Below are 144,179 nucleotides of genomic sequence, written 5' to 3'. Positions count from 1 at the left end.
TTAGTTTTTATTCACCATAGCACATTCAACCTCAAATTTGTTCCTGAAAATATACTGAACTTTTCAACAAGGCCACAGTCACCCTATCAAGTTGTAAGAGAGTGACCTTTGGATTACTTGTTTATTAGCTTGGAACACAAAGACTGCTCAGTCAGGAAGACATTAGAGGCGTTTTTGGTCAATGCTTAAGATGGGATGACTCTATTCTGGAAAATCAGAGACATAAGTGACAAGAGGATCAAAAACTATTACTGGCAGTAGTATACTTTTGTTGTTTTTAGGTCACACTGGGTTGTGCTCAGGGCTTATCCTGGCTATGTATTCAGGGGTCACTCCCTGCAGGGTTGGGGAATAGTCTGTGGGGCCTGGATCAAACACAGATCCCTTGCTTGCAAGGTGAATACCCTCTATGCAATGCTCTCTGACCCCTAGTTTTCAAAGGTAAAACAACTAAATTTCCTGTTAGTCTGCTTACTATTTAGAATAAGACATATACACTAATTCCTTAGCATATTGTCTACCAAACATGGATTGCAGCAATGTAAAGTATAGGAAAATTAAGACCTGTTTGTTAGGGATATCAACAGGCATAAATAGCATTCCTCAAAAGCAAATAGGAAAAACAAAGAGAAGCAAAGTAAGATTCAGGATCAACCAGATTTTTGCAACAATAAATATCTGCAGAAAATTAATAATGTTTGTTATTAATCTTAGATTTAATGGACTTCTAAGATCTCAGGGAAAGGACGAAATGAGATGTCACTTAGCCCGCCCAAGAAATCGGTGACTAACGGGCTATCGTGATCGTTATTAAATATGTTAGCAATATTGTTTATTTTGCTTAATCTTTTTTAAACATTTGAGGATTATAATCAGGCCTGAAGCGGCCATCAAAGCCTTAGCCAAACAGGGTGCTCAAGCTCTGTGTGCTGTATTATGGATTCACCACCAGGATCTCACCATTCTACAAAGAAATGATCATCGACAAGGAGACGGGTTCAGCAGGGCAACAGCATTTCACCAAAACTCTCAGTGCCACCCACGAAAACATCATGCGGCTACTGGAATGGGAAGGAAGATAGATGGACAGCAACTACACCACCTCCTCTTCGCTGATGACATCGTTCTCATAACACCAAATATCAGCCAAGTGGTACAAATGCTGGCCGACTTTGACCATGAGTGTGGAAAGGTCGGACTGTGGCTGAATCTCACCAAGACAATGTTCATGAGAAATGGACTAGTTCCTTATGTTCCATTTGTCCTTAATGGAACAAACATCTCCGAATGTAGCAGTTATGTGTACCTGGGTCGAGAACTCAACATGACAAACGACCTGGCACCTGAACTGCGCAGGAGGAAGAGAGCAGCGTGGAACGCCTTCAAGAGCGTTGAAGAAGTGATTAAGAGGATGAAGAAACTCTGGCTCTGGGCACATCTTTTCAACTCCACTATTCTTCCTGCACTAACATATGCCTCAGAGACTTGGGCCCTATGAAAACAGGAGGAGAACGCTATTCGGGTATCCTAAAGAGGAATGGAAAGAGCTATGCTTGGAGTCTCACGTTTCACTCAAGTGAGAGAAGGAATCCAGAGTTCCGACCTCTGTCGATGATCAAGAATCAGGACACTGTCTCATTTGCCAACGCGTCAAAAATCAGATGGGTCAGACACAAAATGTAATTCAGAGATGACCGCTGGACTAGAGGTGTTACCGAATGGATTCCACCGGATGTCAAAAGACCGCAGGGCCTCATACTTACGAGATGATCAGACTTCTTTGTCAAGACTCTGAATGAACAGTTTGAGGCTCTTTGTGTTCCTGGAGCGAGGAGAATCCATTTGGCTACACTAGCACAGGACAGGGACGAATGGAGACATTACTGGTGCCCACTCAAGCAAATCGAAGATGAACGGGATGACAAGTGATACAAGTGAATCAGACCTGTTTGTTAGCCAAAATGTGTTATATTTTAATGTCTTTTTAAAAAATAAGTTGTTTAAAATCTTGGCTTCAACATTAAAAAGTATTATTAAATAGATGTCAAAACTGAAGAAAATCTTAAAAAGTGAATATTAGTGGTCCATTTTTTTCTTTTCAGAAATTGATCTTGCTTTCACTAGGTTTAAATTTATACTTCAGTGTTGCTTTTATTTTGAGAACTATGACAATAATATTGATTTAACATCTTGCTCAAGAATTCAACTTTATTCCATAAGTGGAGGTAATGATAGAAAAAATTGATCCCATAGTCGATTAAAACCTCTGAGTTTGGGAAGAGAGATGAAGACAAGCTTTGTTATGCTCACACACTGGGAAATACAGGACTCAACATAGCTAAATGTGCCACAATTTGTGTCTCTTGTTTGTATCTAGAGCAGAGATTTTGCCTTGCCAACCTCTAAGTTGAGTGATGAGCTCTCAAATAAGAATCCTAATGAAATCCAAAAGAAAAGGAAGAAAACACACATTTCTCAGGTGATGTGTGGAATTTAGTATTCCTTTAGGAAGTTGATAGTCTGTTGCTATGAGCTTAAAGCAAAATTTGTACAGAGGAATATGTAAGTTAGAAATTGACCTACCCTTTGTTTTCCTATGAATAAATGACAAAAGTACCTTTAGTCATTTTTTAAATATATCTTACATTTGATTAGTTCTGTAACAGTAATATATGAACACATATAAACACATAAAGGTTTGTGCAGTAGAATTAAGTGGCACCAGTAGATCTGATATCTTTCACTAATCTCTGTCTTGCTACATATGTTTCTCTTGCTTGCAACCTGAAAGAACAGATTCACAGTAAAGAAAACTAAATGTTTCATACTAAAGAAGTATTTTTAAAAGATCTTGTTGAGAAAAGTTTCTCTTTCCTTAAGAAACTACAGTATTTATCAAAATCACTTATCTTCACTTATCTTCCAAAAGTTATATCTGTACTCCCTCCCCTACACTTTAGAAAATAATCACCATCAATAAAGAGTGCTAAATGAAAATAATCTTAATATGTATGTATAATGAACATTTCACACAAAGCATTTAAGATAATTGGATATGCAGTGGCATAATTCAAATTAATTATTTGGAACAATGTAATATATGGAAGCAAAAAATAAGACCAATTCAGAAATTATATTTTCTGGTTAAAATCTGTTGTGAGACATCTAATTTATCTGAGATGTAATAAATTCTTAATGAATGTTAGGCTGGTACTTAGGAAATTTAATATAAATCTCAAAATTTATCATGTGTCTCCTTTAATTTCATGCCTTTTACATCATTTACTAGCCCAAAGTACTGAACCTTTTGTATCTGCTTTTTCATAGGTGTATAAATACATCAGGCATTTTATATCTATGTATAACACAAGAATTTCATTATTTATCTAAAAATTTCATTTACCTGAATCAATGCAAGTTTCAGAAACTTATACAAACAGTATAATATTTTCTTTGTCTTTAAGCTCTCATGATAGTCAATCTGAAAAGAAATATATTAATGGTGAATATTATTATTAATTTTTCTATGATTAAGATGTTTTTATTTTATTATTTTTAAAGGGGAAACCTACATCATGTGTTGCTAACACAGAGATAGGCGGTCAACAGGCAAATAGTGGAAAGTGGTGAAATTGTGCAGCGACGCTTGTAAGGTGGGGGAGGGAACCAAAAATCAACAGAAACTATACTTAACAATAGAACCCCATTGAAATGATTTTTAAGTATTTTTTAAAATAATTTCTCCAAAATAATAATTTGATTTTATTGGGCAGCCAATGTCACATAGTGGTATGAAATCAACTTATGAGTGATCAGAAAATATGCAATTATATCAGAGTAACAGTGCAGCATGTTGGTTTCCAGTGGTTTCCCCATCAGAACCAGCCAGACCTGAGCACTGCTATTATGCTACTTTGGCAAGACAAAATCTGCTCACAGACTACACATGCTTTGTTCGCCTGCTTGTGAAAAATAGTAGCAAGCACCTTCCAATGATCTATTCACAATTGGACACGTGCCTTGGTCAGGGTCTCACGCAACTTTCAGGGTCTGACCCTCATCAGTCCTGTGCTCAGAGATCCATTAGTCTTGTTTTCCACTTGAGTTCTTTGTTGAGATAATACCTGTTCTAGCATTATTCAACACTTGGGAAAAGCCCATCTGATTGCCCCCTCATCTCAGTTGTGGGAGAGGATGATGGTGTTTGGCTTCAAGCTTTTCGTGCACTTCCAAATTTTCCACTCCAGTTCTATTTTCCCCAATGTCTTTTCATGCTGATCATGGCTGGCTGGGGCTGAATTGAAAACAGCGTGACTCATGCAATGTCTCTGGGCTGTTTGCATCCACACCCAAGTATGATTCAGAAGTACCCGCACTGTATTGTCCTGAAAACTGAACTTAAAAGCCTTAGGAAAGCAGAGATCCACAGAAAGATTCAAGAATTAGAACCAGAAATCTTTAGTCACAGTGGTAGAGTGTATGTCCTTTGAGAAATAATGTCTGGATTGCTAGGCATAATTAATTGAAAGTATCTTGTGATGGAAAAAGATCAACCAATCTGGAAATCTAAACTGTAAAATAATGATGTGGTGAAGGACATATAACCAAAACTTCTGAATGTTTGTTTTAAACCTCGCTTACATAGGTATAGCCTATCAAATAGAAATAGCTATGCATGTTTGGAGCCAGGGTACAGTATGTAGAGTGTTTGCCTTGTACCTGGCCAACCTGCGTTCAATCCCTGGCATCCCATATGGCCGCCTGAACACCACTAGGAAAAATTCCTGAGTAGAGAGCCAGAAAAAAAAAAAAAACCCTGTGTATCACCAGATGTGCCCCCAAAACAACAGCAAGGAAATAGTAATGTGGGGATCTAGGTAATGCATATGACATAAATCACTATATCAGAGATTAAGCACCCTTCTCCCTCTGAGAGGCAGTGGAAAGAAAGGTCGAAAGTGGCATAGACAGGTGACACAGAACAGAACAAAAGGATGACTCAAGAAAGAAGATAACACAGACACGCAAACAAACGCGGATCAGCAGATGAAGGAGGTGGACAGACACTAGTGGAGAAGAGCAGCAAGGAGCAAACAAGCAGCCACTTTGCAACAGGCAGCGAGTGGGGACACTGAAGCGGACTCTGGGGCTTCTGTTTCTATGCCTACTGCAGCCTACATCAGTAGACCTGCTTCTGGTGGAAAGTGAATAGCTTTTAAAATCAAGGGGTTATAACACCAGGGGCATGTGGTGCTAATCTTACACACAATTTACAGTGACACGGAAGCTAGCTCATCCCACCATCGCTGTCTCAAACACTGAGAGACACACCCCAGTGGCTAATCGACACCCCCAAACAGGTACCTGAAGAAATGGGAATGGTTTCTGTGGGAATATATTCCAGGAGCAGGCATTGATGTTCATTCTGTATCCGAGAAGCCGTTGATCTTGAAGCTAGTTGACTATTGCTTTGCCACATTAATTAATTAATTGTGGGCTGTTTGGAGGGCACCCTGCTGGTCCAAGGCTGTTTCCAGCTCTGTACTCAGTAGTGATCCTTGGAGTGAGTTGGAGACCATATGTGATGTCAGAGATTGAACCATGTTGGCTACATGCAAGACAAGTGCCTTATTCCTATACTATCTGTCCCGTTGCTTCCAAGTTGTTTTTCAAGTCCCCATTTTCCAGTCTCCCAGGAATTTTCCAGTATTAAAAAAATATATAAACACTTGAATTCATGCTGTGAAAGATTTTATTGTACAAGAACATATTCAAAAGCAATCTTGTACCGTGACTTATTCTTTATTGTGCTTCAGAAATATGCTTTACCATGGCTATTTTCTCTTGTACCCCGTCCATGATAAGCTACTCTATTGCCTATCTTACTACTACTGATAATAATGCAATGTCAGGGGAAAACAGCAAGCTTAATATCACCCAGGGGAATTTACAGTATCCTGTTGAGCAACTGAGTGTCATTGAGAGGCTATTCTGTGGCATCTCTTCCTAGACGCTATGCAGTTCACTCTGATTACAATTACAATATCACAACTCTTCACTCACCCAACCAGCTGGCCTAGAGGTTGTTCAGCATGCAAATTTGCGACCTCTAGAAGGATAGAGGTCATACGAAGCTATGATTAACTCATTCATATTTTCTAATGAGGAGTTGGGATTATTAGAAGCTACTTCCCCTGCAAGGGATTAGAGATATTATCTTATAGACCAAAAAGTGCTTGTCTTGTATGTGGCTAAACCCAGTTCAAGCCCCAGCACACCATATAGTCACATGTGGTCCCCAAGCACTTCCTGGGAGCACCCCTTAGCACAGAGTCAGTAAGAGACCCTCAACACCAATGACTGCAACCCAATTTTCCACCATTTTTTTAAAGGAAAGTATAGCATTGGACACATATATCAACATGTTAAAAGTCACAAACATAATGTGAGCTGTAAGTATTAAAATTGGTTCTGCCTGCTTGAGTAATTCAGCATTCGGCATGTATAGTCTAATAGAGTCGGTTTTTTTCTTCCATATTCCACATACACAATGACAAATGATATTTCCATTCTTTCCTTTGCTTTTAAAGAGCTTTTTACACTCTAAAAATGTTAAAGGAAATAAGTCTGACCAAGAATTCATTTTTTACTCATTTCAAGACAAAGAAAACAGAACTTTTCTTATAAATAATAAAGCTACAAATATAATGGCTTTGATGTAGTTGAAAAGAATAACAGTGATCCTACCAGAATTGTTAAAAAGTTAAAAGAAATTCCGTATGCCAATGATATTTCAGTATATTCACCTGCACTCAGAAAAAAACAAGAATAGACCATTTGTGGGAGAAAAGAATTCTTCAAATTCAATGTTTTAATCAGACAAAATACAGATTAATTTGTTCCTATAACACTGACAAGATTTCCATAATATTTTAGAGACAAAATAAGTTTATTTTCCAACTTTAAACATAATTTTTAAATTGACCCTCTTATCAGTAATAAAATGCATATCATTTGTAATATTTCATGTCACAGCATAAATCTTCAAATATAGGATAACTTGAAAATAATTTTATTCTAAGACTTAGATCTCAGGGTATTAGCTACTAGGAGAGACTTTTGCATCAGAGGGTTTCTTTTTTCCTTTTATTTTTGTGGGGGAGGGGTGTTGGGGTATCCAAAAGTGGTATTAGGAATTTCTCCTGGCTATGTACTCAGGGTTCCCTTCCAGAAAGACTTGGGTGTAGGATAACAGCCTCAGGTAGTTTAGGTTTATTGGGTTACTCCCATCACAGTGTTCCATTGCTCTGTATTTATTTGTAACTTCTTTCTTTGTGTTCTCTTGACTCTCTAAATATTTTTCTCTTCTCCTTGAGTCCTTTGCATAGTTTATTCAGAGCAAGTCCTTTTGTATGGGCACAGGAAGACTGTAGCAAATGCTATGCTTTTGTAACCTGGGAGTCATTTGACTCTACATGATATTTTCCTCCTGGGCATCTGTTCTCTCAACCTAAACCTCACCTGCCCTTTCTTCCTAGCACCCCCAAAAGCAGGGTCCTAGGGCTGGAGCAATAGCACAGCACGTAGGGTGTTTGCCTTGAACACGGCCTACCCAGGTTCAATTCCCAGCATCCCATATGGTCCCCTAAGCACTGCCCAGGAGTAATTCCTGAGTGTAGAGCCAGGAGTTACCCCTGTGCATCACCGGGTGTGACCCAAAAACCAAAAAAAAAAATAAGAGCAGGGTCCCGACCAGGGACGGGACGGACCCAGGGCAAGCGGTGAGTTATGTGCTAACCTGGCATTGAGATGGGCCTGGCCAAAGTGCCTAATTCCTAACTATAAGTTAAGAGCTTGGTCATGGACAAATGTTGTCATGACCCAGGAAGTAATAACTAGATTCGGACCCTGGTAGGGTTAGGGATGATTAATCTGGCCTGAGTGCTGCAGTCTGAGTCTGTGGCAAGATGTTGCCAGTAGAGCTGCCCTATAAGCCTCAATGTATTTTTCACTGTGTCCATACAAAAGTAACTAGTATTAAGATGTTAATGATTTCTTGGTCTAAGGAAAGGAGAAAAACCTGAAGAGGTATTCTGCCTGCTGGCAGTCAGGAAGGGCTTTGGAATGCTGGCCCTCAGGAAAGGCTTTCTTATGTTGATTTTGCTACCTGACTGTGTGTAGCCTAGAGGACAAGGTGGAGACAGACAAGTAGGGGGAGAGACTAGGGAAGGAGGAGAATCCAGAGTGAGAGGAGAAAGCCAGAGAGTGAGGATGGAGGAGTGAGTTGCTAGGGAGTAAGAGTGCTGGGGGAGAGAGAGGAGAGAGGAGAAATGGGGAGCTCAGAGAGGTGGAACGGGCGAGTGGAAAGAATGGAATAAACGGCAACTGATCAATCAGCCGTTTTGGCCCTTGTTTCCTCCTCCATCTGCCCCATGGCCTGGGCCGCTGGGCGAGTGGCCTGGGACCATCCCCCGAACCCAAGGGTGGCCAATGGAGAGTCCCACCAGGGCTCTTCCCCAGTTGCCCCCTGCTGAATATTTTTTACACTCGGGATCCATATGTGGTGCCAGAGATTGAATTCTGCTTGGTTACATGCAGGGCAAGAGTTCTACCTGCTGTGCTCTCTCTCTCTCTAGACCCTTCTCCAAGTCTTTCTGTTTAGATAACTGATGTGCATATCACCCCAGAGACTGATCTCTGAATCTAGAGTCTGGTTTTATTTGATATAAAATGTTGCCTCCAAACATGTACTTATAAAGTGGTCAAATATTTCTTTGTTTGCCATTCTTTGATAAAATATATTTCATTTGTAATATATTTCAGGTAAATATAACTGATAAAATGAAAACAATAGGAGTTCTCTCCTTGCACATGTATCTTACTTGCTCTTCTTTGTGTTTCTTGCCTATTTACACACTGAAGAACTCCTCGTTCTCCCTTGAGCACACTCCTCCCTTTCTCTCCCCTCACATCTTCCTAAACAAGTTTCAATCAAAGCTATCCTGCTTCACACACACACACACACACACACACACGGAAAATAAAAATTTAATGAATCACACAAAAGACATTTTTATATCACAAAATTTCTAGAAAACAAATATTCTAGTGATTGTCAAACATTTTAATAATTTATATGAAGTTTTATTCTTTCTTTCACATGATTACCCATAAAAAGTTAGTGCATTAAATTTTATTCACATTTTATTTAATGTGGATCAAATTAAATCAAATTAAAGATTATGTCCCTTAAATTTAAATATTGTTTTATAAAACAACTATAAAATGCTGAAAATTATTTCTGGCACATCTCTTATTCATTTTTTCTTTGGAAAATTTAGCAAAGACTGGCGGCTGGAGCTATAGTACAATGGGTAGGGCATTTGCCTTGCATGTGGCTGACTCAGGTTTGATTCCCTGGCATCCCATATGGTCCACCAAGCACTACCAGGAGTGATTCCTGAGCTCAGAGCCAGAAGCAACCTCTAAACATCGCTTGGTGTGACCCCCCCCAAAAAAAAAAAACATTTAGCAAAGACTTAACAAATTAGAAATAACTAGTAGCATTTATTTTGGAAGGGGAGACTGCCAAGCAATTCTCAGGGGCTATGAGGGCACTTCCTTGGCATCATTCTTGATCAACTGGGTCACTGGTTCGATGCAAGGCTCTGGATTCGATGCTGCTTGGACCCTGCAGTGCCGTGGAGAGCCAGATCACCCCAGCCTGGAGAATTCAGGGCTACAGCCGGTGTGTCAGGGATCAAACCGGAGTCAACTCCATATCAGGCACAAGCCATAAACCCTGCACCAGCTCTCCTCCCGCTTAACAGCTTTACTGCGCTGTGCTCCAAATACCACGCAGCTAACTCACTTGAAGAGTACGAGTCACAGGCTTTATTTAGAAAATCTACGGATCTCTACACATCGATTTTGCAGCCTGCCGCTTTATTGCTCAAGTCTACTGCTGCAGAGTCTCTAAGTTTTTTAAGTTTAGTATCATGCCATCTGCCAATAGTAAGAGTTGGACTTCTTTTCTGATGTGGATGTGCTTAATATCTGTTTCTTGACTGATTGCTATGGAAAGGGCAACTTCTAATATTAAATATACAGAGGTGATGAAAATGGGGAACCTTGTCTTGTTCCTGACTGTAGAGGGAAGTCTTTCAGTTTTTCACCATTGAGTATGTTGTTTGCTGTGGACTTGTGGAAAATGATTTTGACTGTGTTGAGAAAAGTTCCTTCGACCCTTTTTCATTGATAGTTTTTTTATCATAAGTGGATGTTGGATCTTGTCAAATGTTCTCTCTGCAGCTACTGATAGAATCATGGTTTTTGTTCACACTCTCTGTTGAATACAGTGTACTATTTTGATTGATTTGTGTACATTAAACCATCCTTGAATCCCTGGGATGAATCCTGGTTGGTCATGGTAGATGAAATGTTTAATATATTAATTGAATTTATTTGTTAACATTTTGTAAAGTTTCTTTTTGTTTGTTTAATCATGAAAAAATCCTGTTTTTTCTTATATATTCAAACAATAAATAGAAGAGAATTAAGTCTTAGAACCCATTTACAATTTTGCCTCATAAAGTTAAGTACTTAGGTGTCAGCTTTAAAAAAAGAGGTGAAATACACAATAAAACTATAAAGTAGTAAAAAATATTTAAAAAGACAAGGAAATGGAAACAAATAAATGGGAAGGAAGGATGGAAGGAAGGAAGGAAAGAAGGAAGGAAGGAAGGAAGGAAGGAAGGAAGGAAGGAAGGAAGGAAGGAAGGAAGGAAGGAAGGAAGGAAGGAATCATTGAAGGAATCATTTTATTCATGCTCTCTTAGATCCCAAACTCCTGCTTTGCATAGAGACATGTTCTGAAGTCAAGAATATGCCTCCTTTTCTATCTCCCTAAGTGGTAGCATCACTTCCCACTCTTGTTTCATGGTTTTCAAGTAAACTTGCTGCATTTCATAGAATGTGGGCTCCTTGTGCCCTCTTGATGGTACACAAGTCTAGGTAACATATACAAGGATAGTAAATTCAAGGAAACTTAGGGACTCACTAATGTCAAACTGACCATTACTTCTCAAATAGAGGAAACCATAAAATGTTCTTCCTATGTATAAGGAAACCACAGTTGGAGAAGCGAGAAGCTCATTTGCATTTTCATTGGTGTCACAAGAAGTCATAGACTGCTGGGACTTGAGATGGGGAATTTGATATTGTTTCTTAGAATCCACATATCCAGTACCAGGTAGCAGGCATCTTTCTATACCAGAGAGGACTCAAAGAGTGAATGAGACCAATTTTTTTCTCTTACTTGACATTGTCAGCTGTCTACCTACAATCCCTTCTACAAAACAGCTGCTGTGGTATGTTCCCATGGGTAAAAGGAAGCAATGGTGTCACAGTGCATCAAGAAATGGAAGGGATTGAAAATTTAAAAAAAAAAAGCCATCGAATAAAAAGGAAAGAAAATGGTTACCAGAGATATAGTGTTCTGGTTGGGGCACTCGCCTTGTGTATGATCAAAGGAAGAATTGAGGGTATAGATAACAGTGCTAGAGGACAAATGAATATTCCTTGATGGGTTTGGTCCAGTGCCCTGATAGGAAGGACAGCACATCACAGTCAACTTTCTCAAGTTGTGTGTGTTTGTGTGTGTGTGTATTTAACACAGATAAACAGAATTTATTAACATATACAGAATTCATGATCTTGGCTTCATATGGTCTTAACACATGACAGAGAGATAATACAGTGGGTACTGGATTTGCTGACCCGTTCATTTTCAGGATCCCATATGGTTCCCCAAGCACCACAAGGAGCAATTCTTGAACTCAGAACTCGGGCGTAATCTCAAAGCATTGTGGGTGTGACCAAATCAGCCCCCTCACCAAAACAAAAAACAAAAAACAAAAAAATTGTAGCAAGTGACAAAGCTGATCCAGGGATATAGTATAGGGGTTATGCCTTTTGCCTTGCATGTAGCTAACCAGGTTTGATCCTCAGCACACAAGTTTTGTGTTCTTCTGATGTCCTCTCTGTGGGCTTTTCAGATTCCAGATAGCCCTTCAGAATACGAGTCTAGAGGATGTCACACAGCTCTTACAGGGGTATGGTAGGAGTCCCCAAGTATAAATATTTGATGAAAATGTTCCACGGCTGTATAAAGTGGGACATGCTGAGCAGAGAAATGAGCCTTGGAGCCTTCCTTTGTCTTGACGGTCATCACTGGGGTGGGGTTTGGAAAGGGCTGAGATTCTGGGCCGAGGTTGATGTGTTGGGGAGAACATGGCACCGCCTCACCCTCCCTCCAGAGCAGGCCCAGACTGTGAACTCAAGCATTCACTGTCATTTATCATGAAGGCTTTGACTTAGGACCAATGCTCCAGAAGCAGGTGTATTGGTTTCCACATTTTAACGATTAAACCAAAAATCCTAATAACAACCAGCAATGCATGGTTGTGTTAGACATACTATATTGCACACTGATGCCACCACCAGTGTCAACTTCCCTCCAACAATGGTCCCAGGTTCCCTCCCGTGTGTCCAACAGCCCCTCCCAGCTGCCCTCTTGACAGGCCCCTTTCTAAGTTCAGTTGTTCAAGTTTGGGTCTCTTGGTTTAGGTGTTGCTACCTCTGCCGTGTGGGTGTTTGGCTCTGTCCTTCCACCTCTGGAGCTGAGTCTCCTGATGGGACCCCGTTGCTTCCCATCTGCCTTCTCCTCCCTCCCCTCCAAAGAGCACATCTAATTTTATGATTTAAAATATAACTCCAAAAATTTTAATGCAGACAGATGTTATTTAAATGCTTCAAATAAATCACAAGATCACATCTAAACCAGTAGTGCTTCCTAAACCTGTATCTTGGGACTTAGATTTGTATAAAAGCATGACAAGAGCGTCACAAAAGTATTGACTGTGTCCTTCTCTGACACAGTTCCCGGGACTTTCCCCTTCTCTCTGCAGGTTCAATAGCACTTGCTAATCTTTGCTGTGTGCAGTTCTCGAGAAGACTTGGTTATCTTCCTAAATGAGTAAGGTGTGATAAAGGATGCTTAGTATTTCATCCAAAGAGGCAAAATGGATTTTAAATAAGTGGAGCTACTCCCAGGAAGTTTTTGAGGCATGCAGAAAAATACAAGGTATATTGTAAAGACAGTCAATATGTCCAAGGAAAAAAATATTAAACATTATGTAGGAAACGGTCCTCTGAAATCATAAATTTTATAGGACTATAGAAGTACACTGCAATATTCTAGGAGTAAGAGATAAATTGTTGGACAGTTTAGTATTTATTTGGGTTGATTGGCTTCCAGGCATATAAAACAAAAGCAGAAGGACTTAAGTATGTAATTATACTAAGAGCTTGAAAGCGGGTTTCCACACAGCCAGTTGGGTTTCTACCCTAAGCTGAGAATTGAGTGGAAACTCGTCCGTGTTCCTGATCCTCTCCGAGACTTCATCCCCCCTTTAAGTTTATTTGGCACGGGCTGTGCTCTAAGTCTGCGGAAGCAAGTGTGACCAGGGCAGTACTGTAGCCGCCTTGTTTGCCACCTCGGCCGCTGTGTTCACATGGATATCGCGCCGGCCGAGAGCAGGAAGTCCTCCTCTGCCTTGGACTGGAATTGCACTAATTTGTTCTGGTAATGGGCGCCAGATGTCAGAGAGCAGGAAGCTGGACCAGACAAAAAGAAGAAAGAAAAATACTGCCAATCTGACCTTCCGCTGGATTCCTGAGCTCTTGCCCTTTTTTCTTTTTTTGTCTTTTGTAAAAAATTTAATATGCACGGAGCAGAGCAGAGCCAGCAGCTTCCCTGGTGGGGACAGTCACAGCAGAAGAAGGACAGTGACCTGGCACTCACTTGGAAGGAAACAGCTGCACACTGGCCCAAACTGTCTTTTTTGGAGGGAGGTGGATTGGGGAGGGGGAGAGAATGGCATGGAAGGTGGGGAGAGAGGCAGGGAAGGAGGAAAGTGTCACCTCCAAAGCCACAGAGGCAGAGCGAGCTGCCCCGTCCTGCTGAGCCATTGGCATCGCCAGTGAGATGAGGAATAGTTCCCGGGCTCTGTTTCCCTTCACCTTTTATTTTACAGTAACGACGGGGCTCTGATTGATCTGCTTGCACAATGCATATCTAATTTATCGCCTCTGTCACTCCATTGGTCTTGCTAAAGTAGGTTCAACTCTGAAAAAGTGTCTGCCAAGAAGAGTCAACCAAAGTGGACGCACTCAGAGGTGGCCGCTGTAGATGAGGACACACTGACAACGGAGTCTGTCTAAGCAGCGCAATCTGGGCTTTTACATCTCCTCTCCTTTTACTGATTTCCAGGTTCATGGGGCTCCTGGCTGCCCAGTTTCCTTTCCTGCTGAAGCGTACCTCCCACAATTTTTCCAAATGGATAGAAAAGAGGGATCTCTGTACCAATCTTTGTCCCTATGTCAAGTGTTGTTGTTTTCTCTACGAAGCTGTTAAAATGGCCCGTTTCAGGTACAGAAACACCTGCCATCTTTCGCTGAAGGGGAAAATGGAATTCTGTTTTTCTCCAAGAAATGTAGGAAATAATGGGAAAAAGAAGAGATGAATAATTCTGTTATTAGCTCTGTCTTCCCAGCAGCGCTTAACAAAATATGGAGTCAACTAAAGATGGCTGTAACTTCAAAAATGTTATTACCCACTACCTCCGGAACAGAGCTAGGAAGAATAAAATTAGAGGTCAGCAGGGGGTCAATCCTAAAATTACAAAGCTCCTGAGAGAACACTGCCAGCATGACATTCTCCCGCAACAGGTCCCAACACAGTCTCAGCTCAGGTTTTCTTGATTTTTTTTTTTTTTACCCAAATGCCAGCAGATCCAAATATATCTACTTTTCCTTTTATGTTTCAGATGATTTTCTAATGTGGTTTTGCTCTTTATGTTTGTTTGTTTCTTTGGGGGGCACATCTAGTGGTGCTAGATGCTCTGGGAATGCTTGTAGCTACACCAGGGATCGAACCCGCCTGTCCTGCCTAACAAAGGTGTGTGCTCTGGGCCGCCTCTCCAGCCCTGATTTCACTTGGCTACAGTAACTTGTTTGACTCAGAATTTCACTGTGAATGAAAATAATTAAGACACAAGTTCTAGAAGCCGGAGTTACAGTAAGTGGGTAGGGAGCTAGCCTTGTACTTGGCCGACTTAATTTCCACCCCTGGTACTCCACATGGTTCCCGTAGATCACCAGGTGTGATTTCGGAGCACAGAGCCAGGAGGAAACCCTTAGCACCACTGAAAGTGACTTCCTAGAATAGCAGTCTGACCCAACATGGCCGCATTGACTGACCCAACACAATGCAGTGATCACGCCCTAAAGGATGGAGACCACATTCCCACACTACCACAATCAGTGGCTCTCCTGGGTCTGAGTATCTGCCTTTATTCTGAGTACCCAGATCTACTCGTCTTGAAACAGAATCCATACTTTCTACCTTGTAAATATCTATTGGGGAAAGCACTGGAACAGCGTGGAAACTCTTAGCAGGATTAGGAAATGGTTGAGTTGTATTTCAGTACATTGGCTTAGCCATCTTAGACTGTCAACTCGATTTGTAGTTTAACCTGTAAACTTTATAACTGTGTCATTGCCTATCAATGCTACATGTACAATTTTCTGCTAAAATAACATAACATTAGAGCAATTAAAAGAGATGGGAGAGATGGAGAGATAACCCATCAGGCACGGAGTCTGTGCTTTGCATGTAGGAGCACATGGTTTGATTCCAGGCTCCACATGGAACCCTCTACCACAGGGATCAGCCCAGAGATCGTACCATGTTAACTTTATCTTCTTTTCTTTGGCAGCTACCCTGGAATAGGATTTACCTGAGACCCTGATGTCCCTGATATTATGTTAAATGGGCTTCATTTAAATATCCATACCCGGAAATGATCCTGCATGTTTGGAGTGCCTTCTAATTTTCTTGGCATAGGACCATCCTAGGTGCAAAGAGTCTCATTTTAGTCATAAGGAGAAATGAGCTGGATGCAATAATCCCATGTTCTTTCTTGCTGGTACTCCTGTGCATCACTTTTCTTTCCCTGATTCATCTATACCTACCCCTTCCTTTGCAGAACCACTGCACCAGTGGACCGCCCGCCCTGCCATGGTTTTCAAGCCTTGCCCATCGTGAGTACATTTAGAGAAACTGTGTTTCAGATCCCTTTCATCCCTTCCCTTCCATGAGACGCTTTCTCTTATTGTCTCTCCCATCGAAAGCCCTGCTGTTCTGAAGTGTTCTATATGCAGCAAATGCATTCTGTACCCAAAACATGCATTTTTAAATAAAACAGACATAATTTAGGCATGCTCAAATCACTCCCTTCATTTCACATTTAACCATCACTACTTCCAGAAACAAGAAAACTAGAGGAAAGGTTGGAGTTGGTTCAATGGAACACATTTAGCAGAAAGTAATCATGGAGATGAGCCACAGGTCTTAGGGACTGGCATAAACATAATGCGATGCCATGCACAGATTTACACGAGTACCAGACATAGCAATTCCACTTGATAGTATCTTGGGTGTTTTAAACTGACATAAGGTCATTACAGTAAGGAAGCGATTGGGAGGTGGCAGAAGGCTTGCATTTAGAAAGAGCACATTTATTTATTGCTTGCTGTACTCTCCAGGAGCCGTTTAGTTCCAATAGCTATCATGAAAGGAAAATTTTGACTAGAAATTATTAACCATTGTTCTTCTTGCCTGTCTCTTTAATAGTCCTTTTCCTCTGCCTTAATTGAAACTTGGAATAAACTTGGGACATAAGCTGCAAAAATAGATAAGATGTGGAATTACATCTACATAATACCAACCAAAAAAAAAAAGAGCAGTTGCTTCTGATTTAACTTTCTCTAGTGTAGCATGGAAACAGCAAGCATTGATTCCTCGGTCTGAAAGAAAGAGAAAAGAATACTATTCAAAGTGGAATCAGTCATTCAAGTTGGAAAGCACATCCTTTTGTCTGGCTTTGTGCACTCTGATTTAGGATCTTTCTCTCCTGTGTAACGCATATACCAGAGGGCACGAGTGCACATTGATAATGCCATGAGAATGACTTGTACACAGAGTCCTGAGGGTGGGAATAAACAGTAGGATTGAGACTCCGAGTTCAAGTAGAAACTCCACTAAGCATATGCTCTTGAATACGTTACTTATCAACATTGGTAACAATTTCTCTCCGAAAAGTCGAGAATGTTTATAAGCTTCCTCCCATCTGCAGAGAATGTGTTATTATCATCCCATGCACTTGATGCTTGCTCAGGCTTCTCAAATTTTTGGACAATTTCCTTAGCTCCTTGTTTTCTATTGGGGGGTGGTGGTTGTAAACAAGATTGAGATAATGCACTTACCAACTATCTTATAATCTAAACTAAGGTAGGGAACACTGTGTCAGATAATTTGTAGATAATGAGAGCCATTTTCTCTATTTTGGGTAAGATAAAGTATTCTCCACCTAACCTGCTTTTAACATGTTTATGTGTATTTTTTTTACATTAAAACAACAAACAAGTTAAATTTGTGGTCCCCTTTGCTCTTGAATGATTTATTTCTGTTTTCTATTTTCTTTTCTTGTGTCTGAAGTATTCTTGTGATTTGTGCACTTTCTTTAAACAAACATATACATAAATTAATCCCACTACAGTATGATGATGGTGGAATGACCAAGATGAGGTAAAAGCTTCTTATAGTTCTTCAAAGAGCTTAATCACAAATGAACTTTTAGCACTCAGAAGAGTAATGATAATTTGTTTAACATTTCTTAGTAATAGGTTTATAATCAACCTAGAAAAAAATTTCATATACACTCAAAAACTGTTTAGCACTACATACTGGCAAGCATGTTTCACTCTAAAACGAATGTATGATTATGTTGGAAGATGTGAATCATGGTTGCATCTCTGACTGCCCAATGTACAGGTGATATGGAGTCAACTGGAACAAATAACACCTCTCTCTGCCCACCCCAGGAAACAAATCTGGAGTAGGTTTATAAGACTCTCGTTCCTGATTTCAGGATTTTATTGTTTGAGTTCCCTGTAAAGAACATCACATAAACTTTCTTGTAAAGATATCGTAAATATAACACAGAAACTGGGACTTTTTGAGTCACAGACCATACATTCATGTATACAAAACCCCACATAACCTCACATGAAACAAAAGAAAATAGGATCATTGCCCATGGACATGGAGATAAAATTTTATCATGTTAGGCTCACATTATCTCTTCACTTACATTATGGACAAGTAAAGTCCCTAGTCTTTCCCAGTTGGTTTCATTCACTTCCAGAAGAAACCCTGAATGGCACATTTCTATACAAGAGTCTTTGTTCGATGCTCAATTACACAGACATAAAATATAAGGAAGGCCTGACTTCTAAATGCTCAGGGCTAAGTGAGAGAGACTCTTTTACCTAGTAGTGTGTATTTGCCCTGTGTGAAAAAGGAAAGGAACAATGTCTACATGGTTCAGAGGAATTGGAGAAAGTCTTGAGGCTTGCTCTTGAGACAGGTGCCTTCAACTGAGATGAGGACAAATTCAACGTGAGTAAAATGAAGAGAGTCATCTGAATTCTGCAATCATGTGGCTTAGGTATGTTATGTAATACCAACCTACATAGATTAGGGGCAAAGCAAAAAACCTATGTCTCTGAGATCCATTGTAAAAGAAATCTAAATAAAAAGAAACCGTTCCTATATAAGCTCCCAAGGCACTTCCTTGGAGAAGACTGGTGTCTGTGAAGTCCTGGGTTCTTGTGCACAGTTGCACAATCATGGATTGTTGCTTTAATTCTTTACCAAAAAATGAGGAGGCAGGGAAATAACTTCTTTCTTTTTTCTTTTTTAATTTTTTAAAATTTTTTATTGAATAACTGTGAGAACAGTTACAACGCTTTCCAGTCTAAGTCTCAGTCATACAATGATCAAGTACCCATCCCTCACCAGTGCACAGTCTGAGCCCCAGGATACCCCCATCTCATCCCTCCCCCCACCTATGTGGAAGATGATTTCCAACTTTCTCTCTGCTTTGATTACATTCAGTATTTCAACAAAAGATCCAGCATTATTATTTGGAATTTTCCCCAACATTCAGACCTGCCAAAAAGGCATCACTAGATCATTTGTTTTCTATTGTTGATATAAAGAGCATTTTGGATTTCTTATATTTTAGTAATAAGTCTGGAAGGATTTCTGTCAAAAGCCTCTGGATTCCGAGATTGTTCTGTGTCTCTGGGATTGGGATCATGGCCATTCAGGAGTCAGGAGCTGTTCATGGGCGGTAGCTCGGAGCCTCGTTGGGGCAGGGAGAGGGACCAGTTCCACTCCCATCCCGTGAGACCCCATGTGTCATGTCACTGCAGTTTCATACCTGGATGTTCAATAGGCTTTGAAAAGGTGGCAGCCACTGTGCCACCATGGAGAAAAGGCGGAAGGTACAAACACCTTTCCCCACCTGGGGTGGGGAAATACCTTTTTTAATAGATTTGATTATCCAAGAATTCAGAGAAGGCAATTGGACAGTCCAGCCTCTCCTTGAATATGAATGAGTTTGCTTAAATGATATTTATTTAGCATCACCCTAGAGCAAACATAATATATTGCAAGGTGCTAAGCTGAAGTGTGTAGTATAAGATGATGGGGGCAAAAGAAGCCAGTGGGACAAGTCTTCTTGGACCACAGCTTGTGGAGCTAGAATTCCAGAATGACAGAACTCTGGGGGAGCCAATGGTCGGTCAAAAACTCTACATAGACATACTATACCCTTAACTTGCTAAGTGGTCCCCTGTAGATCACTTAAACTGATGTCCTGCATTTCAAATGGGAGTTTTTGAGTCTTTGTTATTTGAGAGGTACACTGCAACATTTGAAGATATCAGTCTTTCTCATCAATCTCTCTTTTTCCATGTATATACATAGTTAGAGACAAATATTTACATGATATGCGTACCTCAGGCATATACACACAAAATCTGAGAGTTATTAGCACTGTTTTTCATAACTTTTCTATTTAGGTGATAAAAATATGTTATATTCAGAAAATGTCATTTTCTATACTAGGAAGAAAAAGACATCTGTGTAAATATAACTATTATTATTGATATTATTCTGGCTTCTTGAATTTACATCCATCCTTAACTATTTTAGTCATAATTGTACAATAGAGGTTTTCCAGCATCTTATAATAATAATGTATCTAAAACATCTATTATCTATTACTTTAGTAATAGATATTAGTAGATTTAGTAATAGGATTAGTAGATCCTCTCTGTGTGTATTTATATATGCATATATACTATATATACTTAAACTATATTTTCAGAAAGAACAATTTGTTTTCCTTGTAACCTTAGGTTCACAACTTGAAATTGAGTAATCAAAATTGATATGTCCAGAATCCATGGTATCTATTTATCTCTTCTTTGTTCTTTCACGCAAAATTATAGCTCTCAGTTCTCTCTGCAGCAGCAACTAACATCTGGAACAGACTTCCTCTATCTTCCTGCATTATTGGAGCTGCCATTTCAAATCCATCTAAAACCATATCCTTTTCTTTCTACTTCTATTATTACATTCCATAATTGCATTATTTAACTCTGTCAAATGTTCTGAGCTGCAGTTTTTCTACGAAAATGGCTTGAACATAAATAGAATGCAGTAGCATTTCCTTTTGAAATTAATATCCTAGAAATGACTGCCCCCAGGTTAGACATAGCTTTGTGTTTATGGATATCCAGCAAACCAACTGTATGAAGCAAGGAAAAATATTTCAAAAGATAGATTTTTAAAGCACTGGAAGGATCAAAAGCAAAGAATACTTTCTATAATTCCTAAATGCTCTTAAGATACTATTATGACCATGTGCCTATCTCAGGGTAGATAAATAAAACGTCATTTGTTGTTGAAAGATAATCTGATTTTGACTAATAGTTTGTAGTTTTTAAAGAAGAGGTATATATGGATAGTACTCTTTGCATTTCTTTTATATTTTATTTCTACCTCATTATATGAATTTCATCCAAAATAAACTTTTCTCAAATCATTAAGTCAGTAATGTAGAAATGAGCAAAGGTGATCAAAAATAGAAAATGATAGATGGGTCTTCACTTGTATCACTTGTCATCCCATTGATCCTTGATTTGCCATTTGTCTCTGTCACGTGCCCAATGATATTTTGTCGCTCCAGAAACAGGAAGAGCCTCAAATCATTCAGAGTTTTGACGAAGAAGTCTGACTATCTTGTAGGTGGGTGGCCACTCGGTCTTTTGACGTCCTGTGGAATCCAGTAGGTAGCAGCTCTAGTCCAGCGGTCATCTCTGAATCGCATTACATGTCTGGCCCATCTATTTTTGACACGGCATAGAACACTTAATACCCATTTTCCATAATTTTTGCACCATATTTGTTGGGCTTCAAGTATAGTCTGAACCACGGCAACACCAGCAAGGGTGCCCTAAAAGCCTCCATTCCTCTAGAAGAGCCCGGCAAGCTACCAAGAGTACCCTGCCCGAACGGCGGAGCCTGGCAAGCTACCTGTGATGTATTCGATATGCCAACATCAGTAACAACAAAAGGCCTCATTTGCCAGACACAGAAAGAGCCCCCTATATGGCAGCGTTAAGAAGGGTAAGCAAGGATAAGCCAGGGCTATCCATTCAAAATTGGCTTTATAGCAAAGGAATCAACGACAGTCTCTGTCCTTTAGCCGAGACTCATGGAAGACAAGGGAGGGATGTACTTTTCAATGGAATATGGGAAAGTTCCAGCTGCGCTCTAACTCGAAGCTGTGAAGAAGAAGGGTAGTGGGCTAAATTAGAGGTAGGTCGTCCTGTGATTCACGGGGAAAACTTGGCTTCCTCTGGTTGGTTCAGAGATGGATTGCAAGGAGGGATAAATCCTGCAGATTATCGATCATTATCTTAGTATCACTTTCATCAATCAGTGTATTTACTCTCCTAGTAAAAAGAAATATAGTTTAGAAGCACATACATGCTTCACATAAAATATTAAGTAATGGAAACAATGATCACAGAAATGTTTTCTTTAAAATATTTGAGTTCATATTGAAAAAAAAAAACTAAGAATTGAACAGTTAAAGGAATTGGGTCAGAAAATGAAAAAAGAGTTTTTTGGAATGAAGGGACTAGTGTTTGCACATATGTGTATACACATATGATCACAGATCTATATTTACATATACACATCTTTACAGGTATACATGTATATAGATACATCTCTGTAGTACATTTAAAATTGTATAAAAATGCACTTTTTTAAAAAAATTATTTTTAATTAGTGAATCACTATGTGGGTACAGTTACAGATTTATACATTTTTGTGCTCATGTTTCCCCCATACAAAGTTTGAGAACCCATCCCTTCACCAGTGCCCATTCTCCACCACCCATAAACCCAACATCCCTCCTACCTTCCCCAGTCCCATCTCCCCCCACCCCACCCAGCCACTGTGGCAGGGCATTTCTTTTTGTTCTCTCTCTCTCATTAGGTGTTGTGGTTCGCAATAGAGGTGTTGAGTGGCCACTGTGTTCAGTCTCTAGTCCACATTCAGCCCACATCACCCTTCCCCCGCATGGCCTCCGACCACATTATACTTGGTGATCCCTTCTCTGAGCTGTCCTCTCCCCAGAACGTGAGGCCAGCTTCCAATCCATGGAGTCAACCTCCTGGTACTTATTTCTACTATTCTTCTATTCTTGGGTGATGCACTTTTAAAAGGAATAATATTGTGTGGGTGTGCTATAATACAATGTTTGCAAACACTGTGTAATAAAGTATGGGATGTGGATGAAGAGAAAAGCCTTAGTTCATGTACATACCGATTCACTTATGTTCATGCAGAGTTAGCTGGGAGTGCTGGAATGGGGTGGAATGCAGCCTTTCGCTAATAGAGACAGCGTGTGTGTTGGGTTTTCCTTAGTACTTAGAGATCATTAAAGGGATAATACAAACTAGTTTTTGTTCCTTTTTAAAAGAAAACAATTCTACTTTTGGAAAATTGAGTTGGAGGGCATGAAAAAAACACTCTTAAAATTTTTACAGAACCTGTAATCAAATATAAAAACCTTTTTAATTTTTGAATACATAAGTATGAAGATATGACCTAAAATAAACATCTAATCATTTTCATCAGTTTTTAAATTAAATATGAGTATAAGCTACAAATACAGACATAAATTAGCAACATGTTTTAACAATAATAAAATAACAATATGCAGTGTTGACATAGCTTACCTATATCTTCAAAATGTTTTGAAGAAATAAAAATACTCCAAATGGAATTGGCTGTTATGTTTCCTCAACTTACTTAGGATGGATACTTCTACATGATATGTCTATATACACATTATGTATCTATAGATATATCTATGAAGTATATATAGCATCATGTACAAATGTATTTTTAAATCTAACAAAGTTCTGTGGATGTGCTACATATAGACTGTACTGGTCCCAAGAATTTCTCCAACTGTGAATTGCAGAAATAGATACCTGTCATCCAAATTCAATCAATTGTCATATTACTGGATGTTTTGTTTCTTGAATTTTTTTTCTAACACAAATAACATTTGGAGATATGATCACAGGTTTCTATGTTGAAATGGTAATCTACACATGTGGTAGATACTACTAAGTTTTCCTCTCTTCTACATCAATATTCAAAAAACAGCTCATGCAGAGATAACTCAAAAACTGGAGCACGTGATTTGCATAAGGAGCACTGGGTTCTATCTGTAGTGCTTGCATATCACTTACTTCTATTTTCATGAACTTGCATGGTTGTTTCCCTGAGCATCATTCAGATTTGACTCCCAGATCATCAAGTTGGTAGTAGTTCTTGAACACTGACAGGTGTGGCCACACACACACACACACACACACACACACACACACACACACACCAACTCATTTATAATATGCCCACTACTGAGCCTTTGAACTCTCTTATAATCTGTTCTTCTTAGCGTCTTTTCCATTGGCTATGCCAAAAAGTCCAACCCGTCAGTACAAAAAGCAAAAAGACCAACAAAAGGGATCTCAATTATGTTGGGGATTAAAGCCAAAGTTCACTTTTATATAAAAGGCTACCATCATTAGTCCAAATAGAACAGAAGAATAAGATAAATGGGATCAATAAGCAAATAGAAATGGTAATGTATTAGGTGCATAGGTAGTGCCTAAAACTCCTTAATGGCCAGGGTAAATTTATCAAGTGGAGTGAAAATGAGAAAATAAGAGAGGACAGAGAAATCAGAAGAGAGCTTACGAGTATGAATCTTGGATACATATGGATGGGAGCTGAGTTTATCAGTAATAAGTGAAGGTGAGAAAGAAGTGCTTAAGATTTGAAGTGAAAGGAGACAAAGATTGTGAGTTTATGCCCAAGTAAGGTATAACCTATGCTTATGAGAAAGGGTTACCTGGGATTATATTTGTGAAATGAGTATGAGATAAATCAACATAGATGCAGATGTTTTCTTCAAACATATTTGAACCTTTTCTCAAGACTTGGCAAGAAGTTAAACATAAATCCAGATGGAACTTCATAGGCAAGTGTGGATAAACTAATTATTCTGATGCAAAACAGCTTGAGTCATGGGTGGTTGGAGAACAGAAAAAGGGGGGTAGCAAGCAAAATAATGAGAAAGAAGGTGTGCAGATGTATGATGGAACTCAAATTCAGAAGAAATAGACATGGTTTCACAGACAGGACTTAGGATCTATGTGTAACCATTCAAATAATCTCAGAGCAGAGGGCGGTTTCCAAGACCATAAGGAAGCGACCAGGGAGGGAAGACCAGGTCAAGGTCTTTGTGCTAACGTTAATTTAGATCGTTGTGTTTAGAATACACCTTTTTCACACAGATGGTAATTGTCATTTTAAAAGCAACTCTAAGAATTCTAAGGATTCCAGGGAGAGTATAGCTGGCAAGGTGCTTGCCTTGCATACCGCCATCTCAGGCTCCATCTCAGGCACCCCATGTGGTGCCCCAAGCTCACCGGGAATGATCCATAAGCACCGGGTCAGGAGGAAGCCTTGGGAACCTTGGGTGTGGCCCCCAACCAACCAACCAACAAGAATTCTACAGTGTTTTGTTAAAGAACATATTAAGGAATACAGAAAACAATGATCTTTGATCAGACTCAAAAATACTGCTTCTAAAAAATTATGTTTTTTTTTATACACTAATCACAGGGCAATGCCTTTTTTAATATGTGAGACTAGCTATGACTTACCATAGCTTTCAACTGATTAGCATTTCATTATAATATAAAGCAAAAATTCTGATGTACTCACCATTGCAACTGTGGAAACTTTAGAAGTAAATAGAAAAATTGAGCTCCATGTTATTTCAGATCTCTTCAGTTATAGCATGGAGTGCTCATTAATTTATAACTATGAATATAGTTGAAAGGTCTGCGGTGGCATGCATTTAAATGATTTTTCTGACAAGATGAGAATTGAACCCATAGGAGACCCAAGTATGGTGATGAATTCCCAATGTCACGGTGTTTGTTGTGCTACAGATAACTTGAGCTTTTCTAAATCTTTGTTTTAAAACTTCTCTTTCTAAGCAAGTTAAATTTTACTTTAGCACTCAACAGAGTGTAAGTTGCTAAAGACCATCTGAAAGGAGTTGAATCTTTCAGAATGTGTTAAGCTACCCCCACTATCCCAGATGGTAGGTACCATGTTTAAAGTTTATAGGAGGAGCTTACCTCAGTGATTTCCAGATATTTTCGAAATGAAATGAATTTTGAGTGAGTGAAAATATTGTCATACAAAGAAAATGTTTATATTTCCCCAAAATGTATATTCAAATAAGGATTAATTTTTAATTTCAGTCTCATGTATGATGTTATGTGTTCTGTATATGATATTGAATTCCATATAAGTGATATTGAATAGTTTCATAGAAAATCAAACCTAAGTTTCAGTCTTATGTACTCTTAACATGTTGTTCAAACACTATTTCATACAAGTGGCCCTGTAATGTTGAACAAAAGACGTCAAATTTAACAAGATTTCTTATTTTTCCTTTTTTTTCTTTTTCTGTTGTTTATTTTTCTTTTTTTTCCCTTTTTCTTAACAAGACTTCTATCTCTAAATTATGAAAATGTACTAATATAATTTTAGCCTGGGCTGGAGTAATAGCACAATGGATAGGGCATTCGGGCATTTGCCTTTCACGCAGTCAACCCAGGTTTAATTCCTCCGCCTCTCTTGAAGAGCCTGGCAAGTTACCAAGAGTATCTCGCCCGCACAGCAGAGTCTTGCAAATTACCCATGGGGTAATCAATAAGCAAAAAAACAGTAACAAGTCTCACAATGGAGACATTACTGGTGCCCACTCGAGCAAATTGATGAGCAATGGGGTGACAGTGTGACTGAATTTTAGCCTTGGATAGGATTATAAAATTATGTTCTTAAAATTAGTCACTATGGTCTTAAGGGGCAAAGTCGAAGACTTATTCAATGACTTACTTTTCTTTATCCCCTTTCTATCATAAACACATATCTACTCTTATCTTGCACCATAATACCTGCTAAAATAATAGGTCACAGATGAATGGGAAAATACGTAGTTGCAATTAAATGGTTAATTTAGATAAAGCATAAAGGTGTTAGACATTTTTAAAAACTGAAATAGTTTATGTAAGAATGATGAGGGGGTGTGTGTAAGAGAGAGTGAGAGAAAGAGGGAGAGAGAGATGAGGTAAGACATGTTCAAGATTTTTTTAAATAAAATTTATTCTAAACCTACTGCACCAACAGTTCAATGTCATAAGAAGTTTATTATTTAAACTGTAATAAAATAAATTACTACTTCAGGTATTACCATTCCATATAACATTAGCGTTACTCTATTTTTAAATCACATACAATTTTACTTGCAGAACCATCAGTTATTATTTTATAGATCTTACTAAAAATAAAAATCAAGCACCATGAAAACCAACCATGAGATCAGGCAAAGTTAGAGATCTGGTTCCAGAGGATAGATCACGCTGTCTAGCTGCTAAAATTCAACTTTGAAAAAATTCTATGGAGAACATAAATTTGGTTTCAGAATTTCTTGATATTGTTACCTTCAGAAGATTTGCCATGAATTTGGCAAATTGATAATTTACCTGTTGAATAATAGGGAGATAAGGGATTTTTTTGGTTATACTTTGCATTACTTGATGAATGAACATTCTCATCTCCTTCCTAAATTAATTTGCTCTCTGAGTATAAATTTTTAATTCTTCATATTTTTTCTAAAAGTCAAAAAGGCAGTAGAGGAGGGTTAAGTCCTTTGCTTTTCACACTCCCGATCAAGGTTTGGCAGATGTTTCTCTAAGTGCTGAGCCAGGAGTAACCCCTGATTATTTGCCAGATGTTGCCAAAAAATGAGAGGAAGAAAGGGAGTAAGGGAAGCATGGAGGAAGGAAGGGAGGGAAGGAGGGGGGGAGAGAGGCAGGGAGGGAGAGAGGCAGTGAGGGAGGGAAGAAAAAAAGGAGGAAGGAAGGAAAGGAAGGAAGGAAGGAAGGAAGGAAGGAAGGAAGGAAGGAAGGAAGGAAGGAAGGAAGGAAGGAAGGAAGGAAGGAAGGAAGCCAAGAATAAGCTTGTAGGGATGATCAAAAAATAATAATCATACACAGTCATGGAAAACATGCTTTTAATTTCAATAGAAACCTGATGACATAGATTTTAAAAATAATAAGTAAATTTTGGAAAATACATACAAATTAAGTTACCAAATATTTACTATTATGTAGGTAAGTACTTAAGTCTGGTCAATTCACATCAAGAATGAAAAATAATAATTTTTTGAAGTACACTGAGAACAAATCTATTGGATTTATAAAAATATGTAACAGCACAACCAAATTTTTTAAAAGTTTGAGATCATCCAGTTGTATCAAACTTTATATAATACGATAATTGTATCAACTTAGACTAAAGTGTCATTTTTAAGAAATTTCATTATGTATTTTTACTAATTTAGTAAAAACATGCATCTCTGAGCCAGAATGATAGCAAAGCTGTACAGCACTTGCCTTGCAAGGGGCCAACCCAGGTGCCATTCCTGGTAGCACATATGGTCCCCAATGACCCAACAGTGACCCCAGACGCAGAGCATGGCATATGCCCTGAGCACAGCTAAGGATGGCCTGAAAAGAGAAGGAGAGAAAGAGAGAAAGGAGAAGAGGAAAGGAGAAAAGAAAGAAAAAATAAATTTCTTATATAGAATTGGAAATTGTATGAAAACAGGTATAGGTCTTCAAAATTTTTATATTTTGAATTTATGAGATGGAAAATATAATTACACCAAAGCAAGTGTTTCTTGCTAAATTTAGATATGAGAGACGTGCTATTTTTTTTTAAATTGGATACAGAGAGCAGCATTCTTTTTCACAAAAGTAACATGTTATCATAGTTACTGTAGCTAATAGTTTTTAGATATGAATGTTCTACATATCAACAGTTAATTTCTCATTCAATCAGAAATGGAGTTCATCCCAGAGCACTTCCTTTGTGTCAGATATTTTTGACAATTTGCTCTTCTCTTTTCCCCACTTAGAATGACTTTGGAAAAGCTGAGAAGCTAAGATAGACGGGCTGGAGCTTGTTTTGGAGGGTGAGACAGATCAGATCTTGGGGATGCATTATATTCTGTTGACTTAAGATTGAGGCAAAGTAGAGCTTTAAGAAGGCGCTGCAAGAACCTTTGCCCCTCTAAGGACTATAGGCCCTTGGAAGATGTCCTGGCACAGAGGGGATCTTCTCCACCTCTGTCTCCTTGCTCTTCATTACCAAACACACACACACACACACACACACACACACACACACACACACACACACACAGAGTACTTTCTATTTCCCTAGTTCATGACAGATGTTCATTCTATATAGTCCTCGATTGTGTATGCTTGCCATGCACCTTCTAAATCTGTGTGTTTCTTGAAAAACTACTAGAGTAGATGTCAACTGTTATTTCAGTACCTCTGCGGGCCATAAAACCAGCCCGCTGCTTCCTAACATCGAGGGTCTCCCCAGCCTGTGCTGGAGAACCATCTTCTTATAGAAGAGAGGAGAGGAGAGGAGAGGAGAGGAGAGGAGAGGAGAGGAGAGGAGAGGAGAGGAGAGGAGAGGAGAGGAGAGGAGAGGAGAGGAGAGGAGAGGAGAGGAGAGGAGAGGAGAGGAGAGGAGAGGAGAGGAGAGGAGAGGAGAGGAGGGAAGGGGAGGGGAGGGGAGGGGAGGGGAGGGGAGGGGAGGGGAGGGGAGGGGAGAGGAGGGGAGGGGAGGAGAGAGGGAGAGGGGAGAGAGAGGAGAGGAGGGGAGGGGGGAGGGGGGAGGGGAGTGGGGAGGGGAGAAGAGGGGAGGGGAGAGGAGGGGAGGGGAGGAGAGGGGAAGGGAGGGGAGGATAGGGGAGGGGAGGGGAGGATAGGGGAGGAGAGGGGAGGAGCGGTGGGGAAGAAGCAAAATCAGAGTCTGTTCAGAAATCAAGCAGGCCTCTCTGCTCTCTGTCCTGAGGCTGGCGTTTCCCAGGAGGGCTTCTAGGTTATTCCCTACAGATCTCCCCCTTCAGAGTCTCACCCCTGGCAAGTGTCAGGATCCATCCTCAAAGGCCTCCAGAAGGGGCTGGGGTGATAGCACAGCGGGGAGGACTTTTGTCTTGCCCACAGCCAACCCGAGATCGATTCTCAGCATCCCAAATGGTCCCCTGAGCACTGCCAGGAGCAATTCCTGAGTGCATGAGCCAGAAGTAACCCCTGTGCATTGCCGGGAGTGACCCAAACAATAAAAAAAAGGCTTCCAGAGGTGTTTTTGCCTCTTAACGGAGGTATAAAATGACACAGAGATGGATTGTTGATTGTCAGTTGCTTTTCTGCGTGGCCTCTTAGCTTCTCTCCCTACTCAAATCTCCCCGGCGGCTTAGGGCTGTGAGGATCTAACCGATTTTCTGAATCACTGTCCTCTGGCTGTTCTTATTCCTCCACGTCCGCCTGCTTACAATCGGAGAATCCTCGCTTTGTATCACTCCAGGCTCGAAGACTGCTGGAAGCTCCGCTGTGTCCTCGGCCCTTTGGAGTCGCCCGCTGATGAGTTTTTCAGTCTGTCTTCCTAGACCAGACGTTTAATATAGGAAATTGTGTTTAGAAAGTGCTACAAGGGCAGAACTAGGTGCAATGGACTCACCCCGGCGAGCTTCCCTTTGCTCTGGGACCTCGATTCATCAAGTTCCCGCTGCCTGGCAGGCAGATTTGCTGGCACGCTCTGCACGCATCAGCTCCCGGGGCACTCAGCAGAGGGCTTGAGGAGCCACGAGCACTCCCCGCTCACATCTGAGTGTGAACATGCTGCCTCCGCACTGCTCAGATTGACGCGTAAAGAGCACTGTTTCTGCCCACCGGACAGAGTTATGGACAAATGCTACCCCCTGAGTTGACACAGTGTCAGTTAAGTTTTCACCCACATACAGTTTCCTAAGTGCAGCCGTGAGTGACTTCCAGTCACTCAGTAATATGTTTCCTACAACTTTTGTCTATTCACAATCTCAGACCCTCAGCACCTATCAATCAGGGAAAGAAATTTTTTTTTTTGAAAAAAAAAAGCTCCTTTATGATGCCTGACTTAAATGAAAAAGAATCACTTCTACATTTCTGAGGGGGCGCAATTTTAATTTCCATTCAATGTCAATTTAAATTGGATCTCTTCCCCACCCCCAGTTTATGGTTTGTACAAATTGGAGCGCTGATGTGTTTGCTGGGGTAATGGTGATGACATGTCATCAATTCCCCAGAGCGTATCGTATTTTCTGAGGACACGTGGTAGAGAAGGTCACATTGAATCCATCTGTGTTCTGCCAGGGAGAGAAGTCTCAGCACTAAGCGCTGAAGGAGAGAAGAGACAGGGCAGAGCTGCAAAAAGTCGCATTTCTCATAGAAGAACTCTCGGGTAGAACTTACCAGAACTTACGTTACACTGAGACGGTAGCTCAGGAAAATGTGGTTCTATTCAAGTTTTATATTTTTGAAAAAGAATCTAGGAGCAGAACAAAGAACATGGGATAATGAAATTTTCTTGGGCTAGGAGAATATCTCTACGATTAGGTCAGAAACAAGACAAAGTGACCACTTGTCACTAAAGCTTTTCTTCCCAGTGACGCAGGTTTCCTGCTTTTTTGCTACCGAGGCCACTAAGAATCTCTGCTGGCAGTTCCAAACAGAGTATGTATTGACAATTCGAATATATCGCCGCACAGGAATTCAAAAGGTCTTTGTTAGGCTACAGATAGGTTCAGCCCAAGCTGGGTCCTTGTTAATGGGATATTCACATGAAGATGATCCAAGGAAATGAGTTGGTGCATTAAAATTCATGCTCAGACTTCCTGCTCAGGATGCCGTTGTGCAAATGTGGGATGACACTGGTTCTTCTAGCAGCTATTTCCATCTGGACCTTCTTGCAGTTCCTTCCTCACTCAGTTCAGGCTTGAGAAAGTTTCCTCAAAATGACAGCGAAAAGCAGCCCCGATTTCTGAAAACACAGAGTGTATTAGAGGCAAGCCAGGCAGCCAGAGCCGAGTCCCGTACTTGGGTTGAAGGTTATCACATAAAGCTGGTCTCGGTCGTTCAGCGGGGTGAAGTCTGCACTACCCTGTGCTAGGGGTCTTTGACATGCTGTCTGGAGGTCTTCGTTTGCAGTGACTTGGTTCTGATGTCTTCCTTAATATGTGAAAGCAGTGGCCAATGAATTCTGTTACCTCTCGAGTGCTATTGGCCAGGGAAAGCCAGGAGAAATAGGAGCTTATGGAAATGCTAAGGTCTTGCCTGAGTTGTGGCCAGAAAAAGCCCATGGGTCCCACTGTTGAGGTAGCCAACATTTATCTCTGTGTTTACTTCTGTCTCAACTTGAGCACTTCTTTGGAAAAACCTACTCTGTACCTTTGTTGGTGCTAATGCCAACGACCCATCAAGAGATGCTGAGGAGGCGGCAGGAAGCGGCAGTTCTACCACATACGCCAGTGAGAGTCAGGCAGAGGCGAAAGAAATAATTTAAACGGAGCCTTGTTTTGGGGTAGAGAAGAGAGTGACTCTGAGCAAACCGAACTGAACTCTGATGACTCTCTGTTGTGGGGTTACCTCAGACGTTGAACCGGGGGTCGGTTATGCAGGCTCAGTTTCCAGAAAGCACGGTTGGAAGGAATCAGAACTCGTTTCGGTTGTTTTCTTTTTCCATTGTGAATATATGGAAACAAAGAAGTTTTTAATAGAGAACGAAATATAAAGTGTCACCAGCGCCTTTTGCTATTGTCTCCACCTCCTCCGATTGACTGATTTTCCAAACTCCTTGCTGGGAAGACACAGACTGCTGGCACTGTGCTGTCCTCAACAGCACCTTATGGGTGACTGTTGCTCTGGCATCACCAGTGACTCCCATCCCCCATTGACACTTAGAGCACTTGTCAAAGATGTGCGTGATATCCTTTTCCTCCTCCTCTCAGGGATCACCAGTGTTCCTCAATGCGCAATAACTGGAAACCTGTGTTTTGTCCACCTTTCCTTCAGGGTCTATTGTTTTGGAGTTTACAGTGAGTCAAATTCCTGTCGTAGTATCTGGAGAGTACCTGGAACACAATTTAGTATTATCTATACTACAACTAGAAGATTAGTCGCTAGCATTTTCCCTGAGTTTCATAATCTGTAGCACTAACATATCTAATAATACTCCATATCATTTCTTTGAAAATAATAAGTTCTGAACATAAGGCTAAAACATGCTTTCAGCATTCTTCCACTTTTCTATTTCTGTCACAGTGATGTCAGTCAGGGCCAGGGAAATGGCACAGGGTTACTTGAGTGGACACAGCTGACCCTGATTCAACCCCCAGAAGCATAGATGGTCCCTTGAACACCACTCGGAGTGATCCCTGAGCCCAGAAATACAAGTAAACCTTGGTTCTGTTGGGTGTGTCCCAAAACTGAAACAAAACCCCCAAACATATTGACACTGGGTTCACTCATTCTTATTTGCTTTCTGAAACATATGAATGAGTGTATCTGTTTATGAGCATCACAATTGTTGCCAAGTAAAACAATAAAATACCAGAACTATGCACGTATAATATTGAATATAAATAAATATTACATAGCATTCTGTAGTCTATCTTGTATATGTTATCATCATCATCATCCCGTTGATTGTCAAATTTCTCGATCGGTCTCAGTAATGTCTCCGTTTGTCCTAGCCCTGAGATTTTAGAAGCCTCTCTTTACTCGTCCTTTCTAATGGTGCCAATTGGAGGCTCTTTCAGGGTCAGGGGAACGAGACCCATCATTGTTACTAGTTTTGGTATATGAATACGCCACAGGGAGTTTGCAAGGCTCTCCCATGGGGGCAGGAAACTCTCAGTAGCTTGCCAGGTTCTCCCAGACAGAGTTTTTGGGAGCTTGATTTTAAGTCTCTGGATGTTGGCTATTGGTGGGACTACATGGCACCAGGGGCAGTCCCTGGGTGTGACTGCCTAGCTACTGGGAAATGGGGAATCCTAATGCATGAAGGAACCAGCGAGTAACCCAGGTGTGTGGCACCTGGGGCTGAGACCTCCAAGCCTGCTCAGATCAGGACTAGGCCTCTTCTGCCAAGATTCCCCATTTTTCATCTTGTATATATAAGTATTTTAATTCCATATGTGTCACTATCATGTACATTGATTTGCATATGGACAAAATGCAAATAGAGAACATGTTTTTGTTTTAAGTGCATAAATTTAGATTTTTTTAGTATATTGAATTTTTCTGATATTACTAATACTTTACTTCCCATTAAATAATCTCTATTAACTAAAAAGTAAAAAATAAACAAAAATATTGTGGCTGGAGATATAGTACAGTGGGTAAGGTTATGTAAAATACTTTTCTTGCACATGGCTGACGTAGGTTTGATCCCCAGCACCACATCTGGTCCCTTCAGCACCACCAGGAGTGATCCCTGAGTGCAGAGTCTCAAATAAGCTCTAAGAATAGCTGGATGAGGTCCCAAAACAAAATGAATAAAATAGACATTTGTATTCTTAATATTTTTTTTGCTCATGCATATGTTTTCAAAGTTCACACCAAGGGAAGTATAAACATTGTTTATCATTCAAATATTTAGCATCTTTATTTTTCAGGGCAAGAAAAAACAACAACACATAATGGATTTAGCATGAGAAAGAAATGCACTAATACACTCATAATTTTTCATGTCCAAAGCCACTGAAGTTCAGAGTAGGAAAATTGATAAAAAAAAAACTTTGCTATTTCACAGAAACTTTTGTTTCCTTAAAAAGCTGAGTTAAATGGATTCGTTATGTATTTCTTATTTAATTCATAAATAATCTATCGCTGCATCTTGGAATCCTTTCATCCTTACCTGCCAGAAGCGTGTGCAATAGGTATTTAGAGGCCCTTGTGGCTTCTCTCACTGAGAAGAAAGGATGATACTGACATTTGGGGCCGGAAGCAGAGATTCCGCTGAGCATTTGGCAAAGCTGGACACCAACCCCAGAGCAGAGATTGATCCCACCAAATGTCACTAACGCCCAGGCTGCAAACAACAAATCAGAACCAAATAATTCTTAGTTCTTTCTCCACTAGATATGAGCTACTCATCACTAGAAAACTGCTATTTGTATGCAACTTACAGCTTAATAAATGCACTCAGAAGCCATTTGTTTATGAACTTATCTTGGTCTTCTGAGGTATTTATTATTTTGGCCTTTTATGCTGAAGAAATATGGAAAACTACGTAAAAATGAAGAACTTAGCTTAAAGGTAATATATTCTTGAGTTACAGTAAGCTACAAAATCAGCTGAAGGTAAAACAGACTCATTCTACATCTGCTAGAAAAGTTTATTTCTTAGTTTTTAGAAAAAGTCCAATTTTGTTATACTTTCATAGGCAATTTATCTTAAGTGTATCTGAGGCTGTGTGTGGAATCAAACATAAAGGAGAAACAATAGAATTTCTTTTTTGAGGGGGCGTTTGGGTGGGGGTTCATACCCAGTCTGTCCAGGGGATGATATCTAACTTGGTCCTCTGAATGCAAGACAGATGCCTTCACTGCTGTTCTATCTCTCTGACTTCCACCAAATAAGTTTTGGAGAGAGTGTTCATGCCAAACTAAATACCCACACTGCTTCCCAGCATCATCTGTGTTTTAGACTTCACACAGCCCTTTGGTTTATAATACAGGAGATGTTGTGCAAGCAGCGAAAACTCTTTAACCTCCATGAGAAAACTCTCCAATCAAATTTAGATACAATAACAGAGTGGGAGACTAACACCCAAGAGTTGTAGAGATTAGGACCAGGAGGTCTGCCCCACAGCTTGGAAACTGGCCTCACATGCTGGGGGAAAAGGCAGCTCAGATAGAGAAGGGAACACCAAGTAGAGGATGTTGGGAGGACCCACTCGGGTTGGAAGATGCGAACTGAAAGTAGACTATAGACTGAACATGAAGGCCACTCAATACCTCTATTGCAAACTACAACACCCAAAAGGAGAGAGAACAAAAGGGAATGCCCTGCCACAGAGACAGGGTGGGGTGGTGGGGGATGGGGTGGGAGGGATACTGGGATCATTGGTGGAGGTGAATGGGCACTGGTGGAGGGATGGGTAAACGATCACTGTATGAGTAAAATGCAAACACAAAAGTTCATAAGTTTTTTTTTTTAAAAAAGAAATTAAAAAGAAAACACAGTGCATTCAAGCAAATAGCTAGGTCCAAGATGCCAACAGCTACAGAGAAAAATCAATGAGGTGGGGTCCTGTCCTTGGAGCAGGTCTCTGACCTAACTCAGGATCATGTTCCATCCCCTTCCTTGCCAGCTCAGGAGAGTTCAGAATTTCTGCAACTCACCACGGACCGCCCTGTGCTCCAGAATCTTTCCCCAAACTGAGAGCCTGAAGAGGATGCTGTGCTGATTCAACGCCCGTGTCTCCTTTGAATACTGAGAACACGTACCATGCTGCTAAGTCGGTCTCTAGACAGGAGTAACAAGGGCATAGCAAGAAAATAATCAGATAGAGCGCAGACTATGGCAACAATGATTCTTAGGCGGGAATTGTGTGTTATTTCCTAGAGGAGACATTTATGCTGGGGGCTTGGGGGGGGGTTCTGCATATAGTAAGGAGGAGGGGATATTTGCAGTGCAGGGAGAAGCTGTGGACGTCACGGAGTTCTGCTTCTCAAGTTGCAGCTCTTCTTCTAGGAACCTGATATGATTTTTCTGCCTTGCTGCATTGATGGCCCAGAAAGTCTGAGCAGAAGTGACATTTGTCAGATCCAGGTGGAAACTAAAAGAACTTGTGGACAGCCCATCATTCTTTCTTTACCAGCCCTGTCAAGTGGTATCAGTTCAATAAAGTGTCTCCCACTACAGCTTGGATTCTGAGACACGTATGCACAGAGTCCCAGCTTCATAAAAGGCAGTTATGAGAAAGAATCATTTTCTTGAAACCATTAAGCTTTTGCAGTGTTTTTAAACTATAGTCTAATTTAGTCTATCCTAATAGATGACACTAGTTACTGAAAACTACTCTCTGAACACTGAGAAAAGAAACATATTTTCATCCAATACTGATTTTTGCATTTATTTTATGTATTAATCATAACCTAATAACATTAGGCTATGATTATAATATTTTTGAATTCAAAATTTCTCTTTAATCTTTTTTCATTAACATATGATTTATTTTGGAGATCCATATTATGGAAATTAGTATTTTCATGCATTCAAACTGTTCATATGTAAAATATACCCAAAGTAGTGAAGAAAAAGCTCTTACAAAAAGAATCAAATCTGATTACACTGTGACCTCAGATGCCAGCTAGTATCTTGAATACCTTGCATGCCTGTACAACTTTTTAAAAATTTCGAAGGAATGCATTTTGTATACTTTTTCTCCCCAGTGAAAATGTGTTTCTTAGACACAGACAGTACCTAGATTTTCAATTTATGTGTGTTTCCCAGTGAGAAGTAATCAGTGAAACAGTTTTTATCTTTTTGCAAAAATACCTACCAAGAGACTATAGAACAAAAAAATATAGCTTGCTTTGTAGCTATCAATTTTATTGGTGAAGAAAACAACTACTATTCATTGGTTTATGTTAGAAATCTTTTGTTACAGATTTTCTTAATGTGAAAATATTCTTGAGATTTTTCTAGAAGATGTATGGAAATGGAAAAAAGTAAGTGCTTGGATGTAAATCAGTGCCTGCTAGTAAGTTGCTTCCTTTGAAGTAAATTTATTATTTACAATATATAATGCACACAGAAATCTACTAAGAGAGATCAAACCTTCTTCTGAGCATTGAAGTTAAATATAGTGTATTGATAAGCCATCAATATTTGTTAAAATGATTTTATGTGCGTTGCTACTAAAATCATATGCCAAATGATATTTAAAGGACTCAATATCATAAGAAAAAGCTCTACAGAGGCCGTTTGATTTGTCTTGAATTTATAATAATTTTATGCTAATCAGATTGAATTTGGTAGCATTATACAAATACACCCACTTGATATCAATTGTATCTCCAATTTCAGATGTTGATTAAACTATAAAATGAATTTTATTTGAAAATGAGTGAAATTATAATACATTATGTTTTTCTGTATATTTTTAGATACTTTGGGGGGAATGATTTTTATGCCTGGTCTTAAATATGCGTATTAGATCCAATATTAACGTGGAAGTACTTGAGGATGCGCCCAGAATATTAGAAAGTCTCCGAGTGCATTATGCTGTGTTGGCCCAGTTGCATCCCGCTGGGAATGCATACATGGTTTCCTGCCAGCTTTATGAAGTATTATGTCATAGCTTGTTAGAGAGAACTCCCTTTATCACATCTTATAAGCTTTTCTATTTTCTATTTTTGATACTTTATTGAATATCCCGAGCTACTACTAGAGCAATTTAATTCTTTGTGCCCTCGAAGTCAAGTGCCTCTTCTTTAGTTTTATAGTTCAAGTGCACACATCAAAATTAATGAATTAAGACAGTCATTCTCATAAGCAGAAACTGTTTATATGTACATCTTTGTGAAAGACACGGTACTCATTTTAATATGAAGTGCAGTTTAAGTTGATAAAAATGCCATTGACTGTAGAGCGAGTGCTTTTGACGTCCCTACTATCAAGTACATCAGCATAAATACACACTTGCAACACAGGAAAACACTTGGGAACAGAAACATTCTATCAGATGTGAAACATCTAGAGCCTCTATTAGAAAACCTAAGTGCTTGTTTTTCTAAGGTTCAAAGTAAATTCCAATATTTTTAGATACATTTTGTTTATTTTTCCTAAATTTTAATCTGTTATGAAATTTACCTAAAGACATTCTTAGAGCATATTAATCTTCAATTGTAGTCTTAAAACAGCATAAAATAAAACAGCTTTTTCTACCTATTCCCTTTATTTTTCAGTCTTAAATGTCTCAGTCCCCTACCACCCCACCCCAATATACATACCTGAGTTTTGAATGGAGATTGATAATGGATGTCAAAGGGAGCTAAAATGATAATTAATAAAATAATAATGGAAGTCTCAATCTTCTGGGTGAGTACTTGATAATACAAAATAAACATTACTAAGAATACACTCTTACCACTTTTGATTTGATCCAGGCTTAACATTTAAGTGAAATGGTAATTGAGCTAATTATCTGATTCTACAACTATCTACTCAAGATAATACTTGAAATTTCATAAGAATCTCCATACATATTTTTAATAAGGCAAAAATAATGTCTTCTAGAAACTCTCTCAAGTGTACTCACTTTGACTGGTCAGAAGAATCGCACCGTGAGAATAATAGCTTGCCTGGCATTTCCCACCAACACCCATCTGAACACCAGATCCACCACCATATTGAGTCTAAGTTCATGGTACCCTGAGGCTGCCACTTGTCAAGGCTTGACCTTGAGAGAGTTAGCTCATAGGTCAGACCCTTTTCTAGCAGACTCCCTTGACAGGCTGGAAAGAGCTTTCCAGGAACTCAGCCAGAACTGTAGGGCATCTCCAGTGGTGGTAGAGATTAGCTCTCCTTGCCCATCTTGTCTTTTTTCCCCTTTGAAAGGCACTGTGTTCCTTAACTGCTTCTGGTTCTTCGCATTCATCATTTCTAAGCACTTCCCCTATAAAGGCCTACCTATCTATCCCAACTTGGCATCTGCCTTTTACAATACAAAAATACTATATTTTAAAATACAAATATACTATGCATATCTTCTGCAAACATCTAATTAGTAACACTTCCTTGTCTTCTCATTGGTACTTATTAATTATAAATAATGCTAGCATATATCAGAGCAAACTGGTATATGATTGAGTTATTCACCATAAACTACTTCCACATATATATGAAGTGAGCTGCATGCAGGCATATTGGTATCTTGAACTAACACTCCAATGATGTTGAGTTAAATTTTGAAATTTAAAAATTAAAACAATATATTTGGGACATGCTTATTTGGTACCGGAAATACCCTTTAGAAGGACCCACAATCTCTGGGTGACCACAAATGCTGCTTTAAGGCATTGAAATCCAATCTTGCAAGGGAGGGTTCATACAGAATATGAAGATGAAGTAATGTTTCAGAGTTGAATATCATTCAGTTAATTCAATTTATGGAAGGAGAATATAAATACATCCACACTTTGTGAAGCAGGTAGAAGATTATGGTTAGTCCAGTAACTCAACGCTTTCTGAATATTTTGGAGACTTCCAGACCGATGTACTGCACATGTTTACAAAACCTCTCATTCAAATAACCATCATTCAAAGTGATAAGGAAATACTATCATTTTCCTTGTTTTTGCATTGTAATGTGATTAAATTTGTTTGGTGATGTACCTTTTGTTTTCAAATTCCCTTTCCTCCTTGAAAGGGCAAAACACATAGGCACTTTAAATTGTGGTGCTGAAATTCAGTCACTCTGGTCAGCAGACATGAGGAGCATAGATCTGAAGTCAAAGGAGCAGGTAGAGTGTAATAAAGGAACGGGAATGTTTTAAAGGGATAATTTATTTTTGGTAAAAGATTATTAGAAATAGGTAATTGAGTATTCTAAGCGAGGAAATGAAATGGAAATAAAATTAAATAAAATAAAAATTCTGGAGAATGCAATTTTTGAAAATGATTTCATAAATTGGTAACAGTTATTGCTAACAGAAAACTTTAGAATAAGGTAAAACACAACTTAATTAAAATATAAGTGACTAAGAAAGGGATCATTGTAACATATTAAGATTATGCAGGTAGATGGGGCTGGAGTGATATCACAGCAGGTAAGGCGTTTGCCTTGCACACAGCTGACCTGAGTAATTTGTGAGTGCATGAGCCAGGAGTAACCCTTGTGCATCGCCAGGAGTGACACAAAAAAAGCAAAAAAAAAATGCAGATTATGTAGGAAGAACTCATTGAGCACTATGAGAATTTCCTAGGAGAAACCTGAGATATCTAGCTAGAGAGAGTATCAATATAAGAAGATAATGTTAGAAGACAAGATGCCCTGGTCCATAGGGCTAGAGTGATAGCACAGTGGGTGAGGTGTTTCGATATGCCAAACGCAGTAACAAGTCTCACAATGGAGATGTTACTGGTGCCCGCTCAAGCAAATCGATGAGCAATGAGATGACAGTGATACAGTGGCTACCAAATAAGGGTTGTACAGATGGACAGCATTTGTGGTATGTGCATATCACACTAAGTGCTGCATTTTTATGAGAAAAAAAGAAACTTTGCAGCTTGCTGCAACTGGGAAGGAACAAAAAGGGGTTGACCAAGTGAAATGAATCAGAAAGGAAGACAAATGTTGGATGGTCTCATTCCTGGGTGGGGTATAGAGACACAGAGTGCACGATTAGACCACAGTTTCCCAGGTCAGCAAATCCTGAGTGGTGATCAATAGAGCTGGAGACTGAGAAGATAAGGGAGACTGAGGCAAAGGATTGGGGAACAATGGCCGGGAAGGCGCACTGCAGCTATAGAACTATTACCTCAGCGCTGCTGAAGACTATGATGCTTCAATAAAAGATTTAAAAATAAAAATCAAATAGAAAAATGGCCTAACTGAAGTCACTGAGTTATACTTATAACCAAGCCACAACCTACTCCTATATGAACTTTATATATATATACGCATATATATACATATATATACATATATATATATATATATATATATATATAAAGGTATGAGTGTCGCGCGCCGCTTCGACCAGCGAAGAAACACGCAACTCGGAGATCCTTCTGGCTGCAATTTATTCAGGAACTTTCTCATGCATTAGGGAAGAAACAGGAACGAGGGGGAACAAGGAGGAGGAAAGAGGGACGCATGAGGGGGAACCGACTAGCTAGGTGACGTCCCTCCTTGTCTACCTCTCCCTGCTTGTTTGCCCTCAAGTGTCTGCAGCTGATAAACTAGCCAAAACTTGTGAGCATGACAAGACATCCTGATTCCCCATCAGGTGTTGTTCACAAAGCACGGTGCAACCAACAAGAAACAGGTGTTCACGAAGCACGGTCCCAAGGAGGCTCTCCACATATGAGTAGAACTAAGAATTCGGCAGGCTGCGGGAGGAGTAGTATTCTCAGGGTTGGCCAGATTTATTAGAGCAAACATCTCAGTAAAATGCTTAGAAGTGATATTTGGGAAGAATCTCTCTTGTGGTTGACTGTTCTGGAGAGGATAATGCAAGGGAAGCACTTAGTGGATCAAAAATCAGCATAAGATATAATCTTTCAATTGTCATGCTCTAAGCAGTTAGGATGAGAGATCTTGATTGGACCCTGGTCCTACGATAGATTTTAGAGTTCATGCTTCAGTGCAGTGAGGAGAAGGAAGAGATGAGGCCTTTCCAGTAGAGGTATTTGTGTTGTAGCTGATTTTCCTCCCAGAACGGTATCTGTGTTCTGGAACATGCTCTGTCCCAGGCTTTTTCTACAGTAGTCAGGCAGGCAGAGAGATCATGAAGGTCCCTCATGCAATGGAATTCCTGGAAAGTAATGGAACCGACTTACTCTAAAGCTGCCAGGACCCCCCTCGTGGATACAGGAACTAAGACCTGACAAGACCTTTACCTGGAGCTGAGCCAGGCCAGAGGAGGCTGTTCCCACCTTCCGAGAGAGCTCCAGAAGGAACAAAGGTCGGGAAAGGAGTTTCAGAGACGGCCTTCCTGAGTCTTCACGCTTGGCAACCACCCTGGCCACAGACTCTTACCTAGGTAGAAAGCCCCACAGGGGAGCTTGGGGAAACCTGCTAAGAGCCACTAAACAAAGGAAGGGCAGGTCAGGCATGTCTGCCCAAACCCAGTGCTGCTTGTGCAAATGTGGCCAAGCACATGTGTTGCCCACATCTCCCGCCTTGAGGCATATACTGGGTCTCTCTCTCTCCCTCTCTCTCTCCCTCTCCCTCTCTCTCTCCCTGTCTCTCTCTCTCCCTCTCCCTCCCTCTCTCCCTCCCTCCCTCTCTCCCTCCCTCCCTCTCTCTCTGTCTGTCTCTGTCTCTCTCTCTCTCCCTCTCCCTCCCTCCCTCCATCCCTCCCTCCCTCCCTCAGTCCCTCTCTCTCTCTCTCTGTCTCTCTCTCTCTCTCTCTCTCTCTCTCTCTCTGCCTTAGGTGAAGCACCCACATTCTCTCTGGAGCATGTTTCTCTCTGTCTCTGTTACTCTCTGTCTCTGTCTCTGTCACTGTCTGTCTCTGTCTGTCTGTTTGTCTCTCCCTCTCATTTCCCTCCCCCTTTTCTTTCCTCAAAAACCTTAAATAAAATCGGTTTCTGTTTTTAAATCACTGCTCTTCTGAGAGAAAGGCAAGGCCCCAGGAAGGCTGGGTAAGGCCTAGGACTGTTTTTCTTTCCCTGCAAAGAGCAATTCGTCGCCCCCGCGTGAATCTCCAAGAACTCAGGTCTTGGGAATGAAGTTCTGTGCGGGCAGAACATGTGCACTATCCGGCGTGGCTCCCTAGCGGGGCTGGTGAGGCTCAGGGCAGGGCTGTGCGGGCTCCTCGGAGACCAGTGTCCGCCCCTCACAGCCGGTGCCGGGGGCAGAGGTGGGTGGAAGAGCCGCCTTCTCTCTCCCCTCCGCTTCCCATAAGTCAAATGGGGTCCCCGGACATCATCATTCGGGTGGGGGCTAGGATTATGACAATTTTACCCATTTCTCCCACATCTCTTCCCCTCATTGGAAGGCACTTATAAGTCATATGAATTTCACGACGAGTTGACCTTTACTTAAGACTGGCTTAAGTGACTCTGAAGCACAACCCAATCTTTGAAAGTGTTGACAGAAAAAAAGAATTGCTTTGAGCAGAAGAAAAAAGTGACCATGTGTAAGCATGAGCAAAATGTCTAATTTATATTATGTAGGTAAATATTAATGAATTTCACAGAAATTTGAAACCATATATTGTCCTTATGACACATCTTATGTGTAGAAGAGCAACAATTCAGCTCTAATCGGAACTGACTCCAGGACGCTTCTGCTTGCTCCTGTGACAATTCAGATCCTGTCTTCCATCCATTCGGCAGCTCCTAAGCTGTGTTTCTACATTCTGAACTAGTCTTTCTTTTGAACTTTATATTATTTTTTAAAATTAATGTAATATGCATGAGGAAAATAGTGAAAAATACAGTCTTCATGATCTGAAGAGTCCATAATTTCAGTGTACGTGGATTTTTGTACTAAATTGATTATAGAAAAAAAATGTACTTGATTGATTACAGAAAAAAATTATTTTCTATTTGTTCCCTCATGAATATCTCAACTGTGATTTAGAAAATTAAAAATTTTATAGGAATATAAAGCAGGTCAAAATTAGAGAGAGTGGTTACTGTGATTATATGGAATAGCTAAATATAATCTGTTAGATAAATTATGTAGATACCCCTTTAGATAAAAGTATCCGTTATGTTTTTCTGTGGGGATAAATCCCATGAGCTAGTCATTCCAACAGAAAAAATATTATATTCCGCTGGAAAATGAAGTATTGAGAGTAACATGCTTATCTGTGAGAATTTTATTGCTGCTTTACAAGAATATTTAATGCATTTTTTTATTTCTTTCTATCTTAGTCTTGCCAAATTGTATTAAGAGTGAATAATGAATGAACATAAAAATATAACTGGAGGTAAAATAAACATGTACTTCTTCCATATGTCCTCAATCAATCATAAAAAACAAATACAAGGTTATTTTTATATATTGTTAAATGAGCAAATCAGTTTAGAGGAAGCATGCTTTGGGCAGAGAGAAGCATTATAAATATTAATATTTTCGATTGCTGCATAAAAAATCTTAGCATATGGTCTCTTATTTTTATATTTTAATTCCAGATACACTGAGAATAGCTTATTTGCTTGTTCTGACATATTTCATTTTCCATCTTAAATGCTCCATTTTGTTATAAAGTCATAGATAATTTTTTTAAACATCACAGTAGTCAAAAGGTAGACTCATATCTTTGTTTTATCAGGGACAAAAATTTTATGACATATATATACAATGTAATCATTTTGTAAAAATGTTCAAAAATTACATTATATTAGTATAGAATCGGAAGAACAATAGTAACTGACATTTTTTCCCAGCAGATACCTTATTTATGCATAACACTTGATAGCAGTTATTACAGTGGGCCAAACAGTCTTTTGATTTTTCTAAATTCTTAAGTCCAAACTAATTCCCATGAGAAATGTACCTCAAATGATGCAGGTTTGTTTGCTCTGCTGCAGTCTTTTTTGTTTTTGTTTTTGTTTTCGAAATTTGAGCGGAGTGACCGCCAGCAGCACTCACAGGTTACTCCTGGCTCTGCACTCAGGAATCCCTCCTAGCCTCACCCAGGAGACCACGTGGGGTGCTGGGGATTGAACCCAAGTCAGCCTTGTGCAAGGCGAGCACCCTCCTCTCAGTGCTATCGGTCAGGCCCTAGCTTCAGCCTCTTTGACACGTATTTATTTTATAAGGTTTTGGTCGATACTGATATTTTTGCTCAGCTTTGGTTATTGTTTATTTCTTTCCTCTTTTAAAGCGATGTCTTAGAGCAGATTTTAGTCCACAGTGAAAGGGACAGAAAGGCACAAAGACTCCACGTCCCTTGAACTTCCTCCAGGTTTACTACTGTTCTCAAAAAAAAAACACAAGTATTTGCTTCTATAAGTCCAACCATGTTAGTCTGTAAAAGGATTGCAAGAATTCTTTTTATTAAAAATAGCGAATTTGGGGCTGGAGCAATAGCACAGCGGGTAGGGCGTTTGCCTTGAACATGGCTGACCCGGGTTCGATTCCCAGCATCCCATATGGTCCCCTGAGCAACGCCAGGAGTAATTCCTGAGTGCAGAGCCAGGAGTAACCCCTGTGCATTACCGGGTGTGATCCAAAAAGGAAAAAAAATAGTGAATTTAAAAAACTATCCAATGATAAATTAAAAGCAAAAGGAAAATGTATGTCTAATGAGAGATAGCAAATGTAGGTTATTAATGCAGATTTATTCATAATTCCCCAAATGTGGAAGTAACCGAAATATCCTCAGTGAATGAAAGGATAAGTGAACCATTGTTCTTCTGGACAATGGAGCATTATTCAGTTAAGACAAAAACAAAAATCAAGACAAATAAATCCATGGGAAAAAAGAAAACACAGAGAAAATTAAAATCCATATTGCTAGAAACCAGAAGCCAATCTGAAAAGGTTAGGTGCTATATGATTTGTGCAAAAATTCAGAGTAGGAAAATCATAAAGACAGTGGGAAAAAGCAGTTTTCCTGGGGCTTTCTGGGGTGTAAGTGAAGGATGACTATGTGTGTGAGGATTGGGCAGCTTGATAACTCTTTGCTTTGTGCTTAACTTGGCTACAAACAGAATATGACTGTAAACTATAAGATCTGTTAGGAAAGAATTATTTCCTATTTGTCACTGTATGTTTTTTTTTTAAATTCTCCCGTCTTCATATGTGAAAAGGAAAGCAGATGAATGACGGGTGTGCTTATGGGAAAACAGGAGGAGAGGTGTTCAGAGCTCATGTCCTAGAAGGGTTGGCTCTCACAAGGCAACTATGCCTATGTCCAATATGAGCGTATCGATGGGAATTCACACTGCATCTACAAAGTATACAATTTATCCAGCGGGGAAGAGGGTCAAGATCCACTCAGAGCGACACTGGAAACTAGGCAGAATAAGAAATACATAGACAGGAAGAAGTGCAGATGAGATGCAGAGACAGGAAGAAATCCAGATGGCGAAAGGTTAGGGATGCTAATTCTACTTTTTCATTGTGGTACTTCTGATATTTTTACTATGTTACTTATTTTTGAATTTTTTCCCTATGAAATAGCATAAGTTTACACAGTGTCTGAGTTCTATAGGTATCGTTCTTCACATCTTCAAGGTTTATGCTACCACATGACAGCCATCGCCAAAGTGCCAGTGGCCTCCACGTACACATCTGTCCACTGGGCTCCTCCCAGATTTCACTGCTGTCCCTTCCGCCATCTGTGCTCGGAGTCCACTGTGCTTGTGCTCTCTCTGTGATTTGTTTTCTTTTGTTTTCTTAGCTCCTTTGCTTTCCTTGTCGTTTCCTTCTTCTGACGAATATCTCCTAGCATGGTACCTCCTAATTGCATCACATCGATGAATGAAATCTCCCCTTTTTTTCTATTTTATTTTTGTTTTGGGTTGGGGCTTCTCACACTTTCTCATGAGGGTGGGGGTTGGTCCACCCCTGGCAGTGGTAGGCCAACCAAGCCAGTGCCAGTGCTTGAAGATGAGAGTCCCAGGATGCAGTGACACCAGGCCTTCTGGAGTTGGGGACCATCAGGAACACACCTGATGGTGCTCACAGGTTTGCAGTGCCCGAGGGAGGGGTGTGTGTGCTGTGTTCACATTTAAGTTGGAATGGAGTGTATGTGCAGGAGGAACCTCAAGCCTTCTACTAGCTCCTGACATAGGAAGGTGCCCTCTGAATTTCAGAATTTTAAAGAGTTCATGTATTGTTAATTGCTATATAAAATAACCATTTTCATAAATTTATATATGTATATATATTTGTGTTTACTCAATACTGAAGTCAATATTGTATTGTAACTAAATAATATTATCCCTTCACTGATCCATCCAAAGCTGATCACATAACAAAAACAGTAATGAAACAAAACAGAAAGTAAAAGAAAATGTAGATAATTTTTTATGTAAACTTTGCTTATATGATTCCAAAGGCTGCTGGAATTTACAACTAGAAATTAAAAGTTGAAACTTCTAAGACCACAAGAAAAAGTGCCGTGTTCTCAACAATGCCTGTTTAATCTAGTTTTCCTGAGTAAAATATATATATATATATATATATATATATATGTATATATATATATATTTGCCATTGTTTCAAGTAAACATGTTACCTGGTGTTTTATCCATTGCAGGTTTTGTTATTTATTATAAATATATTTTCCTATGTATCATTGTGGGCTGGAGTGATAGCATAGCAGATAGGGCATTTGCCTTGCATGCAGCCAATCTGGGTTTGGTTCCTCTGCCCCTCTCAGAGAGCCCGGCAAGATACCGAGAGTATCCCACTCACACGGTAGAGCCTGGCAAGATACCCATGGTGTATTCAGTTTACCAAAATCAATAACAAGTCTCACAATAGAGTCATTACTGGTGCCCGCTTGAGCAAATCAATGAGCAACGGGATGACAGTGACAGTGACAGATGTATAATTATGATGTGTGCTTAATTAAAAAAAAACTCATAAATAGGGCTTAAAAAAGAATAACATCTAAAAGTCATCCTTGGAATTTTTTTTTATTTTCAGTTTTTTAATGTTGAGTTTAGATATATAATATTTTCAACACCAATCCTACTACCAATGTCAACTTTGCTCCACCTGTGTTCCTTGCTCCATCCCCACCCCCACCCCACACCCTGTCTCTCAGGCACACTGCCAACTTTCATGGTTGCAGTTTGGCTTCTGTAGTGAATATTGCTGATTGCTAACTAGATCCAACCACTCTGTTCAGATCTTGTCAACCTGATGTTCTCCACAAGAAGTTCCCAGCTCTTGGTGCAAAAACAGTTTTCCTGTTCTTAGCTTTTGCTCCAGCTTTCATTCTTCCACATACAGATAAATGAAGATCTTAACCATAGAGACAAAAATAATGGTGAAAACTCTTACTCTCGAAGTGTTTCCCAAATTGGGATATACCACCCGAGGGCCTCCTGGATGGTCCCGCACCTCGTAGGAGGATCAGGGGTAATTGGATGGACCCTTTCTGTTGGTTTTCTTAAAGAAGGAGATTACCAGGGCTGAGGGGTGGATCACTTAGAAAACTTCCCCTCTCCCCCAGAGGATGGAACTGGAGGATGAATCAATTTGGAAAACTATGCATAGCGCCAGAGGTGAACTGGATGAAGAGTTGGACTGTGGAAGCCAGATCAAGTTATCATTTGCTGCACTACCTGGTCCATTTTGCATGTGGTAAATAGATCTACACACCTGAATCATTTTTTTAATTTTTTTTTAAATATCAAATTGCTGGCTCTTCAGAGCTTGGATGAATGGCTATATTTCAATCTGTCTTTATTTTGATGAGCTCGCTATAGTCCTGGCTTGAATGCTTCTCAAGCATCATGCTCCATTCCCAGCTGGCTGGCAAAGGACATTTGGAGGATCATCCTACATTGGAGGTGAGAGCTGGTGATCTGTTAACAGAATGTGTCCACGTGATTATGAGACATCTCTTTCTCAGCATCTGTCCACCTGAGCCCACACTTATTTCAGGTGCAGAGAACTACAATTACTCTCACCATGTTGAGTGGTATACTTAATTCAGAAATTGACTAATCCTATAACATTATTCTGTTCACTTTTCAAAATTTCTTTTTCTAAGAGACATCATTTTCTGATTCGGTACAATATCCTGTTCCACTTTGGATTGCAAATACACTTTTCCAATCATGAAACTGTGTGTTAAACATGGTGTTCCAAGGATTCATCTTTCTAAATAAGGAGCAAACATAGGTCAGCCTCTTCTCCCTTGCTCGATATACTTCTAAAAGCACAACCAGGGTTTTAAAAGCCACATTGAGATAAGATTAAATTGACTAGGCTCTGCTTTTTGGAAATCTTATCTGAGCTACGGAAAATGCCATTAACCATAGTTTGTGAATTCACTAAATGGAAGATTTGTTATAAAATATTGATGTGAACTGACCAAATAAATTTGATTTTAATATAAGCACTTATTAATTTAACTTAAGAAATATGTATCCTCCTTTGAGAGGCAGAGAGATAGATGTAGTTATCTATCTATAACAGTTCGGCTGCAATCCTGCAAAACTTGATCCTTGTGCCACTACCAAAAGAAGTGGGCTGACAGAACTGGGGTTCAAGTGAGTGTAGGAATCACTCCAATGGCATCATCTGTCTTTCAGAAATAGGTATATGGAAGCATGCAGTCACCTCTAGGGATGGGAGGGAAAAAATTTTGGTATCATCCTGTAACATGAGAACTTATAATAGAACAGTGAAATAGTGGAAGAATTTTATAGAGGAATTTCAGCCACTTTCATGCTTTTAAATGGAAAGTTTAAGGGCCAGGAATGTGACTCAAGTGCCTCAAATATGTCAGACCCTGAATCTAATCCTATGGACCACAGAGCCTTCAACCAGCTCTGAGTGCAGTTCTGATGGCCGCCAACTGTTGCAAATGCCTCTAAGTCCCTGAGTACCACCAGATATGAAGACTGTGGAAAATCAGGATATTAAATAAACACAAGTAAAAGATGAATTTAAGGAAACTACTTAGCTATTCATTCAATATTCTTACACATTGTTCTTTCTTTTTCATTAACATCTTGAAATTCCTAGGAAGCTTTTACTCTTCCTAAAATAGCATTTCATTATTAACCTGAAATTGTTATTTACAGATGAGTTTTATTCAATCCATCTCAAGATTTGTCCATAAATCACTGCATCTTCCCAGTACTGTCTTTGATTTGCAGCCACAGCTGTGTAGAAGATGAGTGATATTTAATTATGTCACTCCACAGTATTTGAATCACTGTGTTTCACATAATGTAAATATATGAATTTAGAGGAATAATAAATTTAAAGGATATCATGAGAAGCCTTAAAATTCACATGGCCAAGAAAGCAGAAAACCAGCACTATGAAATTTTTTATGTAGAATTAAAGCATATGATGGAAAAAAACAGAAATTAGAGCGTAAATAAGAAACATAGCAACCAGAGAAACAATACAAATAAGTCAGTATAACTAAGAATTTATGCTAGTATAAGAAAAACGGTATTGAGAAACATTTAAATGGAACTAGAAAAAAGAGTATATTCAGAGAAACTCAGAAATACAAGTTGAGACATTACAATTGGTGCAACAAAATTCAAAAAGGATCATGGAGGCTATGATGAAAATGCTAATCTCAAAATAGCTAACCCAGAAATAATTAATATGTTCCTAGAATCATAAAAATTACCAAGACTCAATCATAAAGAAATAGAAATTCTAGAAGAGTCATTAGAAGTAATGATTGATTCAAAAATCTACTCACTGTAATTAATAAAAAAGGGAACTAGTCACAGAGAAAAAGAAAAATCTCAGAATAAGAATATCTCAGTAGTGAAGTTCACAAAAAAATTAAAGAATCCCATGCCAGGTTTTGTTAAGCTGTTCCACACACTAATAACTTTGATAAACAGAGGTGTAAAATTCCACAACAAAATAAAGTTTTTGTGATAATGTCAAGAAGCATTATAATAAAAGAATCCAGCAGTATATTAAGGGATAGATTGTGATTAACTTAAATTTATACCTGTTAGGCTAGAATGGTTCTGTATCACCAAGTTTGTAAATGTGATATGCAAATTAACAGAAAAAAGAATTAAATGTTTAGAACAATTTATCTTAGTTGATCTAAAAAAGCATTTTGACCTGATTTCATGATAACCTCTCAACAACTAAGGTGTACAAAGACTGGTTTGCTTATGTCCGTTCAGAGGAGTACTAGAAGTGCTAGATCAGGCAATCAAGTATGAAATTTAAATAAAAGGGTTTCCAAACATATGGGAGAAATAAAGTGTTCTGTTTGTGGATTACATGTTTTTTTAAATTTTTAGATTTTAAATATCACCACCATTACAACTATCTACCACAATATTTCAAATGTTTGCAGTCTGACCCCCAAACCTGCCACAAAAGCATGAAATAAATAATTTATTTTGTATTGCTAACTACGTATTAGCTAGCAATTAACAGGATTACTGTCATCCTGTTGTTCGTCGATTTATTCGATCGGGCACCAGTAATGTCTCTATTACACTCAGCCATGAGATTTTAGCAGCCTCTCCTTACTTGTCTTCCCCACCAATTGGAGGCTCTCTCAGGGTCAGGAGAATGAGGTCTATTGTTACTGTTTTTGGCATATTGAATACGCCAAAATTCATTTTTTTTTAAATTTAGCTAATCTTAATTGAAGCTAAACCCTAGCAGAGATCGGGGCTGGAGCAATAGCACAGCGGGTAGGGCATTTGCCTTGCACGCAGCCGACCCGGGTTCGATTCCCAGCATCCCATATGGTCCCCTGAGCACCACCAGGTGTGATTCCTGAGAGTAACCCCTGTGCATCCCCAGGTGTGACCCAAAAAGCAAAAAAAAAAAAAAAAACTTTAGCAGAGATCATAATGTAGTATATACAGGAACTGATAATATAATGCTGTACCACTGAAAAATTACATGTGGTCATGTATGTCAATGTCACCTCAGTAGCATCACTTAAGTGTTTATTACAAACCTGCAGACAGAGAATGTCTTCCAAGGTTTTATTTTTAAACAGCAGGCCCTATAATCTGCAAAAAATGATCCAAAACATTTCTTTAGAGAAAAGTATGTGAAGATTATTGTATCTTACCAGAGAGCTAATAAGCCCTTGTTTAAGAGATTGCCAACATATAAAATGTCACGCAGCTACAGTTGCTCCAGGAATTCTAAAATCTGAGTGGTGACTTTGAGGTCCAGAGGATACTCTATAGTGCATTGTTCCGTGTTGCTCTCTTCCTAGAGTTTTATTTCTGAGTCTCTGGATCATGGCTGTTATTGAGCTTATATCACACCAGAGGCAGTTCTTGGGCATGACTGCCAGTTTACTGGAAGCACAGGGAGATGAGGGGAGGTCGCCCATTCCCGACTCTGAGCAAGACTGGAGATATCACGCATAAATCCTGCATTCCTAGATTTTTCAGCAAATTCACTCATGGATGAATCTGTCTGGGCCTGTAGAGAGTGACTGTGAGCATGGCGATGCTTGGTAACATAATTTTATGTCTAGAAAATCCTAAAGATTCCTCCAGTAAAATGTTAAAAATAAGAAATGAATTTAGTAAAGTGCAATATAAAATTCAGTTATATTTTTATGATAGCTCAAGTGGTAGAGTACATATTTAGCATGTGTGAGGTTCTACGTTTAATTTCTAGTAGTACCTGGACCCCCAGTACCATTAGATATAGCCATAAAGGCTCTGGGACCCACCAAGTAACACCCTAGCAAACACCAAGCCCCTCTGGGTTGAGCCTGCATGACCTCAGACACTGCCAGGCCTTGATCACTGAACCATCAGGATTCAGTGCCAGAGAGGATTCTCAAGCCATGTGTGTGTGTGTGTGTGTGTGTGCGTGTGTGTGTGTGTGTGTACATAATGTTTTATTGTTATTGTTCTAGGTCACACCGGTGGTGCTTAGGTCTTACTCCTGGTTCTGCAGTCACGGATTATTTCTGGTGTGGTTTATAGGAGCATATGGGGTGCCAGGGATCAAAAACTCAAGTTGGCTACGTGCAAGATAAGCTCCCTACTCACTATATGTCCCCAGATAATCTATGTACTGCATTCTACACAGAATAAACATATATACTCTATAATATTTATCTATATACACATGTATTTTTATATATAAAATAATTGTTGGCAAATAATTATTGAGATATTGAAGCCCATACAGTATCAATGAGAACATAAATAGATACTATCATTGTGGAAACTATAAGTTCCTTAAAAATCTAAAATTGTTGGGGCTGGAGCTATAACACAGTGGGTAGGGCATTTGCCTTACACACAGCCGACCCAGGTTCGATTCCCAGCATCCCATATGTTCCCCTGTGCACCACCAGGAGTAATTCCTGAGTGCAGAGCCAGAAGTAACCCCTGTGCATTGCCGGGTGTGACCCCCCCAAAAAATGTAAAATTGTATCTATTATAAAATCCAGCAGTCTCCCATCTGACTATGCTACCACAAGAGTTCAAATCAGCATTTCAAGGCAATAAATATATTCACATGTTCAATTTAGTGTGATTCCTGATATTCAGGCTGTGTAGAAACAACCTGCATGTTCATTTATTGATGAACTGATAAAGAAAATGAACTGTACTATAACATTGGTTGACTTGAAAATAAAGAAATTCAGGGGCCAGAGAGATAGTACAGCAGGTAAGTCTCTTGCCTTGCACAGGGCCAATTTAAACTTGATTCCCAGCATCGCATGTGATCCCCAAAGCATAGCCAGAGTGATTCCTGAGTGCAGAGCAAGGAGTAAGGCATGAGCATGCAGGCTATACCCCACAAACAAACAAACAAACAAAAGTAGCAACCAGATAGAAGCACATGTTTGTATCTAGAGTATAGGTATGAGTGTGGAGTCCGGTCATTCTTCTGGCAAGTCATTCACAGTTGCTTAATTTCACTTGTGTGAGGCATTGGAATTAGTCAAATTCAAGGAATTCTAGTGGTGTTTTTTCAGACTCAGGAAAGGGAATTAAGAAGTTTTTGGTCAATGGGCCTAAAGTTTCAGCCATTAGAGGTGAATAAGTTTGAGGTGTTTGTTGTTTATTGCCATGCCTGTAGTTAACAGTCTATAGAATTAACTTTAGACATGTTGACATGATACTCTTAAAACAAGTAAGAAATTCCCTTAATAGTCAAAGTTTAATTTTGTTTTTATCACATGTTAAAGACATCTAACAATTATTTCAAAAAGGATAGCAAAATTAGATTTGTTTCTGTGAATTTCAAAGTTGAGGCAAGCATAAATTAAACCTCAGATATTTTTCTAGTTCTCATAGCCATTAGTTGTAATACCTGTTCTACTATCCTTTATGATTTTTAAAGGGCATTAAAAATACATATAGCCCTATTTTGCAGGACTCAAGTATATATCTGAAATTTGAGACTTTCTCATCAAAATTATTGTATATGTAAACCTAAGAATTAAGTGTATAAAAGTAAGTCACATCTTAAAAGCATTATACTTTTACCCTATATTTTGATTCACAGTATCATTTGATGAAACAGATTAAACAACTTAATTTTATGTATTTCATAAAAGTTATAACTATCAAACACACAATGACTGTGACTATAATAAGTACATTTAGGTAACAAATGACCAAGAAAAAGAAAAGGATTTTAATTGAGACATCGCCCTCCATTTTCTGTGTTTTCACTTGATCCCTGAGAAGAAATGACTGAATTAAGAAATCAGCCAGAAGGCATAGACACAGTGGAAAAGCACTTCCCTTTTTAGTAACTTTTGTGCCTGCTATAAATTGATCATTTGTTTCATCAGCTAATCCTCCAGCCAAAGGGCATGTCCTTTCCATTTGCAGAATTTTCTTACATAAGTTGAATCCCCCTCATCACTTCAAGCCAATAGGTCTTTTTTTTTTTTTTTTGCTTGTTGTTGAGAAAAAAGAAAAAAAAATAATCAGCTCATACTTCTTGCTGGAACTGCCTGCATTTTAATCCCAGACTATGAACGGACATCAGAGCGCCCTTATAATATTTTGCACAAAAGACTCAGTGTTCATGCTTCAGACCAGAAAACCCAAAATAGCCTTCAGTAAGCAGTGACATACTGGGTGTCGTGGTACTAAAAGCGCAAGCATCTGCCACTCAGGCCGCCGTGGCCCAGAAGCGTGGACTAGAAGTCTGTGAAGCCAAAAGAGAAACGCCCTTCCTGCCCTCCATGTGTTTCACCCACAGTTTGGATTTCAGTTTCCACGGGACTCCTAAACCTTGAAGATATACAGGTAAGAGAGTGACAACCAGGCAGCTGTTGAATGCTAATGAACATAGTTCGATAGAGACTTGAAAACGATTGCTAGTTTGAACTTCATAAAAACATTCCAAAACTAATATATATATATATATACTCATTTGTCAGAGCTTATATATATAAGAGCATCTATCTATCTATCTATCTATCTATCTATCTATCTATCTATCTATCTATCAATCATCTATCTATCTATCTATCTATCTATCTATCTATCTATGCTCTGACATGTATACTGAATTTCCTTTAAAATGCTTGTGAGAACTACACGCCTTCTTGACAACTCATGTTAAGGAAAGGAGGTGTTTTTCCTATTTACAGCATTTTAAAAATGTCAAATTGTGAGGGAAAGTAATTTTGGAGCAAACTTTTCTTTTTCCAGGATTTTGTGTTTCAGTTTACCACCTGTTACTTACCTTGATACTATCAGATACGATAAATGATGAAGTTGTTAAAAATATTAGAGAAAATTTACTGTAGAAATTTTTTTAACTTATTTCTTAATTAGTAATATTCAATATGGAGCTTTGCATGTGTCTGAATCTTGTTTCTTTCCAAGACAATTGGTTACCAAAGTTGGCATAAAATTATTTTATCCTCTTCCTTGGCTCATGAAACTTTTTTTGACTGTGAAACTTTCTCTTGACATCCCCAAGAACTCTCGAAGTAAAAAACTTAAATGATTAGAAATAATTATAGCATACCAAGAAATGTTTACTGAGAATGTCAATACATACATATAGACACTTGTGTTTTACATAAAAAAGGATGGCTAATCAAGTATTACAAATTAATGAAGAAAAGTTGAAAGATACTTAAAATGATCTCAATTTTATTAATTTACAAATGATTTTAATGGGGATTTACTGATTTAAATAAAATATGTTAACAAAAGCTTGCCAGTAGATTTAGTATGTCTATAACTAGCATATATAAAAAAGTGATATTAGCAACAAAAATATCCAAGGAAAATGGCAAATGCTTTGTAGAGTCAATAAGTTTAGACTTTAGTTTTATAATCTAATATTTTGAATGAATATATCTATCAAGATGATATAATTTATATTTGCAAATTTGAATTTGAAATATAAAGTAATGTGTATATACAGTCTCATGTGTATAATGTTTTACTACAAATTATAACTGTTTGATGTTTAAATATCAAAAACATGCAGACATACTCTCCTAATCATTAATTTTAACATGTTTGCTATTTATTCACTGAATGGCTTTATTTACCAAGTTTTATAAATAATAACTTTCAAAAAAGAAATATGATTAAATTATAATTAGTATATTCAATGAAATTGGCACCTTATGAAAACTAGAAATCGTTTATTTATTTATTTATTTATTTATTTATACTTGAAACATTGCCAAGACTCAACAGTGACTGTAATATATCAGATTATAATACAAATATATCTGCATTTCACTGTTTTGATTTTTGGAAATGACTTGTCAAAATAAATGCTTATACTGTTATGTTTATAATATATTCCCATTCACACAATCCATGGAAGTCTTAGAGAATTATAGTCTACTTATATATTTTTATATTTTTTGTTTTGTTTCCCATTTGGAAACTTTGTAAGGTAGCTATCCCCAGGAAATGTTTTAAATTCAGTTATTAATGCCATAAAGTAAAATGTATAAAATGTCCCCTCTAGATTCTTCAGAAAGCAAACCCATTTTTCAGAAATTTGTCATCGTATGGAAACATATAATTTCACAAATAAATTACAATGAATATTGTTTCTGAGCTTGATGTCTACCCTTTGACTGTGTAGTGACACAGTAGGAACAAATATCTTGCACAGAATGGCCTTTCCATGCCTTTCTCTAGTTTTAATGTTGATTACCTGAAATTTGAGCCTCATGTTGCTGAATGAAAGTGAAACTAAACTACCTGTTCTCTTGATCATATCCTTGTCTGTCAATGATTTTACATTATCTGTATCTTTATATTGACATAGAGCAGAAAAAGTCAGAAATACAAACATATTTGGACCCAAAACCCTAAAAACATGAAGATCCATTTGGATTCTGTCTTTCTAGCAAGGTTGCTAACTCATGACAGATTTGAAAATTTTAGTTCCATTTGACAAAATAACCATGAAGGTATTTGAGATTACATGACCACTAGAAATTGTTAATAAATTACTACTGCAACTTAGATCATTTCAGTTAAATGCTCTGAGACCTGAATTAGTTTTCAGATTTTTTTATAGCCATCATTAGCTTCCAGAACTTATAATGCACTGTCAACCTGTTGTTCATCAATTTGCTCGAGTGGGCACCAGTAACGTCTCCATTGTGAGACTTGTTGTTACTGTTTTTGGCATATCAAATATGCCATGGGTAGCTTGCCAGGCTCTGCTCTGTGGGTGGGATACTCTCTGTGCCGGCTGGGGTCTCTGAGAGGGACTGAGGAATTGAACACAGTTGGCCCTGTGCCAGGCAAACGCCCTACCCGCTGTGCTATTGTCATTCCTGCAAATACATGAAAATTTACATAAATCTAAAAGAAAAAAAATCACCATTTTTTTTCTGCCCTGTATTTGGTCATGGCTTTACTGTTTCTGTACTTACTATGTTATTTTATTCTTAGAAATATCTAGCAGAAAATCTGGAGAGAATTCAATGAGTAAGATGCCTGGGTTAGATCCCCACCATTGCATAGGGTTCCCTGAGCACTGTCAGGTGTGATCCCTAAGGAGAGAAGGGCTAAGCTTTGAGCACAACTGGGTGTAAGCTCAGACCTCCCTTGCTCCAAATCCCTTATAGAAATGTAGATTTCCTTCTTTGGATTAAAGAGATAACACTGGAGGGGCAGGAGCAATAGCACAGCGGGTAGGGCGTTTGCCTTGCATGCGGCCAACCTAGGTTCGATTCCCAGCATCCCATATGGTCCCCTGAGGACAGCCAGGGGTAAATGAGCCAAGAATAACCCCTGTGCTTCCCCAGGTATGACCCAAAAAGCCAAAAAAAAAAGAGAGAGATGACACTGGAGCTGGAGAAATAATACAGAGGTTTAGGCGGTTACTTTGCATGCAACTGACCCCAGTACTACTTCCAGAAATTCATATGGTCTCATGAGCATGATCAGGAGTGATCTCTGAGCTCAGATTCAGAGTAAGGGCTGAGTCTAACCAGGTGTATGACCTTAAAACCAAAGAATAAAAATGAGAGAAGTAACATTAATATATGTATACATATTTATGCAAAATGTGTATACATAAAATACCAGAAAATATGATCTAAAATTATATTTTCTTTGCCAATTATCAGTGGTGTTTACTAAGTATTACTTTCTGATGACAGAACAAATTTAGGAATATTATAGTTGTAAGAAAATGTGAGAAACTGCTATTATAGAAAGGAATATTCAGATGATGTAACTATTAAAAATAGCTACACACACACACACACACACACAAGACTGTACTGCTTTGTATTTACAGTAGTAAACAGTGACTAAAAATGTTTTCAAAATGTAGAAAAATAAAACAATATCTTCGTGCTGAAAATAGAAGTATGCATTCTTGGGATATTGGAATATTTGTTTCTAATAAAAATATTTTTGTCATCTTTTCTATATGATGATCTGCAAGTGTAGTCCATCAAATATTACTTATTGTATAAAAGTAGTTTACTAATAACATTTTATATTTGGACAAGGTAATATTCTGTATCTGGCAAGCTACCCGTGGAGTATTCAATATGCCAAAAACAGTAACAAGTCTCACAATGGAGACTTTACTGGTACCCACTCTAGCAAATTGATAAACAATGGGAGAACAGTGATACCGTGATACAAAAAATGCCTAACTTTGAGACAGAGAATGTGACTTAGAGGCAGAAAACTTGCCTTGCTTGTGTGATCTCTGGCACTGTAAGAATCAATAAAGAGAGAAAGCTATGTTTGGATGATAGTTTGTGGAATTCTCCATCCTTTACATATATTATAATTGGTGAATTTTTTCAATTGCAATAATTTATTTCATGGCTCATGAAAGCTTCAAAATAGTGTAATATTCATTGTTGTTTAAAACTTTTACTTTTCTCCACTTTATTTAGTATTATCATCACTGAAAATAATTATTTGTTAGTTTTATTCATTCTGAAAACAGTTCATTCGGACATGATAGATACAAAAGAAATTCTGGATAGGATCAGATTATATTTATTGTTATTGATTCTGTGTTTATTCTTGGTTATTATGACTATGGAAATTAAAATTTCATTCAATATTAAGTGACCTACTTTACAAATTGATAATAGATATAATATACTATACATATATCTATATATACATCTGTATATACATCTATAAATAATATATATGATATACTACATATACATCTATTAATGCAATATTATGTTATCTATAGAGGCAAACTAAAACTCTAAGCTAATATTAGCAGTAATGAAGTAATTACATATAATTTAAAAATAAGTGGAATCTACAAATCAAATATTACAAAAATAAGTTTGTTAACTGTGCTAGGAATAAAAAATATCCTAAACACAGATGCAAGTAAGTAGGTTTAAAACTGTCTTATTAAACATTAACTACATGTTTATGAAGTAAAATAATATTCATCTTCTTTAATGAGCAATAGTTAGACACTTGAAGTTTCTTCAGGGTTCATATAGATCACAGCAGTTTAAATGAACAGTCTGGTTTGCAAATATCAATCTAGATAAGGCTGAATTACTGACTGAGCCTGGGTTAAATCATTGACTATAGTCACTAAAGCATCCATTGACAGTGAATCAAGATTTATATTTAGTCACGTATATGCACCTCTTAAAGATCTCCCATTCTTATCATTGCATAAAATCATGCACACCTGGGGGCACATCTGGTGATTCTCAGGGGTTACACATTGTTTCTGCTGCAGGAGTCACCCCAGCACAGCTCAGGGGACCAGTGGGGTGCCAGGAATTGAAAACGGATTTGCCATGTGCAAGGAAAGCGCCTTATCCTCTGTAATATTCCTCCAGCCCATAAAACATGCTTATCGCCAGTAACTAGCACTTACTTTTCTGATTTGTGCCTATTAAGTGCTATTATTTTATGTGCTACTAGCATCACAAATTAAAAAGGATAAACAGAAAATATTCCCTGTGATAATCTCATAAACTCATGAAATCATCACGATGATTATAAATATTTGTATATATAACTAATATATCGTTATTAACTATTTATATGTTTCAACTACAACTCCTAAACTTTAAAAATGCGAATACCTCAACAAAAACAAGAAATGAAAGAAATATTCTCTGCTCTTCAGATCAAAAAACCCCCCAAAATCCCTAAAATCAACAATTCTCCAGGAAATTCATTCTTTTTTTTTTCAATCTAGCTAATCTTAATTGAAGCTAAACCTTAGCAGAGATCATAATGTAGTATATACAGGAACTGATGATATAATGCTGTACCACTGAAATATTGCATGTGGTCCTGTATTTCAATGTCACCTCAGTAGCATCATTTAAGTGTACATTACACACCTGAAGACGGAGAATGTCTTCCAAGGTTTTATTTTTAAACAGCAGGCCCTGAAGAATCTCACTCTGTCCCTTCATGAACATGTTGCTCAGAGTCCCGGTTGGAATGTTTGAGGAATGTACCAGAATCTGAATGCAGCAGACAATGGGGAAATCCCAAGGGGAAAGCCAACTCAAGATGAACGTTTCGGGGCCGAGCGATAGCACAGCGGGTAGGGCATTTGCCTTGCACGCGGCTGACCCGGGTTCGATCCCCGGCATCCCATATGGTCCCCCAAGCACCGCCAGGAGTAATTTCTGAGTGCAAAGCCAGGAGTAACCCCTGAGCATTTCTGGGTGTGACGCAAAAAGAAAAAAAAAAAAAGATGAACGTTTCTAGGCGTTTGCTTCAAGAACGATGAAGAGTAGGCAGGTGGGATGCAGGGTTTGACCCCCGCGCTGCAGGCTTCCACCCTAGGCCCCGCTGGGCGTGGTCCTAGTAGTCCCACGCAGTGCTAGGAACGGACCCCAAACAGAACAGTAGAAAAAGTCATTCAGCACTTTATGCTGTGGAGAAAAATATTCCAGGAAAGTTCAGGATGGTAGTGAACTCACGTTAGGGTTTGACATAGCCAGAAAGAAATTGCCTCAGAGGGTGCCCATGGGTGGCCTATTGAACTCTGTTTGGGAGCAGGGAGTCTCCAGAAAGTTCTCAGGGGCACCCTGGGGATTGCCAGCCACTCCCAGAATCCTTGGCCAAGCTGGCAGGACATTCCCAGACTCAGCACCAACTGATGTGCTGCAGCTCGGCCCCAGCGCTTGGGGGAACTAGAGGGGAACAAAATGCGGGGATTGAACACGGGGCCCCAGCATGCAAGACCCGAGCAGGGAGGGCACTGAGAGTTTTCTCCCTCTGCAACTGTGCCCCCTACCTTGCAATGAGGATGTCTCCACGGGCTACTGTCTTAAATGATGTGTTTGAAATTATTTAGCAAATTGACTTGATAAGAGGCAACTCCTGTTTCTCCCCAATTCTGTCCTGGGATTCTTTGGTTTAACTAAGTCAACAGCCTGACCTGTATGGTGGTACCCGTGACCTTCCTTGTGTGTTTCTGTAGAGGATTGGAAGAGAGTCACAGAAGCAGAGCCTTTTCAACACGAGGCGAAGCCGTTTAGTTCCTATTTCTGTATCATACAAGGCACTCTATGTGTGTGATTAAAATTAGAGTTTAAGGCACTCATTTGTGGAATATACAATACCATAATATAAGATTGTCAGCCCCTCCCCAGGACAGTAGAGACAAGGGCCAGGAATATTGCCCCATAGTTGGATGCCTGCCTCATGAACTGGGGAGATGGCAGCTGGACTAGAGAAGGAATCACTAAGTCAATGATGGTCAGAGGAATGGAACATGTGTGCTGAAAGTAGATAAGGGACAAAACATGATGACCTCTCATTATCTGTGTTGCAAACCATAATGTCCCAAAGTAGAGAGAGAAAGAGAGTTCTGGGGAAATTTTCATAGAGGCAGGGTGAGCACAGGATGGGGTAGGGGAGATACTGGGTACATTGGTGGGAGGGAATGTGCATTGGTGGAGGGATGAGCATTTGATCATTGTATGACTGAAACTCAAACATGAATGCTTTGTAAGTTGATTCAATAATATAACTTACAGTGATTGGATAATATAAATAAATAAATAAATAAGTAGAGTGTAATATATTGTCTGTAATCCTGCTGCCAGCTATCCATGTTGCACTGCACTGTAGCACTGTCGTCCTGTTGTTCATCGATTTGGTAGGACGGGCACCAGTAATATCTCCATTGTGAGAGCTGTTGTTACTGTTTTTGGCATATCTGATATGCCACAGGTAGCTTGCCAGGCTCTGTCGCACGGGTGGGATACTCTCGGTAGCTTGCCGGACTCTCCGAGAGGGACAGAGGACTCGAACCCAGGTCAGTGGAGTGCAAGGCAAACACCCTACCCGCTGTGCCATCACTCCAGTTATCCATGTTACCCTCTCAAAAGAATTACAAAATTAGTTATGGAAGGGTGAGAGAGATAATACATTGCCTTCCATGTAGCCTACTTGGATTTAATCTGTGGGATCACATAACATCCCCTAAGAACTCCCTGGAGTATGTTCTGAGCATCACCATGTGTGGCCCATCCTTACCCAGTCTACCATTAGAATTAGTTAAGGATTAATTAATAATAATAATATTAGTTATTATTTATAAAAATAAATATTAGGAGACATTCCAGGTTCCACTTTTCCTATTTACATGTAATCCTTCTAATTAAAAGTGGAAAAGAAAAGTTTCTACTTTTCTAATAGCACTATTACTCACTGTCTCCAAAACTACATTTTAATATTTATTTCACACTGAGGCCTTATAGAAATGTCTTAATGCACACATTTAATTCCCAATACAGGATATTAAAAATGCTCCCTTAAGTTAGAGAAAAAATATTAATTATGCACAATTTTAGAAATCATGATTTTAGAGTCTCATGTTTTAAGTTTAAGTTTTAGAACTTTCTGACCACTGCAGTGTCTTCTGAAGTTTTGTCTGGTCAAACCTACTCATGGTTTTCTAAAGATGGAGACATTATTTTAATCGCCATCTGCTTTTCTCTATGAGAAACTGGTGTGGTGGAGGTTAGTTTCAGCTTTTCACAAACATTCCAGAGTACATTATATTTTTATAAGTTTTCACAGATGGAATAATTACCCTTATATAACCAAGAAGAGGTCATGGAAAAGACAATTTCTAATTAGATTCAGTTACAAACTATATAAATGCATGGCTTCTAATATTTTCATCCCTTAAGTCATAATTAGTCTTCTTTGAAAAGCATAATTGTTCTGAGTCACACTGGGATCATTTTCAGCCTGTATATGTCTGTGTAACATCACATACTGCTCCAAGCATGACAATGGATATTTGTCATAGTCACTTAGCCATGCTTGGAGAAAAATAATGGCTTTCAAATCATCTGAAAATACACATAGAATGCACACATCAGGGAAAAGGCGTCCTAAACTATGTTTGCAGTCGTTGCTTGTCAATGCTTATGCATACATACTGTTTGCAGAACTAACAGTAGTGAGCTACTTCCGAGTTTCTTCACAAATTATTAGATTCTTACTACCTGCCTATATAAGTATCTTTACTTGCAAGCACTTTCAGAGCTCTAGAAACATGTGAGGCAGATTCAGGACACATCACCCTGTTTATTCAAGGGAACATCCCGGGGAGGCAGAAACTAACACTGCAGACAACTGGGGCATCCAAGGTTTGTAAAGAACAGCTCCAAGTGTGAGGAAGTACGGGAAATCATCGTTCCTTCGCCGCAGCTCCACAAGGTGGCGCTCTGCACACCACTAAGCTGCTTTCCGTTTTCATGATTTAATTGCCGATTTCTTCTAGACACCTTGCTATGTACAGTATTGATAATGATAGGGTTTTATGCATAACAATGTCCCAACTACACAGTCTTCACTGGTCACCCCCACTCACGGCCATGCCTACCCCACCCCATCCCACGCCAAGGAAATCAGCTGCTTTTAGAACATTTATCTTACAGGTTTGCTAACATAAACCTACTTCTAAAATACAGTTCTGAAACTGGGAACTGGGAAAATCGTTCCCAGTGAAAGTAAACACTGATCTCTTAATCTTCACTCTCGTGCTAAATAACTTTTACTTTTTGGAAAATTGGTTTCGTTAGTATTAAGAAATTAGATGTAGATATGTATTAGCTGAATACATAGTAAAACAAATACAACTTTAATGCATTTGTAACCCTTCAATTCAGACATGACACTACTACAGCAGAAGGCAAAGTCTTCCACTCCGCCTCTCTGCATTTGTCTATTTTTTTGTTTACATTAATGAAACATTTTTTGTGTATTTAATTTCCTTAATTCACGTATATAAAAATACTTCAACTACGGTATAATCAGAAAAATCACGTCATTAACTGACTTTATAGCACATGTATAAATAACATTATTTCATTACAAAGTTTGAAATTTATTTTTATTCAACTTTTCTATCAACTATAAACCAGTGTTATGTATGTTCCAAGAATGAATAGGGTTAGGGTATTCATGAAATGTGCAGTGTTTTTATATTAGATAATAAAAAATAAAAGTGTAGATAAATATTTGTGGATTTATCTCCTGGTATGATATAATTATCAACATAGTACTTTTACATTTTAGAGTTTTTCAAAATTTGTTTTCCTATATTTTCCCAAGAATGTTCTCAAGAATATTTAAAGAAAACATTTCACAAGTTGAAGTGCAGCCACCCAGAAAAATCAGTGTCAAAAGTTGCCCTTGGACCACAGTGGCTAAATCAAAGGGAGATCACAAAATGTGCCAAAGACAGAAATTCAGGACTTTATAGATTATTCTGGCTGGCAACAAACACATGATGAGAATCATAGTCCACAAGTTTTAGGCAAATCGTCAGCACAGAAACATGCAGAGATCAACTTCTTCTTAATTAATAAGAAGAAATGTGTTATGAATGAAAACGAAAAAAATTCTGTTTTTTCTTTTTATTTTTTCACAGTGTGATTGTGTCAGTGTTATTTGATGAACAGAACTCTGTTATCACGATAGCATATTTTGCAAACTGAGCCTGCACCTTGCCAGGGCTGGGCTTCCCACACTGCCTTGCTGACGGTTCAAGGGCAGAGCTGCCTAAAGCTAGTGTGGGGGAGGTACGCATGCGCGTGGCATCGCATCTTAGCACGAGTCACACGCGGTGGATGGGACAGCCTGCCTTGGCTGGACTCTTATGGTAGTGTCCACTCTGTGTTGCTGTACCTGTCGCATCTGGCCTTTATGCATGAGCATACCTATGCAAAGTTTTATTGAGAGTTTATAAATAAGACAAAGAAAGCCGCGTGAAGAAAGAGATGGCATCTATTTGGTTCCTTATGCATTTTTGGTCCAGAAATATTGCTTCCTTCTCACTTTGTCTGTGAACTATCTCTACGCACATGTATTTGTGAAACATTTCCTACCAGCGGTGTGAAAGAGCCGCTCTAAGCCTCTACATGCGGTTGATGAGGCTCAAAGTTTCCGTTGGATTTTAAAGGATGACAAATGTTACTGCTTATATATGTCCATACACATTTCCTTCTGTTTCAACCTTATCCCCCCCACTTGCTGTCACTGAATTCTTAATTCTAAATTACATTCCCCTTCTGTTTTTTACTCAATAATATTTACAACTAAAGTGAAAGGGAAGAAGTGTCCAAAAGTCAGAAAAAAAAAAATGGACTACTTACCAATCTTCTATCACTGTAGTACTGTCGTCCCATTATTCATGAATTTGCTCAAGCGGGCACCAGTAACGTCTCCATTGTGAGACTTCTTGTTACTGTTTTTGGCATATCGAATAAACCACAGGTAGCTTGCAGTGCTCTGCCACGCGGGTGGGATACTCTTGGTAGCTTGCCAGTTTCTCTGAGAGGGACAAAGGAATCAAATCCGGGTCAGTCACATGCAAGGCAAACACCCTACCCACTGTGCTATCGCTCCAGTCCATAAATCTTCTATAAATGTTAAAATATAATTTCTAGATCTTTATTCTGTTAACATTAGGTGAATCCTTGGAGACATAAGTTACCATGATGCTAGGTATATATCAGTCCAATCATGTGTCTAGCTCTATTGATCATATTTTCTCTATCCAGTAGGGCAGTTATTAACATAACTTCCTTCATAAGTAAATAAAACACGTGGGGGCAATACTTTTTAATACTATAGCCATATGAGTCTCGAATTTAATATGTCAATTCTTTGGCAATGGTATTCAAATATTAAATGTAAGTATTACATAATATGTTAATGTCACTGTTATTTCATTTCAATACATCAATTATTTTCTATAACTATATAAAGAAATATGTACAGCATATCTGTATAGTATATTTAACTGTATAAATATACTCTACTATGCATTTATGTAATACTTATTTATAGATACATCAGGCCTTGGCCATGAATTCAAATCCAAATACATGAACTTTGGATGCAATATTAGCACTTTTTCCTTATGTCATGACATTATGCAAGGTTTTATCAAAACACACACCTGACTGAAACATGGAGTCAGAACTGCAGATACAAAACTGAGAGGCCAGCTTGTTCCTCTCTGTGACCATTTCTGCTCATGCTAATTGTTGGCACTTTTCCCTATTAGCCTGGGAGGCACTCAGTATTTCTCAGTGTTGTGTTGCTGACAGCTGCCAACACTCTTCAGTCAGAAATAGACCGTTATTTGAAACAGTTTTTCCTTGCCCTGAAATGTAATATATGACCATCATACACCATTTGAAAAAGAGTATAAACAAAGCCATAATATTTCATCATTTAAATTTACATACCACTTGCTACAATTTCAATCTTGTATTTTTGTCCTAAGAGGTTCCATTGAAAGGGTAATCATCTTGTTTAGTTATAATTTATGTTTATAACATTTAATTTTAAATTCAAATATGAATTGTTTGATTCAGATTAATTAATCTGAAAAATATATAGCATATGATGGAAAAATCACCCAAAATGTGATTTGTAATATTATTTGACTTACTAATTTTACTTTATTTATTTATTTGCTTATTTATTTGTTGTTCTTTGGGGTCACACCTGGTGATGGGCAGGGGTTACTTCTGGCTCTGCACTCAGGAATTACTCCTGGCATGCTTGGGGAACCATATGGGATGCTGGGAATTGAACCCGGGTTGGCCACATGCCAGGTAAATGCCTTACCCGCCGTGCTATCGATCCAGCCCCTTGACTTACTAATTTTAGCATGTTATAGAGAGAGGGAAATGTGACAGATACCTCTCTGTCTCTTTTTATTTTTAACTATTATAAGGTTATTGAGAAATAAAAAAGGTAAGGAGAGAGGTAAGGTAAGAAATGTGCCCAAGAGGGAAGGTGGGCTTTTCAGAGTGGGAAGAGAGAGGTAGTTCCAATGCATGGGAACATCGAGGCTTGAAAGTGTGGAAGTGTGGAAGTCTGTGCATCTCCAGGCACCCAGATATTTCGAAATTTCAATCTTTAAACCAATTTCTCTTCCTTTGATCAGGGCCATGACCATAATGAAGCTTATGTCCCACTTTTCTGCATTTACTATTTCACAAACAGGACATCACTTGAAACTTCTTCATAATTGGGAGTATAAAATTCCTAATTCACACATTCTTCATTCACACATTTTAAAAATTAATCTAGTCTATAACCCTTAAAAGAACATTATAAATGTTCTGTAATATGAAACAGTAAAAAACATGTACTTTATTATTTAAGATAAACTGAAGTATAAAAGTTTCATGTTTTTATCTATTATATTGTTTTTAATGTATATCATTGTTTATTTTATTCTAAGACATACCAGAAACATAAGTAAAGAATTACATAGCTTATTAAAATAGTAATTATCTAATTCATAAATTAGTAAGTATAAAACCTAATAATTTAATCAATTATAATAATAAGTTTTTACCTTAGTAGTTTTTCCAGTTCTTCTATTTTTTCTAAAATATTTTAAAGAAAATTGTGGACTTCAAGTAATTTTAACACCCACATTTTTCAGCATATGCTACCCAAAGAAAGTTGTCTTTGAATATGCGAAAAGACCTTTAACTGACAAAATTAACAATAGTTTCTCTTAATAACCTTACACCTAGCTCATATAAAATTCTGAAAAACCCATACAATGTCAAGATAAAAATAGCTTTGCATAAATCAGGATTTAATGTCATCATTTTATGCTTGCCCTTGAATTTCTTATATATCTTTTAATCAAGAATGTTCGATTTCCTCTATCTACTGAAGAAACTAGATCTGGTTTTTAATAGATAAGTACCTAATTAAGTACCCTATAAGACTCAGCTGTATACAGATCTCATGTACATTGTGATAAAATGCAGACTCACCGTCACTGGATAAGAGTAGCTAATGAATCAGAATTTTAAAAAGAACTATTTTTTTTAAATGCACAGTGGCTAGAAAAATCTGTAGAAAGTTCACAATCTGGATATGTTTAGTTAATTCATTTATTTACTATGTTCTTATATCATGTGTTTATTTAATTATAATAATCTGAAAATAACTTTCAACTTATTTTGGTAGAAATACTTAGTAAATTGTGTTCTTTATATCCTATTGTTATATATCAGTGTTCATCAATTATCTGTCTTAATCCAAATAGTTGTTTAATCCATTCTTCACAGTTGTGAACCATAAAGATTTTCAGCAATAACGTATAAATAATGGAAAGAATAAATGGAAAATACTAAAAGTGAATTGGATTGGGAGGGCGTATTGAAACTTCCCTAATACTACTGCAACTTACAACCATAACTGTGACAATTATTCAAGTGACTCAGAAAAACATGAATCTGAATAATTAATGCTATCAAAAATGGGTTCTTTATTTTGGTAGCATATTTAAGTATGTTATTCAGTGCATCAGTGTTACATATAGAATAAAAGTGTTTAATAAGTTTCTAAGTATTCAGATCTCAGGGTATTTTTCTGTTACAGGTTAATTTTAACATGGTCCTAGATTATATTTTTCACTCTTTAAAATTTTAGCTATTGTTGAGAAGTTTTCCCAAGCTGTCTTTGCAAGGTCTGTGGACTCCAGTGAAAATTCTCAGTCACAGTACAACATCGCCAAAAGGTGATGCAACTCGGGTCCTACATTCCCAGAGCTCTCTCTGTCCCACCCCGGCAGTGCTGGGACTCATTAAATTCTTAGCACATAAACATGAGGAAAACATAGCTGGAATAACAGCAACAAAAAAAGACAACAAATTTTTTTTCAGACTTTATTCTTATATCAGTGACCGTTGCCATGAACCGCTGCTTTGAAATCTTCTGGTGGTTTGAATAACTCTGTTGTGGTTTCCTCGAAGATATTCTGCTCATTAGTTTCAGTGAGTTCCTCAGTCTCCCCATGAAGGCTGGTGGTTGTGACGGGAGGATTGTACTCTACGCTTTGCGGCTGTAGGTACCTGATTCCAGGTGTAGCGCTCAGGGTAAAGTTAGGGCAGACATAGACAGCAACCAGGGGTGTGTGTGGCTGTGAGTGCCTAAAGGTGGTGTGTGTTAACTTTCAGAAGCCCTGGCGGATGATAAGGAGTTAAAGGGCACAGGGTTTCCAGGTTTGGTCATTGGCTGGGGAATCTTTGTCAGAGTATATTCAGGAGAACTATGGCTTCTTGAAAGTAACCTTTGATTAGTATGCCATTCTATGGGGAAAAATAGAATTGGAAAAGATAGACTTTTCTCTTCTTTCTTAAACCTTCACAGTAAGTTAATTAAAAAAGAAAAACGAGTGTAAGAGGGGATTCCCTCTCTTGCATCTCTTTTAAAATTTTTTTTATAAAATTGTTTACAGTGATTTATTATATTCAATATTCTAACTCCATTCCCACCACCATTATTTCCTATTTTTGCAACTACCACCCAAGCCTGCCCCAGTAGCAAGCCAGAATGATTGATTTTTATATTGCTTGTTATGATCAATTTGCTAAAAATAATCAAAAAAAGATTTCTTAGAAGAAGGTGTGAAGACTGTGGTATCTCCCCCTGGAGCCATTGGGCTCCTGGGTAAGAGATTACTAACCTGTTGTTACAGGCTAAACCTCATGTATTCATATTTTCCTAATTTAGATTGGTTGCCTTCTACTTCACATCCCACCCAGTGGACTCCAAAGGCTCTGGTGAGCCCCATCTACGAATGAATGAATCTGTTGAAAAACTCAGATATGTGGGTTTTGTGACCAAAATCCCCAGGCTCCCATGGAGTTGAGTCAGGGATGCATGGACCTTCCCCCATCCCGCTGTTCTTCTGGGAGCCTGGTAGTCACACCTAGGAACTGCCTCCAGCACTGAATAAGCTCATTAACTGTACGTGATCCAGAAACTCATAAATAAATCTCGAAAGAGATTATTGAGCTTCCGGACTCCAAAGTCACCATCAGTTAAAAATTTAACCCCAGGTTTATCACCCCATCAACATTCTAGAATTCCTGGAGGAGTTTAGAATTCTACTCTGCATCACTGATACACCAGGAGCTGCACTTTTTTTTTGATGAGTTTGCTGGTTTTTTGCCCCTGAGCCATTTCCATTCTCTGTCTCACTGACTCCTCACAGGTGAGATTTCCAATAACTAATCATCTTTACTAGATTGATTGATGCCCTTTCTGTCCCTTCTTCACCGCCACTATAGCAGCTCTGGGGGGAAAGGTGTTTTGAATGCATCCCTCCCCAAAATTCCAATTTGATGAAATGGAGCTGCTTTATAGATGTGAAAAATATAAAACTATTCAATTTCATGAGTGAGAATTGCCTGTCGTTTCAAAGAATTAGTGTGATCAGGATCGATAAATGAAAGGCTTGGTGTTTTGATTCCTTCAGTTTTGTGGTCCCCTCTGGGAGTGCTCAGGGGTTACTCCTCCCTCTATATTCAGGGATCACTCCTGGAAGTGCTCTTGGCATCTCATGCAGTGCGGAGAGCAAACCGGGCTCAGTTATGTGCAAGGCAAGCAAGGAGAGTTTACACTGATTTTTTTAAAAACTTTAAAAAAATTGTAAACTCTTGGGGCTGGAGTGATAGCTCAGCGGATAGGTCATTTGCCTTGTACATGGTTGACCTGGGTTCGATTCCCAGCATCCCATATGATCCCCTGAGCACTGCCAGGAGTAATTCCTGAGTGCAAAGTCAGGAGTAACCCCTGTGCATTGCTGGATGTAACCCAAAAAGAAAAAAAATTATAACCTCAGTAGGTTGAGTTTTGGTTTTAATATTCAATAATACGTTTCATAGTTTTTTCCCTCATAAACATTAAGTCAATTTTACGAATTTACTGTCAGCTGTTGTCTGTTTGCTGAAGATTAATTTTTGTTAAGATACATAGAGTATTTCATGTATTCTTAAATATTAAATAGTAATATTTTATATAATTTTATTCATGTAGTTATAAAATGTTATATAACTGATTATTCAATCCACCTGGATTTAAACTGCCTTGTCATTTTATTTAATTAATCATTGTTACAATAATTGAAAAAGACTCACTGACAGAACCTACCTTATAATAAAAATGACATTCTTAGAAAAATACAAAATGGTGTCGAAGGTAGAAAACTCATAGCATAAAGAACAATGAAGATACAAAATTAAAAATGTACAATTTTAGTTCTTCTCATTTGTGATTAGAAGTAATAAAGTAATTGGCACAACTAACTGGGATAATTAAAAGCTAAAATAAATGTGCATTTGGGTTTCTTCTCAGGGAGGCCAAACTTGTAGGACCTGAGCATTTGAAGCTTGGCTGATTAAATGGTTTGCATTTCTGGGCAAATAGAGTTTTTTGATGGTCACAGTCACAAAAGTTTTGTGGAGTCTGAGAAGATAGCTCAATGACTTAAACTCAATTTCCCTGAAAACACAAGTGTGTTGGTGCAACTCTAGCTACCTCCCGCATGCACTGAAGTGATCCTGGCCTTTCCAGTTAGGGAACAACAAAAAAGCGATCTTGGGCCCTGAGCAGTAGTAGAGAGGGTAAGGCATTTGCCTTGCTGACTGGGTACAATCAGTATTATACCTGGCTGACCTGGGTACAAGCCCCTGACACCAAATATGGTTCCCTGAGCCCCGCCATGGGTGACCTCTAAGTACAGAGCTGCAGAAAGCCCGGAGAACACCTGGGCGTGGTCCCACTCCCAGCCTTCCTGACCCCCCTGCAAACAAAACAAAAGTTATCTAGATTTTTATTTGCTGCTATAGTGCCTTTGGCTTCTATGATTCCATCTTAACCCTAGAAAGTAATTTAAACACAACATAAAATAACATAATTTGAGAAAACTCATTTCCTTGAAAAATAGAGGAAAGATGGCATTTTCTACAGCCTTCATTCATCTGCCCCTTCAATAACATAGTTGAGGTTTTACTGAAACGGAGAAGAAGAAGCAAGCAGTTTTTCTATTTTTTATTTTTTTAGCATGTCTCAATGTCAGTTATCAGTCAAGGAGAGTGACAGAATGACTTTTCACCCTTCAGACAGATTTATGACTCTCGTTAAAAATAATGGACAGTGCTTAAGCAGAAATTTTATAATTATTCCAGTCAAGTTGTTGCTGAGCTACAAAATATAATTAAGAGGCGTAATTGAAATATAAATTAAATTGTATATTTTGGTTCCATTTTGAGGGATGCCAAATTTGTGACCTGTCTTTCACAATTTCATGAGAAGGTGTTATTTTCAAAATGTCAAAATTTTCCTTCTTATCTTATAGATCTGTGTCTGATACTTCAGAGTGAAAAAAAGATAACCACAGAATCCAAGAACTCTTTTTTCACATCCTGCTTTCTCTGAGGATTACCCCTTGGAATCCGAGCTGCAGAATGAATTCTTCTTCCTTGCTACCTGGAATTTTGGGAATTTCTCTCCTCTGGCCTTGTTTTATGCCAACAGCGGACTCCAACGTGGAGAATGTTAAGAAACCAAGACAGACTCTTGTGAGGGAGAAACGTGGATGGACATGGCAACAATTTGATGTGCCTGAAGAATTAAATACCAGCCGTTATCACATTGGTCAGGTACTCTTGCTTTTCTAAGCGACTGTAGAAGACAAGTTGTATTTATCTAGAGGAATGGATCCAGGATGTCAGTGATTTTGGCTAAATCCCTTCTCCTTTTTTTTTTACATCGCTCACGTTCTTGTGGAAACATTAGGGTGATCTAAACACCAGCTTAATAATGGTTTCATATTTCGAAGCACCTGAAATGCTCACCAAAACTCAAGGAAGCAGGACAGCTTTGGTTTTCAAATTTCACTTTTGTCCCCCTGTGAGATGACATCTTGTTTGTCAACATCTGGGTGGCAGAGGGTGTTTTCCTTGGTGACAGATCAAAACAGCCACACTGAGAGTAATTGTATTTACCAACAATATTTAGCCCGATTTTCTCCTATGCTAAGTAAATGTTGATTTACCCCTCATGAATTTGTCATGAAGTACTTTAATACCCAGTCCCCTTGTCATGAAGTAGCTTCAAATGCCTGCGCACTGTATCTGATTAGTGAAGTTGAAGTACAAAGAACATTTTCCCTTTTTTCCATGAGTGTGTTTTAAGAACATCTCCTTAATGAAACAGAATATTTCCTATTTATATTTGGGGGTTTTATTATTTATTTGGCTCTCTTTAAACAGAGGTAATTACAGCAACATGCATGTTCCTTTCTATGAGACTCTGTCTTGAGATGAATGAACTGAAATAAGTTTAACCAGTAATTAACCAGCACTAAAATTTAATTGGGCCCAAAGGGTGAGGCGTTCAAAATTCATTAACTCTCTTTTTCTAGTGCTTTCAGGAGAACTGCAGTATGAGAGTGAGATCCAGGTTTCAAAGCAGTTCCTCCAGCCTTCATCCAAATAAAATAAATACATGCAGCTTAGATCTTAAAGTAGGATCCTAAAAGAAGAGATTTCTGTGTGTGTGTGTGTGTGTGTGTGTGTGTGTCTGTGCACGCACATGTGCACATACACGCATGTGTGTTTTGGGAGGGGGGTATGCATATGCTAAACTTCATAGTCTCATCCCTTGAGATTTTCTAAGATGAATGCAGGTAAATTACATTCAGGACGACATACATGAGGCCCACATTTGTGTCAGCTCATTAACTGAGTCTCAAACCCTGTGTGCCCCACCATCGCTGAGTAGGGGACAGTCTACCAAGGGCTGGTGACTTTTAGTGCCTTAAAGTTAACATGGCACTGCAGGAAAGGGCATCATCAGTGGGGTCACCAGTGAAACCTGCCCCTCTGCTGACCTCCACATTTTCCACATTTGTTTTTCCACTTCCACACCAATATTCCACTTTCACATTTTACGTAGTGATGAGTTTTTGCCTATATTTTTTCATCCTCTAAAAACAGGAGTAAAATATTCTGACAGATGTGCTTTCCTATACACAACTGATTATACTTGAGTAATACACAGACAAGTAGACAAAAATGAGCAGTAATGGATGGTCCTGGGCTTATACTAAAAAGCTGATAAAAACTGAAATGTAATTTATGTGTCCAAGAAAGTCTCACATTTGGTCAATTTTATGAAAAGAGATTAAATTTGAAAAGTTTAGTTAAATAAACTAAATAAACAGGACAAATGGAGATGCTACTGGCGCCTGCTCGAGCAAATTGAAGATCAACGGGACTACAAGTGATACAAGTGACACAAGTTAAATAAACACTTAAAGTGATATTTGTTTGCCAATTTATAGTCACCTTGTCACTGAAAAAACTCATTTTAAATGGAAACATAAAAAGTTTCCTAGCAGCACAATTCATGACACGGAAGTGGGTTGAGATTATGCCTTTTCTGACATTAAGTGATAGATGTTCTTATAGTGTTTTGACTTATATCTGGGTCTCGGTACAAAATCTCTAATGTTCAAGGTACCAATGTGACCCCTAGCACTGCACTGTATGGGAACATTGCCTATTTGGACCTTCGATCCCAACATTGCAAGTGTAGACCCCAAAACAGTATAATGGCACCTGACAAAAATATAGTGAGCTAAGAAAATACACCTAAGAATGTTGACTTATTCTGTACTTGAAAAGCATTTATCTATTACTAAAATTTGAACTATATTCATTTGAATATGGTGTGTCAAATTCTTAGCAAATAAATACATGGGTTTTGCAATAAATATAATAGCTTTATTGGAGAGAATGTCTTACCTCAATTCCTTAACACAATAGTATGAAGACTTCAATTTTATCCTATGAGTAATGGAAGTCTACTAAATTAAAAGAGCTACAGACAACAAGTCAACTGGAAGATTATTTATAATCTTTTACTTTCATTTTATAACTGTGATAGTCAATACTGTATTAAAATATGGAACACATAGTTATTTATACATGTTTAGATTTTCTTTGCAAGTCTATAGAAAAAATGATAGTCCATAGTAGTGCATAATGACTTGAGCTAGGAGAAAGGTTGTGCATTTGTTTAATGTTGCTTTCTTGGACTAGAGAGCGAGAATAGGGATTAAACCACTTCCCTTGTCTCTAGCTAACCCTCATTCAATCTCTGGCACTACATACAATCCCCTGAGTAATACCAGGAGTGATCCCAGAGCACTGAGTCCTGAATAGACACTGAGTACCCCTGGATATTCCTCCCAAGATATACTGCATTTCTTTTTTTTTTGCTTTTTGGTTCACACCTGGCAATGCACAGAGGTCACTCCTGGCTCTGCACTCAGGAATTACCCCTGGCCTGCTCAGGAGACCATATGGGATGCTGGGATTTGAACCCGGGTTGGCCGAGTGCAAGGCGAACTCCCTACCCACTGTGCTATCTCTCCAGCCCCATATACTGCATTTATTGAATTAACTTTATACATTTATATAGAAGTTTTTAGGGCATAATTGGTAAAGAAAACCACATTTTGCATTAACATTACATTTAGTTTATAAAATGTTTCCATTCGACATAAAATTAGATATAAAAATGCATGTAACCAATATCATTATAACCTTTACATATATATATAAATGCTATATGTAAATTTACTTCAATTTTAGCAGTACAGATAATGAGGACATGAAAATGAAATAAAAAAAATTAAGAAGGGGTAGATTTTGTTCAGAAGAAAAATATCGTAGATCTAAGTTGGGCAAAAACACAAGTGCTGAAGCCCCATGTTTTAAGGAAGATGTCTAAGGATCAGCTGGGCCTGAAGGTTAAGTCACAAATCCTCAGAAAGGCCCCTGGACTCTGCAAAGGTTTGTAAGAGCCAGAAAGATAGCACAGTGGTAGAGGCTTCCTTTCATGCATCCCACCCAGGTTCAGTCCCTAGCACTTCAGCACTGTCAGGAGTAAACCCTGAGCACCACCAGGTATGGCCCCCAAACCAAACAAAAGTAAAATTCAGACTCCCTTTTATATCTTTGCCTTTTCTGGGGGCGAAGGGGTTGTAGAGCACAGACATACTTGGATGTTCTCAAGGGCGACTCCCAGCTCTGGGTTCATAGATAACCCTTAGTAGCTCTCAAGGGACTGCAGACTGCTGCCGGTCCAACACAGACACCTCTTATGAAACTATGCATCTGCCGTTTGAACTTTGTCTATGACTCCTTCCTTACAAAAAGGATTAGTTGCATCAATACACAAGTCACTCCTACTATTTTTATGAAGATTAGTTGAGAAAGCAATAAAAATTAATTCAACATACAGGCAGGTAAATTCCCTATGGATGGTTGAGATTATTACTCTCTTCTCTACCACTTACATTTTTACCCAGATTTCCTTTTGTTTTTCTCTGTTTGATTTTTTTGCCTTGAGACGTATCATGACTGTCTCTATTCATGTAGATTATTATTTTATGATTATTATGATTATTTTATGATCTGTCTCCAAGTCCCAGTCTAATATATATCATTGAAAGTGTGGTTCCAGTGTCTTCATGGAGTATTCACGGAGCTCACTTAAAACAGCTTTGCTGTGTGTAATTTATGAAAAGGAGTATTCTTTCCAATGATTTTAGTTTCTAATTGATTCCTTTCTCCTAATGATCTTTACAATGAAAATTCAGAGACAACTTGATGGTCCATTTGAGTCTTCAGACTTTCATTGCGCTTTACTTCATATAATATGAGGAATAGATATAATTCTTGGAGAAAAAGCAGACATAAGAAGAAAAAGATCTAACACCATTCATTCGGGGAGTCTGGAACTAAATTGTGCCTTTTCTACTTGCAGTTACAAACTGATTTAGAGGATGGAAACGACTCATTCAAGTACGAGCTTTTGGGAGAAGGAGCTAATAACACCTTTATCATTGATGGCAAGACAGGTGACATATATGCCATAAAGAGGCTTGATAGAGAAGAACGCGCCCTCTACACGCTAAGAGCGCAGGTAATCGACACCACTACTGGAAAGGCAGTGGAGCCCGAGTCTGAGTTTGTCATCAGAGTTACGGATATCAATGACAATGAACCAAAATTCCTAGATGAACCCTATGAGGCCATTGTACCAGAGATGTCTCCGGAAGGTACTGCACGTTCGTTTACATCAGAGATACATTAACAAATACGCAAAGTTTCAAGTATATGTTTTAGAATTGAATTATGCCAGCTTTTACACTCACACTTCTTCTATAACTTTGTTCAATCAAATCTTTGAAAAATTTCATAAGTTTGTGAACAACAGCTCAAGACGTTATTAATTTTGATAGAAGATGCTATCAGTCTTCAAAGTTATCCAAAAAGCTTAATCTGTTGATTTTAATCATTCACCAACTTCTTGAGCTTACTCACTTGCTACTTTTCTTAGTATGCAAATTTCTTTCAAAAACAAAATACTCTTGTTTCTCAAATGAAAATTAGGTTCTCCTGGAAAATGTGCATGAAAAATAGTAAAGTATTATAAGATAAGTTATGCAACAGTATGGTTATCAAATCAAATATTATGAAAAATATAAGCAAAACACAGTAGTTGAATGCCTCTGCATGTCTGTAAGCATTTTTAAATTCATTTCCAAACTCAATGTTGCTTTTATAAACATTTATAATACAATGCCTATAGAAGAGAGTGTTTTTGGAGAGATAAAATAATTAAGTACTTTGGAAAAGAATAGAGCCTTTTAAATTGGGGAAGTGAATATGTGACTATGCAAAATTATTCTTTTCATTGTTAAAATATTGTTAAAGTTTCACAATATGTGAAAAAGTTTAACTCATATGGGCTGGAGTAATAACACAGCAGGTAGGGCATTTGCCTTGCATGCAACTGACCCAGGTTTGATTCCCAGTATCCCATATGGTCTACTGAGCACTGCCAGGAGTGATTCCTGAGTGAAAAGCCAGGAGTAACCCCCGAGCATCGCCGGGTATGACGCAAAATGCAAAAAAAAAAGCAATTAAGTCATAAAATTTATGAAGGAGGATATAAATATAACTAAATAATTATTTAAATTATGATAATTTTCATTGCAACTGTTACCAAAACATTTGATTTTTAGGACAAGTGTAAAAAGACATAATCCACTGTATTTATTTTTGTAACCATTGCAGGTGGCAATTAAAAACTACCTTTCTGCAAATATTCATAATAGATCTTTCCTATATAAATTTAGCAGTGCATTATGTATTAAGGGCAATTATTATTAATATAAATGGCATAGCACTATTTAATCTGGTCATTAGGCCATGAAACAGTTTCTAATCCCCAACCCTCTTCCTTTTCCTTATCTTCCTAAAACAGAATTGGAAAGGAGATAGATAAGGTAACTTCTACTGGGAACTTGTATCTTAAACATAATAGATCAGTATTTTAAAGAAAGATGGTAACATTTATTACTGCCTTTTACAAAAGTGTTAGGCAGGTGGTAAATATTCTGATTAATTTGCCATAGAATTTGGAGGGATTTAAGTAGTATATATTCAAAAGGGATGCTCCAAAAAATGTAAATTATGCCTTGTACTAGGACAAAGCTCCCTTGGGAAAGGTAATGAGTTTTCATATGTAGTAGAAGTGTTATTGACCTGTCACAAGCATGTCAGGCATGACTATTGATGCTGTCTACTTGATACCAATGTAGCTAGAGAAAAGATAACATACCTGGTAATGTCTCTGATGAGAAAAAAAGGGGATTAGTTCTGATAATAAAAAGGGGGTTTGTTCCTAAAGACAAGTGAATGGGATTATCCAGTGATTCAGGAAGAAAAAGACATAGAGGAGTTCTCCAGAGGAGGAGACATTCTGGCACACCAGGAAGCTGCCATAGAGCCATTTGACAAGTGTAAAGTCTTGAGTGATTTGTGGTAAAGAGCAGTCTGGTCAGATTGTGCAGCTGCAATTCCACGAGATTACTACACAAATGGAAGAAGAGGAGATAGTAGTAGATGGAGTCAACTTTTAAAGAATATCTGATATGCCCTAACAGTAACAACAAGTCCTAAAATGGAGACATTACTGGTGCCCACTCGAGCAAATCGATGAAAAATGGGACGGCAGTGCTACAGTGCCACATTAAGAACTAACATTTTATAACTGCGGGGAGTTATACAAGGAATCAATGTGTTTGAAGCAAGTGAAAAGATAAACTATTGCATGGAATAGGACCACAGAATTTGGGATATTAATACAGGAAACACAGTCAGATAAACTAATGAATTGGTTCATAGCAAACCAGGTAACATGTGGATGTTTATAAAGTAGGAGTGAATTAAGAGAAAATAGTATGAGAGTAAATGATGCAGGACTTTAGGCAGAGAAGAGGAGGTCCAAGATTGGTGAATTTGCATTCCGAAAGCAGGGAGTGGTCGAAAGGTCAACCTAAAGTCAACATGCGGCAAACTATAAACTATTAAATTTGTAATATTGGAAGGAAACTGCAAGGTGTGTGATACACTAAATCTATCACGATATTTAGTGTTAGCCTCACAGAAGTTGCTTCCATAAGAATCATAAAATATTACTCAGTGCAACATATCATGACCACAAATCCCTTTATGGATTGAAAGCTGAGGTGCATGTAGGTCATCGGAATTACCTTCCTGTGACTCAAGATATTCCCCGAAGGAGCTGTCGGGGTCTGGGCTTCCCATGGAATCACACTCACAGGATTGAGTAATTCTTTGTACCTACACATGGGAGCAAAGGGTGAATGGACCTGGGGCCGGAGCGATAGCACAGCGGGTAGGGCGTTTGCCTTGCACACGGCCGACCCGGGTTCGATCCCCGGCATCCCATATGGTCCCCCACGCACCGCCAGGAGTAATTCCTGAGTGCAAAGCCAGGAGTAACCCCTGAGCATCGCTGGGTGTGACACAAAAAGCAAAAAAAAAAAAAAAAAAAAAAAGGGTGAATGGACCAGTGATCAGCTACTATCAGAAATTTTATAAAGTATAAGGAAACAGAAGGATATTCCTACTGCTCACTCACCCATTTTGTCTGCTCGACTCTTTTAATTCCCGATTAACAATATTAACTATGATATCTATTTCTATCAATCTCAATCTTCAACTGGTAAATAATATGGGTACTTTTCCCTATGGGTGTCGTCAGTTTTTCATCTTCTTTCTCATCCTCTGCAGCTTCAGAGTTTCCTGAGTGCTACCGTTGCTTCTAAATTCTTTAACTACTTTTATTATATTTTACCTAAATATTCTTGTGTTGCATTGGAGTCATCTACTAATTACTATACTTGAGTGTACACTTTAAACTTACATTTTGACTGACTGCTAAAAGGAAGCTGCATGTAAGGATATTAGCCAAAGAGAAAACAAAACAATGAAAAGACAAGTTTTATCTTACTTATTAATTATACCTCCATTTACAACTCCTGGTGAGTTCTACTGCTTATGCTTATCCTTATGCTCGAAATCTCATTATTTTTGGACAAAATCTTTTTTTCCTGATTCACCTCTAAGACAAGAAGATTTTACTTGTACTGTGACTCAACATTATGTTTTCCTATTTGAATAGGCATTGCCTTTCACACAAACTGTAAGACATACTGGGCAGGGGTGAGACAGAATTTTCCTGGTCTGGAAATGACTGGGGTACTGGGTGTGAAATCCGTAGTTGCTGCACCAGTAGGCTGAAGAAGAAAACCACCAAATGTGCAGCAGCTAATGATGAAATAGGGAGTCTTCCTTCCCAAATTTCCCAGTGCAAAAGCTGAATATTGACACTAAGTCCATTTTATTGTTTGTGAATTAAGTCTCTGAAATAATAATTTTACTTTCCTTTAATGGTTGTTAAGAGTGTGCTGGGCTGGAGTGATAGCACAGTGGGTAGGGCATTTGTCTTGCAATATACCTGACCCGGGTTCAATTCCTCCACACCTCTCGGAGAGCCCGGCAAGCTACTGAGAGTATCCTGCCCATACGGCAGAGCCTTGCAAGCTCCCCGTGGCATATTCAATATGCCAAAAAACAGTAACAACAAGTCTCACAATGGAGACATTACTGGTGCCCGCTTGAGCAAATCCATAAGCAATGAGATGATAGTGATACAGTAAAGAGTGTGCTACAAAATTAACATATCCAAAAGACACAATCCTGCTGGTGGGCAGATTTAGGTTGAAAAATTCATAATGAATTTTCCTAATGAAATAAAAATTTTAAGTGAGCCACATATGATTGCTGACATGACCCTGGACAGACCTTATCTATTCTTATCAATAAATGCATAAACAGGCCTTTTTCAAAGCAACCCCCTCTCTGACATCATGGAGCCTCCCATGAAAGGAGCCATTTCCAAGGACATATTTTGTACTGGCAGATTTTTCTGTTCCTTACAATGACATATAAGATTGTCTAAATTCTGTGCATTGTTGATCTAATGTTTATGCACTGCAATGATTACCACAGCAACAACTCTAACATTCAGATGATTGTCACTTCGTATGTGTGTGAGAACATTTAAAGCCCCATCTTTTGGCAAGAAGCTTTGAGCTATATGATAGATACATCATTGTTGCTCTAAATACTGTGTGTTTCTCTCCAGAAATACATCTTTGATCTCCGCGGTGGTCCCTTTGAGCACCATCTGTGTTCTAGCCCCAGTAACCACCAGTCTACTTTGCTTCCATTTCCTCTGCCTCAGGTTCCACAAGTGAGATCCTCTACTGTGTTTGTTTGTTTGTTTGTTTGTTTTAACTCTTTCCTTCCATCATTGATGTTTTCAGGTCCACACTCCAGTTGTCACAAATAATAGATATATGTAGTTTAAAACATCTCTCTAGGCATGGTAGATGACGGCATAATATAAAACAGATGTTAAGTAACAGAAATATTAAAGTACAATATTAAACATAACAATTATTTATCTATATATAATGGACACTCTGCTAAAAGCTTATACATTTTTTCTACTAAACATTAGAACTTTGTATGAGTATTTCAGTTATTAGATTGTAACACCTCCCACAAAAAACACAGTTACTGAATTTTTAAATGAATGTTGTTATTCTTATCGAGAGAGAAGATAGTTTTAGGAAATGTTGATTTCTAGCAAGAACTTTTTAATATCATTTTAAAGAAAATGTAAAATTTCAGTATTTTAAGAAATATTTTAAATTTCAGTGATTATTTGAAAAACATACTTCACTCCCACAATCTGTGTTATTATGAAAGTATAATACTAATGCTTGCCTGATTAATATCTGTCCTCTATAAACTTCTTGGAAATAATTACATATTTTATTGAAGGGAATTCAAGTGAAATAATTAATTTAGCACAACAAACTCAATACTATTTTAACTTCATTTCCATTATTTAATATTTCAGCATCTCTCTTTCTCTATATATTTTTCTGGGGGCCATATCTGGCTGTGCTTAACTGTCTCTCTTGACACTGGGCTCAGGAATCACTCCTGGTAGAATCACAGAACCATAGGGCTTGCTGGGAATTAGACCCCAGTGAGCCATACGCAAGGCATGCGCCTTACTCACCAGATTATCATTTTAGTCTCTCAACATTATAATTTTTGATGTACTGGTCGTGATATGATTGCAGTACTCAAGGGTGACTCTTGGCAATTCCCTCGGACACTATGTCGTGCTGGGTTTGAACCAAGATTTTCCACCAGCGAGACAACTACCTTATTTTCTGTACCAACCCTCAGTGCCTACAGATGATTTTAAAGAAGAGTTTATAAATTCCCTTTGATTTGTTTACTAATAATTTGCCTTTGAAGAATCTGAACTTAAATGCTGTGATGAATATTATAATGTCATATACCTAACATGTTGAAAACTTTTCATTAAACACTAATGAAAATTTTGCTTGTGGGGTAACACTTGTCCATGAGGTCCTGGGTTTGAGGCCCAAGTTCTCATGACTCCCTGACGAATTCTGTGTGCTGCTCCCATAACACCAACACCATTCTTTCTTGATGTGGTAATGAAGCCTCATTTGTGTCAAGTTATAGTCTCTGGCCATAGAAAATGTTACAATATTTAATGGCTTGTGAAGAGAGGTTGGACTCTTTATCATTGTCTTGCCTAGTAGGAAAGGCAGCCATCCATCATTGCATTCATTATTCAGTAAGGCCTTTCTTAATTTCATGCTGCTACTTGTCTTCTCCTCAGGAATGTTTGTTATCCAGGTAACAGCCAGTGATGCAGACGACCCTTCCAGTGGCAGTAATGCTCGTCTCCTGTACAGTTTGCTGCAAGGCCAACCATATTTCTCCATTGAACCAACAACAGGTATCTCTGAATAAAACAAAGTAGGAATGAACATCATTCTAAGTTGATAAATGTTAGAGAAAAATAGTTTATACTTTCAAATATGACCAACATATAGGAACTGTTTTTATTAACAAACATGCTTAATATTTTAAGTACTTAGTTCATTTTTAACATTTTAGTTTATTTTTTAAGTTTGGAGATTAAATATTTCACATACCACAAATGATTTATGTGTGATATCAACTGTGTGTAAGGATTCTTAAAAATTATAAAAAATATATGCAATTTAAAAATAAGAGGGAAGGACACTCATAAGAAGTTGACAATAATTGATGTACAAATAGCATGCAACCATATTAAAACTCATCAGTCATCATGGAAATGCAAATTAAAACTACAATGAGATACACCTGCATACTACAGAAATGAATTTGATGTGCCTGAGTTAAGCATTGGATGTAGGAAGCAATATAAGACATTCCATTTTTAAATGTAGCTGTGTATTTTGTATGCTTTTATTTAAATGATAAATCTGATATTTCTATCAGAGCTTCTTTGTTGAAAGCTTTATCAAGTGGAAAGAATAACACATTTTCCCTCTTAAGCATATATTGACTACAGAACAATTATGAGGAAGTAATTCATTTAACAAATGTTGATTGTTTGTTCAAAGATCTAGACCTGTGAGTCTTGTATTTAAGGATTTTTTTTCAAAAGTGAGCCTAAACAAAACCCCACGAGTTTAAAATCACCCCGCCAGATGTAAGCACTTGTCAAAAGAAATAAATGTTCACCGTTGTTAATAAGAATCAAATGTCATCACCTAATTATTATGATGAGCGCTGTAAGTTCGATGTAGAGGTGGTTTTATTTTATAGTTTTTCTCCAGGGCATCATTTGTACATTAGACACAGAAAGACTGGTTGAATTCTAAAGAAATTAACCAACTAGAAATATGCTAATTTTAGTAATAAAATAATAATTGTTTTTCCTATTAAAGGAGTCATAAGAATATCTTCTGAAATGGATAGAGAACTCCAAGATAAGTATTGGGTCCTCGTTCAAGTCAAGGACCTGATCGGTGAGCCTGGGGCACTATCTGCAACAACAAGTGTCTTAATTAAGCTTTCTGATGTGAATGACAACAAACCTGTATTTAAAGAAAGTAAGTAGAAAGCAACTTGACTTTTCACTTTAATTTAATTATAAGCACTCACTCTCTGCTTTTCTAAAGCTCACAAAACATCACTTGACTTTTACAAAACAGTTACAGAGATAACTGTTTTCTCAACCTGTGGGGAATTTTTCACTTTTATTGAAAAGGGGTTCTGTAGAGGCTTTTATAAGTGTGGGTTCTGTAGAGGCTTTTATAAGGGAAGCACACAATCAGAATACACCAACCACCTCCTTTCCAGAATTTTGAATCCCTCCCCAAATTATTATGATCTGTGCATTTCCTTAGTAACTCATTCAAGTGGATATTAACAAAGGGAGAGATTGAGAAAAAAGTGACTAGTAGAAAGTGTGTGTGTGTGTGGGGGGGGGGCTTCCTATAGTCCACACATACAGGGTTTTATAATTTTGTAGTTGATTTACATGTGCAAAATATCTTCACTCATTCAAAGGTTTCTACCGCCTGACTGTCTCCGAATCTGCACCCATTGGCACGTGCGTAGGGAAAATCGTGGCATATGATTACGACATAGGAGAGAACACAGACATGGATTACACTCTTGAAGAAGATAGTTCCCAGACATTTGACATCATCACCAACGATGAGACCCAAGAGGGGATAGTTCGGCTAAAGAAGGTAAATATATCTAAAGTGTTTGCTTTGAAAGACAATGCAAAATCTAATCAGAGGTACGTAGAATTATTTTGAGTGGCCAATTCTTTTTGCAGAATTAAGTAGCCCAAATGAGAATGGGTGATTTATATTTTTAGGGGGGAAAGGGGATTTAGAAATGAGAGGGTTAATACAGAGCATCTTGCTTTTAGTGTAGAACTGTTGTTTATATTGCTGTGGTGGCCACACCAAACAGTTCCTAGGGTCCTCCTGAAATATACAGTGTGGGATTGAATTCCAGATCTCACATTTGTATGGCACGTGCTCTACCACAGAAGCATCAAAGAACAGTTGGTTTTGCCTTCCCATTCAAGAACACGTTAAAATAATTAGGTAACAGAATGTTAAATCTGTGTGAATTAGAATGGTGTATTTCAATCATAAATGTAATGGATTAATGATCCCCACATTTTATAATAAAGGATCCAAAGCAATGTTCCATGCAAATGTTTCCTGATCATACCAGAGGAATCCACATACCTACAAAATAAAAATCCAACAGAAAAGCAACTTCATTTATTTCATTATTTATATTTGGTTTTTGGGGTCACAACCGGTCACCACTGGTGCGTAGGAGTAACTCCTGGAGCTGCACTCAGGAATCACTCCTGGTGGTGCTCAGGGACCGTATGGGATGCTGGGGATGGAACCAGGGTTGGCAGCATGCAACACAAACGCCCTACCCACTGGACTATTTCTTTGGCCCGTTCAGTTAACGACCAAACATTGATTTCCCATGCAATTATTAACGTAATTTCTTCTGGTGTATACTGCCCTCTTTCCTGCAGAAAGTGGATTTTGAGGTTCAGAACAACTATCGCATTATAGCGAAAGTCACAAACCGCCAGGTGCCTGAGGAGATGGCGATCTATCACGAGGATCCTTCCGTCACCATCATCAAAGTGATCGTGGAGGATGAGGATGAACCTCCTGTCTTTCTCCTCCCCTACTACAGTTTTGAAATCTCTGAAGGAAGCCCTTTCGGATCCGTTGTGGGCGTGGTCTCTGCCATTGATCCAGATCAGAGGAATTCTCCAATGGGGTATGTCTGCAAAGCCCAGCCTTTCTTGAACGCCTTGGGTGAATGCAAGTGAACTTGAAAATACAACTGCACACTTACCTGTGTGTAACTGCAGCTACTCCATCTGGATCTGGAGTAGCTACAGTTCTCCAGTGAGAACTGAACGATTTTCAACAAGTTAAGCTGGGATGTTTCACTGTTGGTTAAGATGGGGTGAAAATGACAATGTGCAAGAAATGGGCAATAGCTTATTCAAATTCTATGTATCGATACTATTGTGATGAGCAAAGGAAGAAAAAGATGCCCTTGAGAGGCTCATGAGATCAGAAACAAATCGATCAACTAGGGTTGATCTTAACACCATTTCAGGAACTGAGCATACTTTTACAAGAGCTTGTTTAAACAAGGTAAAAGTGAAAATTGCCCATTCAGAAAGACACTTTGTCAAAATTAGATAATGGTTCCCAGACTATTAAACTAGTCTGTTACATTCAGCTCCTATAGACATTTCTTGTTTTTCCTTACCCAATAATTAAATTAGACACAAAATCATAGTCTGTTGAATGTTTCTTTTCATCAACTTCTCTTATTCACCCATTTTCCGCATTCAGCAGTCTATAGAATTACAAAATTATTGTGTATTAAGATGTTGGCTACTGCTTCTTCTTGAGGGGTATGGAATAAAATATTATACCAAGGAATTATATAGTCATATATAAGTATTGCTTGCATGTTTCCTATAAGTAAAATAGTACATATAAGTGAGGAAAATGAGAGAGCCATATTAAAATATTAGCAGAGGGCATGTGTTTCAGTTTATCATCACTGGAGGTCACTTACCGTATTCTCTACTAGAGTTACTTTGGCTCAGTTTACCTTATATACCAAAGAAGTCATTTGTAGTAATAGTATATGTGTACCTATCAAAAAAATCAATTCCTTTTATGGGCATTTTTTCATTTAGAAGTGATTTTGAAATGAGATATATATATATACACACATATATATGCATATATATATCACAATTTTTCCCATGTGATATTCATTTTGACATAGACTCTAAAAATACGAAAGCAAAAGTAGTTGATATGAAAATACCACTTTATCTCATTTCTGGAACTCTTTTTCTCTTCTCTCTGTATCTTCCATCTTCCTTCTCTCATTCTTTCTTCTTGAAAACAAAGTACAGAGAAAATTTTTGAAATAAATAATTTCAGCTCGGGTTTGAATTGATGGTATCTTTATTTAATACTCTTATGGTAGTCAATTTGGGGAAAGAAGAAAGTTTACCCCATAGAGATGTGCCATTATTTAGAGGAAAGCATATTGATATGTGATTCACATATTACTCAATTAAAAAAAACTCATAATACTTAACTTTTCCATCTTAGCTTTTTTATGGATATTCCCAAGCTCAATTTCACTGAGTTAAGTGGTTAACCAAACTGGCTAAACAACAACAATAAATTCTTGACATTGTTAAAGGGCAGATAAACTTGGGAACTAAAATATATTTTTATCTGAATCAAAATAACAAGCTCTATGATAAAAGACTACAAAAATCTAGGGTATAGTTTTGAAGGAAGAATGCAATATTTAAACCTGAAAGTGAGAGGATACAATTATATTAGGAGCTTCCTGTGTTCAGAATTGGAGTAAGTCTTCCATCACATAATTTGGATGAACTTCATAAAGCATTTCCCATAAGATTTTCATCTTATTATCATATTGTCTAGATTTCAGCTGTAAGGAACTTATGCTTTCGTCACCTACTGCTCATGACTCATTCTTTGAATGTTATTAAAATTTCCATTTCAACTAAATCTCTAGTCAGACTGAAATATTGTGTAAATATGAGAAATACAGTGTATTCTCTTATGTTAGAACAAGTTAGATTCATAGCAAGAAGAAAACAATTGAAGGAAATAAAATATGTTCGAGCTGAAGCGAACAATGGAGAAATATATTGAAACCCAAAGCTGTAAAAATAGACCTCTCTCTAGTCAGAAAACCAAAGGAAATGACAGCAAGAAGAGACCAAAAATCCCGCCATTATGAATGAAAGGACATAGAGCTCTTGGTATTCATTAAATATTGTAATATGGAAATTCTATGGAAAAGTCATATCCACAACTGAGACCCATTTCTTCACAGAGAAAAACTAAAAATATCACACACATTTTGTAGATAAATGAAAAGACTCGAATCTGAGTCACCAGGTCTGTGAGAAACTGCTCTTCCTGGGAGCAGGGAGTGATCTTGTAGGGAGTTCAGGAGTAACTTTCCTCCTGTAGAAGAGTCTGACTTGAAACTTCCTTCATCTGTGGATAAAGGAAGGATTTAAAAATCCTTGATACACTTGTAGAGCACTAACCCTGCTTGGAAAGATCTAGATTTTGTGTAGGTCCCAACCTCATGTGTCTCCTCTTGCGCTGTGAAGTACAAGTCTACTTTCGAAGTGACAAAATGTCACAAACGGCGGGAAAACAGCGGAAATGCAAGGTAGGGCCTGTAAGGTGTCAGAGCAAGGTTGAGACTTTGACCAACTGGACATTAAGCCTCCTGATGGTGAGAGAATAAATCTCTGTGGCTTTGAGATCCTAGTTTAGGCTACTTTGGGCAGTCTGTCTAGAAAAGTAACAATTTTATTAGACACATGTGTATGTAAATATTTAGTGGTACATTGTTTGCAATCATCAAAACTCCAAAATCAATCAGCGGTTCTTTGATTTAACGGAAGAAAAACAGCAAAGCAATCATGTAGTTATGCCCCAGTGAAGTATGCAAATGAGTGAAGACTGACCCATGTCCAGGAAAGTAAATTTCCTCCCCTGTGTGGGCCAGGGGTATTGGGGCAGTGTGTGATTTATCAGTGGTTTATAATACTCAGCTACTCTCTCAAGTTTGGAGTCAATACCCACCCTCCTAGGAATTCTCATGAAATGTATAGTACTTACGTGAGAAAAGGGAATAAAAAAACAAGTATTGAGGTAGTTCACTGCAAGGACAGTATGAAGCAGAAATCATGGATGGGATTTTTCCATATGATCAATAGACTGGGGTGCCATGGGGGCTCTCTGTGTGGCCAAATACATAGAAGTCAGGATCACAGAGTAAATATTGTGATATGTATGTAGAATTAAAAAAAACACACGATAGTGAGGATATGTTTAAAACTGGATAGAACTATTACATATGCATTTGAAAGTATTATAAGTAAGTGATGTAACCGAAATGGTGGAATGGGTATTTTAAAATGACCCAGGTAAATTTAGAAAACAGATTTGCAATTCTAAATCTCAGAGGTTTCTGTGCTTGAGTTTTATGTTCCAGTAACTGGACACTTTTGCCTGGCTCTTGATTCATAAACACAGTGCTATTTTATGTGTATTTTCAAGTTAAACTAAGAAGTACACTTACATTATAGTAATAAGATTTGTTTTTGTTAGAAGAGGTTTCAAAAGAGAAACAGAAAAATTCTTAGTGAAGCCTGAGGGTTAGATAGCAATCTGAACTATCATTTTGCACTATGTATTTATTTATCACACATGTGTGCAGACAGAAGGATGATAAGAAAATAAATGTAGACACTTGTGGATACGCATGCATACATCTATTTTATTATCCACACAGAGAATTGAGAAGCAAAGATAGAGAATACCACCTCCAGAGTCTGGTTTTTAATATAAATCTCCAATCAAAGGTCTGAGACTCTTTGAGCCATGCTTGATTGATTGTAGAACTGTGTAGGACAAATGCAAGACACAGATTATTTGGTGGTTTGAGAGAGTAAATAAGAATAAAAATAATAGATCTTTACAGAAAACATACATGAATTGAGCTAAAGTTACTACCAGTGTCCACTGTTGCAAATATTCAGGCAACACTTCTACGATAATGATAATGACAATTGGCCTATTACATAATATAACCATCATTAAGACTGATATGTACATAGAATTTTGAAGAACAAGTTGAGGGAAGAGATGAGGAAACCTGAGAACTAATGCAACCTGGAAGCCTGAACTAGGTTTCCTGAATTTGAAAGCTTTAAATGAGAAGTGGTGAAATCCAATGCAATGCTCTGGGGATGAAAGGTACAGCATGAGGTATCCTTGGGGTATTGTAGCTTCCCAGAGTGGGTGCTACTTACCCTCTAAGGGTGCAGGGAAAATGGGGAGGAAGGGAAGTAGCAGTCTGTGCAATAGAGAGGCTGCTTTTTATTTCATTTGCCTAAAGAAAGTATGCTGGGGGCATGAAAAGAGTGAGGACTCTGAGTGATTTGTTTTCTCTGCAAAGGAGCAAGTAAAGTAAGTTTGGGAGTCTCTGGTGTAAATAAGTATTCTGTCTTTATCTCTCATTCTCTCTCCCATTCTCATGCCCTATTTCTCTCTCACAAGCATATACACACAGTCACAAAAACACATATAAGTATATAAGCACATGGATCTATCAGATTTTTTTAAAGAATAGAGTCTGAACCTTTTTATTATGGTTTTTTATCCTTCTTCCTAATTTTGAACAGATGCTTTCAAAACTATGAAATGTCTTTAACTTTCGATTGGTAATACTTGAAGTGGTGATTTATAGAACCAGGATTTTCTAAGCGTGGTAGGCAACACGGGTTCTGTCTAACCACCATTTGACTCTGACCTCCCATATCCGGGGTAAGAAACTGCTTGTAAACAGTTAGAAGCCATTTTAAACAGACTTAAAACCAAAGTCCTCTAAAGCCTAATTCTCTGTAATTTCTATTTTAATTCTCCTCTGAACATCCAGCTACAAATTAGCATGATATTTTTAGAGCCCCATCAATTGAAGATTAAAATATTCTCATCTTTTGCCACATAATTATGGCGAAGCTCATTGATGTCTCATCAAAGTCTTCAGGAATGTACACGCAATGTGAAGCCACTGTGAACCCGAGCTATTGCTCTTCTTTAATTTTTATTATTGATCATTTGCAGGCAGCTGAGACATGCTGAGTACTTCAAAGACTTCTTTCATTGTGGAATTTGAGATTATTTTCCAGGCTTGTTCGTGAGGGAATTTTATTGTCCTGTTTCTTTCCATGCAGGATCTAATAACATATTAGATCAATTGTCCTTACAGTTGAGATCATCTATGTAGAGACTGTATTTTTATTGAATATTATCAAGTTGTTTCAACAAACAGAAACAAATATTTCTCAGATGTCAGCGATCATTACTTATTGTGTGATGCACAGATTTAGAAGCAATTTTGTGGTGTAGAAAAAAATTCCATAGTCTAGGCCATCAATACGTTTTACATCATTTTGAAGAAAAATAAAAATGTCTTACAAACCTCAATGTTTAGCCCACCTTTTTTTTTTTGGTCTTTCTTATTCATTTTGCCACTTAATTTTATCCCATATATATTTCACATAGTTTAAGTCCCCCTTGCAAATAAAAATTAGAGATATTTGTTTAAATTTAGAATGTATCAATTTAAATCAAAACATACTTTTCATTTCTACTGACCAGAATCTTAAGGTATAAAATGCATCCTTTCGTAAATTGGGCAGGATTGCATTAGCAATGTGGAGTATACATCAAAGAGTTTGTCATTGCCTGAAAATTGTCTTCTATTTCAGCATCCTAGTGAGAGTATAATAACACTGAGAGTTCTTCCTTTTGCCGCAGGTACTCTATGACCAAAACCAGGATGTTCACTGTTGATGACAATGGCACAGTCATCACGACACATCCTCTCGATCGGGAGCTTAATGCTTGGTATAACTTTAGCATTTCAGCCATTGAAAAATGTGAGTACACATTTGGGAACCCATACATGGGCCACTGTCACTGTTATGTTTCTTTGGGGCCACACCCTGCATTGCTCAGAGATTACACCTGGTCCTGAGTTCAGAGATCACTTCGGGAATGTTTGGGAGGGACCATATGGGGTGGTGGGAATTGAACCCAGGTCAGCAGCATGCAAATGCCCTACCTGCTGTACTATCACTTCGGCCCCATTACTGTCATTTATATGTGATTCAGCCTCTAAAGGTAAGTGCTAAAGGTGACTTAAAATGTTGTTGGAGATATCATTAATGATATTTCATATTTTAATTGATACAAGTGTGTATATTTTATTATTTTAATTTAGCATTGTAATCTCACTCTTATTACAGTTTATTTTCAGGCATAAACTGAAATACTTTTAATATGATTTTATTATTATAATAATGCTTAAATCATGTGATGGACTATAAATTTGCAGTTACAAAATATATGTCAAGGATGAAGGGTTGATACGCAGTAAGATTCTATTACAATTTTTTTTTAATTACTGAGAATTTATGGAAAACAGAATTATTATGGTGATCGTTTCACACTGTATACACACATTGTTTGATTTTATACCTGAAATTAATACAATGCTGTTGTTAATTATACTTTAATTATAATTAAGTAAATTAGGACATAGGAAATAAAAGAAAAACATAAAAATACAAACCAAAAGTCAATTGAATTTCTAAAATCTTTGTATAATCTAGTGATTGGTTCTTCTAATGTGTTCCATGGATACAGTTTCATATGAATTTCTAAATTTTACAAGATTATTTTTTCTGGCTAAGATGATATTTTATATATATCCTTGTGGGTTCCTTTAAAAGTTATGAGCTGATAAAAAAGGAATGCTTTTTAAAAATATATATCTATGTTTAAAAATAATTATGAAAGGAAATATGTTCTAAAACTTCTTTTATGGGAATTATTCCCTATAAATAATTTATCTACATTAAGGCAGAATTTTAATTTAGATAAATATGGAATTAATGTTATACAGTGTTTTACAATGATAGAACTAGTAGAGAGGTACAAAATAAGTATTAAAATGGACTAGGCCAGATGGCTAATATCCAAAGAATACCAAGGGCAATACCCAAGGCATATACCAACAAATACCAAGGGCAATACCTTAGGCATATACCCAACGAAAACCAAGGATAGTACCCAAGGCATTGGACATAGAACCAATTAATACCCAAGAACCAATACCCAAGGAAAGTAATTTGAATACTGAAAACATTTTGTATAACAAATGGCCTAGTTGGCTAAAGCAGCTAATACCCAAGGATGATGCCCAAGGACATTGTGTATTATGACTGACTAATACCAAAGGACAATACTAACAAGGGCAGTAGGAATGGTCCAGGTGAAAGCTCTTACAGGTGGTAGTGGGGAGAGTGCAGGTAGAATAGAGAAGTGACCAATATGACAGTGATAGTTGGGAAAGATCACTCTGAACAGGAACTGAGTGCTCAAAGGAGGTAAAGGGGCACACATGATATTCTTTCAGTACCTGTGTTGCAAACCATAATGCCTCAAAAGAATATTAGATAGAGAGAAAGGATGAGAGAGAGATTGAGAGAGAGAGAGAGAGAGAGAGAGAGAGAGAGAGAGAGAGAGAGAAGCAGACAGACAAACAGGAAGCAGAATAATGTCTGCCATCAAGGCAGGCTGGGTATAGAGGCCCATGGGAACTGGGAACATTGGTGGTGGGAAATGTACACCGGTGAAGTGACGGGTGATGGAACATTGTATGACTGAAACCCAATTATGCACAACTTTGAAACTGTACATCTCACGATAATTCAAAGATACATAAATAATTAATTTTTTTCAAGACTAGTAGTGGCATATCCTATATCTAAAATCAGATTGAGTAGCAGCTAGGGAACCAACCTAAACATTCAGTATAGGTGTTAGAAATAATCTTGAGTATTAGAGACAAGGTGAACCTTCCAAGGGAGATTTAAAACTTCAGACAGTGAAATCTAATCTTATATCAATATGATTATGTAAAACAATCTGAAGAAGGTCAACAATAAACATTCACTGTGTATATGCCGGCATGCCATCAAAAGAGGAATACATATTTAAATTAACCTGATGAGATCAGCCATTCCACTGGTCCAATCTTTAATAGTTCTCAGTGACCTTTATCTTTTTAATTTTTTTTAAAAAGGCAGATGACTTCCTTTTTATCTTGTCAGAAGTTGATAAAATCATCCTGATTGACCACTTGGACTAACACAGGAGTTTATTACCAATCCCATTGTTTATCTCATGGATTTTCTGACATACAATGAGGAATTAAATTTGTGAAAGGCGATGTTTGACGATGCAAACTTTCCTATGAATTTTTGCGCAGAATTTTTATGAGCTTGTTTACTTTCTGAACTTGCTTTTGAAACACATCTCTTAGCTCCCTGGCGCAGTTGGCTGTGGAGACGGTGGCTGGAAAAGCATCCCAGGCATATTGTTTTGTCCTGCACTGAAAAGCTCTATAGAAACACTGCAGGAGACCTTGGGTCTGGATTTTGAATTTTCCATTTGAGGAAACAATAAAGGCAGGGGGAGCAAATGTTACAAGGGAATAAATGTTGGATGCAACAGAAGAAATGCCAAGGCTTTGGTGTCAGAAGACACAAAGATGTTTACTCGCAAAGCAAGACACTTTTATTCATTGGGGATTTCTAAGAACACATTATTTATAATGTCACTATTTACAAATATATCAAGAAAATGAATGCCAAGCGGTTCAAGAGAAGCCTGGATTTTCATTTTTTAAAATGTTCTTCTGTATAAGATAGTCTCAGCCATAAAAGAGCACATTTCAATGGGTTATACAAGTAATTATTCAATATAATCTTATTTTATATAAAGGTAGATGTTTTGGAGGAATATAAAATGATATAAACAAAATAATTATTATGTGCACTGTCAGGAAACAACATTCTTAAAAATTATGTGTTGTGTATTCCTTCATACAAAAGAAAATGTAATGAATTCATATAGGTAGGGATGGATGCATAGGTGATTAGTATGGAAAGTTTACTAAGTAATTTAATCAAATCTTCTCAGTCAACTAAATGATTACATTTTATCATGTAAAGATGTCCTGAAGCATTTCCTGGATTTGACTGTAAAAAAAGTGAAATATCACAAAAATCAAAGTAGTAAAGTATTTAGGTTCAAGATAACTGCTGCCATAAAAACTATTAATTCAGCATGTAATTATTTCCTAAATAGCATAAAATATATCACCTTTAATAAATATCATAATCATGATACTATTGCTTTTAAAGGTGATGGACAAATATTGGTGAGCTTTTAAAAAATTAAATTTTATTAAGTAGTTCATGCTTATTTCATATAAAACTTGATATAACTTTGTTAAAATTTTGCATATGCACGAAACAAGAGAACCTAGAAGAAATGGATAAATTCCTGGATTCATCTCCCAAGACTGAACCAAGAAGACTTGGAATACCTGAATAGATCCATTAATATCAAGGAAATTGACACTGTAATCAAAAGTCTCCCCAAAAACAAAAGCCCAGGCCCAGATGGATTCACTAGCGAATTCTTCCAAACATTTAAAGAAGACATTTTGCCAGTTCTCCTCAAGCTTTTCCAGGAAGCTGAAGAAACAGAAACTCTCCCAAACAGTTTCTATGAGGCACATATCTCCCTAATACCAAAAGCAAACAAAGACACCACTAAGAAGTAAAACTATAGGCCAATATCCCGGATGAACACCGATGTGAAGATCTTCAACAAAATATTAGCAAATAGAATCTAACAACTCATCAAAAAGATTATAAACCATGACCAAGTGGGATTCATCCCGGGGATGCAAGGATGATTTAACATTTGAAAATTAGTCAACATAATCCATCATATCAACAAAACTAAAGTTAATCATATCAATAGATGCAGAGAAAGCATTTGACAAGATCCAACACCTCTTTATGATGAAAACTCACCAAAATGTGTTTAGACGGAACTTTCCTCAAGATAGTCAAAGCCATCTACCACAAACCTATGGCAAGCATTATTCTCAATAGGGATAAACTAAAGGTCTTTCCTCTAAGATAAAGGACAAGACAAGGATGCCCACTCTCACCACTTCTGTTCAATATAGTACTGGAAATACTTGCAATAGCAGTTAGGCAAGAAAAAGACATAAGGGCATCCAGATAGGAAAAGAAAAAAATCAAGCTCTCACTATTCACAGATGATGTGATACTATACCTAAAGAATCCAAAAACCTCTACCAAGAAACTCTTAGAAACGATAGACTTGTACAGTATAGTCTCAGGCTATAAAACCAATAGACAAAAATCCATGGCCTTCCCATACGCAAATAACAAGGCAAAGGAAAGTGACATGAAAAAAACAATCCCGTTCACAATTGTGCCCCAGAAAATCAAGTGCTTTGCAATCAGCCTGACTAAGGAGGTAAAGGACCTCTGCAAAGAAAACCACAAAACGACACTCCACAAAATAAAAGAGGACATCAGGAAATGGAAACATATTCCCTGCTCATGGATAGGAAGAATTAGCATTGTCAAAATGGCAATACTCACCAAAGCATTATACAGATTCAATGAGATCCCTATAAGGATACCCATGAAATTCTTCAAAGAAATGGATCGAGCACTCCTGAAATTCATATGGAAAAACAAACGCCCATGAATAGCTAAAGCAATTCTTGGGAAAAAAACGATGGGAGGCAACAACCTCCCCTACCTCAAACTCTAATACAACGCAGTAATAATTAAAACAGCATGGTACTGGAACAAAGACAAATCCGTTGACTAATGGGATAGGGTGGAATATCTGTACACACAACCCCAAGTGTATGAATATCTAATCTAATCTTTGATAAGGGAGTAAGAAATGTGAAGTGGAGCAAAGAAATCCTCTTTATCAAATGGTGCTGGCATAACTGGACAATCACATGCAAAAAATGGGTTTAGGCCTCAACCTAACACCATGTACAAAAATCAGATCAAAGTGGATTAACGACCTCAACATCAGACCAGAATCCATAAGGTATATTGAAAACAAGGTCGGCAAAACCCTCCACGATACTGAAGCTAACGGTATCTTCAAAGATGACATGCCACTGGCCAACCAAGTGGAAACAGAGATAAACAAATGGGACTATATTAAACTAAGAAGCTTCTGCACCACAAAAGATACAGTGACCAAAATACAAAGGCAATCTATGGAATGGGAAAGGATATTCACCCAACACCCATATGATTAAGGGTTGTTACAAGGATATACAAGGCACTGGTTGGAATCTGCAAGAAAACATCCAACCCCATCAAAAAATGGGGCGATGAAATGAACAGAAACTTTCTCAAGGAAGAAATATGAATGGCAAAAAGGCACATGAAAAAATGCTTTTCATCACTGATCATCAGAGAGATGCAGGTCAAAACAACTATGAGATACCACCTCACACCACAGAGACTGGCACACATCCAAAAGAACAAAAGCAACCACTGTTGGAGGGGCTGTGAGGTGAAAGGGACTCTCCTACACTGCTGGTGGGAATGCCGACTGGTTCAACCCTTTTGGAAGACAGTATGGACAACTCTCAAAAAATTAGAAGTTGAGCTTTTATTTGATCTAGCAATACCACTCCTGGGAATATATTCCAGAGAGGCAAAAAAATACAGTTGAAATGATATCTGCACTGGAATGTTCATTGCAGCACTGTTTACAATAGTCAGAATCTGGAAAAAAAACAAGTGCCCGGGAGCAGGTGACTGGTTTAAGAAATGTTGGTGCATCTACACAATGGAATATGCTGCAGCTGTTAGAAAAGATGAATTCATGAACTTTGCATATAAGTGGATCAACATGGAAAGTACCATGTTAAGTGAAATGAGTTAAAAAGAGAGAGACAGACATAGAAAGATTGCGCTCATCTGTGGAATATAAAGTAACAGAATGAGAGACTAGCACCCAAGAATAGTAGATAAGTACCAGGAGATTTACTCCTCAGCTTGGAAGCTGGCCTCACATGCTGGAGGAAAAGGCAGCTCAGATAGAGAAGGGAACACCAGGTAAAGTGTGGTTTGAGGACCCGCTGGAGGTGGGAGATACACGCTGAAAGTAGACTATAGATCAAACATGATGGCCACTCAATACCTCTATTGCAAACCACAAAACCCAAAGGAGAGAGAGAACTAAATGGAACACCCTGCCACAGATGTGGGGTTGGGTGGGGAGGTATGGGATGGGAGGGTGGGAGCGATACTGGGATCCCACCAGTGGTGGAGAATGGGCACTGGCGGAGGGATGGATATTAGATCATTCTGTGACTGAAATACAAGCACAAAAAGTTGTAAGTCTTTAACTGTACCTCACGGTGATTCACTAATAATAATAATAATAATGACAATAATAAAATAATAATAAATAAAATAAAATTTTGCATATGATAATAATCTTTAATGAATAACATATGTTTGAGGGAACCTTCTCCAATTTGCATAAACAACAAAGAGAAACATTCTAATTTATTTGCCTATCCCCACAATGAGGAAGTTAAGGTTCACTGACTAATTGCATCTCATTCCAAAACCTTTGAATTCTGCACCACACCTTTGCTTGTTAAATGAAAATATAAAACTGTGCACTTATTCTCAGACTGGAGCGATAGCACAGAGGGTAGGGTGTTTACCTTGCACGAAACCATCCCGGGTTCGATTCCTCCGTCCCTCTCGGAGAGCCCGGCAGCCTACCAAGAGTAACCCGCTGCACTGCAGAGCCTGGCACGCTACCCATGGTGTATTCAATATGCCAAAAACAGTAAACAAGTCTCACAATGGAGATGTTAGTGGTGCCCGCTCAAGCAAATCAATGAGCAATGGGATGACAGTGACAGTGACTGCACTTATTCTCACTTAATGTTTTCTTTTCTTCTTCTTCTTTTTATTTGCTACAGGGGGCGGAAGCAAGAGCACAGCAGATAGGGCATTTGCCTTGCATGTGACTGACCCGGCTTCAATTCCTCTGTCCCTTTCTGAGAGCCAGGCAAGCTACCGAGAGAGCATCCACCAGCATGGCAGACTCTGGCAAGCTACCCGTGGCTTATTCAATATGCCAAACACAGTAACAAGTTTCACAATAGAGACGTCACTGGTTCCCACTCGAGCAAATCGATGAACAACAGGATGACAGTGCTACAGTGCTACACCTGGCGGTGCTCAGGGCTTACTCTTGGCCCTATTCTCAGGGGTTGCTCCTGGCACTGTGCTCAGCAATCACTCAGCACTGCTTTGAGTATCACATATAGTATCAGAGAAGAAACTTAGGTTAGCTTTCTTCCCTGCAGAACAAGCTCCTTAGAGTTCTTTCTCTGGCCACCTCATTTAATGTTTTCTGACTTTAATATAATCATAATAGTCTTCGCCAATTTCACTTTCCCATTAAAATTTGATTCAAAAACGATTTTAAATAATGACTCAAATGCAAAATTGTTGCCAGTCTGATTAATAGAACTTCCTTGCCCTCTCTCCCCGCCCCCCGCCAAAATGAAGATTTTCATGAACCATATTAACTAAATTTCTTGTTGATTCCTATAATCATTTTGCTGGCTTTATCCATGTTCACATCATAGAAAGACATGACTAGTAGTGTTATATTAGTTAAGGAGATGACCGAGCTTAGATGTCACTATCACTGTCATCCCATTGCTCATCAATTAGCTTGAGCGAACACCAGTAACGTCTCCATTCTGAGATGTATTGTTACTGTTTTTGGCAAATCAGATATGCCACGGCTAGCTTGCCAGGCTCTGCCATGCGGGTGAGATACTCTTGGTAGCTTGCCGGGCTCTCTGAGAGAGGCAGAGGAATCAAACCCAGGTCGACCATGTACAAGGCAAATGCCCTACCCGCTGTGCTATCACTCCAGCCCAGATTTAGAATAACTTAGTCCTACCAAAGTCTGTTAAAATAAAACATATCTTTATTATTTACTTTTGCCAGCACTAGACACCTCCTCTGGGAAATGTTGAGAATTTTAAAGTAAGAAGAAAAAACCCTCATAAATGAACAAATAAGGAAATAGACCCAGACAATATATAATAGAAGAAGCAACCCTTATATGTCAATAATTACCTCTAATGTAAATGGACTAAAGTCACCAATGAAAATGCAGAGTGTACAGATAGATAAAAATGTAAAGCCTGTTCAGGAAAATGTGAGTAAACCATCATGTAAGATAGAGCAGATAAGATGTCAGAAGGGTAAATATTTAAAACTTAAAAGCATGGAAGCTTACAAAAGCAGGAAAGATGATGGTGTACCAGTTCTTCCACAAAAGGGGGCGGGAGAGCCAGTTTGTACATAAAGAGGGCTTTAGAGATTACACACAAAACAAGAAAAATGTTGAGAATTATTTCTGGCTAATCATTTCCCCGTGGCAGAGGGCTGGAATTTGCAATATCACTGAGGTCTGGAAACCCCATTTTGTTCTCAGTGATCTTGCCACAAACTCTGTTTCACTGCTTAGATTTAACCCTCAACAACCCAAAATGGATGATTCCCTGACACCAAATAAATGTGGTTTATAAGAAAATTGTTTATAAAGACACACATTAAGTGGAAGTAATGGAATGAAAACTGATACTCCAAAAATTAAAGTGCAGAAACCTCTATAGTTAGATGAAACAGACTCCCAGTTATCCTCCACCACCCCCTGAAAAAAGCAAGAGACAAAATAAACATTACATGATGATAAATAGATTGAGGCAAAAATAAGATTTAACAATTGCTAATATATATGAGCAAAAAATCTTTTTGTAAACAGTTGCTCTTGAAGTAGAGAACATAAGGACTATAATGCATAAAAATATAAAATTACTATTTAAATAAAATAGTAATTTTATATTTTAGGATGTATAGAAAACTTACAAATAACCTTTAGAAATGGACATACAACATCTGAATTTATTTGAGAATTAACAGATTAATCATTCTTTAGAAGAAATTTGGGGAAAATGTAGGTTAAATCATGAGATATAGTTAAAGTATGCAAAAATTTTAGATACAGAATTTCATAAAATGTGAAAACCACAGTGATTTGACAACTGATAGCAAGAAGCATATACTTAGTAAATTCTTAAACTTACTATTTTCTAAGTTACAGAATTTTATATAATTTTTTTCACCATAACATTTATGCTGATTAAAGGAAAGAGATTTCAACATTTGCTTTCCCAGCAAAGTAAGCGCATTGTACTGACTCTCTGGCCTGGGAAACTTCCCAAATTAAACACTAAGCTATTTATCAGCATGCCAGCTAAATGAGTAAAAATACTAACTACTTTAAAATGAATCTGTGAAGATATATGTGTGTTTTGTACAGGCATGCCAAAGGTTTAATTTGAATATAATTTTAGACAAACTTTTCCCTTAAACGATAAAACTTTTAATGAATTTCTGACTATTTTATTTAAATTAATTTGTACCAAAATATTTATCCCATTTCCCTTACTTTAGCAAAGAGTTGTTTTATGGTGGTATACTGTGTGTTTTAACCATAAAAAGAAAAAACTAGCTTTAAATTTTGAATTATTTCAATTTGTAATATCAGAAATACCTTTTCACATTCTAATGTTTCATTTGCCAATATTAATCCTGATTATAATATATAAAGAGCCTCATAAAGTTTTTTTCCTGGTGGCGTTTCCTAAAAGGCATGCGTTGTTGCATGTGTAAACTTTTCAATTCTTAAGTAATAGATAAAAATCCTATTTCAGCTAAAATTGCAACTGTCATTAGTTCAGGAAGTAGCATTATAAACAAAATTTCACCTTAACACAGAAAACTTTTCACAAAGAGAAATGGAGAGAAAACTGCTAAAATATTTGTAAAGCATTAACCCAGAATCTGATGTGCAGAGCAGGGACTTTGCAAAAGATTTCTAAATTTGAAAGGAACCCCAACTTTTAACAGGTGATTTCTAAGGTCAAGAAATTTTTGGCTAGCCCCCCAGGGTTCCAGAATGGTCTACTAACCAAATTAGCATCTGACCATCTGACCTATTAAGAGACAAAAGACAAATTCAAGTAAGTAAACAAGTAGATTTCTAAGTTAGTGAGTGAGTCCAAGATGGGATAAAAGAACCTGAGTTAAGGAAATGACAAGGTAAGGACCTGTGGCTCCAAGACCTAAGGAAGGAGCTTCACAAGCCTAGGAGATTAGCGCGAGGAAAGCCAGATGTTTGTCACTATGCCTTTACCCTCCGTAGAGGGAAGTTATTTCTTGCACAAATCTCAGTGCTGCGGAAGGCTCTCAGTTATCCGGGTGTTAGGAATTGCATGGAGCACTAAGGGTTTCTTATGAGCCTTTAGTTTATGGGTGAGCTCTGCTTTGAATAGCAAGACACTCCCCTTTGGGTCCCAAAGTTGTGACCACCTTGGCAGGGGTATTGGCGGTGGGGTGGCTTTAACAACCAAGCACACACGGGCTGTTCATGTGTCTCCTCACGATCAATAACCACTAGCCTTCAAGGATAGGACTAATTTGTTACACACAAATCATCCAAAATTCACTCCGGGGTGGGAGTAATAACCATCTGTGTTTTCTAATTAGTTTATCCCGATGAAAAGTCCGCCGTGAGAGCTCTATGACAAGAGATGGTTACGCAACTTGGGGTTAGGCCTTTGCCTAGAAGAAGACGCATCCCTCCCACAGCCTTTGCGAGTAGGAGTGCTCGCTCCCATTGTGAGTCTATTTCAAACAGAAGCGCCCACACAGCAGGAAGGCAGCTCGAGTTGTAAAGACGCTTCTTTTCTTTTTCCTTAAGAGGGGTCAAGAGATTTAGATTCATTTCCAAGAATTAGAGAAGAAACTTGGGAACTGTCTAAACATAAATGCTCAAGAGAAAGGAATACATGGTAGTTTTTTCAAAGTAGAATAATAACTCTTCAAAAAAATTATTTACCCTACAAATTACAATCTCAAATATATTACTTGTCATGAACAAAATGGCATGTGAATTATAAAAAATATTTTAACAATTGGATCTTCTTTTCCACCACAGTTTTACATGAAAAACTTTGAAATAATAAATTACAAATATTCAGTACATTGAATTGCAACTGCTTTAAGTCATTTCACTACACAACATGTATCACTTCTGGTTCACTGGTTCACTGTATCACTGTCACCCCTTTGCTCATCAATTTGCTCGAGCGGGCACCAGTAACGTCTCCATTGTGAGACTTGTTGTTACTGTTTTTGGCATATCAAATATGCCACGGGGAGCTTGCCAGGCTCTGCCTTGCGTGCAGGATACTGTTGGTAGCTTGCCAGGCTCTCCAAGAGGGGTGGAGGAATCGAACCTGGAGTCAGCCGCATGCAAAGCAAATGCCCTGCTGACTATGTTAGTACATAAAATATAAGATTCAATATTTATTGAGTATTTATGTGCTAAAAAATCTAAATGCTTTATATGTATTAACTTAGTGTTAGAATAATTTCATAGTTACTAGTACAAGTTTCAGTTTACAGAAATCAACTAAAAGAATGATTAAGCATTTTTCTCAAACTAAAAACCTAGATTAAAATCCAGTAGTGTTTTGTAAATTCACAATACTTGTAAACTTGTTGCATTAATTTAAATAGTCTATTAAAATATGCACCCCAAATTTTATATTATGGATAGGATTTATTATTTCAAATTCCTTTTTTTATGTACACTTGAGTAATGCCACAGTTCTTTGGGTGTGACACAAATAATTCTGAAAAAAATCAATTGGATCACTTAATCTTTTGTGTTGGCATCTTAGACAATCACATGAATTTCCAGGGTTATTAGTGGACCAAAGATATATGGACTTTAACTTTCATAATAATTTGTGCTGGTTTAGTTTCTGGAAAGGCTAATTTAATATCCCCCATCACTGGCTCTGTTGCTTTGTGTTGGACACAAATCACATGAGCAAAACCGTGATCTTTATGAAAGTAACCACAAATCTGCCTGCGGCAGTATATGGCAATGTCTGTCTCAAGACAAATCTGAGCACTGGTACTGAGGTGGGCTGTCCTCCTGGCATGACTTACTTGGTAGAGGTCTGGGATGCTGTGAAAAATTGTACAATGGGGTTTTAGAGATAAAACAGTGGGGAAGGTGCTCACCTAAGGTTATAGCCACGTGTAGGGAACAGCTTTTCCCCAATGTGCCCAGACATGATGCGCACCCCTTCCGGGAAGACACTGAGTGAAGGATGATGGATGTACAGAGAAATCACTTCAGGAGACAGCCAATAGTCATTCACTTTATTACCAAATATACACATATTACCAAATATACATACATACATATACATATATGTATATATGTATATGTGTGTATATATATATATTATATAGAGGATCTTGGCTTAAGAGGATGGTCCAATCACATAAAGTTTAGCATTACTGACCTATCACCTTTCCAACTCTGCATTGCCCTTGCCCAGACCCCTTTAGGACTAGATGCTGCAGATAGGTGACAATTCTTGGGTGGGGAGCGTTGTGTGAGACTCAAAGCCAGAAACTGGGTGCTTGTAAAATGCACCCAGACACTCCCTACTGGGTGACAATGCAGGGACAGGTCTTATCTGCTGTGCAGGGACAGATCTTAGCAGCTCTGGCGCCTGTTGTCGTGCTCCACATCCACATCTTGTCCCTGAACGCCACCAGGAATGATCTCTAAGTACAGAGCCAGGAACAAGACCAGAGCATCCCTAAGGTGTCACCCCTACCTTACCCCTCCCCAAAAAATAAGGTCTACAGTGAACAGGATAGCCCCCATCAGAGCAAAGAGTGATTTAGTCTCAAAACATACCAGGTTGAGAAGCCACAGGCCAGTGGCTGAGATGTCAGTGGGGAGACTGAGGACAGCTGGGAAAGTGGGGCAGCAGAGCTGTCCAGGGCACTGAGCTGGGGTCTGAGAATCGGGAAGGGCAGGCATGGTGGCGGCAGGGCCTACCGCCAGGAAGAGGAAGCTGCCTATGTTGCAAGGAGGACTAGAGAGGAAAAGAGCGACGTGCACAGTACAGGAATAAGAGTCACGGCTGATCTAGCTAATGAGTCCCTTGAGCCAGCAGAGAATAGTGGAAATTACTACAAAAGCTCCAGAAATGGGCAACAAAGAATACTCCATCCAGGTAGATTATTATACCTAGATAATAATCCATCTAGGTAGATTATTTTTCACCTTTGGAAGAATAATTTAGAGCATCATGGACAGGCAGCAGCTGAGGGAATTCGTAGCCTTAAAACCAGTTTTGCAAGGAACACTGACCAGCATCTTTTAAAAATAAATTTAAAAAAACAGACAGACGAACAAACAAGGTGAATTTCCAAGCATGTGCTTTGCATGTAGCATTCACTCATGGTGCTTCTGGTGCCCTCTATTAATAAAGGTCTGTTTACTCCTAGTTTGCAAAGGAGTTTCGTACATTTTCAATAGTGAATTAATTTGTATTGAATGTTCTATCTGATGAAGTGATTTTCTTATTCGAAGAATTTTTATTACAGTCTTTTACTTATTAATACAGACACTTTAGCAGTATATATAATATAAAATTTGCTAATGGTTTTATGGCTTTCTAGTATAAAGCCAATATTTGCTTTCTTTGGATTAAACACACTTTTTTTTACTGTTTTACATGCCTATTATATTTCCCCTTGATTTTTTACTTCTCTACCCTCTAACATAATTTAACATTTGTGTGATTTGCGTAATGTAAATTTTAAAATGTAGTAATACAGAGGGCTGGAGCAATAGCACAGTGGGTAGGGCATTTGCCTTACACACTGCCAACCCGGGTACAATTCCTCCACCCCTCTTGGAGATCCCGGCAAGCTACCAAGAGTATCCAGAGCATCCTGCCCTCACGGAAGAGCCTGGAAAGCTAGCCGTGGCATATTCAATATGCCAAAACCAGTAACAACAAGTCTTACAATGGAGACGTTACTGGTGCCCACTCAAGCAAATCGATGAACAATGGGATGACAGTAATACAGTGATACAGTAATACAAAACTAATAATAACAAAATAATATTTTAAAATATATATACCTCTGAAAAAGAATGATGTAGCTTCTAAAAAGTTTTTAATTTGAAAGCTTATCAGTTATTTGCAATTTTGTGAAATTTTAGAATATTGTTTTAATCATATCTATGAGTATATGTGTGTAGAATTAAAATAAAAGAGAGATTTCTCCCATATGTGAGATAAAACAGAACAGTTTCAAACCTGTTTCTAAACCCATTCCAAAAAGATTAACCAAAATGGGTTGGAGACCTTGATATCAGACCTGCATCCATGATGCACAGAGGAAAATGTAAGCAGATTTTTCCCTAAAAATGAAGCTAAAGGAATCTTCAATGATGAAATACTACTGGCCAAGCAAGTAGAATCATAGATAAGCAAATAGACTAAATTAAGAAGTTTTTGCACCTCATAGGAACCAATGAGTAGGATATAAAAGCAGCAAAGGGAGAAATTATTTTCTTAACACTCATCTGGTAAGAGGTTAAGATATATATGGTGCTGGTAGAACTATAAATTTTTTTCTTATAAAAGAAAAAAATCCAACCGTATCAGAAAACAGAGAGAAAACATGAGAAGAAACTCCCTCAAAGAAGAAATACAAAGGGCCAAAAGGCACGTGATGAAATGCTTTGCATCACTTTATCATCATGGAGAAGCAAATCAAAACAACAATGACACTGACACACTTGAAAAAGAATAAGAACAACCAGTGCTAGTGCAGATGCAAGGAGAAGTGAGTCTCATTCACTGTGTGGCAGGAATGCCACCTGCTCCAGACTTCCTTTAAAACATATGGACCTTCCTAAAAGAAAAGTAAAGAAAAGTCTGGGAATTGAGTTTTAATTTGACCTAGCAACCCCAATTCTTGGAATATACCCCAAGGATCCAAAAATAAAATGGAGAAAAGGCACTTGCATCTCACTGTGATCCTTACAGCACTATCCACAACAGCCAAAACCTGGAAACAGTCACAATGCCCCAAGGATAAGTGACTGGATAAAGGGATTCTGATATATGTATACAACGGAATACAACTGGGCTGTAAGAAAAGATAGTCATGAATTTTGCCGCTACATGGAGGGACTGGAAAGTATCACGCTGAGAGAAGTTAGAGGGAGAAAGCCTGACACAGAATTATCTCTCTCGTATGCAGGACACACAGAAACATAATGATAGAATAACGAATACCCAAAGGCAATAGAACAAAAACTGAGAGGTGGTATTCAGTGGAAAACATGCCACTGAGGGAAATGGGAATAAGACAGGGAGGGGGCAACATCTCTGGCAGAGGGGAGATTTAAACTGGGAGGAGGAGATGTACATAAGGGTGGTAAAGCGTTTTGTACTTAAAGGTGGTAAAACGTTGTGTATGAGACCCTGTGGGCAAAAGTACTGTAAAAATATATTAAAACAAAGGAGAGTGGGAAGCAAAGGTGGGGGCTGGGGAGCGTTGGTGGGAGGAAGTGGTCACTGGTGAAGGGATCGGTATTGAAAAGTACTCTTCAAATGCAATCATGAATAATTTTATAATTCCATAGTTACTAGTGTTAAAATTTTTTAATTAAAAAATTTAAATCTAGAAAAAAAGGGAAGTTATAATAAGAAAGCAATATATTGTCAAAGTCATAAAAAGTGAAAATTTTATCTGTAGAACTGAATTTACAGGGTGCGGTGGAGGGGTCATTGGGATGGGTATGGTGTTGGAATGATGTCTGCATTAAAAGTATGATGAGCGCCCTTTGGATCCGGCTGCGGAGCGAGCATGATGGAAGAGCCCAAGGGAGCGCCCTTGGACTCCAGGCAGCCCACTGAACTAACTCCGGCATGGGACCAGAGACCCCACGGTGCGCTGAAACAGTGGGACCCGGGCATCCCCCAATTCTTTTAACCTGTCTCTCTCTCTCAACTCCTCCCTCCTGAGCACAGCGCAGGATCCGCGGCTTTCCTGAGCGCAAAATGGAGCCAGCGATCCAGCTGAAACAGGACGATTTCGCGCGCTTGCGGGAGACCCCAGGGGGCGGGGGCGGCGACCCCCGCCCACAGCAGATAGATATTTAAACCCACCTCCCCCACGTGTGCTTCCCTTTGGATCCGGCTGCGGAGCGAACATGATGGAAGAGCCCAAGGGAGCGCATCCCCCAATTCTTTTAACCTGTCTCTCTCTCTCAACTCCTCCCTCCTGAACACAGCGCAGGACTTCTCCATCTTATGAGCACCATAAAAGGGTAAAAGTTTGTAGTGATGTTATTTCTGGTTGTACTTTCCCTGGACTTTATACAGAATCTTAGCATCAGCAATATGTAATGGTTCGCTTTTAATGGGTCGGACTTTTGTGGGAGATCCTAACAAGAATAGTAAGTCTGTTGCTGAAATATTGAAGGCAATCAAAGTGGTAGCCATCTCTCTAGACTGAACTAAGCTATATCCCCACGCCAGCTGAGAAGAAATTTTCTTCTTTCTCGGGAAGAAACGCGGCGTGTCGTCAACTACAGTGTGATGTCCATTAAGCAAACAGACCTGGTGGCGTGGGAATGGGATATAAGGGGAAAAATTATGTACATGGAACAGTGGGACGCTGGTGGAATCTCGAGCCGGAGCCGATACCAGCGCAAGCCCTTCGGTTCCAGAAACTGCTTCCAGACACTCTACTAGTCTATCAACTAAGCCAGAGCCCCACGTCTGCTGATGACGGGAAATAACCATCCTTTTCGTTTTTTTCGTTTTTTTTTTTTTTCCCTTGTCAGGCAGCGTGGCGATTACTAAACAGGCGTGAACTCGGTGGTGCGGGGCAAGGGGGAAAAAGAAAAGTTATGTTACAAACAGCGGGACTTAATATCTCTATATTCTTAGCAGTGGAGAACTATCAAATGCCTCCTTGGCAATAGGACTGCTTTTCTTTTTTGGGGGAAACCCCAACAACGGTAGTGAGTTGTGTGTTGAAACATGGAATGTAATCGAGATAAGGCATAAATGAAGTGAAACTTATCAAGTACAAGGGTGGGGACTGGGGAGGTGGGAGGGGGCGGCAGGTATACTGGGGGGGTTGGTGATGGAGGATGGGCACTGGTGAAGGGAAGGGTGTTTGAGAATTGTATAACCGACATAATCCTGAGAACTATGTAACCCTCCACATGGTGATTCAATAAAATTAAAAAAAAAAAGAAATTGGATATTTTAAAAAGTTATAATAAAGATATTGATTTAGGAAACAAATAAAAAAACAACTTGTTTTCTAAAGCAGCAGATATACTTTATAAAATCAAATATTGTATCTGTTTTCTGTCATTGCTTTTAAATTTTATTCTGAATCCTCTGTGTTGGTCTGGTGTTTGTCATATGAGTGAGTGAATAAAATGAATGAATGCATGAAAAAAAAAATAAAAGTATGATGAGCAATACCGTAAATCTCAGTAAATACCGTAAATACCTCAATGAAAATGGTTTTGAAAAAATAGACCACTGGAATATTCTCATTAATTGAATTTATAGTTTGTGATTTCCCCCCAATTGTCTTCTTCATATTAATTGTCAAGATTTATAAATTTCAGCTTGTGTGCTTCTCATGCAAGAATGCAAGTTTTTCCAGATCCCTGTTGTTCTGGTTTAAAAATTACTGTGTATTTTGTGGTTTATTTGTCATTCAAAAATTGTTTTAACTCTATCTTTCTATTGCTTCATGGTTTTGTATTTCTGAGTTCATTTAAGAAAACATTCCCAGCTCAATCTAATATAAAACTATGCCTGCCTATGCTTAATTATAGTTATTTTATTCTAGCCCTTATTTGCCTTATATTTAATTTAGCCAAATTCAATGACTGTTTGTATATCATTACAAGCATTACAGGTGTACAATATAACGATTATATATTTATGCATATTGCAAATGGTCACCCAAATAAATCTAATTAATATCCATCACCACATAAATTTGAAAATTGTGTTTAGTGAGAACTGTCCTCTGTTATTTACTTCCAAATATGCAATTTGGTCCTACTAATTTGCAGTGTGATTACTGGTTTCCTAAAGTGTGGTTCCACTTGAGCCAAGAAGGATATTAGCACTTAGATGGTTTGCATAATGTGGCAACATTATACCCCTAAGATATAAGACATTCACATCTGATTTTAGGTCATCTCTTAAATGCAATTTGTAAAGCTCTATGGTTTGTAGATATTTTTAGAATTAAACTTGGGAAGGGTAATAATAAATATATTCACTAGGATCAAACAGGTTAATATATATCCAAAAGGGTCTGAATTTTGAAAAGACATGATTGCATTCTTCTTTCCTATTCTTCATCAGCTTCTGAAGTTTAATTACTCAGAGCATATACGTTTAGTTGAATGCATAGAGAACACTTTTCTATGCTGCATTGTGTTGTTAATAAATATTTACTATATACATTAACTAAAATTTCTTTATAAAGATATGTTGTCCTCAAATTATTTTTTATTCAACAAAATGAAAGTAGACTACAAAATAGAATGTAATTTTAATGTCTTCTGTGTTCTTTAATGGCCATCTGAATGTCCATTATTTTCTTTCTGGTCATATATACCTGCAGACAATATAGAACAGATTTCTACAGTTCTTATGTATGTGCAAGTTCTGAACGTCAATGATCACGTACCTGAGTTCCCTGGATACTATGAGACATTTGTTTGTGAAAATGCAGAAGCTGGTCAGGTAAGTACCTAAATCAACACCAGTTAGACATTGTAGTACAGACATTAGTACATTGTAGTACCGACATTGCCGTGTGCTATGTGTTTCTCCCATTCTGAAATGATGAAAAATCACTTTCATTTGACAATTCTAATCACATACTTTTATGCTAGAAATCAGTTATTCATATTTCTGTCTTTAAACTAAACATAAAATGTTCTACTTCTACATTACTCAAATGTTTTTGAAATATCTGCTAATACTAGGAATCCAATAGTCATTCCTTCATACTTTATCAACACAACAAAGAAAAACATTGTAATCACATTCCAGAAGTTTTATACAATTACCTTTTAATTAATTTTTATTGTGTATTCATATGATATTGATATAGTTAGGGGAAACTTTTTAGTTTATAAATCTATATCAAATATGTAAACTGCTAGATATATGAATATTTATGTGAACATACTTGTTTTTAATTTTTTTCAAAGTATGTACCCAACAGCCCTCAAACACAAATCATGTCTTTGGGGAGCATTACTATAGATATTTCTGCTTATCTGTAAAGTCTTATGGTAAATCTTTTAATTGTACTTTGTATACTTCACTGTAGTACTTATTAGCCATCATTAAATTAAGATAATTTCTCATTATAGATTTTATTAGTGATTGTGTGCAGATAATATTCTGTGTCTACAAAATAATGCCGATTTTAACTGCTTTGAGTATCATAAAGAAAAGTTATCCTTAGTTGCTGGAGGGTTAGCACAGCGGGTAGGGTGCTTACCTTTCCGGGGACCGAGTGGGTTCAATCCCCAGCACCCCTAGATTCCCCAAGCACGCCAGGCATAATCCCCAAGAGCAAAGCCATGACGAGAGCCGAGTACTGCCGGGTATGGTCCAAAACAAAATATAACAACAAAAAATAAAAGCTGACCTTAGATGACATCGTTTTACTCACTAACAAGAGGTGACAAAATGAACCACCAACACACATAAGCATCGAAAGATAGTTCACCTGTAGCTATGAACATCATATGCAAATTTTGATTGCAGGCCACTTTTAAGGTTCTTTAAGCAGCATCCTGAAAATAGAGCTCTCAAGAGGAAAACAATACAGAACTTGTAAAACTATTAATACTTCGCATGAAATCAATATGCAAAGAACCAAAAAGACAAAAGGACTTTACAGCTGATGATAAGAAGCCCTTGACAAAAGAAAATAGACGGGCATGAGAGAGGGTAAAGCTGGCAGGGCTTTTGCCTTGCAGGTGGCAGACTCAGGTAGATCACTGGCACCCATTTGGTCCCCAGATCAAGCGCCAGAAGTAAGCCCTGAGTGCAGAGCCTAGAATAATCCAAGCAAGGGTGGGTGTGGCCCAGCCCCGAAATACCCCTCCCAAAAATAGAAACTGTACACACTGGGACCTGGAACAGGGTGGGTTCAATCCAGGGCACCCCATAGATAGAACAAATCAAGATAGGACAACTAGTCCTCAAACCCAGTCAAAATATCTTTTTTTAAAAAAATAATTTTTATTGAATGAGAGTGAGATGGGCTGGAGTGACAGCACAGCGGTTGGGCGTTTGCCTTTCACGAGACCGACCCGAGTTCGATTCCTCCGCCCCTCTCGGAGAGCCCAGCAAGCTACCGAGAGTATGGAGCCCGCAGGGCAGAGCCTGGCAAGCTACATGCGTATTGGATACGCCAAAAACAGTAACAATAAGTCTAATAAGTCTCTCAATGAGAAATGTTACTGGTGCCCGCTAGAGCAAATCGATGAGCAACGGGATGACAGAGAGTGAGATACACTTATAAGGTTGGGTTTCAGTTATGTAATGTTCCAACACCTGTCCCTTCTCCAGCTTACATTTCCCACCACCAATGTCTCAGGTTTCCTTCCTGCCACCCCACCCCACCGCTCCTCCATGGCAGGCACATTTCTTCTTTCTTTCTCTGTCTCTGTCTCTGTCTCTCTGTCTCCTTTCTTTTTTGGCCATTATGATTTTCAGCACAGATACCGAAATGTTATCCTGTACATACAAAATCTCTTTAATACTGAAACACAGGGAATCATATCCTGTGTTTCCATACTGAGCAAGGAATATGTGCATTCATACTATCATTTTAATCCATTCTGAAATTTAATTATATACGAGAGTTAAAAATACGTACATCATTGAGTATACATTACCAAGAGAAGGCCATTCATTCATATGAAAGAATGAGTGTGATGCTTCTAAGTTAATAAATAATTTTAAGCTTTCTTAAGGCACAATTAAAAATCTAAACAATGAATCAGGGAGGAGCAATGTTTAAGGGATCTAAAATTACAGTATATAACTCGTACAGGTCTGTTGTAGCACTCCACTGTAGCACTGTAGCACTGTCCTAGCTACTCTTGGTAGTTTGCTGGGTTCTCTGAGAGGGACGACGGAGGAATTGAACCTGGGTTGGCCGCATGCAAGGCAAACACCCTACCCGCTGTGCTATCGCACCAGTCCACAGGTCTGTTGTACAGAAAAAAAAAAATCATCATCAACATGGACTATATACTAAAATGTTGGCTAGGAACATAGTTCTTTTCTTACATGTTTTAGAACAATTAAGTGAACATTTTAAACATGTAAAAGAAACGGAAATAAATTTTAATTATGGCACAATATATGGAGAGAATATTCTCACAATAGTAAATTGAGCTAATTGAGTAAGTATTCATATCTTTGTGAAGATCATTTTTGTTTTGTTTCCCTGACTTAAAGAGATGAAATTCAATGACAAATTACAAGGTGTCCTACTATCTACATTGGTTAGATGATACATTCATTACAGATAATCAAAATGCCAGCAGAGTTGCTCTCTATTCTAGAAGAATCTAGGCATTTCCTTAATGATCTATGTGGGTAAACAGGATTTTGTTGTTGTTGTTAATGTAAATGGTCAGGGTGGGGTGGAAAGTAGGGAAGAGAATTTTCAGTGATTTGCAAATGGAATATAATAAATGAGCTGACATTAGTGCAATTTGTCTCTCTGTTTGTTGGAAATAGTTATCATTTTTCAAATTAATGATTCCCATTATCTTGACTGATGCCAAATATATTTCCAGAAATAAAGTATATCAGTAATATGATAAAATATATTATCAAATTACTGCGTACCAACTTCCTGTCTAATGTAAAGAGATTGGTACTGGCACCGCTGAAATGTTTTCTCGCCTACATTCCTACAATCCCACACTGTGATCCTGAGTGCCTTCATCCTCTCTGTCTTCTCTTTTTATCTTTTTCACACAGATTCGTTTTACTCTCATCCATCTTTTTGCCTCAGTGTCCTCACTCAGGTCCCTTCCAAATCGCTACAGCAATTATTTGTCCTTTATTTCAAGTTACATATAGAACAAACTAGAGAAAATTTCTCTCCAGATAGTCTGAGGTTACATAAATTTTCCTTGAAAGCTTTATCTTATATTTTAAGTTCCTCTAGCAAAATTACTCTGACTCACCAAGTGATTTCTTAATTCATTCTAGCCTTCCCTCGCATGTCCACTCCCTGTTCTGTTTATTTTCTCTCCAAATATTTCTGTAAATCATCAATTTAACTTGATCTTGATTTGCTCCAGCCCAATTCGAACCTATTGCTTCTCCTATAGTGAACCCTTCATGTAAAAATCAAACTTTAAATCAACAAAAATCAAAAGTTAAATCTCACAGTCAACCTGCAGGACCCACATAATAGTTGTTACGCATCATTTATGTCTATTAGGTCAACCCAAAGGCATGTACAACTTTTCATGAGTGTCAGATTTAGTGATAGGCCATAGTTAGAAGAACATGTATCTCCTTTGGAAGTAGTGAAATATCTTATCCTGGTGACAGCATCATACCCTTCAGCAAATTTGGGGACCAAGAAGCTGCATCTCCCGTTGGGGAAAATGTTGCATTCTCTTCAGTGCAAATACTTCACCAATTTTCATATTGCTTCTAATCAAGATACCTTCCACCCATACCTGTCACACCAGTGCACCCTTTTATGCCATGCCGGGAAGTGTTGTTCCCAGTGGTTTTACCTGGGTCATTGCTGAGAAAGTCTTCTCCACTTGCCAAAGGACTCAAAGGCTAACCTCCGAATGTGCATTGTGAAACACAAATCTCCTTCAGTGGTTCGGGATCACAGGTTCATAAGTAACAATTGAATGATCATATTTTTCTTAATTAAAATCGTGTAAGGGTCTGAGCAATAGTACAGCACGTAGGAATTTGGCTTGTGTGCAGTTGAGCTCGGTTTGATCCCTCAAATCACGTAATTGATCTTGACCATCGCCAGGAGTGATCCCTGAGAACTGCTGGGCGTGGCCCCCAAGCAAAAAAGTTCAGATCTTGTCAGTCCTACGTTTTCATTTTAGAAGGCAGATCCTCTCACACCTGCTGTTTAAATAGTATGCTCTTGGGTGTCCTAAGGTGGACTTTTGTTCTGTACTTTAAGTATTTGTTATTTTCCCCTAATCTGCCTGAGGTCTGCAGTCCTTGTGCCACTTGTTACAGATAATTATAAAGTGTGGTGACTTTTTCTTTCCCAGTCCCAGTGCAACTCACCCTAAACGTCAAGTTTCAGTTGACCTACTCAAACTACCGCTGCCATCACTTGGCAAGTTGACTCATGTAGGGAATTAACCGGGTATTTCTTTTTATTTTTTTTATTTATTTATCTAGGCTTTTTGGGTCACACCCAGCGATGCACAGGGGTTACTCCTGGCTCATGCATTCAGGAATTAACTCCTAACGGTGCTCAGGGGAACATATGGGATGCTGGGAATTAAAGCCCGGTTGGCCGCGTGCAAGGCAAACGCCCTACCCAATGTGTTATCACTCCAGCCCCAAACCATATATTTCTTAAGTAAACTTTCTTACATAATATATTACCATGTATAGATGAAAGTTTACATGAGATTTTATAACTTTTTTTCTATATGTCAGAAAATGTATATGCAAAAATGTGAAATTATGTAATTTTAACTGAGAACACGTCGATTTGTATAAGTTAAAGCAAAACATGACATATTGGTGGCATTTAAAGAAGTGATTTTTTTTTTTGCAGAGTTCTGGTAAGAAACTTGTTTCTTTGCTTTTGTCCAGATCAAAATATTGGAATGAGTTTGTTGATTTTTCCTAGCAGCATGCTCAACAAAGAAAACAAAAAGATAAGGTCCAGATTGTCTCAGTGACCCTAATTCCCTTATTATTTTTAATTATTACTTTGATTTTTTTCAAACACATGTTCACAACTTTTTATTTTCTCTAGTTTGATTTTTGCCAAAATAGGTCTAATTCAGAATCACTTTCTCATTGGAGGGACATGCCTAACAATTGTCACTTAAATTTATTGGCATTCATTTCTTAAGGATAGAAGAAAGCAGATGCAAATATAGGCTGACTCAATGACTAAATATCCAGTCTAATTAGAGAGGCAAATCATTTTGACAACAATTTTATTTTCCAAGTACTCTTAACTGAATTAACATTTTAGAATAATATTGCATAAGATTTGGGTGTGTATCATTAAGAAACCAGTGTGTATATGCAGAACCAATCACTGTATCACTGTTATCCCGTTGTTCATCAATTTGCTCGAGCGGGCACCAGTAATGTCTCCATTGGTCTCAGCCCTGAGATTTGGGAAAGACGAGTAAGGAGGGGCTGCAGAACCAATATTCTGACTTTTCTTGAGAGCTCACTAATATTTTAGCTGAATATTTTAAAATTAGTTTGGAGGCAGCCCCTATGTTGTAGAGAGAGGAGCGAGCATGCTGTTGGAGAGATCAACTCGCACCTCACACACTCAGGATCTGCACTTGTGTCCCTCGCTGCCATTTAGGGAACAGGGTTGCAATATGTTGATGCATGGTTTTAATGCATAAAGTTTCTATCCCTCTCTCACCTCTGAGATGTCCCACATCTCCCACTACTGTCCCTATGTCACGTCTAACCCACCCTTCTGCTTTTTCCCCTCCCTCCTGGATGGCTTGTGAAGGCCAAGAGTTTGAAATTATGTGACACAGTCTGTTCCCCAAGGCATCTGCTTTTCCATTTCAGTTGCATCTCATCTCTAGGCGCATGCTCTTTGTAAATTTTTTTTTTTAAATTCCATTTCAGGTATCCATTTATCACAACTTCCAATTTTCATCATGGACCTTTTCAGTTTTTGATAAATTATGCCTGCTAACTCTCAGTATGTGTATATTAATTTAAGATATATATTCAAATATAATTTATAATCTTATTTAAAAATTTATTCTGCAACTGAACCTGGAAGTATGTTTCATTAACATCAGTTCTCCAGGCAAGGAAACAGATTTAAAATTTTTAATTGTGTCTCTAAATCTGTAGGAATAACTGCTCTGTTTTGACTAGCTGGCAAAAAAATTGCATGCTTTTAAAAAACTGATGCTGTAGTTTGTAGAGAAGTGAGTATTAGACTCATTTTTATAGTCAGGATAATATCTCTGGGTATGACAGTTTAGCTCACCGCCCTCCTATGTCAATATTTTAGAAAATAAGATCATAGTACAGAGTATGTGATGAAGGGAAAATGATTTTCATGCTTTCCATGATTATCTTTAAAGTCAGATTTACTCATTATAAATACCTAAAATGAAATTTATGATGTTGCCAATATTTGATCATTTTTGACCAAAAAAATGTATTATTTACTACCTAATATATAATCTTTTTTGCATTTATTCTCTGGTTTTATTCTTTTCTTGTAATTATACTTTCTCATAAATTAATATTTAATTGTACTCATTTTGATGAATTGAAAAATTCTCCCTTTGAAAGATTGTTTTTTCCCATGTCATAACTAAGATTTTTTTCTTTCAACCACTATTTTTGATCTAGATCTATTTTTCAGCAACATTTTAACCTATTTCCCTGACTGTTTTGAGAGATTTGATTTTGTTTGCTGGCTGTATGCCCTGCATTTTACAATATATCCTTGCATGCACAGCTGGCTGAACAACAGAATGTTTAGGATTAAAGGATGTGTGAACAGGGGAGGAATGATGTTTCAGGGGTCAAGGACAGAGGAATGTAGAGGGTTGATAAAAGGTCACTCACTCTTCCCTGTAAGGTCAGGAAAGTTTGTGAATCTAATATTTCACATCGTGACTATAGTTGATAGAACTACTGTTATGTTTTGAATGTGTTAAGCCAATAGAAAAGTGATTAATCTCTATGCACACAAAAATATTGATAAGTGAAGTGATAAGTGTGAGAATTTATTATATGGCCAAAATCCTTTCACCTTGTCTATGTATCTCCAATCCTGACTCTCCATGCCCTGTTTCCCTTCCCCCCACTATTTTCAGCCAGATCTGAAATAACTTAATACAGTCCAGCCTGTCCTTGGAGGAACAAGCAGTGTTAGGAATTGAACTCAGATCCTCATGCTTGCAAGGCACGTGCTCTATCACTGAGCCAAATACCTGCCCCACTATTTCCATTTTTTTAAGCTGAAAGAACTCATAAGTAGCAAAACCAGGAGCCAAATTAGATCAAATCCCCTCGTTTCCTCTGGAGATACAAAATCATAGTAAAATCCAAAATAAAACATTACCCAGATATCCTATTTATTATTATAGGCAAATGTTAAAGTTGAATATTTTTATTTTATAATTAAAATAAGCCATAGGTTGCTCATTTAATTGTGAATTGTGAGGTAGTAAAATATATCTCACTGTAGGAAAATAATGAACAAGTGTCATTCGTCTTACAAGGTCTTTTCTTCTTATGCGTGATGTCTGTTCTTTGAAGTATAACATTAGGAAGTTGAGGTCTATCATCTTTCAACCAAAGATATTTTTGTTTGACACATTTATAAAAGCACTTTCATTCTAGAAATTTCAAAGCAATAACTTCTATAATCAATTTAATTTTCAGAATTAGTCACAATCTCACTCTGCAATCTTGACAGCATATCTCTTTTGACAATAGTAACTACTTGACTGACAGATTCAAGTCTTGAAAGAACAGAATTGGTTGAGAAATGATTTACTCATAACAGCACTACTTCAATTTTTATGATTTTCTTCATTTGAAATATGGAGATCTTATTTATGTAGAACAATTTTCTTATAACCTTTATGGGTCAAAGTAAATCATGCATATTTCCCCTAAACTTTTTGCGCATTATTTTCTCAAGTCAATTAAAAAATAATCTCAAAACTTTAACAAGTCATTAACTTTACCATGGTTGTACTCTTAATATTAGCAGGAAACATATAACTTCAAAAAATTCTAATGACTGGCATTCAATTAAAAAGGCAAGGAGAGAATGAAAGAACGAAGAAGTCTAGAAGGAAACTTCAAGACAGAATATTAATCTAAAATAAGAAATTTGGAAAACTTTTAGAAAATACCTATAGAAACCTCAAACAATTAAAAAATGTATGTTAGGCAATAACAAAATAAAAATTGTATTCTTTACCAATTTGACAGTTATACTCTATAATTCACATAAATATTTTGATAAAACAATTTTAATAAAAGCCAGTGGTAACAATAACAATAGAAATAATATATATCCAGACTTGAAACAAAGAAATAATTCAAAATATCTAAATTTCATTCCTATTTTTATAGGTAATTCGGACCATCAGTGCTGTGGACAGAGATGAATCGGAAGAAGTTGAGCATTTCTACTTTAATCTCTCCGTAGACAGCACAAAGAACTCGAGTTTCATAGTCATCGACAACCAAGGTGATTGGTCTCCTCATAATGGCTTTCACTTTCTTTTATAATAGTTATTTTTGTTTTTATGGAAATGTACTGTTATGCCTTTATATTGGCGCAAAACATGAGAACATGATATTACTGAACATTGGAGCAAGGAAAGGCAATGAAAAGGGGAAACAACCCAAAGTCAAAGTCAAAAACTGTTAGACCCATTTCTTACACTTTTCCTAATCTCCAGTGGCCATAAGCCTTTGTGACTAAATTTCATTTCTGATGCTTTTTCCATCATGCCCTTAAATAGCTCAAATATGAATCTATATCTGGGAAAGAAATGATACATACTTTAATCTAGAGTCATCTGAGCTTCATTGATTCAAATATATTTGGAGACATTTATTAGGAACTAGCAATATATGACCTTGGTATGATATCACTCTTTTCCTTTAAAATGAAGTATCACTGTATCACTGCCATCCCATTATTCATCGATTTACTCGAGTGGGTACCAGTAACATCTCTATTATATTCAGCCCTGAGATTTTAGCAACCTCTCCTTGCTTGTCTTTCCCAATGATTGGAGGCTCTTTCAGGGTCAGGGGCATGAGACCTGTCATTACTGGTTTTGGCATATTGAATACTTCATGGGTAGCTTGCAAGGCTCTACTGTGCGGGGAAGATACTCACGGTAGCTTGTCGGGCTCTCCAAGAGGTATGTATATATCTGTTACTGCATTTGGGATATGAACACGCCACAGGGAGTTGCCAGGGTCTCCCATGTGGGCAATAGACTCTTGGTAGCTTGTCAGGTTCTCGAAGAGGGAGAAGTAGGCTATTCAGTGCGGCCGTGCACTTCCAGGAACTTTGTTTTATATTCTCTAGATGTTGGCCATTGATGAGATTACATGACACCGGGGGCAGTTTTTGGGCGTAACTGCCTAGCTACTGGAAAAATGGGGGATCTGGGTGGAAGAGACCCAGTCCCAATCCAAGCAGTCTTGGAGATCTCGGCCCCAGGTCCCGCACACCTGGGTTCCTCTGCTGGTTCCTTCATGCGTGAGACTCACCTGAACATGTGGAGAGTGGCCCTGAGCATGGCTGTGGCTGGGTTCAGGAGGTCTTCAACTGTCAAGGCTCTCCATTAAAAAATAAAGTAATAATAATAATAATAATAATAATAACAATAATACTAATATAATAAAATGTAATTATTAGTAAGTTAAAGGATAAAACATTACAAAGGGTATTGTGTAGAAAGACAGTACTTTTTTCTTTCACATAGAACTGGATTAATTTTAATATGGCATTTTTTTTACTTCAGTCAAACATATTTTTATCATATAGATTTCTAACTTACTTTGTTAGGCAAGCATCTGTAACCCAGTATTACAGCTGTCTTTCTTTACTATTAACTTTACATGTCAATCTAGGGAGGGTATATTTGTGGAAAAATAATCACAGGTACATTCTCTTTCTTTTACCCTTGACAAATTCCCCTGTGAAAGGAACTCAAATTCTTCTGCTGAAGTGTACAAATATTAATAAGAATAAGCTATGGCTTATATTTGTTTATATTAACAGAAAATACATTACTGATGCAATACAAATATTGCATCATAAAAATCATTTATTTTATTTAATCACTTTATGAGAACTAGTGATTTAAAATATATTAAAAATTATACTGAAAAACAAATGAAAAATATTGAGTTTTTTAAAATATGTCTAGCACATAAAGTACAAGAGTTTTTGAGATTTTGTGAGAATTACAGAGTTCTTGCTTAAATAAAGATATACTGGGGCTGGAACGATATCACAGCAGGTAGGGCTTTTGCCTTGCACGTGGCCAACCCAGGTTCAATTCCCAGCATCCGATATGGTCCCCTGAGCACCACCAGGAGTAATTCCTGAATGCAGAGCAAGGAGTAATTCTTGTGCAACGCCAGGTGTGACCCCCCCCCCAAAAAAAGCAAAAGATATAGTGGGAAAATATTGCTTAGGCACATATTTGAAAAGATTTCCATTATTTGCATTTTACTTTCTCACTGTTTTCTAAAGATTTAATGTTGCAGATAACATTTATGAGATGGTAATACAAATAAAGGAACAAATAGTATGAGATAATATAAATTGAGTAAAGAACTTAGAATATTTGGGGCCACAGAAAGGAAAACCTTTTTTTTTTGAAGAATTTTTTTAAAAGTTTTACTTATTTCACAGCTACAAAGTTGTTCATAATTGGGTTTGTCATATGATTTTCAAACACCTGTCCCTTCACCAGTGTACATTTCCCACTGCCAATGTCTCCAGGATCCCTCTCTCGCCATCCCCCACTTTTATACCTCTATGGCAGGAACCCCTCTCTCTCCCTCTCTCTCTTTTGCTCACTCTATCATTCTCTCTCTATCTCTCTGCTTTTGGTTACTGTAGTTTGTAACATAGGTACTGAAAGGTATCATGTTTGTCTCTTTACTTCCTTTCAGCACTCAGTTCTTATCCAGAGTGAGCATTTCAAACTATCATTGTCGTAGTGGTCCCTTTTCTGTCCTAACTGTTCTTGTATTCATAAAGTATATGAACAAATATATGCATATATGTATAAATTACTGAAAGTTCTCTCTAGTGAAATAAGTGAATCGATGATTTTCTGAATTTTAAATAAACTATAGGTGAATAATTTCAACATGAAACCCAAAATTCTAATATGATCTTTCCAATCAAGTCAAGTACATATTTTGTTTCATTAGTAAATATATTATTTGAGATCAATTGCTGTCAAATGTACATGACATTGAAAATCTTGTGTGCTTTCTATTGTTAGGAAAATAATGGGTTCCTGTTTGAAAAAATACTGTCATGAGAAATTAACACAATGAAACTGCTGTTATCACACTAAATTTGATCCTAGGAGCCCTGTGTAACTGGCATCTGAGTTTAATGTTTTATTTCTCTGTTGCAGTTAGATGTTTGTTGTTTTTATCAAAAGATATTTTGAGACTGATTTATGAATTGCATAATTAGAATTAGCAATATCTGTGATGAAAAAATCATGACGTCTACTTGAAAGAATCTGCTAATTGTCATTTCCCCAGAAATGATTTCTTCCTTTTCTTTGAGCTTAATTCTTTTAAAATATTGATTGGAGTAGTTGGATCGGGCCACTCTCAGAGGGACTCAGGGGTTACTCCTGTTTCTGTGCTCAGGTCACTAGAATGTTGCTTTGGGGACTGAGGCAGCACATAGGGTCAAACCAGGGTTAGTCCCAGCAGAGCAAGTGGCTTCAACCTTGTCCTAACTCTCCAGCTCCTGTTTCAGCTCATTTAATATCTCTATATCCTCTATATCTATATCTGGTGTATATGACATAGTAGTGTGGTACAAATATCTCGTATATCACTGAAAAATGGTATGTGTGGCTTTTTGTTTTTAGATAACACGGCTGTAATTTTGACTAACAGAACCGGTTTCAGCCTTCGAGAAGACACTGTCTTCTACTTGCCCATCTTAATTGCTGACAACGGCGTCCCACCGCTGACGGGGACAAACACCCTGACCGTATATGTCTGTGACTGTGATGACAGTGGCAGCACAGAGGCCTGCAGCAACGCGGGATTCATGCTCTCCCTGGCACTCAGGACACAGGTGGCAATAGCCGTCCTGGTATGCCTGATGATAATATTTGGTAAGTAGTGCTTAATCGATCAGATCACCACTGAAAATCGAATGGCCATTATAGAATATAGCTCATTGCATCCCAGCCAAATCATGTGAGTGTGTGCGTATATATGCTTAGTTACTCTTTGGAGTGAATTACTGTTCATTTCTTGGGATTTTTTGTTTGTGTTTGTTGTTGTTTTGGAACTATACTTGGTGATGCTCAGGTCTTACTCTTGACTCCGTGCTCAGGAATTACTCTTGGAGATGCTCAGGGGACCATATATAGGTCAAAACCCAGGAAATGATCCAGGGTTGTCCACATGCAAGACAAATTCTGTAACCCAAGTACTATCACTCAACCCCACATATTATAATTCTTAAACCATGTAGGACAAACCGTAACTGGAAAAAAATTATCGCGGTTCAAACTAGAAGCCACTGACTCTTAAATTCTTTTTTATTTATTTATTTTTGCTTTTTGGGTCACACTCGGCAATGCACAGGGGTTACTTCTGACTCTGTACTTAGGAATTACCTTTAGCGGTCCTCAGGGGACCATATGGGATGCTGGGATTCGAACCCGGGTTGACCGCGTGCAAGGCAAATGCCCTAGCCACTATGCTATCGCTTCAGCCCTGAGACTCTTAAATTCTGAGTATATGAATCTACATGTGCACCTCTGCCAAGGAATGTTTTTTGGACATTTGCATTTTATCATATATAGTTCTAAAAAAAGTTCATAATTACAGTTGGCTCCCATTGATTGCTTCTAACCCTCGAGAAACTCTTTAGCGTTTTACATGCATTATGCAATTTGATTCTCACAACAAACAGGAATTGGCAACTATCATCACCTGATTTTATAAGTAATGAAAGTAAAGTTCAGAGGACTGCATTTACAAAGAGCTGTGTGGCTATAAATCATGTGCTGAGGTACCATAAGCATCACACGCATTTATTCAAGCCTGCAGTGCAAAACTCACTTGAATTCAGAGTCTAGAAGCATCAGATAGCAAAGTCCATATTAGGAACTAGGAGTGTAAGTGAGAGTTTGACTTCAAAGTATCAAGCACACAGAGAACACCTCGATAATCTGTCTCCACTTGCTTTGCTTATGTGTGCTTGCTGTTTTTGTAAAGTAGATAAATTATTCTCATTTTAGAGATGAGATAAATTGATCTCACAATGTTCTAGTCAGATTCCCAAGACTAAAAATGATTCATTAGCATAAACTTTCCTTTTCTGTAATGGCTCCTCACGGAGTCTGTAAACACTTCTCACGCTTCCCTCAAAACTTCAGACCAAAAATCAGCACAACCTCAGCGTACCGAGGGCAGGTCTGTTGCAGGACCTCGACTTGGCTGTCATTGTCTCAGAACTTCAAAAGTCACATCCTTAGCCCTCCAACATTGCTGTCTTCTACTTCCAGCTTTGGTTTTTGAGCCGATTTTTAATGATTTTAGTTGGTCTGTTTGGAGCCACCACCTGGCTGTGCTCAGGGTTTATTCCTAGCTCTGTGCTCAGGGGTCAGTCCTGGAGTGCTCGGAGCACCAAATGCCCCAAGGAACATACGGTGTCAGTACTGAGCCTCGGTAGACTGTATATAAGACACTGTCCATACCTACTATACTCTTCGGTCCCAAGTTTTAATGATTTTTTTTAACATAAAAACAGTTTTGTCAGATGTTGCTAGATATCAGGAGCAACAACAAAAACAATGAAACAGCATAAGCTTTCAGGGAGAGCAAGTACTGAGTTAGTCACAAATACAGAACTAAGGGAGTCAAAGCAAGAGCACCCCAGGTGATCTCTCAAGGTGCCAGGAGTCAGTCCTGAGCACAGAGCTAGGAGCCAGCCCTGAGCACCACTGGGGGTAGCCTCCCCTTCCCTAAAACAAATGTACAGATGTAAAAGTCCTGCAAACCTACAGTTATACCGATGAGAGCATGAATCAGAGGCATGAATGATATGGAAAGGAAAGCATTATAGGCAGGCCAGTAATCAGTCATTTTCTTTAAAAGGTTCACAAGTCTGCTATTCTGCTCACAAACTGAAAAATATTAGATACCTTTCTATTCCAACCATTTATCTCACACCAATTTAAATTTTATTACCTGATGTAAGCCTAGAGAGTCTCTTACCCGCATGCCTGACTGTCATCCCCGGGTCCCCTCGGAGGGGATGGGCTCCAGCTTCCCTCCCCACCTCGAGCAGAGCTCCCGGTGGCCGAAGACCACGAAACCTAGCCATAGCCATGCCCGAGGCCCCTCTCCACACGTTCGGACAAGCCTCTCGCATGAAGGTACCGGCAGAGGAACCCAGGTGTGTGTAATCCCATCAACGGCCAACATCCAGAGACTTAAAAGCAAGCTCTCAGAAGATATCTTATAACCTACTTCACCCTCTGGTAGAAACTAGCAAGCTACCGAGAGTTTCCTGCCCACATGGAACAGCCTCACAAGCTCCCCATGGTGTATTCATATGCCAAAGCCAGTAACCAGCGGGATCTCATTCCCCTGACCCTGAAAGAGCCTCCAATGCGGCATCGCTGGGAAGGCCGAGTAGAGAGAGGCTTCTAAGATCTCAGGGATAGGATGAATGGAGAGGTTGCTGAGACACTAGAGAAATTTGACAATCAATGGGATGATGATGATGATGATGATGATGATGATGATGATGATGATGAGGAGGAGGAGGAGGAGGAGGAGGAGGAGGAGGAGGAGGAGGAGGAGGAGGAGGAGTGTAAGCCTGGTATCCTTACTTAATCCAAGACCACTATTTGAATATATCTAAATATATTTTATAAATGATGTTATCTACTGTGGGCTGCAGCAGTAGCACACACGACCTTGATGCAACTGACCCAGGTTCGATACCTCCACCCTTCTCGGAGAGCCCAGCAAGCTACCGAGAGTATCTTGCCTGCACGGCAGAGCCTGGCAAACTACCTGGGGTGTATTCAATATGCCAAAAACAGTAAGAACAAGTCTCACGTCAGAGACGTACTGGTGCCCGCTCAAGCAAATCAATGAGCAACGGGATGACAGTGAGAGTGACAGTTATCTACTGTATTTTTCTGTGGTAATCTTAATAGCATTGATTCATGTTTATTTCAAATTCTATATGTAAAGTTCTGAAAAGTTCCATATAATAGGTGAAGAATGACCCAGCAATCTTTCTCACGCACAAAGTGTAAATATAAATATAAAAAGTGTTGTGAAATGTGTCTTTCTCTATGAAAATCATCTTACTAACAATATATATTGCTTGTAGACATGCTAGTGTTAGAATTCAAATACCCGAGAATTTGAAATTTCAAATGAATATGGACGGCACACATTTTTGAAACATCTTTCTGATCTTTAACACTAGTTTTTGGTTTCTCAGTTTTGTGTCTCTGGTCATGTGAATTGACATCTCTGTGTGTCAGAGTCCCTCTTTTTAAATGTAGCACTGTAGCACTATTCTCCCGTTGTTCATCGACTTGCTGGGTCGGTCACCAGTAGCGTCTCCACTGTGAGACTTGTTGTTACTGTTTTTGGCATATCGAATACACCACGGGTAGCTTGCCAGGCTCTGCCAAGCGACAAGATACTCTGGATAGCTTGCCTGGCTCTCAGAGAGGGACTGAGGAATCTAACCAGGATTGGCCACGCAAGGCAAACACCCTACCTGCTGTGCTATGTCATGACAATGAAAACAGTGAGCCCAAACTTCTTTTAAATACCTGGTACTTCTGCTTGCATCCTTTGTAGCAAATTGACATTAACTTAGAAAATAGCGATGCACAGACTCTCTCTCTCTGGGGAAGACGGTGCAGGTCTGTGTGCTTAACTGTCTGTTGATGTGATTCATTGGTTACTAAGACCAGTATTATACATGCAGATTAGAAAACGTTCCCTTCCTCTCCTTTGTTCTACTTCCAAGACACATGAACATCAAATTTCAGATTTGAACTTTATTATTATCATCAAAAATGGCTCATCAGGTATTTTATTTTCTTTCTCCTCTGAACCATCACCAAGAGAGATGGTCATATTTGCTTCTTCTGTCATTCCTCAATTCCCTTTTAAATTTTCCCTGGCAAATATATATCTTGTCTAATAGATAGGGAGCTTCGGTCTTTAGTCTGGTAGCACAAGCCAAGATGGCAAACATCCTAAGAAACTATTATGATACCAGCAGATGGTATTCGGCCGTAATGTCACGATAGACGCGCATCCCTGTTTTTGTTTTTGTTTTTGTTTTTTCTCTCTCAAGTCTACCCCTCACCCTGTGCTCATGCCGGTTCTGCTGTGTTTTCTTGCTCAGGCTTTGTCCTCTTCATCTTATTTCTCAAACAACGCGGGAAACAGACTCTGTGCCCGGAGAGAGCTGAGGATTTCAGAGAGAACATATTCCGGTACGACGACGAGGGCGGTGGGGAGGAGGACACCGACGCCTTTGACATCCTGGAGCTGAGAAGCAGGGCCGTCCTGCGCCAGCCCAGGGGTCGGAAAAGCGCGGGCGAGGAGATCCGGAGCCGGTACCGGGAGTCCCTGCAGCTGGGCCCCGACCCCGCCGAGTTCCGCCAGTTCATCCGGGAGAAGCTCCACGAGGCCAACACGGACCCCTGGGCGCCGCCCTTCGACTCCCTGCAGACCTACGCCTTCGAGGGCACCGGCTCCCCGGCGGGCTCCCTGAGCTCCCTGGACTCCGCAGTCTCCGATCAGGAGGAGAATTTTGATTACCTGAACGAGCTGGGACCTCGCTTCCGGAGGCTGGCGAGCCTGTTCGGGTCCACCGTGCAGGCCCACTACTACTGATGCCGTCAGTAGTAGTGCAGAGTGGAAGATGCTCGGCTGGTGCAGAGGGAAGATGCTCTGCTGGTGCAGAGGGGAGATGCTGGAGCCTTGGCCGCGGGCGCCCTCCTGCTGCAGTCCCTTCTGGGCTCTCCCAGCAGCACCAGCATCCCGGAGGGTGGACTTCCAGCTTTCCCGTTTGCTTCCGAGATGCCGAGCGCCGATTCTTAGAAGCCAATCCCTGTAACTCTAGCATATGTCTCAACCGTTCCCCTAGGGTAGATGCTTACATGTGTTTATATATGTGTATATATAAAATATATATCAATGTACATATAGATTGATACCATACATGCAATTTCTCACTTCTAATGTTTCTAAACAGAAGGACTGAATGTGATCCTTATATTATTTCATTTTCCAGATCTTTTTTTTAATCTTAAAACGTAGGAGTTTGAAGTATGATATATATGAAGTACCAATACTCTACGTAGATAAAGAGAAGAAGCTGGGTGATTACAAGAAGCTTAAAAAAAATAAATAACCCAACTATTCTGGCCAGAGTGATAGTATCAACCCGCAGAGTGTTTGCTTTGCGTGGATGTATCCCTAGCATTCCATGTAATCCCATGAGCATCACCAGAGTAATTCCTGAGTACAGAGTCAGGAGTAATCCTGAGCATCGTCTGGTGTGTCCCCAAACAGCAAAAAACAAATAAATGAACAAACAGAAACCAAACTATGCCATTTCTATAAATAGTCAAGTTTTTGAGATTCTGCAATTTACCTTAGTTTGATCACATAAAATTATTGTCGAGACCATCCCTTGAAATCATTTCATATTTAGACAGATACTAGGCGTGTGTAAATTAATCCAAGGAAGTATAAATGTATTGTTTTTATTCACAGTTTTAGAAAATGGGACATAAAATAAGTTTAGAAGTTTTCATAAATTATTTTTATATGTAACCCAAATATATTTTATCATGTCACAATATAATGACAAAATCATGTCAACATTTACTCATTAAACTTTTATGGAAATGGTGGAAGCATACAACATTTTAAGTGGATTTACATTACTCTTGAAAGCCTTGCCAATAAATGTGGGGGATGCTGGATTCAAACTTGAATTCATATTAATTCTGAATATTATGAAGAGATACACAGTTAAGAGGCCAAGTGTAAAAAAGATCAAATTCACAGATTTTTGAATTTTTTAAAACAGGGTTTAGAATGAAACTATTTCCTGAGTGTCCCTTTTTTTTTTCTTAAGGGATATAAAATCAGGTGCAGTCCTTACTGTGATTAAAATACTATGGAGGAAATATGCTAAGCTACTGGACAAAAAGCTTTATTGTAATGTGAGGTAATAAAATAATAAAACACTTTTCATCATAATTGTAATTTAAGAATGATCATGATTATTGTCTCCAAAGCAAAGTGAAATTAAATATTTATAGTGTGGCTGACAAAGCCCAGTCGTAAGACACTTGCCGTGCATGTCTGGGGCTTGTGGTTTAATCTCCAGCACCATTAACACAATTTCCCAAATTTATAGTTTGAACAAAAGGAACATAGGTAATACAAGAGTCTCAAATTACTAAATATATGTATACATATACAATATTTAAAAATCATAGCTAGTGAAATGAGCTGAGCTAAACTGATCATATCTATTAAACCAAGTCTTGAATAATTTCCAGCTGCAGTAATTGAATGGTTATGGTATTATTTTCATTGTACTTATGATGTAAACATTTGATCCCATGGGCTAGAAGAACATTGTTTCCATCATTGTCAAGCAGGTACCGTGATGATGGTGACACAGACACCATCACTTTATAAGGGACTGGGAAAATCTGTCTTGAAACACAAGGATTTGGAAAGTTACTCTGAGTAAACGAGAGGAAATAAGCCAGGGTAAATATTTATGCGCACTTATTATAAGTACTTAGGGAAGAATAAAAGTACATAATACATTTAATTGTAGAATAAAAACTTTAAGTGCTAAAGAAATATGTGGGCTGAAGTGACATTTGTTTTATTGTATTTACATAAAATTTGAAACTTGAAAAAATCTTGTGAATTAGTCCATGATGTATCATTCCTAGTGTAAGAAAAATTGTTCTGTGTTATTGTGGGTAAAGAACTGGAAAGTTTGATAAACAACTGAGGAAATAATTATTGAAAAATGGAGAAAAGGAACTACAACCTTTTGGGGATCTTAATCAATTCTGCTGAATAAGAAAGCATTACTAAAAAACTTTGGGGCTGAGAGATGAAACAGCTGGGAGAGTATTTGTCCTACTGAGCTGATCTGGGTTCAATCCCTGGCATCCCATATGGCCCCTGAGTACAGTCAGGAATAGTTCCTGAGTGCAGAGCCAGGAGTAACCCTTGAGCAATGAGGAGTGTAGCCACCCCAAAACAAAACAAAAACAAAATAAAATAAAACTCTCAAATGTGGATACCTATCCTCTTAAAAGAACATTATTGCAATGTATCTACATTAACAGGTTTAAAGTTTGTATCCTATGGCTTTAAGCAAAAGCATTATAATGTATTCTGGTTTAGTTAGTGAGTGATATGATAGTAAAACAGTGTATGTGGGAAAGACTAGCATACATAGTAGCTTAATCTTTTAAGCAATATCAGAAAATACTCTCAAAGCTAACAGAAAAGCTGCAATTTCCTAGAAATGATATTTGCTGTTATTTCAATTACAGTTTTAGTGTTTTGCTAGTCGAAGAGATATCACAAGAACACAGCTGTATTCTAACCTACAACGTGACATTGAGATCTCATTTTTGTAAATTTTAATAAAGGCTAAACCAATGCAAGTATTTATGAAAATAGCACAGTTTCACATTAATACCTGTGGTGCTTAAATATCACCCTGCACTAACTCAGATTTACGTGTAAGTCTTAAATAACCGGTGGTTGAGATGAGGAAATATTTAAAGTCTTTTATAGGATACAGAAAATGTTCATAATAATAGTTTGTCACTCAGATGAAGGTCTTGCACCTCACAGATCAGAGTGAATTAGTCCACTTGTACTGAAATAACTGTAAACTTAGTCAAATTGCTAAAGTTTACTGATCTGAGTTTGCAATCTTGTAAAGTGAGGTCCAGTCGCCCTAGTTCTTGCCATAGCTGTGAAGAACATGTGAAACAGACAGCATCAAGCACCCCCTGAACCCCAACACATCATCCTTTCGTTGGAGTGGCTGGAACTGAAGAGCTTCCGTTCCCAGACCTGAGTGAGCATATGGTCCTTGATACATCCAAGATGCAGCAACTTCTGAACCCCAGTGCATGCGGTCAAACAAGAAATTTGTTTCAGTCCTCGATCTCACTTGCACCCCTCTGAACTCCTCTAATCTGGTAGTCTGGGCTAGAAGTAATCTTCATTTGTGCGTTGCTATTTTTCATTCCCTTTTTTCACTCATGCCTGTAATCATTTGTGATTTTCTTGGAAAGACCAGCCTGGTCACTAGCCCTGCTAAGATCATGGTTCTGTCTTGTTTATTATGGAGTCACTCAGGTACCTTACATCATAGATAACTGATTATAAGTGACTCATCATTGTCTCTATTCTTTATTATAATATAATATGGAAATTGTATCCTCTGACTTTTATTGTCTGAAATAGTTTCTCGCACGGAGGAAACGGCCAGTATTTCTCAAACAAATGTGAGGATGAATCCCTTACATCTTTTCCTTAATATGCATTGAAGCTATGTTAACTCTTAATTTTAATAAGGAATTATGGCATTTTTGAAAATGTACGAGTATTGGATGGTTCTTGGGTACATATTTTTTCAAAATCTTTGCAGAATTTATATGAAACTGGTATTTCATTTATTTTGATTTCTACTATTCCATCAAAATGGATACGTGGGGAGTTTCTGTAGAAAATTCTTATATGAATGAGCTCCCATGACATGGGATGGCAGCAACAATTCTTGCATCACATTTTGGTGTCCGACTTGGAAAAGAGATTCACTGTCCTCTTGGAGGGCTGCTTCGAACCTGCAGGTTGCTTCATGTTTTCATGTGATATAATCAGGGAATTTGGTTAGAAATACGTGGAAGCCTGGGAGACCTCAAAAAGACAGATGGACAAAGGAAGCCTGTGACCTTGTACATATCCAATTATGTGTCTCTATCCATCATCTAGCTCTGCCTCTCTCTATTCATCTATCCATTCTCTATCTAGAGGAACTGGGATATGTTGGAGAAAGACTAGCAAATCACCAAGTCGACTCTTGGTGGGGTCAGTTGTAATCTGCCGCTGCCTTTTCCCCTCAAGAGAGCTCTGAGGATGAGAGATTGATTTGTCTGAGAGAGAGACAGACAGAGACAGAGATAGAGAGACAGAGACAGACAGAGAGAGGGATGCACTGGAGCAAAATGGCTTTCTAGCCTCTGGCAAGGCAAAGCATTGCCCTAGGTTAAGGGACTGCAGCTGCAAAATCCTGCACAGAACGCTGGAACTGTGAAGGAATTTTATCAGCCTTCCAAAGAGTAGGTCACTCATGTTAAGGAACAAGAACCCCAAGTAAGTGTTAAACTGCCTCTAAATAGCTTATCCATGTTGGATAGAGTTCCAACAGCTAAACCCTGGCATCACAGAAGACGCTGGCTGTGAAATGACGCTCATCTCTCGTCTACCCAGACACCACATCCAGAAGAGCACAGGGCAGAGGAAGAGAGAAGCCCTTGGCCTCCTCCATAAGGTTGGCGTCTCTGGCAAATATCTTTTTAATGGTTGACAGTGACCAGGTTTTGTCACTTTGGTCAGAAAGATCAATGCAAATGTAAAATGGCCAAAAATAAAGTTTCTAACAGTTTCTTCAAGTTACAAATTAAGCAATAAACTGGATACACCAGTGTATCAAATTAATTTTACAGTTCCTGAGGTTCAAGTTATTTAAATAGAATATCTTTATGTAAACCATTTACAAAATACAGACTGAAAATTGATAGTGTTCTGGCATTTTTTAAAATATATTGAAATAGTTATACTGGTTTCATGTTCTTCTTTCATTTTATATTAATTTAATATTTAAGATGTGTTATGCTCCATTTTTTTGCAGGGTTAAGTGATTTATCTCAGTTAAATAAGACCAGACAGGCAAAGTATCATACATCTAGTCTTACATGGAAATACAACATTATAGTGTTGTGTTTTGAAAAAAGAATGAAGATGATGATGGAATTCAAGTGGTCACCTCACCTGCATGTAAGAGAATAAGTACATTTTCAATCATTTCCCAGATGTGACCATTTTTTCATATAAACTTAGGAAAATTATTTTTTAAATGATGGTAGCTTCATAGATACAATGAAATTATAGATAATATAAAATTATTAAACTCTAGAAATTCACTGAAATATGTGTGTAAAGAATGAACAGTTCAAAACGGTTAAACAAGATATTCTAACTGCTATTATTATTAACATCAGGGGTAACATTATAGCACTGTCGTCCAGTTGTTCATCGATTTGCTCTAGCGGACACCAGTAACGTCTCCATTGTGAGACTTGTTGTTACTGTTTTTGGCATATCGAATACACCACAGTGAGCTTGCCAGGCTCTGCCTTGCGGGCAGGATACTCTCAGTAGCTTGTGGGCTATCCAAAATGGATGGAGGAATCGAACCCGGGCCAGCAGGCAATAAACTTATATTATTAATTTATCAGTGGTGCTTTTAAATTGTATTTCTTACTCATGTGGACAAGAAGAAACTAAATTGATTTAGGACAACAGTTAGCTTGCTATTCTAAGTGTCCACTTTGACCCCCAGCAGGAAGGATGTAATAATTTTAATAACTCAATAATAATATTGAATTATACAAAAGCAAAAGATGATTTCTCAAGTATACATCAACTATGAGATATCTTTGATGAAATACAGTCACTTGTGATCTTTAGTTTGAGGAAAAATGATATTAAACAATAATCCTATTTTGTGTCAATGTTTTCTGGGCATAGATATTTTCTGGAGGAAGACTTGGGCTATACCTGGCAGTGCTTAGAACATACTTCTTGAGGCTCTGCATTCAGGGATAAGACTTTGTGGGGCCCTGGGGCCCATATGCACTCCAGGGATTGAATCCTAGTTGGTGATGTGCAAAGCAAACATCCTACATACTGTACTACTATCTTGTCTCTGCAGCTTTAATATATATATATGTGTATATATATATATATGTGTGTGTGTGTATAAATTATCAATAAATGCCTTCTTTGCTCACTTTATAACTAATGAGGAAAAATATTGCAAAATATTTCTGTTACATTAGATCTATCTGGAAGAAATTTGCTGACTTTGATAAAAAGTTTTCAAGCCTATTGTCACTCCAAACAACCCATATCCATAAATCTAACATTCATGTTTAAAATTTGTAATGAAACTACAAAACAGTTTGTTGGTATCACCTCTGACAGTATGAAGTGAGATGCGGCACCCTCGGCTGCCAATAGCTGGTCTCCTCATGTGTCTTTAAAGCAAGCACTAAGTTCATGTGTCCATATGTTCTCTGACTAGAACATTTTCAACATATATTTTACTTTTATAAAATCTCAGAGATCAGGGAAGCTCTAGGCAATTGTCCAATTATACCAACACCTCTGTTTTCAGATACATCCTATTCTTCAGAAGGATCTCAACATTATTCTGGAAGCTTCCTCTGCAGAGTAAATGATCATTTTTAGCTCCCTTTAAAACTTGACACATAACTGCTATGAAACTTATGGAGAGATATTTTTACCCAGTTGTTTGAAAATGTTCTAAGCTTTACTAATCGTACAGATAAAATCAGAAGTTGACACATCGTCTAGTGCAATATTCGTCCTAACTACTAATATCACACATTGTTAAAATAGCTTATCCAAATAACAGTGTGTTAGAGTTCAAATTTCTGTCCTTATAAAATCCCACTTACAGTCATGTTACTTTCTTTTTCCCTACATAAATACCTACTATGAAAATTAATACCATGGGACAAGTCAGGAAAATTTGTGAAAGGTGAAAATTCTTCATAGGGTTCAAACTTGTGTTCACTTATCACCAGTTAATAAGTGACCCAAAAGGCAGATTTTACCCGTTGGTGTCTTCTGCAGAGCATCTCCATGCTTAGTGCTTAATGATAAACGCTGAATAGGATGGATAGTGGTGGCGTGAGTGACCACAGGCCCCCAGGGGGTCCCAGGCTCAGACACTTAATGGAGTGTTCCCTGCAAAAGGCAGAGTCACTGCCACCCAGTGGGTGCCACTGAGTTAGTTCCACTGCTGGACAAGCTTCCCACATATCTGAACCCATGGAACAGAATGGATTTCATCTCCTTTTTTCAATTTTTTTTTTTATTCAGGTGCCATGGTTTACAAAACTGTTCATGATTGCTTCATTCACACACCCTTTCAACAGCATACCGACACTCAGAGCATCTACTTCCCTCAACCAATGTCCTACCTGGGTCTTCTTTTTTATAATTAGGGGGGACGCAAGCCTGGTAGTATGCTGGGACCACTCCAGCAGGGCTTGGGGGAACAGTATGAGGTTCCAGGGCTAAAATCTGGGTCAATCATATGCAAAGCAATTGCCTTACCCACTATCCTAATTCCCACTCCACAGACGGTCCCTTCTTCCTACCCTTCACTCCCTCCCCCTCAACTCACTTTTGTGGACCCACTCTGATTCTGTCATCTTTTCATTACTGTGATAGGCTTATATTCCACATAGCAGAACAGTATGCGTCCAAGTCCTTTTTAGAATGCTGTCTTTTCTTTTGTAAATGCTTATTTTTAAGAGGAAAAATAAATATTATCTCAGTCAACCTTCTCTTCTATAACAAAGCTATTAATCTTATTTTCAGAATACAAACTAAGCTAAAGAAAAACTGATACTTTGGTTTCTTTTCAGAACTTATAAATCTTTCACTTTTTATTTAAGATTTCTGTGGAGAGGAGCAGGTTTTTATAAACAAATTTTTAATGCCTTGCTCTCGCAATAATAAAACTTAAAAAAATAAAGAAAAACTAAGTGCTTAAGACCATAATACACTAAATAGTATGGAACTATTTGGATGTTTTTCAGTGTGTATGTTAGAAATTAAGACCCAGGCACGTTGGTGTGAGAGTCATGACTTTTATGCATTCAAACTTGCTCTTTCTGTATTCCTGTCCCCCCCCCTTATTTATTGGGCTCCAGTGATATTTCATGTCTAATAATTCTTTTGCTTTTGCTATTTAAATTATATATTATTTATATGGGCTGGAGCAATAGCACAGTGAGTAGGCCATTTGCCTTGCAAGAGGCCAATCCCGGTTCAATGACTCCATCCCTCTCGGAGAGCCCGGCAAGCTACCAACAATATCCTGCCCACACTGCAGAGCCTGGCAAGCTACCCACGGCAAATTTGATATGCCAAAAACAGTAACAACAAGTCTCACAATGGAGACGTTACTGGTGCCTGCTTGATCAAATTGATGAACAGTGGGAAGGCAAGTCTACAGTGCTACATTAATTATATGTACACATAAGATCACTATATCACTATCACCCCATTGCTCATCGATTTGCTTGAGCAGGCACAGTAACGTCTCCATTGTAAGACATGTTACTGTTTTTGGCATATTGAATACACCTCAGGTAGTTTGCCAGGGGCAGAGGAATCAAACCCTGGTTGGCCACATGCAAGGCAAACTCTCTACTCACTGTGCTATCACTCCAGCCCTCATATTTATTCACTAAAAGAGAATCAGAGGGGATGGAAAGATAGGACAGCACGTGGGGAGATTTCCTTGCACCTGGCCAACACGGGTTTGATCTCATGCACCCCATAGGGTCCCCAATCCTGGTCAATATTAATCCCAGAGTGCAGAGCCAGGAATATAGGATGAATAGCAGATAAATATTCCCTCTTCCAAATATCCACTTTGTAATATTGTGACTAACACTGAGTTTCTAACAAAACTAAGTGACAAACGTTTATCTTTCCCCATCAATTTCATATATCAGGCAAAGCATAAGGTCCATGTCATTCACAGAAAATTGTTATATATAATGTCCCTGAACACTCAGAGAAACATTATCAGTTCAATCAAATCATAAAACACAATATTTTTGCATATTTTTATTTTAATTTAATTTTTAACTTCCACATAAATATTCAGATGTAGTGTTGATTTTCAGGTTAAAATAAAAAAGTACAGTCCTGGTTGGTGTCACAATTAAATTCTTAAAATTTTATAAATCATGTTTCCTGCAATCTAAACATCAATAATATACAAATATTTAAATGTTCAAAAGCTTAACTTACACAAAATATGATTTTGTTAGACCCTTGCAGTGAACGATCACTTTGTTTTCAGACAGGACAAAAGCAAGCTATTTTAAGCCAGTAATTAAAGCCACCAGAGTCAGACCTTGGGACACGGCAGTCACCGTGGTCCCTGACCACAGAACCGGGAGTAAGTCCTGAGTCCTGCACACCAAGCTCTCCACACACCGAAAATAAAACAACGAGTCCTGGAAAGTGTCAGCATTTTAATAAAAATGTCAGCATTTTAATAAAAATGATCTTTAACATTCTTGGTAAGCAGATTCACTATCAAACATAACAGTAAAAGAACTACATTAAAAAAGAAAAAGGTTTTGGGCTGGAGCCATGACATAGCGGCAGGGCGTTTGCCTTGCACTCAGCTGACCCGGGTTGTTTCCCAGCATCCCATATTGGTTCCCCCAGCACCGCCAGGAGTATTTCCTGAGTGCAGAAACAGGAGTAACCCCTGAGCATCGCCAGGTGTGACCCCAAAAGCCAAAAAATATATATATTCATGACTCTTTTCCACCTGAAATACATTTCTTTTTGCTTTCCTTTTTCTGGGGGTGGGTTATACCAAGCTGTGCCCAGAGCTTGGTCCAGGATCACTCCTGGGGGGCTCAGGAGACCATCTGTGGTGTTGGGAATAGAGTCCAGGTTGGTCGCCTTCTGTACTATCTGTCCGGCCCATTCACCTGAAAATTTTTCATATAACTTCTAGTATATAAGTGAGGTATTAAAGCTTTTACTAATAATAAATCACAAGTTATTTTTAAAGAAAAATTTGCAACCGCCACTTTGATTTTTATGGCACCTCCCTTCTACCCCTGCCCCCTGCACTTGGGGTTGAGATCCACAGTTTAAGGAGTAAGGCTCTAGAGTATATTGGCTAGATTGGTAGTTACTGTCCAGGTGTCAGATTATGTGGCTTCATTATTTTATTTTACTTTTTTGTAGCCTGGGTTCAATTTCCAGCAACCCATACGGTCCCCCGAGCACTGCCAGGAGTAATTCCTGAGTGCATGAACCAGGAATAACCAGAAATAACACCTGAGCATCACTGGGTGTGACCCAAAAAGAGAAAGAAAGGAAAGAAAGAAAGAAAGAAAGAAAGAAAGAAAGAAAGAAAGAAAGAAAGAAAGAAAGAAAGAAAGAAAGAAGGAAGGAAGGAAGGAAAGAAAGAAAGGAAGGAAGGAAGGAAGAAAGAAAGAGGGAGAGAAAGAGGGAGAGAGAGAGAGAAAGAAAGAGAGAGAGAAAAAAGAGAGAGAGGGGCCGGAGCGATAGCACAGCGGGTAGGGCATTTGCCTTGCACGCGGCCGACCCGGGTTCGATCCCTGGCATCCCATATGGTCCCCCAAGCACTGCCAGGAGCAGTTCCTGAGTGCAGAGTCAGGAGTAACCCCTGAGCATTGCTGGGTGTGACCCAAAAAGCAAAAAAAAAAGAGAGAGAGAAAGAGAGAAAAAGAGAGAGAGAAAGAGAAAAAAAAGAGAGAGAGAGAAAAGAGAGAGAAAGAAAGAGAAAGAGAAAGAAAGAGAGAGAGAAAGAAAGAAAGAAAGAATGAAAGAAAGAAAGAAAGAAAGAAAGAAAGAAAGAAAGAAAGAAAGAAAGAAAGAAAGAAAGAAGAGAGAGAATAAAGAGAGTTCTGAGAGAAAAAAGAGAAAGAAAGAGAGAAAAGGAGAGAGAGAAAGAAAGAAAGAAAGAAAGAAAGAAAGAAAGAAAGAAAGAAAGAAAGAAAGAAAGAAAGAAAGAAAGAAAGAGAGAGAGAGAGAAAGAAAGAAAGAAAGAAAGAAAGAAAGAAAGAAAAGAAAGAAAGAAAGAAAGAAAGAAAGAAAGAAAGGAAGGAAGGAAGGAAGGAAAGAAAGAAGAAAGAAAGAAAGAAAGAAAGAAAGAAAGAAAGAAAGAAAGAAAGAAAGAAAGAAAGAAAGAAAGAAAGAGAAAGAAAGAGAAAGAAAGAGAAAGAAAGAGAAAGAAGGAAGAAGGAAGGAAGGAAGGAAGGAAGGAAGGAAGGAAGGAAGGAAGGAAGGAAGAGAAGGAAGGAAGGGAGAGAGAAAGAAAGAAAGAAAGAAAGAAAGAAAGAAGAAAGAAAGAAAGAAAGAAAGAAAGAAAGAAAGAGAGAAAGAAAAAAGAAAGAAAGAAGAAAGAAAGAAAGAAGAAAGAAAGAAAGAAAGAAAGAAAGAAAGAAAGAAAGAAAGAAAGAAAGAAAGAGAGAAAGAAAGAAAGAAAGCAGAGAAAGAGAGAAAGAAAGAAAGAGAGAGAGAAGAAAGAGGGAGAGAAGAGAGAAAAGAACGAGAGAAAGAAAGAAAGAAAGAAAGAAGAAAGAAAGAAAGAAAGAAAGAAAGAAAGAAAGAAAGAAAGAAAGAAAGAAAGAAAGAAAGAAAGAAAGAAAGAAAGAAAGAAAAGAAAGAAGAAAGAAAGAAAGAAAGAAAATATACTCAGTTCTTAGACTAAAATGTGTCCAGGGGGGAATGAGGGATTGTGCTGAGGGGGGCGGGGCGTCTTGCCAGCTGACCCGGATTTGATCCCCATATTTTCGTGACTCTGAGAAATGTTGCGGTTGTCATCACTCCAGTCTCAGTCTCTGGCACCACACACTGAAAATTTTACTGGAGCGATAACACAGCGGTGAACAGGCATTTGCCTTGCACGTGGCCAACCCGTGTTTGATTCCTCCGTCCCTCCCAGAGACCCCGCAAGCTACCGAGAGTATCCCACCCGCACGGCAGAGCCTGGCAAGCTCCCCCTGGTGTATTCGATATGTCAAAAACAGTAACAAAGAGTCTCACCGTGGAGACGTTACTGGTGCCCCGCTCGAGCAAATCGATGAACAACGGGAAGACAGTGCTACAGACAGATAGTGTTGATTTTGAAAGGGGCCAATGTCGAACAAAAAAATCTGAGTTTGCTGTTTTCACTTGAAAAGATCTTTGGGAGCCTGAGAAATAGCGCAGTGGGTTGAGCGTGCACTTTGTCGAGTTGCCTCTGAACAACTCTGACAATAAAAAAGCAAAAGAAAATTATTTTTTTAAAAAAGTCATTTGATCACAATTAGGGTAAGAAGCATGCAAACTTTTGAAACAGCATGCCTGCAGGGGGATGTGTAGTTTTTGCAAGAGAGTAAAACTCAGGAAGAAAGTCTTGTTCCTAAGCAGAATTTTCCAAGGGCAAGTAAGCTAATGTGAGTGCTCCTCCTGCCTTCTTGCTGAAAGCCTTCAGCACACTGGGGGTAAAGAGCCGTGTTTGTATTGTTGGCCCAAAGAGGGTGTACTCTGGCAAAGACTAGGTCAGTGCATGCTCCGAGCCAGCAGGCAGCAGATTGTACCCACTCTCCCCCCCAGTGGAAAAGTCAGAACCCTTCTAAATTCTGTGCCAAAATAAACAGTCCCAGCTTCACCTCAGAAGATTAGAATAGGATTGAACGTAAGGAAGTTGCACCCACCTAGATCCGACTTGATATTGACATAGTAAATTTCTTCTGGCTTTCAGATGTTTGTTTGCTTGTTTAGGTAAATTATTGTTTTGTAGGACCTCGATGCATGAGTTACTAATGGAAACGGAGTGATAGAACAAAACTGACATCACTTAGTCTTTTATGTGTGAATCATCTTAAACTAACGTTGCTGATGGCAGAAGGGTTCTGCCCTTGTAAATCATTTGTTGTTTTATAATATGGTCTTTTTTCCTGAATAAACTGGCTGCATGAGGCTCATGGAACCCCGGGCTTGAACTCAAAGAGCCAGAGCACTTCATTTGCAGGCTGGATCTTTCGGGCTGCAGGTTACTCAATTGTAAAAGCCAAAAGCTGCTCCTCAGACCTGTCCGCTGCTCCCTGAGGCAGGTTCCAGCCCCCAATTTCCCCTTCCCTAATCACTTCCATTTATTTTTCTACTGCATATACCATTAAGTAAATCTGAGCATTCCATTACGACCTCTAATTGCTTTTCTGAAAGGTAAGATGCTCAGATGTATTAAAATGTTAAGTACGACAAGGGGCCCCCTCAGAGGGATGCTGGGATCTCCGCAACCAGCTCACCTTTGGAAGGCAATTCAGGAAGCTGCAGGCTTCCTGGCAGTCCCCTAATTCACATGGAAATGATCTGAGATGTGGCTCTTACAATTAGCCTTTGCCTTAAGACATTGGCTCAGATGCAAGGCGTTCAGAATAGTAATGAATTTTTAAATAGCGTACCTACACTGCTTTGCATTAATAATAAAGGGTCTGTGGATATCTGTTTGGAATACTCAAGTACCTAGGAGATGTTCTTTGGGGATCTACAGCGTGTGGCTTGCATTGTTAATCTTTTCATAAGTTAAACCTCACAGAGTTTAACCATTGGTGAACTTCTGCGAGCTGGTAAATTCCCTGAAGTCCCCTCAAGTACTAGGAGTAGCTGATGGGGGAATATTGAAGTTCATTTGATACTTATGAGAGAACTTTTTTTAAGGTGATGGAACATTGTATGCTAAAGACCCAACCTTGAAAACTTTGTGACTCACAATACTTGAATAAAATAAAATTTTGGAAAAAAATAAATAAAATAGCCTTTGAATAACACTGTTAACTATCTCTCTGAAGCTCTACCTGTCACGTGATTCAAATTACAAGCAAATCTGGAAAAAAAGGCAAAACTCGGAAAAGTCAAAATAATAAATTCAAGATTGTGTTGGAGAGGAGAGTGTTAAATACAGAACGTTCAAAGGAAAATTTGGGACAATGAAACTATTCTACATGAGAAGGTAATTGAGAATACTTTACATAGATTTGTCAAAACCCATTGAATTTATAAAATTAACTAAAGAAATACATTTTCCTGCTCTGCAATCCACTTGTCTAAATTTACATTGGGATTCAAGTCTGATTTTTTTAATTAACACCAAATCTCTTTCCCATCTTTTACATTTGCTTTGTTTGAGTTTGCATAGTGAAATTGACTTCTATATATCACATGTTGTTTATATTCACTCCTATAATCTGTGTTTAATGTTTCTTCTTATTCTTTCCTATTTAAAATGGTAGCTGCTCTATTTGGTCATGTCTGCCACATGAGTACTTAGCTGGTACTTCCTTGCATCAAGTGTGCTTCTCATCTCCTGGAGTAAAGACCACCACGTGCTGTGATGATTTCATCTACCATCCACTATCATTTACTGGAGTAAATCCAGTCATATGTGTGTGTTGTGGGGGGAATTTTATAATATGACTAAATTTCTGTTTCTTTTTTGGGGGGTGGTCACACCCCTCCATGCACAGGGATCACTCCTGGCTCTGCACTCAGGAACCATCCCTAGCGGTGCTCAAGGGACCATATGGGATGTTGGGAATCGAACCCGGGTCGGCAGTGTGCAAGGCAAACGCCCTAGCCACTGTGCTATTGATCCAGCCCCTAGCAGGTAGGGTATTTGCCTTGCATGCGGCCGACCAGGGTTCGATTCCCAGCATCCTATATGGTCCCCTGAGCACTGCCAGGAGTAATTCCTGAGTGCAGAGCCAGGAGTAACCCCTGTGTATCTCCAGGTGTGACCCAAAACGAAAAAAAAAATTCTGTTTCTGATCAATCTCTTTCTTATGGCACTGTGTGCTTGTGCTACAACTTTCTCAAGTCTTTTCTCAACTCCAGCTCAGGCTGAGGGGGAAAGCCAGTGGCAGTGAGAGAGAGAGACAATCTTCTTGTCTCTAGCTTGGTACATCTTTTCCTTAAGCGAACTGATGATAAATACTGGTTCTACAGGCCCACAGAGAACTTGCTGGATTTAAATCCACACAGTTTATTGTTTGTCCTCTCCCACCCGTAGCTGTCTTTCTTCCTCATCCCTTAACCTTTTTTCCTTTACTTCTTGTTTCTTTACAATTTTTAGTTCAGTACCAGGGTAGCCAGATGGAATCCCAGAGCAGGAAATCCAAGGGGGGGGGGGGGTGGGGAACCCTGAAGCTCCTGGTTTTGTTTTTGTTTTTATTTTTGTTTTTGTTTTATAGTTCTTATTCTCGCCCACACTTAGTCTCTGGCAATTCATCCAAGTTACCAGAAAAAGTTCCCGGAGTCTGTTCCTGGAGCTAAGCGCGTGAGTGAGATGGGACTCAGGTGAGTCTTCCCTGATTTCCATAAGCGGCACCTGCACGGTGCTCTCAGCTGTAATATCAGTTCTTTAATGGGTCTGAGAAAAAGCATTCGTTTTTTCATTTGCCACTCATTGCTAGAACTGTAAGAATGGGGGTCCCTAATTCTTTTCCCCTTGCGAGTTGTGCCAGAAATGTTTCCCCACACTTGAGCACAGGTGAAGGG

At 38.3% G+C, this 144,179-nt stretch overlaps 1 protein-coding gene and 1 non-coding gene across 3 annotated transcripts; both read left to right on the top strand.

Moving 5' to 3' along the window:
• The first annotated feature begins 73,049 nt into the window (after positions 1-73,049).
• Positions 73,050-134,744, top strand: CDH19 (cadherin 19). Of its 2 annotated transcripts, none has more exons than XM_055129000.1 (11): positions 73,050-73,349; positions 77,527-77,685; positions 83,889-83,991; positions 84,974-85,138; positions 85,599-85,783; positions 86,608-86,861; positions 92,504-92,625; positions 111,295-111,416; positions 120,036-120,153; positions 123,557-123,808; positions 128,095-134,744. In XM_055129000.1, exons 1-11 carry the CDS (start codon positions 73,155-73,157, stop codon positions 128,586-128,588), a joined length of 2,169 nt encoding a protein of 722 aa, XP_054984975.1. In that variant the 5' UTR covers positions 73,050-73,154; the 3' UTR covers positions 128,589-134,744. The 2 variants fall into 2 exon arrangements, with proteins under 2 accessions (XP_054984975.1, XP_054984974.1); XM_055128999.1 differs by having other exon boundaries at positions 77,527-77,821; positions 83,872-83,991.
• Positions 134,745-136,478: 1,734 nt separating this feature from the next.
• LOC129402755 (U5 spliceosomal RNA) lies at positions 136,479-136,589 on the top strand. Its single transcript, XR_008628800.1, has one exon. It is a non-coding gene; the product is annotated as a U5 spliceosomal RNA (small nuclear RNA).
• The last annotated feature ends 7,590 nt before the right edge of the window (positions 136,590-144,179 follow it).

Source organism: Sorex araneus, chromosome 2 (assembly GCF_027595985.1).
Source record: "Sorex araneus isolate mSorAra2 chromosome 2, mSorAra2.pri, whole genome shotgun sequence".
NCBI lineage: Eukaryota > Metazoa > Chordata > Mammalia > Eulipotyphla > Soricidae > Sorex > Sorex araneus.
The sequence above is the reverse complement of the archived record's forward strand: the minus strand, read 5'-3'. Positions and strand labels throughout refer to the sequence as shown.

Excerpts from the sequence above, each read along its gene's own strand:
- CDH19 (XM_055128999.1), top strand. The coding sequence starts at position 73,155 with ATGAATTCTTCTTCCTTGCTACCTGGAATTTTGGGAATTTCTCTCCTC. Across the intron at positions 83,992-84,973 it reads CTCCATTGAACCAACAACAG|GAGTCATAAGAATATCTTCT; the intron begins GTATCTCTGAAT and ends TTCCTATTAAAG. Across the intron at positions 111,417-120,035 it reads AAAATGCAGAAGCTGGTCAG|GTAATTCGGACCATCAGTGC; the intron begins GTAAGTACCTAA and ends CTATTTTTATAG.